This window comes from Rhinopithecus roxellana, chromosome 13, assembly GCF_007565055.1.
Source record: "Rhinopithecus roxellana isolate Shanxi Qingling chromosome 13, ASM756505v1, whole genome shotgun sequence".
NCBI classification, from domain to species: domain Eukaryota; kingdom Metazoa; phylum Chordata; class Mammalia; order Primates; family Cercopithecidae; genus Rhinopithecus; species Rhinopithecus roxellana.
In genome coordinates, this window is record NC_044561.1 from 49,320,110 (window position 1) to 49,464,288 (window position 144,179).

Genomic DNA, 144,179 nt, shown 5'->3' on the forward strand with positions numbered 1-144,179 from the left:
CATGGCTGGTAAGAGAATAAATTGCTACAGCCACTTTGAAAAAACAGTTTAGCATTCTCTATTAAAGTAGAAGATATGAGTATATTATGACCCAACAATTCCACTCCTAGATATATGCCCAATAGAAATGCATGTATATGGGCATGCACCAAGAAACGTGTACAAGAACGGTCATAGCAGAGCTGTTCCCAGCAGCCTCAAACTTTACACAGCCCAATTGTCCTTAACAGTAGGATGGATAAATAAATTGTGGTGTATTTGCTGAATAAAATACAGTAGCAATGAAAACAAATGAACCTTGGCTGCATGGAGCAACATGGAGAAATCATGGAGAAATCTCCAAAAATAACTTTGACTGAAAGAAACCAAGCACAAAAGAAGGTGTACTGAAAGATTCCATTTATATGGAATTCAAAAAGCAAAACTAAACTATAATATTTAAGAATACAAGTTTTGGTGGTAAAAGTATCTTTTAAAAAATCAGGGAAGTGACTTCCATAAAAATCAAGGTAGTGGCTACTTTAATCAGAGAGGGATGGTATGGTGATCGGAATACAGAGGGGGTTTCTGGAATGCTGGTAATATTTTATTTCTCCAATAGGATTACATGGATGTTCACTTGGTATAAACCATTGAGCGATACATTTTTTTCCCTGTTCTATATTTGTTTTCACACACACACACACACAGACATACACACACACACAGACATATGCACACACACAATTACAAAAAGAAAAAAGAGAATGGCTACATATACTAAGTACAGTCAATTATGAAATGCTGAGTAGCAGTCTTTAAACATGAAGTAGATTTATACATAGTGACTTGGAGAGTTTTTGAAGCTGTACTGTTACCAGTGAGAAAATAAAACAGTTTGCAGAATGATGCACACAATGCAATACATATATACCAAAACAATGCTACACATGTTTACATATACAGCATAGTCATTCATGCATAGAAGTACATAGAATTAATTTCAGAGGCATATATCCAGTCTAAAAACTGATTACTTCTAGAAAGGGGAATGAGTATTTGTTGAGGGGGCTATCTGTATGATTGGTATAACTAAAAATAAACAAACAAGAGAAGAAGAAAGAAAAGAGGAAGAGAGGAAAGAGGGGAGGGAAGGAAGCAGAGATGACCAAACCTAGAATTTTGAGCCAAGCTCCCCAAGATCACAATGGAGATGGTATTGAGCAGCTTCATCTAGAATGTTCCCTGAACATTTCTTTCCTACTTCCACTTTTGGGGTTGCCATAAGTTTTAAGAATTTGTTCATTCACTCATTTATTCAACAAACATGTACATTATTGTGTTTCCTAAGGCAGAGCTGTTGGGAGCTTTCATGTTTCAGTCCAGCCACCGAGTAGACCAACATTTGATGATCACATGAAAACCTCACTCCAATAACATTCAAAATCTTCACCATGAACAGGTGCTGGGTAGATCATGTTTATAAGAATGTGTGCATTTCTGAGTGTTTAGAATTGTATGTGTTTAGGCCGGGTGCATTGGCTCACGCCTGTAATCTTAGCCCTTTGGGAGGCTGAAGCAGGCGGATTGCTTATGTCCAGGAGTTCAAGACCAGCCTAGGCAACATGGCAAAACTCCATCTCTACTAAAAATAAAACAAAAATTAACTGAGCATGGTGGTGCATGCCTGTTGTTTCAGCTATTTGTGAGGGGTGGTGGGGGGCTGAGGTGGGAGGATTGCTTGAGCCCAGGAGGTCGAGGTTGCAGTGAGCCTAGATTGCACCACTGTACTCTAGTCTGAGTGACAAAGTCAGACCCTGTCTCAAAAAAAAAAAAAAAAAAAAAATTGTATGTGTTGTTATTTACTAAGTTAATCAAAGCTTTTAAAAGTCTCAAAAGATAACAATGGCTGAGCAGCTTGTAGGACTCTGGGAAACTGCAGGGGAAATACTCATGAAACCTTAAGGAGGAATTTAATAGACTTAGTGATGAAAATGAAACCCCAAGAAGACAGCCCAGGTGCAGTAGAAAGACAGACACACAGTGGTACCAGTCATTTTAGAAGCAGATGTGAACAATGGCCCAGGTGTGATGATCACGGTAGAATTTGATGCAGGACATGTGTGTGGCAGGAAATACAGGCATGTTTTCACATATTCCATCAGGCACAAATGTGCTCTTCATAACCAAGAGATCATCTTCTAAAGTTGGCCTTTCCAGTGGCACATGTCAGTAAATCTCTGATACTTGACTAGATCAGCTTCTAGAAACAGAAAGTTAGAAAATTCATCTTTCTTTCCATCGCCACAGCCTCCGGGGTGGCCTCCCTCTCCTACCACCCCTGCCATTCATTCTCCATCTGCAGTTGGCATGCTCCTTTAGGCTAACATGATGAAACCCCGTCTCTACTAAAAAATACAAAAAACTAGCCGGGCGAGGTGGCGGGCGCCTGTAGTCCCAGCTACTCGGGAGGCTGAGGCAGGAGAATGGCATAAACCCGGGAGGCAGAGCTTGCAGTGAGGTGAGATCTGGCCACTGCACTCCAGCCCGGGCAACAGAGCGAGACTCCGTCTCAGAAAAAAAAAAAAAAAAAAAAAAGTGTAAATTAGGGACCAGGCACAGTGGCTCACACCTGTAATCCCAGCACTTTGGGAGGCTTAGCAGGTGGATCGGTTGACAGGAGTTCGAGACAGGAGTTTTAGACCAGCCTGGGCAACATGGTGAAACCCCGTCTCTACTAAAATTATAAAAAATTAGCCAGGCGTGGTGGTGTGTGCCTGCAATCCTAGCTACTCGGGAAGCTGAGGCAGGAGAATCGCTTGAACCCAGGAGGCAGAGGTTGCAGTGAGCCAAGATTGCATCACTGCACTCCAGCCTGGGCAACAGAGTGAGATTCTGTCTCAAAACCCACCCCCTCCCCCTCCCCCCAAAAAAGAGTATAAATTAGATCATCTTTCTTCCTTGCTTAAAATCCTTCAATAGGCCGGGCGTGGTGGCTCACGCCTGTAATCCCAGCACTTTGGGAGGCCAAGGTGGGCGGATCACGAGGTCAGGAGATCGAGACCATCCTTGCTAATATGGTGAAACCCTGTCTCTGCTAAAAATACAAAAAATTAGCTGGGCATGGTGGCATGCACCTGTAGTACCAGCTACTTGGGAGGCTGAGGCAGGAGAATAGCTTGAACCCAGAAGGTGGAGGTTGCAGTGAGCCGAGATCACGTCACTGCACTCCAGCCTGGCGACAGAGCGTGACTCTGTTTCAAAAACAAAACAAAACAGAACAAAAACCCTGCAATAAGGACAATTTTTATTAAGTGTTGGTGCTGTATTCATATTTTCTCATGTAATCCTCCTAAGTCTCCAAGCACCTCAGTACTGTCATCATTCCCAACTCACTGATGAGGAAGTTGGGGTTGAGGGGGGCCTTCCCAGGCCAGGTGCAGTGGCTCAGGCCTGTAAACCCAGCACTTCGGGAGGCCGAAGTGGGTGGATCACTTGATGTTAGGAATTCAAGATTGGCCTGGTCAACTTGGTGAAATCTCATTTCTAATAAAAACATTTCTAATAAAAATGCAAAAATTAGCTGGACGTGGTGGTGGGCACCTGTAATCCCAGCTACTTGGGAGGCTGAGGCAGGAGAATTGCTTGAACTCAAGAGGCAGAGGTTGTGGTGAGCCGGGATCGTGCCACTGCATTCCAGCCTGGGTGACAGCGTAAGACTCCATATTTAAAAAAAAGAAAAAAAAGAGGGGCTTCCCAAATCACCCCAGCTAATGTGGAGGCTGTTCTCCCACCTCCAAGAATGCCTCCTCCTCCTGTTATGATGTTTCCTTCATAGCATTTATCACTCTCTGAGATTTCCATTTATTTATGCGTTTACAGTCAGCCTTTTCCCACTCGAATACAAGCCTTAAGAGTAGAGGGACTTTACTGTTTTCACCGCCATATTCTCTGTGCCAAAATGATGCCTGGCACATAGTAGGCATTCAATAAAAATCTGTTTAGGAAGCACTGGCCCAGTGAACTTCATGCTACTCTCAAAAGTTTATTAAATATATCCAAGGTGACCAAGACATTAACTTGCATTTATAATGAACTATATAAATAAATGTAGTCAACAAATATTTTATTAACTCAACAATAAGAATGATCTATGTTATTTTCATATGGTTTGTTTACCAAATGCAGACCATATACCAGTCATTTTTAGGCACTGGTGATAAAAACACCCAGGCCCTTATCTTAAGGGGCTCATAAATGTATATGTGTGTATGTGTGTGTGTGTGTGTGTATAGGAAGTGGGTGGGAAAGGCAATATAGGCAAGTAAATACTGTCACTACACTGTGTGGTCAATACAATTATGGAGGTAAACACAGGTGCTGGTGGCATAGGGGAAGGGCAGGTAGATCTGAAGGGGCCTGGGGAAGGGTGTTAGCAAAGTTTTCGAGAGGAGCTGAGCATACAGTTGAGTTGGGAAGAGCAAATAGTGATTATCCAAAGAAAGAATGGGGAAGCATAAACAGGGCTGGAGAAGCAACTTGTTCCGGGTGGGGAAGCGCCATGCTTCGGGAGCTGCGGGGTCGTGAGTTTAACGGTGGAGAATATGGCTGGGATGTGAGGGATCAGACTCGGTGTACATGGGGAAGTCCTTCATAGATGACTCTGAATATCAGTGGATATCACTTCCCCATGTCTGCTCTATTTTCCAGCGGATTCCCAGTGCTAGTGTGGTGCCTGTCAGATGGAAGGCCCTCAGTAAATATTTCCTGAATGAGTGAATCAATGGATTTGGAATGTTACCCCCAGTACCCCTCGTTCCAGGAGGCAGAGTTTTACGTAAACAGAGATGTGATCTGATTGACGTGCTCTTTGAGGAGGACCACTCTGGGAACCCGAGAGTAGAAGAGGGAAGACCCAGGTCAGTGAGGCAGGTAAAAAGGTAAGTGTGGGAGTGCATTTGAGAGCTGTGGAGTGAGGTGGGTGGCAAGGAAGGAATGGATTTGAGAGCTCCTTGGTGACCTACTGGATGGAAGTAAGAAATAAGGTCACCCCTAGGAGGTTTTCCGATTTCTGGCACAAGGCCTCTGTGTGTGGTGGGGCCATTCATAGGACATGAGACTGGAGGTGGCGCAGCCTAAAGGCAAGATACTGGGTTCAGTCGACTCCTGGAACACCCAGGTAGAAATGTCTAATGATCAGCTAAAACCTGGGCCTGGGGCCCAGGAGACAGGTCTGGGCTGCAAGAAGGTCTGGACATCAGCAGGGTCTGGGCAGTGCTGGAAACCAGACAGTAGGAGCACTCAGAGAGGGAGCCCTGTGGGGTGGGCACAACAGTGGTCTTGGGGGCAGATGGAAGGAATCAGTAGAGGTGACCCAAAGCTGGCCAGCTGGTGGCAGTGGAACCAGTTATGGTTTGGGGGAGTCAATCGCAGCTGCAAGAGGACCTTGTCATTTTCACCTTCAATAGTGAAAGAATGCCCAGGTTGGAAGCTGAAAAAATAAAATCCAAGATAGAATGAGGTGGGAGGAATGGGCTGAGGGAGGCAGCTTGGAACCAAGAAGGGAGTGGATGCTGGAACTTCCTTTTTACATGGTTCCCTGGGCAAAGTGCAGGGTGGGGTGGCTTTCAGAAACCACTGGGATGAGGCAGTTTCTGCCTTTGAGTAACTTTCCATAACACCTCCCAGGAGAATAGAGCTCCTTCTTCTTCTTCTTCTTCTTCTTCTTCTTTTTTTTTTTTTTTTCAGACGAAGTCTCACTCTGTTGCCCAGGCTGGAGGGCAGTGTGGTGTGATCTTGGCTCACTGCAACCTCCACCTTCCTGGTTTAAGCAATTCCCCTGCCTCAGCCTCCCGAGTAGCTGGGATTACAGGCACATGTCACCAGGTCCGGCTAGTTTTTTTGTATTTTTAATAGAGACGGGGTTTCACCGTGTTGGCCAGACTGGTCCTGAACTCCTCACCTCAGGCAATCTGCCCACCTTGGCCTACCAAAGTACTGGGATTACAGGAGTGAGCACCGCGCCCGACCAGAGCTTCTTTAAAAAATATGTCCCTGGGGTCCTGGCCTTCACCTGTATTTTGCCTGTAATTTTCCACCTCTTGGTCTTTACCGTATAGCACTTGAGCAATCAGCTGTTCAGGGTGGTACAGCTGGAGGCACCATATGCATGTGGGCAATTACATGTCTAGACTCATTATTCACTTTCTTTTGGCACTGATTCCACACAATTCAGGCATTTCCAGTCATCCCTAGTTCCTCTTCCTAGATCTTCTGACCTCCTAGCCTAGCTCCGGAGAAATTTTATTGCAGTGTTTCAGGTACTGAGAACACAGGATCCTTGCTGTTCTGTCCTCAGTTTCCCACAGCTTTGATTTATTTTATTTTATTTTTATTTTTGAGATGCAGTCTCGCTCTGTTGCCCAAGCTGGAGTGCAATGTGTGATCTCAGCTCATTGCAACCTCCACCTCCCAGGTTTAAGCAATTCTCCCGACACAGCCTCCTGAGTAGCTGGGACTACAGGTATGCACCACCATGTACGGGTAAATTTTTTTTGTATGTTTAGTAGACACAGGGTTTCACTATGTTGGCCAGGCTGGTCTTGAACTCCTGATCTCAGGTGATCCTCCTGCCTGGGCCTCCCAAAGTGCTGGGATTACAGGCATGAGCCACCGAGCCTGGACCCCAGCTCTGATTTTAACCCAAGGCCTGCTCAGCACTGCTGATGCCCTATTTGGAAAAAAACATTTGGCAGTGGACCCAGGGAGCCATCAATGTTTTGAGAAATTCCGCCTTGGAAGGCCAAGCGAAGGAAGCATTCCTAAATGCAGAAAAAGCCAGTGAACAAAGATGTTCATCTAGGGATTTGCTATACAAATGAAGAGTGAAAAAGTGTCAACTGAAACATCCAAGAGCAGGGGAAAGATTAAATGGACACTGGCATTTCCTGGAGTAGAATATAACACAGCAAGTCTAAATAACAGTTATGAATGTTAGTTAAAAACAGGGACAAGCTCATGATTAGATAGCAGTGAAAAAATGGAATATAAAATTATAGGTATGGTCTGATTAAATAACACATATCCATAAGAAGTTTAGAAAGAAACCTTGAAAGTGTCAACAGTGGCTCAGCTTGGATTATGGGCATTTTTTTTTGTTTCCCAAATTTTCTGTAGTGAGGTTATAGTAATCTTATAATAGCAAAATACAAATAACAATCTTTTACAACCCTGAAGCCTAATTTGACAGGTACCTCCTCTTCTCGGTTGTCCCTCAAGCATGGGCTGTCCCTGTCCTGTCCCCAGCCTGGCCTTCCTGCTCCCTCTGACTCGATTCCTCCTCTTGGCTTATCTATTGATCTGGGGAGGTTTTGCAGAGAATAGCCAGAAGCTTGTGGGCACAGCCTCCTGGGCAGAACTAAACCCCCTCCCTGGAGTGGGGCAGCCAAAGCTCTGTTTTCATTTTTGTGTTCTTTTTTTTTTTTTTTTTTTTTTTTTTTGAGACAGAGTCTCAGTTTGTCACCTAGGCTGGAGTGCAGTGGCAAGATTTCTGCAACCTCTGCCTTCCGGGTTCAAGCAATTCTCATGCCTCTGCCTCCTGAGTAACTGGGATGATGGACATGAGCCACCACACCTGGCTAATTTTTGTATTTTTAGTAGAGATGGGGTTTTGCCATGTTGGCCAGGCTGGTCTGTAACTCCTGGCCTCAAGTGATCTGTCTGCCTCAGCCTCCCAAAGTACTGGGATTACAGGTGCGAACCACCGCGCCCCATCTCAGGGGTGTTGACTTTTAAAATGTGGAAAGACGACGATTAAATGAGGCCTTTAAAGCTTTACATGCAGTGAGCAAGGAAGCTTCTGGAAATCATTTGAGGCCCATTTCCCACAACTAGTCCCTGACAGTAGCTACGAAAATCCTGGGGTGGGGCTCATGGGAGTGAGGTATGCATCCTCTTGTGGGATGCTCTGGCTAAGCAGGGCAGACCAAGAGACTTCCAGGCCACAAGGAAATAATACCGTCAAGGTTGGAGCGATGGCATCACAGGTATCCCCTCAGGGAAACTGAGAAGCTGGCACAGAGGGGCACGCTGGCTGAGGTGGGATAAGCTTCCCGGTACCCGGGAGGTCTGCTAACAAGAGGACAGGAAGGGAGATTGGGACTGGATGGCGTGGTAAGATATGGACCTGGGCACAGGTATGGGACACCAGTTTGTGTTGTAGCTGCTCTAGGCAGGATAAATATTTTCCACCTGAGGAGGGAGAAAAACACCAGTGGTGTTGCAGTGTTACTGTTTTGCACAGCTGTGGACCCAGAAAAGGAGGACACCCATCCCTGCCCTACTCTCAACTGGAAGATTCCCACTGTCTTCTATTCCTCCTAGGCTGTTTGTGTTTCAGGCCCTCTGAGGGGGATCATGCTGAAGGCACCTCCAGGGAGAGAGGATGTGGGGGGAGCAGCAATGGCAGAGACCTATGTCCCAAATGGAACCCATGGCTCCAAGGCTGAGGCTCCTCAAGCCTCCAGCTGGACCCCCTTTTTCCTCTTGTCTTCCTCCCTGGGGACTCAGCCTAGGGAAAGGCTTCAGGTACCACCCTCACAGGGTGTGCAGAGGTTGATATCCCCAGCTAAGCAGGGATAGCCTACCATCTAGAGCAAGGGTGTCCAATCTTTTGGCTTCCCTGGGCCATACTGAAAGAAGAATTGTCTTGGGCCACACATAAAGTACGCTAACACTAACAATAGCTGATGAGCTGTTTTAAAAATTGCAAAATAAACTCATAGATTTTAAGAAAGTTTACGAATTTGTGTTGGGCTGCATTCAAAGCCATACTGGGCCATCCTGGGCCACATCCAAAGCCATCCTGGGCTGCATTTGACCCATGGGCCGCGGGTTGGACAAGTTTGATCTGAGGAAATCCCTACCTTATTCTGCTAGCAAATACTTATTCATCACCCTCTATGTGTCAGGGCGTTGTATCAGGGGCCAGGACCTTACCATGATTAGACCAACGCCCTGTTCTCTGGAGCTTACATTCTACTGAAGCCTCACGGCACTGCAAACCCATTATGTGCTGCAGGTTAACACTGATGGAGCAGTGTGTTAGAGCCAAATTAGAGCTCCTTACATCCCTTCTGCTCATTAGGATCTGCTTTTTCTCAGCTCCTGGAGTGCCACTGAGCCTTCAAGTGGAGTCAGGTTTCCCCAGCTGTGGAAAGAGGGGACATCTGGGGAATAAGAGTCAAGCAGAGCTTGGTGATCTGAATCAAATTTTTCTTTTAAAGCATCTGGACTTCATAGCAATAATGGCAAACTGCTATTAAGCACTTCCCACACCACAGGCTGCCCTGTACTTTCTGTGTATTGTGTGTGGTATCTCGGACACGACCCTATGCCTTAGGTCTGACTATGTTACAGATGAGGAAATGGAACCACAGAGAAGTTCAGTTACTTGTTCAAGGGCACACAGTCATTGGACACAGGCAGTCTGGTTTTGGCTCCATGCTCTTGACCACCAAGCTGTACTGCTGCTAACCAGCCACCTTTGGCGAGACCCGCTCTGCCCACAATTCTCTTGGATAGTTCTTCTCTGCGAAGCAAGCATTTGTATGCCATCACTGTACTCTCGTGGATTCAGATGGATCTGAAGATGGATGTCAAGTGAGATTCCTCCTCCTGATTGGAGATGGTGGTATCTGTTGTCACTTGAACTTGGCATGCGTGTCCTCAGGACACCTGGGCTATGGGCTAGCCATCTTCCACGGTGGGCATGTAGAGGCAGAGAATGCTTGTCTCCAGAGAGACAAGATGGCATGGGGAGGGTGGGGTGATGTCAGACACTTCAAGAGCAGAGCAGAGACAAGATACATGTAGTCCCAGGGAAACCAAGGATGTCTTGTCTAGTTCCCCAGGAGCCCTGGATGTACGTTCTGTTCCTGGATTCTAGGATGCACTCTTGAGACCTTTGATAAATCCTTGTTTTTACTTCTTTAATGTAATAATCACAAAGTGATGGTCAATGAGATAGGCAAAAACATAAAGAGTGTTGCAAAAAGCATTCATTCAATGAATCCTAATCTTTCAGCAAAGAGCTTAGCCTGGTGTGTGTATGTATGGATGAGAGTGTGCATGTATTTGTAGGATCTGCCCACTCAAATAAGGTGATAAAAAGTTGACAGAGGTTTCAATTGAAATTGACATAAGGTGAAATTTGAAAGCCACCCAGAAAACATGATACACTGTTATGAAACTAAATCCCAGGGCAAAGATGTGGGCACAGAGGGACTCTCTTAACATGGTAGACAAGTTCCAACCCTACTATTCCAACTCTAGTATTCATGGCTGCTCAGGCAAAATCATTCTGGAAGTACAAAGCACCTGTGTCCAGATCTGGTGTTTACTTCTCTACCAAGAACTTGAATTTGTAACTGAGTCAAGGTCCTGAATCTGCCACCAGTAGACTCAGTTAACTGGAGACAGCAACTCTCTTCCCCTTAGCTGGGTAAGTGAATTTGCAACCCTGGGAAAATGCAAAGACCAGTGTAGAATCAATGAGGAGCAGAATTAAAACCAGAATATTGTCATATTTTATTGATTCTAAGGTGCACTGTGTTTTACATTTTAACATCTTGGGAATTGGAATGCATTTTACAATCAATGGCATCAGGCCGTGCATGGTGGCTCACTCCTGTAATCTCAGCACTTTGGGAGGCCAAAACAAAGCAGGTAGACTGCCTGAGGTCAGGAGTTTGAGACCAGCCTGGCCAACATGGCAAAACCCTGTCTCTACTAAAAATACAAAAATTAGCCGGGCGTGGTGGTGGGCACCCTATAATCCCAGCTACTCAGGAGGCTGAGGCAGAAGAATAGCTTGAACCTGGGGGATGGGGCACAGAGGCTGCATTGAGCTGAGGCTGTGGCATTTCACTCCGGCCTGGTCACAAGAGTGAAACTCTGTCTTAAAAAAAAAAAAAAAAAAAAAAAAATCAATGGCACCATATGATTATAAATGGTGATCTAAAATAAAAGTTGAAAATTTCCAAAAATTATAAATATTTGTGTTTCTTCTACCTTAGTGATATCCTAAAAAATGTTGAATCTTACATCTTAGATTCAACAAAATATAGCACTTTGCTTTGGTTAATTAAACTGTCTCTCCCAAAAAACATGTGTTGGAAACTTAATCCCCAATGCAACAGTGTTGTGAGGTGGGGCCTAATGAGAGGGTGATTCAATATTAGAATCAATAAAATATGACAATACTCTGGTTTTGATTCTGCCCTTGTGAATGGATTAATGCTATTATTGTGGGAGTGGGTTCCTTATAAAAGGATGAGTTTGGCACCCTTTTGGCCTCTCTCTTGCCCTTCCACTTTTTGCCATGGGATAACACAGCAAGAAGGCCCTTGCCAGGTGTTATCTTCTTGATCTTGGACTTCCCAGTCTCCAGAACTGACAGAAATAAATTTCTATTCATTATAAATTACCCAGTCTGTGGTATTCTGTTATAGCAGCAAAAAAATGGAGGAAGACACACTCTTTTTGTGGTAAGGTTAGGAATAAGTTTTTAATCATCACTATAATCTTTTGGTTATTTAAAGAGATTGGAACATGGAAGAAAATCTAACATAGTAGACAGCCTGGCATATTACACTTGCAATTTTAATTTGAAACATTTAAGAGGATATAATTAATTGAATTTGTGGATAGTCTTTGGAAGTTGTATTACTGGGGTACAATCTAACCGCAAAGTATAATGGCTCAAAGATGATAGAAGTTTATTTCATTTTTTGTTAACAGTCAGTAGTGAATGGTCCAGAGCTGGAGGCCAAGCAGCCTTGTGATTTGAGGTCTTCTAAGGAAATGGTTCCTTCTCTCCTTTGGTTCTCCCTTGGTCTAGGGTGTTATCTTCATAAGCATGGTTGATGGTGGCTCACTACTACATCAACAGGAAGTGGGAAAGAAGGAAGTTTATGGCAAGTGTCTTTAAGGAGATGTGCTCATTGTAGCACACATCATATCTGCTCACATTCCATTGGCCCAAACATAGTCACTTGGTGACAGACAGCTGCAAAGGAGCCTGGGAAATGTAGTCTGTGGTTGTGTGGTCATGCATCCAGTTAAAGCTTAAGGGTTTTCACTAAAAGGAAAACAGGGGAGAATTAACACTAGAAAACAGTTGATACTTATCCACCATGAAGCTAAAGAGAACCTCATTCCCTAGATTTATTAAATTTCAATAATTGCTTAAAGGCTTACAAAGATCTTGTCAGGTTTATGAGTTTGCCATGTCAGGTGTTTGAAGTGTTTTAGAGAATCAGATATATTCGAATTTCAAATGCACTAAAAATGTCTTAGGAAGTTGAATAAAGAACAGAAATTTATTGTCTCATAGTTTTGGAGGCTGGGAAGTCCAAGATCAAGATGCTGGAAGGTTCAGTTGTCTGGTGAGGGTTTGGTCTCTGCATTCAAGATGGTGCTTTTGAGTGCTGCATCCTCTGGAAGGAGGAATGCTGTGTCTTCACATGGTGGAAGGCAGAAGGGCAAGCAAGGTGTATTCACTCCATCAAGCCCTTTTAAAAGGGCACCTAATCCCATTCTAGATGGAGGAGCCCTCATGGCCTAATCATCTCTTAAAGGCCCCACCTTTTATCACATTGGCAACCCAAGAATTTTTCAAAGGACACATTCAAACCATAGCAGAACCTTTGGATGGGTTTCTATTATTTATGACCAAAAAAAGCCCGAGGAAGACACGGTTTCTTCTCCAACCCCCTTATGTTTCTATGTGTCTCTGTGTCACAGAGCTCACAGCTACATTTCTAAAATTATGACAACTCTCAACACATGCATGAATGGAGGAGACATCCATGATACCCATTGGGTTGCCTGTCTAGCCTCCCCTTTGCTGCAAACTGTTTCTCCTTACCTATAACTTCCTAAATTTGTAGGGTTCACAGATAGTTATTAGCAGGCACAGTGATATGATTTGATCTACTCTTTAGACCTGGCTGATTGGCCCAAAGGTGGACCAATGAACCAGTTCAGGCTAATTGAGAGCCAATTGAAGGAGAGCCTCGGATTATCCCTTGGTGGTTAGAGGGATTATATGTAGCCCAAGGAGCTGGGAATGGCTATCATCTATTGCACAGATTGAAGAGCAGAGAAAAAGGGTCCTTTCAGACAGAGATGAAAGCTGATGGACAGAGAAACATAAACAAAAATGTGGAGATCATCTTGGTTCTAGTCAGTTCCTGAGACTGTCAGCTGCATATTGCCTTGAGTCCTGGGAGACATCTGGTACACTTACAGTAATTCATTAGAGTCAGTTTCTAGTATTTGTAACCCAAAGAATTCTACCTAATATACCTGAAAATATATTAAACTCATTGTGTAAAGCAATCTTGTGAATTTTGTTTTCAAAAGAGATAGCTATTTGGTTGTCTCAATTAGTGGAAAATTCCAGTGCAGATCTGACCTTTGGGTTTGAGAGTACAGGGACTGATCCAAGGCATGTGCCCTGGTAAGCCCACAAAATCAAATTTACCTAAAACTGAACTCTTTCAGTAACTCTAGCCTGATAATCACTGCAAAATACCCAACAATGACTGAGTGTTAGAAAGTTATCGGCAATTAACCATTTGTGACTTGCATAACATCTTATTATACTTAGAATAATTGGCCGGGTGCGGTGGCTCAAGCCTGTAATCCCAGCACTTTGGGAGGCCGAGACGGGTGGATCACGAGGTCAGGAGATCGAGACCATCCTGGCTAACACGGTGAAACCCCGTCTCTACTAAAAATACAAAAAACTAGCCGGGCGAGGTGGCAGGCGCCTGTAGTCCCAGCTACTTGGGAGGCTGAGGCAGGAGAATGGCGTGAACCCGGGAGGCGGAGCTTGCAGTGAGCTGAGATCTGGCCACTGCACCCCAGCCTGGGCGACAGAGCAAGACTTCGTCTCAAAAAAAAAAAAAAAAAAAAAGAATAATTTACAGGGTGATATCCAAATTGCATTATATGGTCTATGGCAGAGACTGCTAGTTTACCGTACTGTGCCACGTAAAGCTACATTTCCCAGCCTTTCTTCAAGGCAAGGCAGGACCACAGGAAGGACTAAGTTCTGATCCCTGGAATACCAATGCAAGTGATGGGTTCAACTTCTGGGCCACTTCTTTAAAGGGAATCACTGAAGTCTTTCTTCTATTTTGCCGTACTGCTCCTGAAATGTGAACGTGGTGATGGGAGCAGAACAGCCATAATGAACCATGAGATTTAAGCCATGTCTTATAAATAGAGAGCAAGCTGGAAAAAGCCTGGGTTCCCAGCCCTGGTTACATTCAGATCTTTCTATGAGAGAAGTCTTGTTTAAGTCACTGTTACTTTGACTTTTGTTTCAGTAGCTGAACCAGTACCCTGGCTAAAATATAGTCTTTGCATGGGAAAACAAAAAAGGAGTGACTTTTATTGAGTCACAGAAGGTCTAAATGTGGGCAGTTGTGCACTCTTGGAAAAAGCCACCCAGGCTGCAGAAACAACTTAGCCCATGTGAGATGAGGAGTACCCAAAGGAACAAGGGAACATTTAGCCCAGAGAAGGGAGGGCTCAGGATAGACCATAAAACTGTCTTCAGACATAGGAGCTCATGTGGCAGAGGGAGTAGACTTGTGCCATACGGCCCCAGGGGTCTGAACTAATACCAATAGGTTATGAAGGGAATTGAAATGCTACAACCCAAAGAGTTCTGTCAGGGTTCTTGTTATAAGCTGCAGACTCTGTGTAAAGCAAAAATGAGATTTATTGAAATGATAGTTGGGAATCACAGAATGGACTAGAGACCAGGGGACTGGCCAGGAACCAACAGCACTCTGGAGAGTGGTAACCAGGAAGACTGGAAGTCACAGGCATGGAGCAGGAAGGGTCTGGCCAACATGTTGAGTCACTCTAACTGTTCCTCATGTCACTGTGTTGTCCACTCAGGATTCAAAAGCATGGGGGAAGAGTCTGATTGGCTGCAGCTGAATGTCTTCCCTTCCCTGACTAAATGTAGTGTAGAAAAGGGGAAAATTTGGCTCTGTTGACTCTGGTATGAGAGTCAGGCGCCACTTTCAAGAGGAACCAAGATGCTATGAAACAAATGTCCTGTGCTACCTGCAAAGATGCTTTTGAAGCCCATGAATCTGTGACTGGTGGCTCAGAATTGGGAAGGACTTGTCTATTTAAGAGTTAGCTCCTTTCCACAACCCTCACATGTGCACACACTCTGCTGAATGATTCTGGTGATGAAAGGCTGACTATCTCCCAAGTTCTTCCTCATGTGAAGATGAAATCAAGGCTGGGAGTTTAGACACTGCCTGGCACTTAAGTCCGTCCCACTTTGGTCCCACTTTGTAGAGTTGAGTCCCGTGATTCTCTTACTGAAATCTTTCCTCCTGTCAAATTTATTCACTCCATGTTACCACCCTCTGACCCCACCAAAACATCTTGTGCGCATTCTCTTTCCTCTTAATTTATAAAATGTTATCCATTCTTCACATTCCAGCTTAAATCCCACATCATACATGAAACATTCCTGAACCATCCCAGTTCAAAGTAATCCCTCTCTGGAAATTTTTGCCCTTCATCTTCATTAGACCATTAATCACACTCTTTTTATATGTTTTCTATTTTTTAGAACAGATACTTCAATCTTGTTAAGACAATTTAACTGTAAACACATTTATATCTTCTCTTGCTACCTAGATTTCTTACACATCTTTGCATCTCCTGTAAACTATTTCTTATACTTCTTTGCATCTCCTGTAGAACTTAATGGGACTTTTAGTTTGTTTTGGCTTAATTGGCTTGAATACCAGAAGAGGGTGTGATCTTGATCCTTTTATCCAGGAATTTGGGGAAGGGGAAACAGAGAAAGATGAAGATAGATGTACATCAGACAAACCAAAATGACTTTCCTCTGAGCATAATGATGTGAATGACTTATATTTTTACAGTTTTGAGGTATAACTGATGTATAATAAACCATACATATTTAATGTATACAATTTGATATGTGTATATATATATCCATGAAACCATTGCCCTAATCAACATAATAAATATATCCATCATACCCTCAGTTTCCTTATGCCACTTTGTAACCTCTTTGCTTCATTCCGACCCCAAGCTGCTGTTGATTCGTTTTATGTCACTTTAAGTTTGCATTTTCTAGAATTGTATATAAATGGAACCATTTACTATGTACTCTTTTCTGTCTGGCTTCTTTCACTCAGCATAATTATTTTGAGATTCATCTGTATTATTGAATATATCAATAGTTCACTCCTTATTGCTGAGCAGAATTTCATTGTATAGGTATATCACAATTTGTTTTTCCATTCACCTGTTGATGGTTATTTGAGTTGTTTCAGTTATTGATTATTACAAACAAACCTGCTGTGCGCATTTGTGTACAAGTCTTTGTGCAGGCACATGCTTTCATTCATCTTAGGTAAATACCTAGGAGTACAATGGCTGGTCACATGGTAGGTCTGTGTATAACATTGTAAGGCATTACTGAAATGATCACACAATGTACATTCCCATCAGCAGTGTGTGTTTCAGTTGCTCCATCTTCCCACCAGAACTTGGTCTTTGGAGTCTTTTTAATTTTAGCTATCCTAATAGGTATGCAGTGGTATTTCATTCCAGTTTTAATTTGCATTTTCTTAATAACTAATGATGTTGAAGATCTTTTCATATGCTTATTGGCCATCTTCTTGGATGAAATGTCTGTTCATTTAAAATTTTTAAAAAATGGGTTGTTTTCTGTTTTCTTTTACCGGGTGTCTGTTCACCTTTGGCTGATGATCACGAGGGCATTCTCCCATGTGGATCAACAGAACCATGTCCGGTCAGTCCCAGCAACAGGGGGTGGCATGAGCCTCACAGAGGGCTGGACTTCGAGATGACACCTGCATGCTGTCTTACCAGAAAGTGCTGCTTGGCGGCGTCATGACACTTAGGTGTGGACCCAATGCAGGTTTTGGGACTGACCTCCTCCTCTTGGTTAAAGCCCCGAATTAACAGACTATTAGGGAAATAAGAGTTACTACCTCAGGTCCTCAGAAGATTATCATGTTGCTATGAAGACTGATGAAAATAAAACATCCGAGAAGAAATGCTAACGAATTGAAGTGTAACAGAAGCCTTACCTCAGGAGCTGAGGCAATACCAAAGGTGCATGTGGCCAGAACAAAGGTTAGCTGGTCAAGAATGTTTCTGAAGAAACCCAAGAACGCAGTTGACACTGGCCCTCGAGCTGCCCCTCACACATCTCAGCAGTTGTCAAGCCCTGTGGATTCTGGACTCCACTGCTCCTCTCTGCGGCCACCACAACACCCTCCTCTGTGTTCCAAAGCATGCACGCTTGCTCCCTTTGAAGCCATTTGGGCCTCATCTCCTGTCCTTTCACCTCCAGCCTTAAAACTCCTTCGTGCTGAGCAGGCCTGGCTCACCCAGCTCTCCCCGCCTGGCCCTGAGGACTGCCCCCTAGTTGATTTTGCAGGGTCTTCCTGAGAGGCCCTTTGTTTAGCACCTGGTTTGGGAGGCCCAACCCCTGGAGACCCCTGCAGAGACGATTTCCTCCCAACACAGCAGTCTCTGGCACCTGGCCTTTGTTCCCTTTACTAAATCGAAAACGCTTCCACGTGTGCTTTCTGATTTTGCACTCGTGGAGAAAGAACAAAAGGCTGTTTAATACCTCCAACTTTATTGACATTTAACATTAAGAACACTTGTTGGCCTGTGGGGGGACACATTACAATCTTGTTATTAGAAAAAACTAACTCTTCCAGCAAGTAGTGATGCAAGCAGTATTTTGTCTTTTTAACGTTATAAGAGTTAAAAAAAAATAAGTAGTAAGGAGAATATCTCCCAAAAACATGCCATAAGCTTTTATTTTTATTTTTTTACTTTTTATTTTTGGGTAGGGTAGGGTGAGGTGGGGCTGGAAATAAGAGAACATGAGATTTAGGCAATCTTTCCTTTACCTTTTTTCATATAAGTAGAGCCCAAGTTGAACCGCACCCTCCTCAGCTGATGAAAGTTAGAAAAATAATCATGAAATTGGAGGATTGAAAGAAAGAAAATGTTTAAAGAGCTCTCCAAATGTCCGCCCTAAGAAGTTCTATACAGTATTCCATTGTGCAAGGAACACAAGCAATAGCATGCGCAAGCTGACAGAGTTAGAGAGGTATGAATTAGTCTATGTAGCACCTGGGGGCTTACGGAGAAGAAAAAGAAGAATCGAAGCAAATGGGCATGGCCAAGAAGGTCTGAAAGGGTTGGTGAGGGTGAGTGTAGGGGGATCAGGAAATACCAGCGGTTTCACTGATAAAACAGTTACAAACGAAATACATTTGAAATGTGACTTGCATTTGGGCTATCGGCTGAGGAACACAGATAACACGCAGGACAGCCAGACAAAGAAATGGGGTTTTACAGACCCAGGTCCTAGGAGTTAGTAGGGAACAATCCCAGGACTTAGTGATGCAAAACTGGGGAGTTGGAGTATACTTTACCATGAATGGAGGCTCACTTTTATCTAGGAGAAGATGACACGCTGATGAGAGTGATGACTGACAGCTCAACAGATGATTTGCTGCTACTGTGGGATCATTGTCTCCATTAATTGGAAACAGTCACATTTCGCCACCTTCTGGGGGCCGTATTTAGAGACACAAAGTTACCTAAGCAGAATGATGATTTGTGTTTATCTTACCTCTTCCCAATGACTGTTAGAACTCACCTTTTAGGGCCAGACGCAGTGGCTCATGCCTGTAATTCCAACACTTTGGGAGGCTGAGGCAGGTGGATCACTTGAGGTCAGGAGTTCAAGACCAGCCTGGCCAAAATGGTGAAACCTCGTCTCCATTAAACATAGAAAAATTAGCTGGGCATGGTGGTGGGTGCCTGTAATCCCAGCTACTAGGGAGACTGTCTCAAAGAAAGAAAGAAAGAAAGAAAGAAAGAAAGAAAGAAAGAAAGAGAACTCACCTTTCAGAATATAGGAGTTATTACACTCACAGTGGATTAATCCATTAGCAACAGTAAAACGGGCATCACAGCACGCAGTCCATGCCTAGGAAGGAGAATATGGTAAGCAAAAGTTTTTTCTTTGAATTGTGCCACCCCAGGGCTCTATGGCTTGGGATAAATAATGGACCTTGTTTTCGTGTCAGATTCCTTATCTACAGACAAGGAGATCACTCATTTATACACTTTCCACTGCCCCCCGGTACTGTTACAGTAAACCGGGATTCTGGCAGGAAAGATCAGTTTAAAGCTGTTCACAGTCAAACTCCAATGCACTTGGATCACGGGAACTCATGTTATGGGCAAGTCTTGCCTTAAATCCTTGCTGCTGAGACACCTTCTTCTTGCAGAACAGCCGCATTCAGGGACAGGAGGGGAAAAAGGAGCCAGACACAGGGACCAAGGAGGCAAAGGAAAACCCCAAGAGTACAGGATCATGGATGGCCAAGAAGAGACCCTCAGGACTGCAAAGAGGTCCCCGACAATGATGCCAGGGAAACTGCTACTTGGCGGGCAAATGGAAGGCCAGTGGTGACGGTCGGTATGAGGGAACACCGAGTGCAAAGGCTAGAAGATGCAGTGGGTCTGGGGCTGTGAAAAGAAGAAAAGAATGACAGCTCGAGAGGGTAACAGGGTTATGATAAGGCTTTTTTCCCCCTAGCTAGAAGAGACCTATATTTGCTTCACGGTGGAAGGAAGAAGTCTGTGCAAGGGGAGAATCTGGCCCCACTCAAGGGAGGGCGTTATATGAGTTCTAGGAGTGGGAGATTGCAGTCACCCAGGGGAGAGGAGAGTAGGACTACAATAAAAGCTGATTGATCGACAGATAGTTGCTCAGTTTGCACTGGCTAGTAAACATAATGCTGTATGGTATTGGAGTTAAGCGTGCAGGCTCTCACTTCTGCATAATTTGGGGCAAGTTGCTGAAGATATTTATGAAGTCTCCTTTTCCCTACATGTAAAACGGGGGCAGTTATAATACATATCTTTGTGGTGAGAACTGAGAGTTAATACATGCAAATAATTTAAAATAGGTTCTGGTTCATAGTTAATGCTCAAAATGTTAGACTCAGTAATAAAAATAATGGCCATCTTTGAGGATTAACGATTAGAAAGCTCAAGGTCAAGTCTCATTATACAGCAATATAAAATAAGAAGGTAAAGGTGATTAAACTGACCCAGGGTATATCTTGAGGTTCCTTTTTCACAAATAGGGCTGGATTTCAACTTCTTTTCCTATTCTTCTTTCCTATTCCCCCTCAAAAAAACTTACTTGAAAATTAATCAAACTTTTGGTTAATCAAATCTTAAACACATACCATAATAAATGCTTTGGAGAATCTAAGAGTTAGAGTCATTTTTAAATTAATACATCAAATGCTGCAGTAATATGTTATACTTTTACTACACTGACTATACATAGTATAAAGTTAAAAATTGTTTTGGTGAATTTAAGTTTGTAGTTATAGTAGGAAGACACTAAATTTGCAACAGCATTCCTTGTGATTAAAAAAAAATTTTTTTTTTAAATGAAGCCACAAGCATTTTGCTTCTGTGCTTTTTATTTATTTATTTATTTATTTGAGACGTAGTTTTGCTCGTTACCCAGGCTGCAGCGATCGTGGCTCGCTGCAACCTCCGCCTCCCGGGTTCAAGTGATTCTCCTGCCTCAGCCTCCCTAGTAGCTGAGACTACAGGCACGTGCCATCACGCCAGGATAATTTTGTATTTTTAGTAGAGACGGGGTTTCTTCATGTGGGTCAGGTTGGTCTCCAACTCCCGACTTCAGGTGATCCGCCCGCCTCTACCTCCCAAAGTGCTGGGATTATAGGTGTGAGTCACGGTGCCCGGCAGCTTCTGTGCTTTTTAAAAAAAGGTTGAAGGGGAAAAAATCACAGTAGTTGCCCTCTCTCTACCTTTAAGAAATGGAATGAATCCATGGGTGGCTACCGGATTGGGAGGACTTGGGGATGCTGACTGTGGTGAGGTATTATGCAGTCAGGTTAATTTCCTTATACCACTTGTCAAGTTAGAAGGAGGGGTAGAGAAGATGTCAGGTCTTCACTCATCCCTGGGCATTAGGGGAAAACTAGGAAGCTTCCAAGAGGAAATGCTCTGAGTTGTAGTCAGCTCATTGCGTCGCCTCAGTGTTTGACTTGGCATATTACTACGGGGTCCGTATTTTCTCATTACTAAATTGGGTGATGTAATCGACAAAAGGGGGGGACAGTCAAAGTGGAACCATTCTAGAAAATCTGTGATTTTTTTTTTTTTTTAAGGGAGTCTCGCTCTGTCGCCCAGGCTGGAGTGCAGTGATGTGATTTCCGCTCACTGAAACCTCCGCCTCCTGGGTTCAAGCGATTCTTCTGCCTCAGCCTCCTGAGCAGCTGGGACTACAGGCACATGCCACCGCAACCAGCTGATTTTTGTATTTTTAGAAGAGACAGGGTTTCACTATGTTGCCCAGGCTGGAATCCACCCACCTCAGCCTCTCAAAGTACTAGGATTACAGATGTGGGCCACTGCACCCCGCCTATAACTCACTTCTGAAGGTCCAGAAATTCCTTGTTTCCTCCTGTTATTTATAGTATGCTACTTGTTTAAACCAAACGTGAAGTTAATTGACACTTAGCCAGGCAATTTGGATTACCTGTGTGGCTTCTCTTTGGAAGAACATGGGTTGTAGACAAGTTTAAGAATAGAAAATGTTAAAATCCAGTTATCTCAGAAAAACTTGGGTTCATCTCCCACCTCCCATATGCCACAAAAGATGCATGGGATGTGAAATGGTAACCTCTGGGTAAGGTGACAAAAGGTACTCTATTCTTGGCTTACGTGGACTACATGGTTAATCCACTGAATAATAACCGGCATTTTCATCTGTGTGGTAGGAGAACCAGAGGCCAGAAGGGTAGAGTGATGGCTAAAAGTACTTTGTTTCTATTACACTACGACCTTGGACTAGTTACAAAACTTTCTGTGCCTGTATTTCCTAATCCCTAAAAAGGGGTTAACAGTGCTTGCCTCTTTTAAAAAAAATTACTCAATGATGCTTACTAAAGCATGGTAAGGAAGACTTTATTCAGGACGAACGCGATGGGTACAGGGATCAGGGAAACTCGGTCTTGCAGAGGGGAGAGAGAGAGAGAGTGGGCTCACCTCTCAATGCAGCATGGCCAAGTATGAATTTATGGCCATGTAAAATCACTAATAACAACCATCAAGGGGAAGAGGGATTCTGGCTAAACCGATCTAAAGGATTCTTGTATAACTCAGGCCAGGGTGAAAAGACATGACTGGGCGATAGAAAAAGATGAGGAACCTGATCTGCTACGAAGGGATGGAGGTTCTGTGCTAGAATTGGATTTTACAAGGAAGTGCACAGATGGGCCTAGCAGAAGATTCAGAAGCCTGACTAAAGTTTGGCCAAGTAAAGAATCTTTGTCACCCCAGGGCTGTTGTGAGAATTTTAGGAGACACATCCACCAGCCTTGGGATCTGATGCAGAATAAGTGTTCACTAAACTTTACCTATTAACATTAAAGCACTTTAAGCTGACAAACACTTCACTTACAGAGCTTTTAATGGGGCAAGCAAGGGGCAGCGGCCTCGGCTGCAGGGTACTCAATCTCTAAGAAAGGCCGCTGGACAAAAATGCATTTGCAGAGCCACTGGTTGGAGGGCGGAGAACCGTTTGAGTGTAAAGGGATGGGAAGTGCAGAAGGCACGCCCCCCGCCCACCGCAGATACTTGCTAAAGGGTCTCCCAAGCACTCAGCCTAGCCTTTAAGTGAAAGCTGAGCAAACATTTAAAGAAATTAGAGTTAAGGTGTTTGCCTGCCCTCGGCTACAACACGTGGGGACAGGTCAGGCGCACACCACAAATGCCCATATCGCGCCTGTGTGTACCAGGCACCGTCCTCGGAGGTTTACGTGCATCAACTCACTCAAAGCATCGGGTCCCCACTTTCAGCACAGGCAGCCGGCCCAAGGTCACGCAGCGCCAAGGGACTGAATCAGACCCGAGCCCGGGCGCCGCGGCCCACGGCCTGTGCCGGCGCGCCCCTCGCCGGGTAAGGGGCCTGGTCAGCCGCGCCAGACCTGAGGGTTGTGATTGGAGGCGCGAGCGTCACCCCTCCACCGACCCCGAGCAGGAATGTTCCAGAACTCCCGCGAGCAGCCGTTGGCCGCAGAGCCCCCGGGCTGGCCGCGACCCCGCCTTCCACCGGGAAGGTCCCTAGTGCCGGGGAGTCGCGGGCGAGGGGCGCGCGCACGGACGAGACCGCACCGCAGCGCACGCGCACTGGCGGGCACTCACTCTCCCGCCGCCCGGGAGGAGAAGGAAGGCATAGAAAGTTCCAGCCGGTTCGAGAGCTAGGTAGCAGGCATGGCGGGAGGCGGGTAGGAGGAGGCAGGGTCGCGAGGGGGCGTGCGGCCGCCGCGAGCGGCTCTGGGCCGAGTCTGCAGCGCCCCCCCAGCCGCGGGAGGCGGGCTGGGCTGGGGTCGGGACGGGGGCGGTGCGGCGGGTGCGGGGCTGCGGAGGGGGCGTGGCGGCTGCCCGCGGGCGTAGAGGGGGCGGGGCGGCGGCTGGGCGCGCGGGCGGGGCGGGGCGCGCCGAGGGGGCGTGGCGCGGCGTCTGCGCAGCTGCCAGCGCCTTTAAGCCTGGGCTCCCGCGGCCGGAGCGTGCTTTCGCCGCCTGGGAGCCGTCCGGGCGGGCAGTCTTTAGGTTCCCCACTGTCCCCGTCGTCCCGCCCCTTCGCGTCCCGGGAACCGGCTCGCTTCTGAGCCGCACTCGCCGATCCTCCAGGCATGCCCCGCTACGAGCTGGCTTTAATCCTGAAAGCCATGCAGCGGGTAAGTGACCTTCCCTCAGAGCCGGTCTTCCCGCGCGGGCGCCCCCGCTGCCGCTAGGCCGCCGTCCCCCGCGCGCCCTGGCCGCGGGACCCCGGGCCTTCCTGCACTCCTGGGAGGAGGCCGGGGCGGCGGGCGGGCGGCGGGCGTCCGCGGGGAGGGGGCGCGCGTGGGCCGGCCGGGCTCGGCCGCGTGCGCGCGGGAGGCGGGGGTGTGCCTGTGCGTGTGCGCGGTCCGGGAGGGTGTGCCTCGCAAGCGGCCGGGCGGGGGCGGGGCGGCCCAAGCGGGGCGGGGCGGCCCTAGCGGGCCCCGACCCCGATCCAGGCGCCGGCCCTCGGGAGTCCAGTGGAAGGTCCACGGGAGGACACGCGCGAGCGCCCAGCCCGGCTCCGGCCCGTCCCCGCCAGTCGTGAAGCTGCCTCGTCGCCGGCCCCGCCGCCGCCTGCTGCGTCCCGCTCCCGCCGCCTGCCGGCCTCCGCCGCCCGCCTCCACTCTAGCGCCCGCCGGCCGCCCGGAACGTCCGCGCCCAATAAAGCGTTCCTCCAAAGCGTGTTTGTGCAGTCGTCTGTATCCCCGCCTCTTGCAGTCGCTCTCATGTTAAAAAAAAATCTTTTACTTTTCTTTTTCTGACTTCAGCGAAAATCCCGCTCCCGGTGCCCTTAGCCCAGTTTCATTCATCCAAATTGTGGCCTTTCTTGCGCCTCCAGAAGACTCTATATTCCCCCTGCTTTTGATTGATCTTGAGGTAGATGATTTCAGGTTTGGAGGGATGCTAAGCGAACCAGCAGCCCGTTCCCTTCAGGTGACGGCGTGGCCAAGGACAGGGGCCCGCGGCCCGGAGGCAGCTCACTTCGTCCTCTGTCCTGGGTCATGTACTCCTCAAGTCGTCGCCGAAATCCCCATTCTCCCGTGAATTCGGAATTCGGTAACGTAGTTTGGTGTATGGTTTTGTTTTTTCTTCCACCAGGTGTAATAAACAAAAATCATTGTACCACGTCCGAACTTTGGAAGCACAGCTTCCTACAGCGCTAGAGGGGTGGACGAATTTTTACGTTTGAATCAGTCTCTGGGTCAATTGCGAGGAGTATTACCAAGTTTGATTGAACTTAAGCTCAATTGACAAACTAACAATCACGGAGCGTCGGGAGATTGTTAGAAGTGTGCTTTGCATACTGTTAACTGGGAAAGGACTCGAGTGCCTTTCTATCAGGTCCAGACAGCCTGGCCAGGCATGCCATTGTGTCCCCCAGCTTGTTCTTCATGGATTTGGGAGAAGTTAAGATTGTATTGTTCAACCTCTTGAATATCCCTCTTGGTCCTCCTCCTCCCTTACCGGGATATGTAACTCGGAAAGGATAGGAGCAGTGAAAACAACATTATTAAAAGGGTAGATTTTTAATTAGGTGGAAGTTGTTTAAGCCCTCCCTTTAACCTATGTGTTTTAGGAAGTGTAGAACCTGGGAAATTTGTTACTGAAATTCCTTTTGTTTACACTTTCCTTGTCTTGGGGAGGTAGCAGGTGATACCGAGAGGTAACCTGTAGGCATAATATTTGCGCATTCTGTAACCCTTTGAAACCTTTGAAATGAAGACTTGCCCTACCCTTTGTTTTTGCCATAGTTGCCAGTTATCTTGGTTAACATAGCTACAAGTATAGGTTAAATGTATTTCTTTTACTATACTTTTTTATGTCCTATAATAACATAGCCTTTGGATGTGGAGCACCCATTTTTTACTCTAGTTCAGATCAACCGAGTGTAATTTGGTTAAAATAATAAATAACCTTCCTCGTAAATCTTCCGCATGAGGGAAAGGGGCAAAAAAAAAAAAAAAAAAAAAAACCCTAGAAAGTAGGTAATAAAGGTGAACTGCCTCTTGGAGAAAGAGGCCCCATGGCAGTAGATGGAAGGCTGTAACAATGGTGACTTTTGTACAATGGTGAAGTTATGTTGAGATCCTTGACCTAAATAAAGTAATATTAAACAACAGTTTCTCACTTATTTGTTCAAAAACCTATCTGTAGCTTGTAAATGTGTCACAAACAAAGACTTCCAGGTTTTAGACCAGTTTACTTGCTTTCAGTTTAGGAAAATAGGATTCTAAAATAGGATGACTATTTGGGGGGAAACGGATTTAAAAAGTTAACTCTAGGCTTATGAAATGAAAAATGTGACTGTGAGTTTGCACACCGGTAGCAGGCCCTGGAGAAAGCACAGTTTTAACCTGAGGCACTTTGGGCTTCTGTTGCAAGAACGGTATTACTGAAGCTCCTCAGTTCTAAGTTGCATATATTTCACGTTTTTAGATTCTTAGATGTACCTCTTTATCCCTTTAATATGATGGATTTTCCTTTCCTCCTCCAAATCATTTATGCATCTTGGAATTGAGGAAATGCTGTGTTAGGCAACTTTAACAGCGGATATGGAAGTTAAGAGGCTATAGTTTTTCCAGCTTTTGGACTCCCAGAGCTGCTCTCCCGTTTCTTGTCTGTGGTACTCAGCCTGGAGAGCATTCTTAGTCTGTTTGGAGAATATTAACTCCTCCCTGTCCTCGTTACTTTTTTTTGACCCTAGCTTGACTCCTTTAAATTGAGCTTACTAAATTTTAAAATTTAAAATACAGATCATGTGTTGGTTCTCACAGTATCTGCATTGTAGCAAAGTCAATTGCGGGAACCCCCATTGAAAGATTTCAGAGTGTATTATGTAGAATAAGTCCTATTGAACTATACAATTGTACAATTAGTCACCCAGAAATTCCAATACTATGTTTTTCTCAGTTTGCAAGTGGGAGTTGATTATGAGTATCTACTTTTGTACTTCCAAGTTTGGGCATTTATGAATGATGATACTAGTCTTTCTAAGAAGACATTTATTTGCAGGTACCATTAAGCTTGATTTTTAAAAAATATGTGTACATAAAATTATTTCTGTTTTATATATATCCCTACTTTAGCGTGAGAAGTAGGTAAAAGTGTGGTTAAATTCTGAAACATGACAGTAAAGTGATGGATGTTGTGAAACGAGGCCTTTAAAGGTGACAAGCAATTTGAAAAACTAGTTGTTTAAACCAGTCTTAGACCATATTTATAGAAGAGTCTCCAGAATAAAAAGATTTCAAAAGTCCTGTTACACCCATACCAGATACCTTCAAGAGAGTTTTATTTATTTCTGGAAAACACAGTATTCAAAGACTGTAATGTGAAAGGACATAGTCACAAAGGAGAGACCAAGGCTGCAGTCCCAGATAGCCTCACTTCAGTGTGAGGAAGACCTTCTCTGACAATGGAAAAAGAAATGGATTGTCTGTGAGATGGTGAGGTCTAGATCCACCTCTACCCTGCCCTCCTGCAATGAGAACTTTGAGGTAGATGAGGAGAAGGGGTCATACATTTGGTGAGGGAGTTTTCTTGAGAGTGGGAAAATGGTTGAAGCCCTTTGGTTTCACTTGATAATTAGATTTTAAAGGTTGGTGATAATTAGATTTTAAAAGTTAGGTAAAAGACTGAAGTGCCAATACGTGAATGGTAAAGCCACATACTGTGTAATGTAGAGGAGTTTAGGAGAAAAGGAAACTTTGTAGACACTTTTTATGCCTTGGGTATACAGGAAGAAGAAATTTGAGGAAAGCTGTGCAATACATATGTATTCTTTGGTTACTTACTTTGTGAACGCTAATTACTTCTCATGCCCTTTGCCCAGAAGGTGTTCACAGTTGGCATATTTAGATTATCAAAGTCCTGGGATAATACTTTTCCTGAAATCTTCTCATTGGTGTTCAGGAATTTTTACGTGAAGAATTAAAGGTTAATGGCTTAATAATTAGTTCACTTGCTAAATGATTGCATGTACAATAAGACAGCATTTATATATATCCTCATATTTTTCTAATAGGAATAAAGAAGATAACTATTTTGGAAATCTTAAGTTCTTGTTAAACAGATTAGTAATTTTTATGTTTAATACTCAACACAGATTATGTTTTACATTAAGATAACTCATTGAAATAGTACTTTGTAGGGTAAGGAGTTGTATGTAATCTGAGTTTAAGTTCTGACTTGGTTTAATTGAAATAAAGAAAAGTATAATAATCAGTTCCTAAAATGTAGAAAACCCTTGGTTTTCTGGTAGAGTGATGAAGAGTTTTTCTCTAAACTAGCAAGCCTTTTTTGATTAGAACACCTGGCAAAAGTTTTGTATTTGTTGTAGAGTTCTATTCAAGTTAGGATGTTCTGAAAGTAATGCCTGTATGTTAGATACCTTTTGGAGATGGAGGGTGCTAATAAACTCATGTATGAGTCAGGTCAACCCTAGGTCCTTGTAGCTTGCTTAGCTTGCTTGGCAACCATTTGCAAACTAGGAAATAGTGAAGTTTCTGCTGTGTGTTGGTGGGAGACATCAGTTCAAACCGAAACATCTAGCTGTCAAGTGGTCTTTTTTTTCTTCCCATGGGCCCTCCCTAAACAGCTTAGCCTTGTATCTTTAATAATCTCTTTGTGTTTTATCTGCTTGAAACCAGGCAACTTAAAATAGTTACCCAGTAATGGAAGACTTGACCCTGTGAACAATGTTATACTTTGATTTGGTATTAAATTTTCTTGGGTTACAGCTTATTGCCGCAGCAAACTATTGAAGAAGGAAGGAGTCCTGTTCCTGCCCCTGAGCTACAGCTAAGGTACAAGGAATGGCTTGGGGGTAAGGAGTCCTTCCGCAGCAGATATGGTTTGTATGTATGAAGACTGCTTGTCAGAAGTTGACATTCTGCACTAATTTTTTTTCTTAATTCATGACTCATACATTCAATACTGATGTTTCCAGATTTTAAAAATCTAGGTTATATCTAGTATTGTATGCAGACTACTATTGAATCTTCTAACCTTTTAGATTATAAAATCAGTTTCAAGAAAATTAAAGAGTTGAAAAGCAATGACTGGGAAATTCTGAAGTAATATTTTTCATCTAGTGTCTTGCTGTGTTTCTACTACTGCATGTTTAACTCATCTAAAAGAAACCTGGAATACCAGAACGGGATTTAACATCAAGGTGGAAGGAAGGGTAGAGAACACATGATAAAATACTGTGTGATTACTCATGTTATAAAAAGCTGTTGCTATTTAATTATCAAACTTTTCCTGTTTCATGTTCTTAGCTTTGGTTAGAATTTCCAATATACTCATGAGTTTATCTGTTTTTAGTGGAAGGCAGTATTTTTGAGACACGTGTTATCAACACATGTAGTTACCTCTTAGGGGAATCCTTATTTAAGGAATTAGTCAAATTAATGAATGGTAAGTTATCAATTTGTCTAAAGGAAGAACTACCCTTGGGTTTGGAAAGTGACAGTTAATTCAGCCTCTTATCCTTTTTGTTGCTCTGAAATTAGAGCAGGGGTTGGCAGCCTGTGGCTTTCAGGCCAGATCTCACCTGTCACCTGTGTTTTTATGGCTTGTGAAGTAGGAAAAGATTTTACAGTTAAATAGGTGGGAAAAAACCAGCAATACTTTATGACATTTGAATTTCATAAAACTTTCACTTTTCAGAGTCCATAAGTAAAGTTACATTGGAACATGACCCTGTCTTTTGTTTATATTTATTATCTGGTCCTTTACAGAAGAAATGTGGCAGCCCCTGATTTAGAGTGTATAGACACAATTTTCTAGGTGCAACATTTTTGGCTTCTTATGGTGCTGTTTTCTGATGTTACTCCCCTGATTTCTCCCTTCTTCTTCTTCTTCTTTTTTTTTTTTTCGGACGGAGTCTTGCTCTGTTGCCAGGCTGGAGTGCAGTGCAACCTCTGCCTCCTGGGTTCAAATGATTCTCGTATCTCAGCCTCCTGAGTAGCTGGGATTTACAGGCACGTGCCACCAGACCCAGCTAATTTTTTGTATTTTTTTTGTTTGTTTGAAGTAGAGACAGGGTTTTACCATGTTGGCCGGGATGGACTTAGTCTGACCTCGTGATCCATCTGCTTTGGCCTCCCAAAGTGCTGGGATTACAGGCCCTGTTCTCTTTATGTACAATTCCTTTAACCTTCATGTGGGTGATTTGCTGCCTTTTTTAACAAGCTGACAACTCTGGCATTTCCTTTTGTCTTCTGTGCTGGTTAAGGTCTCCTGGGTATCCCCTTGGCACTGCAAACTCAGTATGGTTAAAAACTTAAATGTATTGCCTATCCCCAAAGTTGCCTCTGTTATTGCTGATTTCTGTTTATCACTTCTCTGTCTTCTGTCATCTGAGCCTGAACAAATCCAGTTCTTTCTTTTCCTGTAGTCTCAATCACATACAGTCTTCTCTGCCCTAGTTGAACTGCTCATGGTTGTTTCTTCCTTAGACTCTTGCAGTTTCTTAGCTGGTCTCCTGACATACTACTGAGGGGAGGACAGCTAATACCTGTAAATACACTTGTAATGCAAATATGTGTCCCTGAGATACTTTAAAACACCTAAATAGGTGCACTTTTAACAAGGAAATAGTGGAAAGCATTGTTAAGTGATGGCTTTCTGATTCCCATACTAATTGATTGTATCAACCTTGTTGCTGAATTACTGCATACTTCTCATTTTCAAATACATGCAGCATGAAGTCGCATCTGAGGCTGCCTCAGATATGACTCCCAACTTATATTTTTAACCTCATCCTCCAGTTTTTTTTCCAAACTATTTTATATGCCCAGTAAACAAAGTTGTGCAGATTCTTATACCATTCACTTTTATTTTCTTTGGTGCTGGCATCTTGCTGTTTTTCTGTTTGGAATGCCCTCCGTTTCCACAATACCCCACCACCGCCATGAAAAACCAGTCTCATATTCTTCCAAGTTCATTTTAACTCGTTTGGTACATTAAACAAATGTCAAGGGCCTGCACCATTAGGAGTATAGACTAATTTTTGCTTTGGTTGCATGAGTCTCATCACGTCTCCTATCACATGGATCACTTTCTACTTTGTATTACAATTAATTGGTGAATGTGTTTTACCTCCTTTGCTAGATTACAAATTCTTGAGAGTTGAGTCTTTCATTTCTGTTCTGCTATGTTTTGCATATATGGTAGATACTTACTAAGCTGCCTTGAGGGGTTACTACTCTTATCTCTCTAAAATAGTTATTTGCTATGATACAGCGTGTTGACCTCAGGCTAATAGTTTGCTTACAAGTCAGTGCACTTTGCTCACGCTGGTGAGTTGTATGTCTACCAGAAGTTGTACTGATTTCCAAGACTGTTTTATGACAGATAATCTTGTTTCTATAAAATAATTTAAATATCATGTGAGCTGATGAAATGAGTGCGAACCTTTGTTTCCTGAAAACCAAGTTGGATTCTTTGGGAAGACTTGATAAAAGGTGAGTCATTAAAATAATGGCTGTAGAATTAGATATGGCTGAATAACTCAAAGTTTGGGAGGAAAAATAACAATAGGAGGATTCTGTATGTGGAGTGTTTTACAAGGATCTTTTAAAACTTTCCATTTTAATGAAGCTGAAACTGGAAATTGTAGATAATGCCATTTATAGATGTTGCTTAGATCAAGCAGAAGGAACTGAAATCATCAGGGAACTCCAAGTCATCGATTCCATTCTCCTAGTGCTTGTCATGACCCCCATATTGAGGTTGGCAAATGAATGTATGTTTGTGTGTTAAATAAAATACTTAATAAAATACTTAAGGTACGTATATATGGTTTTATGACTGGATATGGCTTTGGGTATAAAGGCTTCTGCTTTATAGAAAAGAGCTGATTTTTAAATTTTCTATTATAAATGAGTAGAAAAACCTTGTAAGATCTGAAATGAAGATACTGGATGTGTTACCATAGCATAAACAAAAGACTGGCATTGGGAGACTAGAAGGAGCTTTAGAAGCAGCTGGGACTGGGTTTTAGATTCTAGCACCTACTTCCTAAGGACTTTAACCTTTTGGATCCCCAGTTCCTTCTTCGTAAAATGGAAGTAATTCATTTGGGAGGGCATTTGAAGATAAAAGTGGTTATGTGACCTTAGAGGTAGTTAAGTGTAGTTCTGTCATTAAAGTAGCTTTGTGATCTCAGGCAAGTTGCTGTGAACTTCATTGCCAAGTTTTTCATTATTCCCAGTTTGTTAATGAAACTCCAAAAGATAAAAGTTATTGTTATAGCTAAGTTTATTTCATCAGAATCCCAAACTAGATCAAACCTGAAAAACAGTTCTTGCTCAGTAAATGTTTGAATTAGTGGTATTGGTACGTACTACTCTGCTCCCATCTATTATTGCCGTGAGGGGTATAGGACTGGTTTTGCCAGCTTTTTTTCTCTCTTCCTACTACCAGCCAGAAATCCAGATTTTATAGGAAATCTGTGTGTGTGTGGTTTTGTTTTGTTTTGTTTTTAAGATGTTGCCAACTAATTGAAGAATACGTAGATACCATGGATCAAATGTAATGTATCTGTGGGTTAGGTTGGCTCTCATTTTGTAATCTAGATAATTCAGATAATTAGCTGTAGGTAGCCTGTAAACCTCTTAGCATCTGTGTTGACAAAGCCCACCTTGTTAATTGGTCACTGGTTTACAATAGGACTAATTTCAGTGATGGCAGCCACATTCAATTCTTAAAAGTAGTATCTATAGTTATGGATTGTTGGGTTGTATATTTCCATTTAGGCTAAAATGTACATGTAGGCTTCAGAGCTGCACCGTGTCATCTGTCAGGGAGTGATATTCACAGTCCACTTTTTCTTTCAGTGTCTGAGTGATTGCTTATTTTAGGCATGTATTAGTACAATTTGATTTGTACGCATTGTATTAACCTCTTAGGTGTTTGAAATACTATTGTCATGCAAAGATTACTTTGTTGTCTAGAAAATACTTTTTTTGCTCCAAGTATATCTGTGGAATTAAAAATAGTTTACTCATGATCCTTGGAAAATAGTATTACCATGAAAAAAATTCAGGTGCTCTCTTAGTAAAGAGTATAGCGCAGGGACGTGATGACATTTTTATTTTTGACCAGGCTTTGTGTTTCCATGAAATAGAAGCCAAGTTATTACCTTGAATAGCCTTACTTTTTTTGTCTTTTGTTTCTTTCCCTCCCACTCCAGATAGATAACATCAAATTGCAAATAAAACGAACCCAGGTTGTTCTTACCTGCCTTTTGGCCCATGGTATAATTGACTTGTTTTGCTTTCCCTTCCAATCATTTTTACTATGATTACAGTCCCAGGTAAGGGAATTTCTATCCACTTTGGGCATACCTCAGTAGAGGTTGGTGTAGATGAAATTGCAAGTGAAAGCACAGACTTAGCAAAACTTTCTTTATTGCAGCCCTCAATCCTCATAAACTGGCATTTTTCTGCTTCTGTCCCAGAATCGAGAATTCCTGGTTTTGTCTTTGTTTAGACTTAAGTTTTTAAAAGTTTCTCTGTAACACCTCCCCTGGTGGTTAAGTGGTTTAATTTTGTCAGCTGAAGAAACCAAGTGCAGTTATAGTAGCCAGGTTGCTGTGGATATAATCCAGTTTGAGAAAATTATCATTGTGGTAATCAGAAGTGCAGTGTTGTGGTTGCATTTCAGCTGCTGGGAAGATGCTCCTGCAAATCCGTGTGTCGTCTTTGCTTCCATTAGAAAGGTGCAGAATCAGTATAAGTTCCAGATATCTGCTCCCTTTTCATTTTGTGCTCAGATGCCCTATGTATGAATTCTGAATATAAAATATCTGTTCAGTCTGGTTTTGATTCAGATTTAAGGTGAATTTCTGTTGCTCAGTTGAAAAGCTAAATTTGAGAGTAGGCTCTGTCAGGCATGTTGTAGGAAAAGTGTATGGCACTGAAGTGTGTGGTTTTGTTTTTTAACTGCTTGACACTGTTAAGTAAGCAAATGACCCAGTCATGGGTTGTTTTGATTGCCATTCTTCTGTTGGTGTACTGCTTGCCTTCTGTTTTGTTAATAGTCATATGAGAAAACAGTTGTATGAAGTATAGTGTCTTGAAGCTTTAAGACACCAGGTTTCCATTGGGGAGTCTGTCTCGCAGACTTTGGTAGCATTATTGGTCTCTTGGGAATGCCGTTCTCATGTGTGGACTAAGTAAGGGCTAGGAGTTTTTGCAAATTTTGTGTGTGTAAGAAGATTGAAGAAAACATTTTTCCTAATGTCATTTTCTTACGTATTTTATCTGATTAGGATGGACTCATTGGAAACTGTTGATAATTTGAAGATTTCCTATCAACTGGCATCCAAAGAAAACAGTTGTGACCCTATTTCCCTGGATTTTTATATCCCTCTACTTGTCCTATGTTTGCAGTATAAGAGGAAAATCCAGCTGCCTTTATAATCTAGAATACCATGTTTCTGTTTTTATTTCTTAGGGTTAATTCAGGGCATAATTTCTACCAGTCCCTCCAAATACTGTTAAAGTTACCCTATTTGTGGTCTTACTTCTTATTTCTTGAGTGTTATATTCTCCAAACATTAGAGAAAATTAGAAGGTTTTAAAGTTTTCCAACTAAAAAGTATCTTTCAGGGCAAATACCCCAATTTCTGAATCTTCTGTTTATAACTTGGGCTGGAGAATTATAATCTGGTCTACCAGGAAGATGCTTGTGCTTAGGTTTTCTGCCTTACTCACATGGAAAGATGAGTAGAAACTATTTCCTTCTAGAAACAGTTTTTTTCTAGAAACATAAAATTGGAACCAAGTAGGCGGAGAACAGAAAAAAACACAAAGTTGACCTGGTAGGATGTTTTACCTCTATAAACCTTAAAAGTTGCTAGCCTTTGAGGGAGGCTGGATGAGTTGATAATAATACCTAACCTTAGCAGCTGATTGAAGTAGGGGTGCAGGGGTTATGTAGGTGTGTATGTATTTAAGATATGTATACACACATATATGCATATTATACACACACACATATATACAATTCTCTTGAATCCTCAGCCATCTTAAGGTTAGGTAGAGTGATTTACATTTTACAAGTGGAAAAACTGAAGAATTAAAACACAGACTTGGACATTGTATTGTACCCATCGCTCAGCTTCAACTGTTAATTTTCGGTCTCCTCATCTCTGTTTTCTTTATCTTAAAATTTTTTCATTAATTTCCCTTGGCTAACGTGACTAAAAAAAATTGAAACTGTAAGAGCAGTTCATTTAACACTTGTATGATTTTTGCCTAGATCACTAATTGTTAGAATATGCGTTATTTTATCTTTTTTTAATCTGCATTATTTTGAGAGTTGCAGACATCTTGACATACCTTTCTTAGGAATAAGGGCCTTCTTCCTGACCACAACATAGCCATCACATTCAAAATTGACATTGATATGATACTACCACCAGATACTCAATTCATACTGAAATTTACAGTATTCTTCCAGTAATAGTTTTTAGTGTTTTAATTCAGTATTCAATCAAGGATCATTTATTTACTTGTTTAGTCTCCTTGAACAGTTCCAAAGCCTTTGTCATTAATAACAGTGGCACTTAGAGGAGTTTTGGAGTCCAGGCCTACTGTTTTGCAGGATCCCTCACTTTGGAGTTGACTGTAGTTGGTTTTCATGATTAGAGTTAGATTAGACATTGTTGACATGAATGAATATTCTATAGAGATGTCAGTGCATCACATCGGGAGGCATACCGCTTTGTTAAGCAGTCATTTGGTTAGGTGACATTCACCAGAATGCGCCATTGTAAATGTACCTTATTTCCCTTTTGTATTAAATGATCTATGGAGTAACAAACTTGAGTCTGAATATTTTGTTCTCCAACAATATTCCATTGGTTTTAGCATCTGTTGGTGACTGAATCAGTTATTACAGGAGTACTTTAAAGCAAACCTAGATACATCATTTCACCTGTAAGTAATTAGTATGTAAGAAATAAGGACTTTTAAACAACTGTAGTGCCTTTATCACACCTAACTACGATTCCTTAACACCTAATGTTCGTGTTCAGATTCCCTGAATTGTCTAAAGTGTCTCTGCAGTTTTGGTTGACTCTGAATCTAAACAAGGTCCACAAGTTATGTTTACTTGATGACCTTAAGTCTCTTATTCTGTAACAGCTTCCCCCACTCTTTACCTTTCCGGATTTGGCTGATCACTTACGCTGTTTATGTATATTCTTCTATTCCAGGTAATTTCTCTGGACCCATAGGTAGAAATTTGATTAGACTCAGCTTTTGTTTTGTAAGAGCACTTAAGTGGTCTTGGGAGGGATAGATCACATCAAGAGGGACACATGTCTGCATTTTAGAGAAAAGATTAATTCTTGGTGTGGGTACAGATATTATCAGCCTCATCCATCCATTTTGAAGTCTCCCAGCAGCCTTTCTTCTGAAGGTTGTAGCATCCCTGTACTCATAGCCTGGGTGCATTACTTCAGGGCTTACCGGTGGTGATTTTTCTCATTACATTAGTCCTTTTGCATCAGTTAGCTGGATTTTATCTGACTTACGTTTATTTGTAGGTTTTGTGTGTGTGTATGTCTTCCTGAAAAGTGTTGTAAAAGGATGCATTCTTCATCTTTATTTCAGAAAGGATGTTCATGAACTCCCGTAGTGATCCTCTCAGATGTCCTCAGTTTTCTCATTTGTAAATTGTGAATCATTATTGTGTCTGCCTCTTGGGGTTTTTGTGAGGATTAGATGAGCTCAAACATGTAGTGTGAAAATAGTGGTTGGCACATGGTGTTTGGTAAATGCTAGTTACTAAGATAACTTCTTTAGTTTTGTGGGAACTGAACCCAACTGTAATGGAGAGGTAGAAGAGGGAGTTCTTCATGAGTTCACATCAGGGTGCTTGGGTTTCTGTTGGGTGAGCTGAAGGGAATTGTTGCTTGCCAGCACTGACCTGCTCTTTCAGCTGTGTGGAAACAATTGCCAGACAGACACGCACAGGAAAGGTCTGCACATATCACTGCACACTAGGAGGTGGATGTTGACAATTGCAGCAGTAAAACTCGAAACATATTCCACAGTGGAGTTAGCACAGTGAAGGGAAGTGGACCAGTGTGGTGGTAGGTGGTAGGTTGAGGGAGATGGTGGCTCTAGATACAGGTTTTTACTATGTCATAGTCCACTTAGATTTTTATCTGAATGAATGTATTTGCCTAGTCCAGTTTGCCTTGTCATTCCACATACCCTCAACTGGAGCTATTTGAGATTGCAGATCACTGGTGGGGGAGGGAGGAGACTCTTTTTCCCTTTAGGCCTCTTTAATCTGCATCTCTTGTTGCTTAAAAAACCCACTGTCTATGGTAATATAGGATATTGGAAGTTTAGCAGTCTTGATGGTGAAGAACTTAGTTGTTAATATTTGATTTGTTTATTTAACAAACATTTGAGCACCTGTATTATGTAAGATGATGTTCTGGACACTAGGACACATCAGGGAACAACACAGAAAATTCTACCCTCATGGAGTTTACATACATGGTAGTGAGGAGACAGAAGAAACGTTTAAGTTTTATAGCATGTTAGGTGTTGAGTACTGTGGATAAATACAAAGTTGGAGAGGAGGCATTAAGATGGTCAGGGAAGTTAGTTTATGCAAAGACGTAAAAGAAGAAGAGACAAGTCTTGTGGAAATCTGGGGTTACAAAGTGTTGCCTGCATAGGAAATAGCCAGTCCCAGAGGCTAGTTTGGTCCATTGTGATGAAAGGGTTGACTGCTTGCTGTGCATATGCCCTGTAGTGGGCCAAGGGCAGAAGCATGGAGGCAAGAGGCCAGGACAGTGATCTGGGTGAGATGGATTGGTGATTTGAACCAAGGTGCTAGTAGTTGTCTTTGATTCTGGATGTATCTTAAGTAGAGCCAACAGGCTTTGCTGATGGATTGATTGCATGTGGGTTGAGGGAGAAAGTGAGCAGTCAAGGATGACTAAAATTTTTGGACTGAGCAATAGTGAGGATGAAGTTGCTATTCTGAGATGGGGAGGACTGAGAGTAGAACAGGTTTTTTGGGCAAAAGCAAATTATTTATAACCCTGAACAACAGGCAGCTACAACACTTCATCCATTAAGAGCAGTTGTCCATAGATTTTACTGTGAGAACCCTTGCATCTGTAGATTGTACAGCTAATTCTTTTTTTTAATGTTTTAAAGTTTTGGGAGTTGATAGATAAAGATTGGCTAAGATAGGATCCTATGGCCTGTGATGACTGGGTCAAGTATAGAATACGCCTTAAGACTTAACTCTTTTTTCCCCCTCTGGTGGAATGACTAACACTGATTAAAAAGAATGAAGGCAAAAAGCCTTGAACTTGGATGGTGAGAACATAGATGCGTCTGGTCTTACAGCTGACTCATCTGGGCTTTGCTGTATATGGAGCCTATGCCTGGGACTTCTTTTTGTTTTTAATCTCTTTGTTTTCTCCATACACATCCATTCATATGATCACACAAAGATTTCAACTGGTTTTTATCTTACATGCTGTTTGCAGTCTTACTCTGTTAACAGTTGTTACATACCCATCTTGGGTATTTTCAAGCACAACTTTTTAAACATGCATGATCTTTTATCAATATCGTTAATGTTTCTTCCTGTCAGTAATGTCCTTTTCATTGAAGGTAGTATTGCATAGTGATTAAAGGCAAAAGCTATTTAGACATACAGATGTGAGTGCACATCCTGGCTTTAACAGAGACAACTGTGGCCTGGAGTGAGTTACACTACCTCATGGCTTCAGTTTTCTCATCTATAAAATGGTCATAATAATTGTACTTATCTCCTGATTGTTAAAAGGATTAAAGTAATGCACATAAAACTAGACACAGTACCTAGATGGTGTTAGGACTTAGGTTAGTGTGTTTATTTTTTTTTAATTTCCATTATTTATAGTTCACTTATCTTTGATAAACAGTCTTTTACAAGCGGATAGTGTTGAGCCTCTTGAATTCTTCTCATTGAGTTACACAAATGTTTTGGTCGAGATTACATAGTAATAGGCATTACTGCTCTGTTATTTCACATTTTCTTTTCTTTTTGAGACAGGCTTGCTCTGTCGCCCAGGCTGGAGTGCAAAGGCATGATCTCAGCTCACTGCAACCTCCGCCTCTCTGGGTTCAAGCGATCCTCTCGCCACAGCCTCCTGAGTAGCTGGGATTACAGGCACGTGCTACCACACCTGGCTGATTTTTGTGTTTTTTGTAGAGATGGGGTTTTGCCATGTTGGCAAGGCAGGTCTCGAACTCCTGGCCTCAAGTGATTCACCCGCCTTGGCCTCCCAAAGTGCTGGGATTACAGGCGCGAGTCACCATGCCTGGCCTGTTATTTCATGTTTTCATTTATCTTTAAGAAAATGGGTTGTTGGGAGTTGGCTCCTATATGTAATCTAGTATCTTTCACATAAAAGTTAAAACAGTAGTAGTTTCATAGTTGTTCTTCCCTCACTGAGTGTCATATCTACAAGGTCTCATTTCTCTGAGATTTCTTTAAAAAAATTCATGATGAGCCAAACTTGTTGGTAGAATCGGGTTAAAATGAATGTATTTTGGGTGGAGTGTGTATGGATGAAGTAAATCTGGTGGTTTATGAACTTTTCTAGGTGAATAAGATTTTATTTGAGGAAATGGTTTACTTGGGAAATTAATCTATTCTCCCCACTCCTGTCCCAGGAGAAACTGATAAAAGTAGAGCTGTTCTAGTGGTAGAGGGTTGGGAGGAGGGCCTCAGTGCCTCCCTACTCTGCCTCAACGTCGTGCATCAGAATACAGCTTCAGCACCATTTGAGTCCAGTCAGGGCTTTGTATAATTAATAACTTTTAAAAACTTGAGGGTGCAAGTTTAATAGAAATGTTTTGTCAAAAAGATTTAAGGGCAAATTCTTTATATTTTAGGTACGGTTAAAGCATTACGGTACAGGTTGAATATCCCTTATCTTAAATGCTTGGGACCAGAAGTGTTTGGATTGTGGGATATTGCATATTACTTGGTGGCTGAGCATCGCAAATCTGAACATCCCAAACCCCAAATGCTCCAGTGAGCGTTTCCTTTGGGCATCGTGTCAGTGCTCAAAAAGTTTTGGATTTGGGAGGAGCATTTCAGATTTTTGATTTTTGGATTACGGATACTTAATCTGTAGTGTTGTCTTTAGCTCCACTTACAATTTAAAACTGGCTGGAGTTCAGTCCAGTTGTATTAGGAAAACCTGTTTTGCTCTTTGTGTTACTGATGAACCGCTACAATACCCTTGCTCCACATTTTTAAAGTAAGCAAGGGTTGAGGACAGTCCTGTGTGAGCACACATACACTTTGTACCAAGCGTTGGTAGTCTATTCCACAGCTGGAATTTGCTTTCCTAGACCTTGAGTCAAGGTGACAAAAGTGAAAGCATGTATGAAAAGTCTTAAGAATTTTATATAAATTTTTTCTTTTTGTGTTTTACTTGAAGTGATTTAAGTAGGAGCTAATAGTTGATGAGATAGTTGGGAGTCTAAAATGTTAGAGAGAGCTGCGTCTTTAATGCGTTATTTTATCTAGTTCTTCTATATATAAATAACTTGGGAAGATCCTAATATGCCTTGCACATAGTTGACAGTTTAATTTGAAAGGAACTAATATCACTTCTAGTATATTCAGGTTGTAGGGAGTAAACTGACATTTGCTGAACCACCCTCCCCATTGCACTGGGCAATACTAGCTTTCTCTGTTACTTACTCCTTATAAATCATAAGGAGCGAGTTGGTTTCATTTTAAAAGCCAGACAGTTGAGGCTCGTAGGGATGAAGTTGTTGCCCGAGATCCTACAGTTAGGAAGTGACAGAGCATGGAACCCAGCCCTTAAAAGTTGTGCTGTTTTCTTCTGTACCATGCCACCTACATAGATGTGGTACCTACATCCACCTCCCTTCTTACAGAATCATGAAATCTGTCTGTTGGGGTGGGGAGAAAACAAGCTTGGGTATGCCCATGTTTTTTGTTTTTGGTAGGTTACACAAAAGTGATTGTAATTCAGGTAATTAGGTTTTCAGAGGTGTCTGTGTGTTCTGTAACCCTAAATTATTAGCTAAGTGAATATTTTTCATTTGGATCAGAGGATGAGCAGGACTTATCAAGCTTACCATTGACAGAGTGCTGGACTAGGTGTCTCAGATTGTACCTTGAGTGTGTGGTTTGTAAATTGACTCCAAAGCTAAAGAGGTGGTTGTTTGGTCACATTTAAGATTATTGCGTTCTACTCTTTGCAGGCCCGCCTGTGTCATTGAACTTATTATGATTTGAAGCCCTGACTGAGTATAGGAGATAATTTTTCTTGTTCCTTGTTTGGTTTTTATGGCAGGTGATTTTAAATTTTATTATTTTTTATTTTTTGATAGTGTGCCCATATATCCTGCAGTTTACAGATAGTTCCAGAATAATTTTCTGGTTTGGAAAATAAATGATATGGTCACCCAGATAGTACAAGAGAGATCTGGTCATGATAACTAATTACATTTTGGTCAACATGGTTATGTCACCTGAAGAAGTGTTTATTTAAATTTGGTCTTACCTTTTTGTCTCTATTTGGTCTATTTGGTCAAATGCAGCAAATATTTACATTTACACCTCTCTATTTGGATTAATTCTTCAGTTGCAATTTAATTTATCCAGATACATGGAATAGAACTAAAACTGCATTCTGATTCTGTGCAAAACAATAAAATACTACTTTCTGAGAAGGCTGCCTTCTCTTTTGGGAAGAAGGGGAATCTGCTGTGTTTCAAAGCACCTGTGTATTCAGTGTTTGGCTCAATCTGCTCATCACCACTAGGGGACTGTTTCTTTTTGCATTCTACAAGTATACTCCCATTACAGAAGCTTTTTAAGAAAAAAAAAATGGACTACCAAGGAGCCCACTTACAAGCTTTTCATAACTCTACCTATTTTATTGTCTTATAATTTTTACTTGAGAGGTTTGCCTGAATGGTGAACTGTGACAATAGGCATATATAAATATAAAAATACAAGTTAAAAAGCCTCATGTTAGCTGAAGATACTTCCATGTATATTCTTGTAAAAATAAGGGAACCCTGGACAATGCTCATTGTATTTTTTTCTTTAAAAGGAAAAAAAACATATATATATATATAACATACTGTATATTCAGAACCATTTTTAAGGAATGTACAGTTTATCTCTTGAAAGACTGAAATTCAAGGCTGTGACTATGACTAGAGTGTAAAATATAGCTGTATTGCATTATAGTATTTTATATATTCCTACAAACTAAATTGACCTGTTTTTGGTTTTGTTTTTCCTTTTCCAGTCTTTACCAGGTGCTGGTCTCTGCATGTATTTTAAGTTGGAAAAATCTAGAAACCTACCCACAGACTGGTATGGTATCCAGTGAGAAGGGAACTGTCCGCAGTGGCTTTGAAGGATCTGAGGAAGCCTAGGCCGAGAGTTGAGAATTCAGCCTTGAGCTAGTGTTAGGCTATTCTCTGCTACCTCTCCTGTGGGCAGAGCAACTTTACTAGAGAAGTTAGGAGTTAGGGCTAGCATGAGAACTTCATGCAGTTTGAGCATTCATCAGACAGCGGAATATAGCTTCTATATCTGCCTTGCATAAATCAGATTTGACAATGAAAAACAATGTTACTGATAGTAACAGTGCTTCCCAGTGATTGAGGAAGTGCTTGTTTTCTTTTTGAGCACTTTGTTCTCTGAACAAATAAGCTGCAGCAGCTACTATGAGGCATAACCCACCCTATTTCCCCCCCAGATAAAACCAGAAATACCCAATGCTTTTCTTTCCCTTCTTTGGAAAGCGTGGTTGCTACTGCCATTGGGAATAGTGATACCTGATTAGCCAGGTAGCCTTCTGAAAATTGAAACAAGTGGCCTGAGGATGACTTGGATGGCTGTTGGGTAGCAGAGAGACCTGGAGGCAGGGTTTCATACCTGCCAACAGCAGTTTTCCTTGTAATTGACACAGCAGTTTTCATTGTAATTGACAACTTTCCCTTAAGCAGAAACATTTGAAGGTACCCTTTTAAATAATGTTTGCTAGTCATCCGATTAGATTTTATTTAAAATTTAGATGATTCCTCCTACATAATGTCAAAGCATTTGTTTAAAAACTTGAAAACTTTTGGGAGTGGGGAAGGTGGTCATAAAAATATGATCATCTTCAGGATTTGGCAGGTATGAAGTGATACAAATCTCAACTTTCAAGATTTTTTTTTTTTTTTTTTTTTGCTTTTCTCTGGCAATCTTATTTATGCCAGCCATTGACACTTAGAAAGCATTTAAATCACTTTTCATAGTATAATTATTGTAGTGCTTAATGCTTTAAAAAGGCATGCAGATGGAATGGAGACATTTCTATCCAGGCAGCTTTTTCTGCATTAGACCTAAGAACCTAATGTTGTAGGGCAGTAGTCTCTAGGCATTATGTTTAGCTCCTTTGTCAGTGAGAAGTGTGTTGTCAAGTTTCTAATACTGTGGTCTGCTGTGAACAGTTTTAAGAAGAGGTAGCTTTAGTATCATTTATAGGACTTAAAAGGAAAATGCCTAGGTTCATCAGAAAAAGCATGGAAAAACATTTTGCTCTGAGGTTGCCTTACTGCAAAAGGAGAAATCATTTAGAAGTTAATGTGTGGAAGGCATTAGGTTGAATAAAAATGTTTTTTCGTATTGATCTATTCGCTACAATTACAATTAACTTTGAAAATTCAGTATTTGTCTCTTTTTCAGGAGAAAAGACATCAAATTAATACGTTTAATTTTAGGTAAATTTAAATGTCTGTTTTGCAGAGTGATTATCTTAATCCAGAACTGAGAAATTCCTGATGGTCCTACTGAAGATTTATCTAATGGTCAACAAATGTCTGTTTTGTTGAGGTTTGGCGGACATAATAATAAATCATTTTTTAGTCTTCAGAAAACTTTTCTCCTCTTCCCTCTTTTCTCTGCTTCCCTACACCCTTCAACAAAAAGCATTTAAAGGAAAAAATACTCAATAAAATCATACCTTTAGTCAGTGCTGTTATCCTCTCAGAGGTTCTTTTGGAAATACTGCCTGATGAAAAAGAAGAGAAGGAAATTACCTCTTTTAAAGTTTTCTTTTTATTTTCTTGCAGCATCTTCTAACTAGCAGAAATAATACAATTTTTGAGTTGTTTTGTAAGTTGGATATTTCTAGTTTTGTGTGGAATATCTTGTTTCCCATTAGGGCAGAGGACGTCTCACAAGTTCTAGGTTACTGTATGACTACTATATCCATTTATGGGAGTTTAAGAAGCTTTATAACAATACATTTCCAGAGACTGGGCAGTACTTGGTTTTCTATATTTAAATTTTCTGAGGGTAGATGATAACATCTAGTAAACACCACCAAGTTCCATCCAGGACCCTAACTGGCCATAAAGTTAGCCCCATACTCTCTTAGGATTCATAGTATTTTAAGATTTCATTTTTGTGCCCTTATTATTAATTAGTGTTTTCTTCCCTTTAGGGTGCTTTGAGATCTTAGTACCTGTTCCAATCTGAGACTACCACAGTAAGACAAGAAAGGGCAATGCTGTGGTAGGCAGTTAGCTGCTGAAGTTAGGCCACTTAGTTATGAGTTTGATGAATTTTTGTCCTTAGTTCAAAATGATTAATATTCTCACTGACATAAGTATCAGCTGTGATCATATAGGTTGCTCTTTCCTGTGGAACTGAAGTGTATTTAAAATTTTTTTTCTTTTTATAAAGAATGTCTTGTTGCGCCATGTTTGCTAGACTGAAAGTTTCCTCATCACGTGGTGAGACCCTCCTCTAATTCAATCTTTGTCTTTTGTCTTTGCTGCCTTGCAGGGTTGGTACAGTAGGCTTCACTAGACTTAGCTGCAACTCAGAATTTCTCCTCCAGCACCTGAGTAAATGCTGATGGTCTTGTGGAGAGTGGATTAAGAGTACGAGCTAAGTTCTCAATCCCAATTAAGAAGCGGAAAATTTAAACTGTCTTCTTCAAAGTTTATCACAACCACCACCATCAAGACAGCAAACCAAAGGACAAAGACTTTGACCTGCTGTGTTGCTCTGTGTAGTCCAGTTCACGTATGGTTTACAGACTTGGCTGGGGTTACTAAAAATAAATAAAGTTGGACACTTCTGTCATTGGACGCTATTATTCACAAGTTACCAGAATGAGAGCTGTACTGGACACAGCAGACATTGCCATAGTGGCCCTGTATTTTATCCTGGTCATGTGCATTGGTTTTTTTGCCATGTGGAAATCTAATAGAAGCACCGTGAGTGGATACTTCTTGGCGGGGCGCTCTATGACCTGGGTAGCAATTGGTGCCTCTCTGTTTGTGAGCAATATTGGGAGTGAGCACTTCATTGGGCTGGCAGGATCTGGAGCTGCAAGTGGATTTGCAGTGGGCGCATGGGAATTCAATGCCTTACTGCTTTTACAACTTCTGGGATGGGTTTTCATCCCAATTTACATCCGGTCAGGGGTATATACCATGCCTGAATACTTGTCCAAGCGATTTGGTGGCCATAGGATTCAGGTCTATTTTGCAGCCTTGTCTCTGATTCTCTATATTTTCACCAAGCTCTCAGTGGATCTGTATTCGGGTGCCCTCTTTATCCAGGAGTCTTTGGGTTGGAATCTTTATGTGTCTGTCATCCTGCTCATTGGCATGACTGCTTTGCTGACTGTCACCGGAGGCCTTGTTGCAGTGATCTACACAGACACTCTGCAGGCTCTGCTCATGATTATTGGGGCACTTACACTTATGATTATTAGCATAATGGAGATTGGAGGGTTTGAGGAAGTTAAGAGAAGGTACATGTTGGCCTCACCCGATGTCACTTCCATCTTATTGACATACAACCTTTCCAACACAAATTCTTGTAATGTCTACCCTAAGAAAGAAGCCCTGAAAATGCTGCGGAATCCAACAGATGAAGATGTTCCTTGGCCTGGATTCATTCTTGGGCAGACCCCAGCCTCAGTATGGTACTGGTGTGCTGACCAAGTCATCGTGCAGAGGGTCCTTGCAGCCAAAAACATTGCTCATGCCAAAGGCTCTACTCTTATGGCTGGCTTCTTAAAGCTTCTGCCAATGTTTATCATAGTTGTCCCAGGAATGATTTCCAGGATACTGTTTACTGATGACATAGCTTGCATCAACCCAGAGCACTGCATGCTAGTGTGTGGAAGCAGAGCTGGTTGCTCCAATATTGCTTACCCACGCCTGGTGATGAAGCTGGTCCCTGTGGGCCTTCGGGGCTTAATGATGGCAGTGATGATTGCAGCTCTGATGAGTGACTTGGACTCTATCTTTAACAGTGCCAGTACCATATTCACCCTTGATGTGTACAAACTTATCCGCAAGAGCGCAAGCTCCCGGGAGTTAATGATTGTGGGGAGGATATTTGTGGCATTTATGGTGGTGATCAGCATAGCATGGGTGCCAATCATCGTGGAGATGCAAGGAGGCCAGATGTACCTTTATATTCAGGAGGTAGCAGATTACCTGACACCCCCAGTGGCAGCCTTGTTCCTGCTGGCAATTTTCTGGAAGCGCTGCAATGAACAAGGGGCTTTCTATGGTGGAATGGCTGGCTTTGTTCTTGGAGCAGTCCGTTTAATACTGGCCTTTGCCTACCGTGCCCCAGAATGTGACCAACCTGATAATAGGCCAGGCTTCATCAAAGACATCCATTATATGTATGTGGCCACAGGATTGTTTTGGGTCACGGGACTCATTACTGTAATTGTGAGCCTTCTCACGCCACCTCCCACAAAGGAACAGATTCGTACCACCACCTTTTGGTCTAAGAAGAACCTGGTGGTGAAGGAGAGCTGCTCCCCGAAAGAGGAACCATACAAAATGCAAGAAAAGAGCATTCTGAGATGCAGTGAGAATAATGAGACCATCAACCACGTCATTCCCAATGGGAAATCTGAAGACAGCATTAAGGGCCTTCAACCTGAAGATGTTAATCTGTTGGTAACCTGCAGAGAGGAGGGCAACCCAGTGGCATCTTTAGGTCATTCAGAGGCAGAAACACCAGTTGATGCTTACTCCAATGGGCAAGCAGCTCTCATGGGTGAGAAAGAGAGAAAGAAAGAAACGGAGGATGGAGGTCGGTACTGGAAGTTCATAGACTGGTTTTGTGGCTTTAAAAGTAAGAGCCTCAGCAAGAGGAGTCTCAGAGACCTGATGGAGGAGGAGGCTGTTTGTTTACAGATGCTAGAAGAGACTCGGCAAGTTAAAATAATACTAAATATTGGACTTTTTGCTGTGTGTTCGCTTGGAATTTTCATGTTTGTTTATTTCTCCTTATGAACTTAAGGATATGGTGAGACACTAACTTAAGACAATACTGACTGGTCTTTGGGGAAAAAAAGTTAAGTAACTGTTGCATCTCTCAGGCATTGTTTACGCTGTAGGTTTTAGCCAAATTTTACTTAGCAGAAAATCATCTATTTACAAGACTTTATTTTCCCAGAGATGGATGAAAGTAAATCTTCAACTTAAGTGAAGCAAAACCTAACAGACTGAATTGTGCAAATGTGGTTTTAAATTTTGCATACCAAAGTAAGGAGAGACCAATTATTCTCACAGAGCACTTAGAGCAGAATATATGTTAAGTTACCATGAATTAAGGTATACTGTCTGCACTGCCAAGTCTTGGCAGACCTTCTTACCCTGAAGTAGAAGATTTGCTCATTTCTAAATTTTTTTTGTCTCTGTAAGCCCTCCTACCATTAAGAAAAACTTATTTCTTAGACATTGTACAATCAGTTATGTACTGAAAATCGAATGTGCTTGTGTGATACTTGTTTCAGGACAAGTTCGTTTGCCAGGTTCATTTTGTTAGCATGAGCCTACGGATTCTGATTGCCAAAAGAAAGAATGTCTTCCTGTAGGTATTTTTGTACCACCAGTATGGAATGTTAGGGAAAAACTTTGTTCCAGTTCCTTTTTTTTTCTTTCTACTTTCAAGTTTAAGTGAACCATACTGAAATGACCAACAAGTCTGCCTGTAAAGTTACATGTCATGATTGTATCGTTAAATGATTATGGGGGAGAAAATGAAGCAAATGTTGCTGATGATCCCCATATTTATTGATCATATTAAGGTTGTTCATACAGTTTGGAAAGGACCAGCCCCTAAGCAGTGTTTGATTAACTTATGCTAATCAGATGATTACTCATATATTCTGCTAATTTTTTAGCTTTGTTCTTGTTATTTGGAAAAATTATTAGCCAAATGCCTTCCTAAGTGGATCTAGTTGGAAGATATGTCCGGAAACCTAAAGAAAAATTGATGCTGCCTTTGTGTGCTGGATTGCTCTACTTGATTAGATCATGATATATCAAGGTTGAATTTTTAGAGGGCAAATTTAATTCTCATATCTTATTGCATCCTTGCCGAGTTTTTCCTTGATTTTTCTTTTCCTCAAAAGACTTGCCATCTGTACACGGCCTCTGTGTTTTTGTTATAGTGACTTAGAGCATGAGGATATTTCAATGCAAGCTGGCCATCAGTAACAGAAAACTCAGTGCGTACTTTGCTGTTGTTAGGTTGTCAATATAGTCTTTCTGTAGGATGGATAGCATGTTTGAGAGGTGCCAAACAAGAACTTTTGGGGTTAGTAGTGTGTCTTGTGGAGGGTATTACAGGACTGTGTAATTATAGGACTCTAACTTGACATGGCTTGGCACCCACTTGCAGCTAGTGGGTACAGGGTACAAAAGATGTTAGAGAAAAGCTCTGCAGATTACGTACTTCTGTGTCTTTGGGTGCTCAACACTGTCCTTTGTCCTCCATGAAAGATGAAGGAAGCAAATTATGTATGTACTTTCTTTAATCTCTGATACTTTTTAGATTGCATGATTTTACTAGACTTGTATTTAGGGAAATTACTTTCATAAATACTTTTGTAGATTTTGAACTCAGTCTTGTTTTTAATTTTTTTGTAGTCTATAAACTAGTTTCATTATGATGGACTTGATTAGTCCAAAGTTAATTTTAGAAATCATCAGGTAGCATAGTGTCTTCCCATGATCAGGAGGCTTTCTGATGGACTGAGTCTGTAAATGAAAAAATAATTTATGTATGAATAGCATGTATATCTGAAGAGCTTAGACTGCTAGAGTGCCTTGTAGAAACTTTTTGTCAGTTTTATTCTTGAGGTTTATAATTTGGGGGCCAAATAGATAGAGATCATCCTTTTCTTGTTTGGAGGTTGAGGCTGCGACATGTTCAAGGTTATGAAGTCTTATTTGGGAAGAACAGAAACCAGGTCTCCAAATCTGGTCTCATGGTTTGTTTAGATGTGTCTGGACAAATGGTTTGTCAATGTTTTGTCCTATTTTTCAAAGGAACTGTTCTTCCTTTGGGACAACCTTATGGTGTTTGGGAAAGTAATAAGATCCTGGATTTTTCAAATTAACATTAAGTTGTAAGAACTAAAATTTTCTTTGAACCACACTGCTTTGTAATTCGGTGATAATTGACATATTGTCTGGGCAGCCTTTCTATCTCTTCCATATCCAGCGTAAATGAATAGGAGGTGTTTGTGATTTTTTTTTTTTTCTGCGTTTATTTAACATTGAGTCCTAATAGTTTGGAGAATTAGGGTCCCTCTACCTTCTTTCTGCTCTTACTAAGATACATAAGGTACATCATCTTGTGTCTGTGTGTATATAGCAGTAGGTCAAGTTTAGAGTACTAAAGTCTGTAAATAAGGAATGACTATTAGCATATTCGTTAGAGTTGTTTATTCTTGCCAGTATAAACATCACTTTATTTAGACTAAAGTCCCTGAAGCTTGTCTTTCTTATTGCTTCCCAGTAATAGATAACGTGCTCGAGTAAGTTTGTGAATTGCTGATTGCAGCTTCATTCAGGGACCAGTCTCCAGTCTATATTTCATTAGAATGATTGTTCCTGGAATGATACATGGACTGTCTTAAGCTAGCAAAATGTTCATACTTTACACTGATTAAATGGGTCCTAAATGATGACATTGGTCTTTAGACATTAACATGTGTATATTTTTATATTAGCTCAAGCTAAGGTTCAGAATTGAAGATTGATATTGACTAGAATAGCTAAAAGTCAGAATGAGGTGAGGACACTGGCCTTGGAAGGTAGAGAAAAATAAATGTCTTACCAGGTGTTAATGGTATCCCCAGTTCTTAGACTTTAGTCTTCTCAGGCAATTTTCATCCCAAGATCTGATGAGAAGGGTGTATTACATTGGTATGCAGGATGATTATTGCGTATTTTGTGGGACCTCTAATTTCCCTGGTAATCTTTAAGAATATTCTGTTCTGCCACCCCCAGAGTAAACACTTGAGCCAATTTCTTCTTCACCAGCTATTCTTCCCCGGGGGTAATTATGCTTTGTCTTTAGATAAGAGAAGCATCAAGCAATAGCAGTGGTGCTGTGTCCTTTGGCCTAAATTCAATAGATCTTATCTCCTAGGGCTTCCTTTTCACTTGGCTCAAAGGATCTATTGTCTTTGGCACAAAGAGGCTGGCCAGGGTCATGTAGCCATAGCTTTTAGGGATGGTACCTCAAGAAATTAGCTGGGACCTATCACTCTGAAACTTCACATTTTAAGAACTGAGTTGAGGGAGTTGTTATGCACTTGTGTAACCTGAGGCTAAGCAAGGGGTTCAATCTTGTGAGGGCCAATTGAGTGTGTCTGTATTTGCAGTCCATGGCTTATTTTCTCTGTAGTGGGCATATGGAGCTTCCCCTCTGACTTTGAATATCATTTGGTGTAGCCTATGTGTTATTTTCATTCTTTACCACCAAATAAAGTGGCTTACTGGCTACTCAGTTATTTGCTACTCAAAGGTTAGGTCTTCCCTGTTCCTGCTTGGCAGTGTTAAAGCTTACAGGGTTACCTTATGTTGATTCCCCTGGCTCATTTTCATCAGAGGCATGGTGACTGGAAGGGGATCACATGGGTCGCTGGTGGTGACACCTCACTATTTCCTAGGTTTGAGTAGAGAGATGTACACAACGCCATTCCTGTTAAATTATGTGACTACAGAGACTTGCCAGGACAGAATTTTCCTAAGAAATCAGAAAAATGATTAAGTGAGAGGAAGTACCTGGGTGACACAGACGTTAGCCCGTTGGTAAAAGACAACAAATATTAGCTTAAAATCTGCATATGTAGAATCATTTTCATTGGATTCTGGAGCTTGAAGCACCTTGGTTCTCAGCTACTTTAAACTCCTCCCCATATAAATTGGGGCACTAATAAATAAGATTCAGCTCGTTAAACCCTGATTTGATGTTTGAGCATTATAAAGTACAAAGTTTGTTAATGCAGTAGAGATAATTTAGTAGAAAAATGCTTTGAGGCTTCAGTATTTGTAAGATTTTGCATTAGCCAGGTGCTAGATTGTTGAAGGCATTTCAGTGTTGATAATAGCCTGAGCAGACTTCTTTACAAATGGGATATATTTCTATATGTGTATATGCCCACTTACCATTCAGAGAGACTGGTCTTTCTCTTTGTCTTCCTTCACATTGCTGTGTCAGTTCTACACCTAGTCTTTTCAGCACTTAGCAAATTCAAATTTTGATTTGTCAGCTTAGTTCACTTTAAGGCATATTCGCATGATGTGTGAAAGTGCCATTTTGCCCCAGGATTGAGGACTTTTAGATCCAAATAATGATTCATTAAATATAATTATGCTTTAGGTATACTGAATTTCTGTTAGCTTAAAATGTTAATTCTCGAGAATGATTTTCTCACTTTGTGTTGGCTAATAATAAAAGCACTATTTTATTCTCAGAATTCCTTTTTCAAAAATTAGGGAGAGAGCAGTAGTGATCATTTATGTGAGCCCCTTTGAAATGATGGTATCAGAGTGCAGAGAAACAATGGAGTTTGTTTTGATGCCAAAAAAAGTTTTTTTTCAGTATAAGTAAAAATTTGGAATTAGTTGGCATACAGAGGAATCCTTTTGTACTGGAAGGTATGGGGCTGGACTGTGAAAAAGTAATCTTTCGATTGCTAGACTTGGTTAACTTAGGACTGCAAATCTTTTTCTTCTCTCAAGGTCACTTAAAATGGAATGTTTTTGTCAGACTGTCTTCTGTTGGAATACTTTAGCTGTTCAGCTACTTACAATGTTTTTATTTAAACTTCTCTCTCTCCGATGCTGAGAATAAGGCTTTAAATTATTGATTCACCTTTAAAGGAATGTTGTGAGAATTGATGTAATTTGTGTTTGTTTCCATCTAAACTTCTTTATAAAAAAGAGGGATTAGCTTTTTTGTTTTGGGGTAAGCATTTAATTTATCTGGTAACCAACAATGCTAACCATTGGCATATAGTCTTTCATTCAGAAATAAACAAAAACTGTTTGGTGTATCCGTATCATTGCTAATCTTGTACACTTTACTTTTTGGGCAGTACCATACATAATCTGAGGCTGTTGACTTAAACCAATAACCTTACTTTATGTAATGACTCTTAAATTTGGTTACCTGGGTTCACAGCCTGCTTGAAGAGAAAGGATGCTAGAGTAAAGTAAGCAGCTGAAGAGCGAGCAAATCAAGACAAAACACAGTGGTCTCAGATTCTTCGTCGTGTAGGAACAGTGGTTTTGCTCCATACCACCGAAAAGCACGGTAACATAATTGTTGCCCATGATACTGAAGCTCTACCCCTCACTTCTAGGTTGTTTACATTCAGAGCTCTATCAATAAGAGGAATACTTATTACAGTGAATTCGACAACAGCACAAGTTGGCAGTAGCTATCCCCAATCTAATTTATCTTGGTAAATTCACCCTGTTTCCTAGTGCTGCTGGATAAAAGAGCGTTTACTTTTTATTGCTCTTGGACAGAGTAGTCTAGATAAGTTTTCATTTTATCAATGTAGCCTAGACTTCTGTCAGTGGAATGTTCACTAGTAACTCATCTTTTTGTTGTTACAATTGGAAATAGAAACAAGGCTTATTGCTATTGTAGAAATCCCAAACTGGCAAAGGCCAGTATATGTGGTATTCCATAATATAACCAGCTTATGAAATTTCCGTGTTTGGATTAGTGCCTTCTGGTTACCAGTATTGACTCTGCTTGTTTGCACCTTTCCGTTCTTAACAGAAAATTTGTATTTGTTATTCCTTTTAAATTTTGTCATAACTAGTGAAGGAAGTAAAAAAAAAACACACATGCATTATAGTTACATACTTTACTTGCAGCCTTTATTTAGGTTCAATGAAACCAGATGGTTCTGTATTTGTGTTGCAGCCTAAATGTTGTTTCTTTTATATCCATAATTAAAAATTTAAAGTTACTTATGTTCTGTGATCTTAATTTTGTTGTTTTTCCATTGTAGGTTGATAGGTATATCTGAGAACAGGTACGTGACAACAGTTTATATTCCATGATAGAAAGCTAAAGTCCATAGAAAGCACAAAATCATGTTCACACATTAGTGTATCCACACATAGAAAGCACAAGACTAATAGTATGCTCTGTATCCCATAAGTGCCAGTCATAAAGGCCACCAGGTATTTGTCTCAGAGTTGCTATGAGGACTACAGTATTGATAAGCCCAAGACAATGCAGTATCTAAACTGGTCCTAATGGTAAGGGATCCAAAGGAATAATCTCAATAAGTTTGTACCACATTGATAGAGGGAGAGAATATAAATATCAAGAATACCAAAATTATATTTGGGGGTTACTAGCTAAAATGGGGTTTGAGGGCTTTTTACTGCAACCTGAAACTGGAGACACAGGATGGATGTCTAGGTTTTTGGTGGGTGAAACAGGTGACACATTTCTGCTTTAAGCTGTAGTGTCATTGGGGTTTTTTGTAAAAAAATCTTAAATCTTTTAAGAAATATTACCTCTTATCAACAGTGCCCCCCTAAACATGCAGAAAGTCATACTTTAACAGGGCAAATACTACTTGTCTTTGATTTTTTTGTGTACGTTTGTGTGTGAGAGATGAAGTTACCTTTATTTTTTTTCCTATACTTGACTGTGCTTCATTTTAATAAAGGATAATTTTATCTGAGTGTTCTGAGCATCAGACTAATTCTGAAGCAGATTTGCTAGAGGTGCTACTTTGCTTTTCACAGTGGGATGGAGAGGATTCTTTCACCTGTCCCATTAACCCTCTTCTAGTCTAGATGAGATGAAATCTGTTAATGTGTGTGCAGAAGAAAACGTATATTCTTCTACTCAGCATTGCCCTTTTCCACCTCCTCACTTCACCTCTGAGTAGCTTATCAAGAATGAATGAATGTCTTTGTCTTAAATTTTGCCCATGTGTTAAAAGATGTAATTCTCAGAATGGGATAGAAATGACTACCTTTGTTCCTACTCTTTTATACAATTATCTCTTTAGGGAAAGACTTGGTCAACTCTAATATATCTATAAGGAAGACTGTATCTGGTGTGGACTAATATGAGATGTTTTAGAAGAGTTAACCTGAACCCTTTGAGGGAGAGATTATTCTTGCCAGCAAAAAGCTAGCCGGGTATGAGCCTACCACATTATTTGAGAATATCAAACCTCAGGCCTGGGGGATGAGGGGAAGAAGAGTACCAGAAATGCAGGAAAAAGAAGTTTGAGTAACATCCTTGGCTTAGCAACATGTGATAATTTAAAGCTGTTACAACCTGTTAATCCTACATACTATGTGTTCTGTACCTTTTCATGTTTTTAAATTTAAGATAGTTTGTTAGTGTACAAAAGAATGCTTCTGGAGATTTCTTTGGCAGAAATGCCTTTCATTTATAATTTCATGGAGAACTGCTTTAATTAGCCTAGGTGAAAAGTAGTCCTAGCAGTGTAAATATGTATAATTAGAGTTTTCTAATTTCACTGTGAGATCTCTAACTTTTGAGTGGCAAACAGATCAAGTCTTTTGCTCATAGACTTTTCTGTGGGGTTATTAAAATGCAAAAGCTTTATTTTTTTTAAATAATGCCATACTCCGTTAGTGTCAGATGATGGTATGGAATTTGTTCCCTTGCTTTCCCCCACTGTTACTGCTTCAGTTTCTAGATTGCCAGCAGAGTTCAGAAGTAGAGCAGGGATTTACCCATTCTTTGCTTGGACATTCCATTTTCTTTTGTCCAGACCCATGTTGGCAATCACGTATGAACTGTTACACTTCTCAGTGCTTTTTTTTTCTTTTTGATAAGATGGATATCAAAAATAGTTGCTGTGCAAAAGTTAGTAGTCTTCTTCAAGAAGAAAACCAATTCTTTTTCTAATAATATCCTGTGAAATTGCTTCATTCATTCATTTATTTTTAAGCCAAATGTCAGCAGAGTGCTGCTGCTTTTATCTAGTAATTTTGATATGTAAGTATTAATGCATTTTTAAAAGATGTCTACATTGAAAAATGTTCTTCCCAGTGTCCTGCTTATGATGTTTTGTTCAGATTTTTTTGTAAGAGACCAGTTAGTACACTGGGGGTGTGTATTGTGTACATGTGTCATTTTTGTTAGACATTGTAGACCAAATGTGATTATAAATGAAGTTGATGAACATTAATTTTGTTATTAGTGAGTTTTTTGAATTGTAAGTGGATTTCCAGTTTACCCTCTGTTGTTCACAGCTTTTTTAATTTTAAGGTTTGACTAATTGGATCCATCTCATTGTACAGTGTTTTAGTTGCAAACAGAAAGTAGAATTTGGTATAAAACAGGTTATTTCTATATTGAAAGGAGTACAGTTGAAATTGTAGATTTAAGATTGTTAAAATCATGACAATTCTAACTCGTCTATTCTAACCTATTGTGTACAATCTGATTTTTTAAAATTGTAAACATGTATGATCTTGGTTTCATGTGTTTTTGAAAGTGTTATTGTTTAAAAAATGAAAAAAAAATGAAGCATATCTGCTAAAGAGCTGTCAGTTTTCATTACTGACTCTGTAAAATACACTGTTCCTTGTGTACTGTGTGTTATTTTGCCAGCTGCTGCATTAGCCTTCAGAAGTATTTGGAAACTTAAGATGAACTGCATTTCTTGCAAAGTACATTCCTTTCTGTGGTATTTTGTCCTGTAACTGAAGTATAGTAATTATTTTATGGAAATGTTAGCAATTCTGTACCAACTTTGAATAAAATGAAAAATTTATATTTCTGTGACTAAGTATTTTCAGTATAAACACCTCCACAATGTAGTGTTCTCGGTCTCAGAGTTGAAAAAGAGTTTGTATCTCAGTTTCTTTTGCCCTTGGCCCATGAATGGTTTCCAGTGAGTTTCCCTCTACTCATTTTTGACATTTTAAATCTTTGTAAACACTGACTCACAGGTATTGACTGAGAATAGGATTATATGTAAAACATAGAGTAAATTAAAATATTCTTAATTTTTTCACTTCTAATTTTGAAATTTCAAGTTACAGGAAAGTTGTTAAGAATGGAATGAGGAATTTAGGAATTGACTTCATCCAGGCTCACCAGGGGTTAACATACTGCCTGCCACATTGGCTTTGCCATTCTTTTGAAGCGTAAATATTTTTTCTGAACCATTTGAGATACTATTTGCAGACATCGTTCCCCTTTGCTCCCTGAGTACTTTGTGTGTATATTTCTTAAGAACAGTCACTCATAATTATCAAACTCTGGACAGAAACAGTGATTTTGAATCAAAAGACTATTCAAATATTCCTGGGTCCAGTAATGTCTTTATAGCAGGTTTTTACCCCCTTTCAGAAGCCAGTTCATTGCGTTTAGCTTTTATGTCTTTTGCCCCCTTTAATCTGGATCACTTATTGGCTTTTGTCTTTCACAGTACTGACGGTTTTTTTGGTGGGGGTGGGGCGGGAAATGTGACTTGCTCTGTCACCCAGGCTGGAATACAGTGGTGTGATCTTGGCTCACTGCAGCCTCTGTCTCTGAGAATTCTCGTGCCTCAGCCTCTTGAGTAGCTGGGATTACAGGCTCTCGCCACCACACCTGGCTCATTTTTGTAGTTTTAGTAGAGATGTGGTTTTGCCATGTTGGCCAGCCTGGTCTTGAACTCCTGACCTCAGGTGATCCCACCCTCTTCGGCTTCCCAAAGTGCTGGAATTACAGGCACGAGCCACCATGCCCAGCCTGTATTGACATTTTTAAAGTAATACAGGCCAATCATTTTGTGACTGTCCCTTTTCAGTTTGTGTTTATCTGTTCCCTCTTGATTAGATTCACAATATGCATTTTTGGCAGAAATACAAAAGTGATGCTACACCCCTAAAGCTTCACATTAGGAGGCATTGGATGTGTTGTCCCATTATCGTTGATAGTAACTTTGATACTTGGTTAAGGTGGTGTCCACCAGGTTTCTCCCATGTTACTATTTTTTCCCTTTGGTAATACGTAATTAGTGGGGGGATACTTAAAAACCATGTAAATAACCTATTTCTCATCAAACTTGAACCCCTAGTTTTAGCATTCATTTATCTAGGAATCCTGCCTAAGTTGTTACTGTGATGGCTATTTTCTAGCCTTTTTTTGATGGGGAGGATACTGAACTCAAGAGCTTCCCTTTTTCCCGTTCATTTGTCAGGATGAACTCCTGGATTATTTTGTTCAGTGAGTTGTTATTCATGATTATTTTGCTTAGATGTTTCCAGATTTAGCTGGTTTCTGTATCTATAGTTTCTTTGTCCTCTGTGACGTTTCCATCAGTTCTTGAGTGCTTTGCATTTTCCAGCACAGTAAGATGTCCTGGGTGCACCGTGTCATTTCTTTGCCTCAGTCTGGGGATTGGGCATTTAGTAAGAGTAGCTTGGAGTACTCACTGCTGTAGGGGTCTCATGACTTCTGGGCCCTTTCAGCGTACAGAACTAGGAAATACACATAGAGTCACATGTCTTTTTTTTATTATTTTTATTTATTCTTTTATTTTTATTTTTATTTTATTTTTTTGAGATGGAGTCTGGCTCTGTCGCCCAGGCGGGAGTGCAGTGGCACAATCTCAGCTTGCTGCAAGCTCTGCCTCCCGGGTTCATGCCATTCCTCTGCCTCCGCCTCCCAAGTAACTGGGACTACAGGTGCCTGCCACCACACCCGGCTAATTTTTTGTATTTTTAGTAGAGACCGGGTGTTTCAGTCAACAATGGATGACATATATGATGGTGGTTCTACAAAATAATGGAGCTGAAAAGTTTCTATAGCCTAGTGACCTTGTAACATACCATAACATGTTACTCCTGTTGGTGGTGGTACTGGTGTAAACAAACTCTGCTGCCGGGGATATGAAAGTGGACAGTAATGTCTTAAGCTTTCACGTTCACTAACCGCTCACTCACCCAAAGCAACTTCAGTCTTGCCAGCTCCATTCATGGTAAGTGCCCTTTATGGGTGTACCATTTTTTATCTTTTATACCATATTTTGACTGTACCTTTTCTGTGCTTAGATACCGTTGTTGTGCAGTTGCCTACGGTATTCCCTGCAGGAACTGCGTGGGTTTGTAGTGTAGGAACAGTAGGCTACACCACATAGCTTAGGTGTGTAGTAGGGCACACCATCTAGGTGTGTGGAAGTACACTTTATGATCGTACAAAACAAAACTGCCTAACGACACATTTCTCAGAGTATATTCCTGTCGCTAACTGTGCACATCTACAGATGCCTCCAGTTCTAAATCAACTCCAGTGGTTTCTTTTTAGCCTTCCCTCGGTGTTCGTATTTCTCTTCTCCAGCAGTGAGAAATCTGATGATACTGATGCAGCTCATTTTGTTGAATCCTGTAACACCTTAGAATTAATTTTTGCATGGATAGAGTCTTTATTCTACCTCATATTTGTTTGCAAGTTTGGCTGAATGTAGAATTCTACCTTCAGAAATTTGAAATCATAAGACTATAGGAATTTTCTAGCCTCTAGCCTCTGTGCTCTGAAGTTTCAGTTAGGTGCCTTGACAGAAGTTTTTCTTGGACAGTACTGGCCCTGGCTGGCTTCTTTCAGAACGGCAGCTCCACTTGGGGACTGTGATTCTCGCTGCTCTCTTCTGCTCAGAGCCCCTTTAGTTTAGCTCTTGGACCTCCTGGACTGGTACACTTGGTTTTATGCCTTTGCTCTTAATTTTCATCTCTTTTTGCTCTTTTTAGGGCAGTTTCTAAACTTTATCTTCCAACCCTTCTGTTGAAAAAGAATAAACTTTCTGTCAAGTTAATTTTAAGAGCTCTTTTGTTCCCCAAATCTTTTTTTGTAGTCTCTTATTCTTATATCTTGTATCTTCTCATCTCTGAAGGTACTGTCATCTTCCATTCCCGCATTATTTACTTCAAGATAGTTTTTTTTTCTGTGTTAATCTTCCATGTAAAAGGCTTTTCTCCGATATATGCTGATCTGCTTATTTTTAATAGGGTGGAGCATGCTGACATCACACTTGGGCCTGCAACGGCCTGGCCGTGTGTTGGGTTAAGTCCTGTGATATCTTTAGAATAAGTCAGGCTTTCCACAGAATGTTTTGAGTTTTAAACTGAAGGGTAAAAGGCCTTTTGCCATGACTGTGAGAGCCAAGTGGGGGAAAGAACACAGGGGCCCCAGCATTCACAGCGTGCATTTTTTCCTTAATGTCTGCTTGGTACAGTACTACCATTTAGAGCTGTGCCTGTGCCCTCCAATGCAGAGCCCTCTTCTATCTGCCACAGAGTATAAACCTTCAAATATGCATCTCAGGATCCAACTAGTCCTTAAACTCAACCAATTGTATTTGTTTTAGTGTCACTTCACCCCCACTTCCCAGAGATGCCCGGTGTTGGTTTGGTTGATTCTTAGTTTTTCCCATTGTTGATTTTCTACTTCTACTTCCTTTCTTCCAAAATATTATTGCTGCTTTTTCTTCTTGTATTCCTGTAAGGTTGTACCTAAAAAAAAACACAATAGGTGCATCAAAACATCACATTGTTTACTTTGAATATGTATCGTTTTTATTTGACAATGATACCTCCATAAAGCTGAAAAAAATCTCTTTACAGTAGTTCTAGTAGGTTTTCAGGTGGGAGCATAATTAGGTGCTTGTGTTGAATCCTCTGTCTTGCCTGGAAATTCTGGTACTCACTCTTTAACCTTTCGAAGGTTGAAATTACAGAGCCTATTGCCCATTTCTGCCCTTCCCTGAGATAACATGTTGACTACCAGAAGCACTGTTGGAGTTTTAAAATTCTGCTTATTTCTAAGTGCAAAACGATGAAAATTGTTCACATTTCAAAGGGGCCTGCAATCTCAGCACTTTTGGCTCAGTAGTTGGCTGGGCACAGTGGCTCCTGCCTGCAGTCTCAGCACTTTTGGGAGGCTGAGGCTGGTGGATCACTTGAGCCCAGGAGTTCGAGACCAGCTTGGGCAACATAGCAAAACCCCATATCTACAAAATACACAAAAGTTAGCCACATGTGCTGATGCACACCTGTAGTCCCAGCTGCTCAAGGGGCTGGCTACTGAAGAGGCCGAGGCAGAAGGATTGCTTGAGCCTGGGAGGTTGAGGCTACAATGAGCTACTGTTGTGCCACTGTACTCCAGCCTAGGCAACAGCGTGAGATCCTGTCTCATTAAAAAAAAATAAAAAGACTGTATAGGTGATTCTTTTATACAATGTGTGAATACCACCCATCAAAGCTATTTTATTGTTTTAACATACTCTATAAAATGACACATGTACAGTGTAGTAAACACAGTGTATTTGTGGTAGTTCTGTAAATTTACCTCGAACGCTGCATGAGTGAATTCGGAATCATTGGCCCTTGCGTTAGATTCCTTCCAGTATATGGTCATGTTATTTTTGTCAATACATTTTTGTCAATCAATACATGACCTTGATTTATGTGTGTTTCTGTTTAAAGACGCCATAGTTACTAATTGTCGATAACATTGATAACAATGATAACTTTGTGCTCAAGACCCATAGCGCTAGAACTCATGCCTGCATGAAGCTTATCTAGCACAAAGTTTTTCCCTAAGGCACATCACATCCTTAAGCTTAGGAACACTAGACAGCCGTTCAGCACTACACTTGGGAGCCATTTTAAAAAACAAAATGACCCCCAGAAAGCACACATGCAGAAAACATGGTACTAAATAGACGGCAAAAGGACACTTGTTTATGATATGTGAGCTGAAACGAGGGCAGAACATTGTGTTTTTCTACCTCAGCTGGGAATGTGTGCAATAAGCGACTGCAATTTTCCACCACACTCTGCATGTGTGCATATCTACAGATGACTGCAGTATTGCTGGGAGTATTGATTTGGGGGCTACAAATAAATTCTATCAAGTAGGCAAATTGGCATATATGGATTCCATGAGTAATGAGAATCACTTGTCATTGTGAAGCACATGCCTGTGTCACCACCACCCACAGGAAATAGAACATAACCAGCACCACCACCCCCTTCCCGCCAAGGAGCCTCATTCCAGAAAGTTCTAAACTTTCAGGGATTTTCTGATTGACCTTTAATCTGTCTCTGGCTTTTATTCCCAAGTTCTGCCTCTGAAGTGTTGTCCCCTCCTCCACTTTTATCTGAAGAGAAATGTTGAAGATCAGCCTGCTCCGAAGTCTCAAAATCAGACAGCGTGTTCTTCCCTCTGGGTGTACAGCCCAGGGCGTAGATTTCAGACCCTTCACCATCTTGCTCTTTTATTTTTTCTTCTGGATATAACTTCGAGGCGGTTGAGGTTCCTTTTCATATGTGGCCTCCATGTTTCAGTAATTGAGGAGAGACACTGCTAATAATGCAACAAAATGAGAGCCACCATTCCCTAGGGCTTGCCCCCTTTCCAAGTCTAATTTGGAATCTCACTGGCACACCCTAAGGTAGGCCCCCTGTAAAGTCCTGTTGTCTCTTCATAGGGCTTGCTGACTCCATTTCCAGTTTTCCATGGCTTTTCAGAGTTGAGGTTTTTTTGTTGCTATATTGTTCCCCATGTGCTTCAGGAGTTGAACACCCATTGGGTTTTGTATTTTAATCCCAAGAATTTTCAGAAGTTTGGATGTGCTGTTAAGTGTTTCTGCCTGTGCCTTAGCCTTTGTTTCTGTCTTTTGTCTTATTATTTCTAGTTCTTTTACACTGCATCTCTCCTTTTGACTAGTGGGATGTGCATTAACTTCATTATGCATCTCTGTCTTTCAAAAAATATTCTGTTTTCGTCTTTGCAGTGAAGATCTTTTAAATTTTATGACTCAGTATAATCCTTTCTTCCTTTCTAGTTGTATTAAGTACAGTTAGCAACTTTTATTTCTCAATTCTCCATTTATTCTTTGACTTACATAGTCATCAAACATTTATTGAACATGTATTGTAAGCCAGGTTCTTTGGACCTCCAGCATCTAATAACCATGAGTAAGAAGCAACCTTGAAGAGCTTTAAGCATGGGGACAGACTCCTAAATAATTACACTTGCAAGATGTATGTGGAATGAGAGAGATATCTAAGGGGTTACAGAAGAAAGGCACATTTATATTAAGTAGCTGGATCTTTTTGAAAAAACAGTTTCATTGAGATAAACGTCGTATATCTTACAATTCACCCATTTGAAGTGTACAATCCAGTGGTTTTTAGTTTGTTCAGAGTTGTGCAACCATCACCACAGTCAGTTTTAGAACATTCATAATCATTAGTCGTCACTCCCCAATTCTCCCTCCCCACACCTCTTCCCACTATCCCCTGACCCAGATAATTACTCATCTACTTTCTGTCTATATTTGTCTATTCTGGACACTTTAAAAAATATTCCTTCATCTGTGATTATGTGTCATTTGACTGGCAGCTCCCAGTACCCCCTCCCCATAACCACCTAAGCCTCTGGTAATCACCATTCTACTCTCTACTTCTATGAGACCAAGTTTTTTAAATGTCATGAGTGAGATTGTACAGTATTTGTCTTTTTTTGCCTGTCTTATTTCATTTAGCATAATTCAGAGAAACACAAAACCACATTGAGGCTGGGCGTGGTGGCTCATGCCTATAATCCCAGCACTTTGGGAGGCTGAAGTGGGTGGATCGCTTGACGTCAGGAGTTCGAGACCAGGCTGGCCAGCATGGTGAAACCCCGTCTCTATCAAAAGCAAAAACAAAACACATTGAGATATCACCTCATACCCGTCAGGATGGCTATTATGAAAAAGACAAAATACAAATGTTGACAAGGATATGGAGAAAAGGAACTGTTGCACACCGTTGTTGGAAATAAATTAGTGCAGCCATTGTCACAAACAGTATGGAGATTTCTCAGAATATTAAAAATAGAATGATTGTATGATCCAGCAGTCTTACTACTGGATAAACAGAATAAAATCGGCATCAAAGAGGTATCTGTATTCCTGTGTTCGTGCAACACTATTCACAATAGCTGAGATGTGGATCAACCTAAGTGTCCATCAGTGGATGAATGGATAAAGAAAGTACGGTATACATACACAATAGAATACTCTTCAGCCATAAAAAAGGAAATCCTGTGCAACAACGTGGATGAGCCTGGAGGACATTATGTGAAGTGAAATAAGCCAGACACAGAAAGACAACACATGATCTCCCTCATATGTGGCATCTGAAAAAGTAGCTGATGCATGTTTTTATTCCTATAATTCCTTTGTGTTTGTGCTCTTTCTCTTCCCTGCTCTGCAGAGTAGAGCAGTTCATTAGGCGCCTTCCTCCCACCACTTGAATTTGAGCAACACTGCAGTTGGCCTAGTTTATGGACATGCTTTTGTTCTGTTTAGCAAATTATGCAAATCTGACTTTGTTGTCAAAGTCCATGTTTGTCATTCTATGAATGTATGATATTAAGAACTTCTCTTAACCCAGTCCATCAGGTGATATTTTTGCTAAACTTTACATGGGTATGTAGAAGATTCATTTTCTTATAAACCTTTTGTCTCTACCATCTAAATCTTTGGTTGACTGCTCCCTCCCCTGATTTCTTGTCATACTAGTGCTGTCTCCCTTCTACCCTGTGGAGAGGTTGAAATATAAGGCGAAGGCAGGGAACTGAATTGTGCGTGAAGGTGCGCAATCAACAAGGCAGGTGGCTCAGTAATGCCTACCTGATTCCTGCTCCCACTATCCATTTCACAAGCTTAGGCATTTCCTTTCCTTTACTTGCTGTCATAGTAACCAGGACTCCTGCCAGTCTTCCCGTTTATCTTTTATCTGTGAGTGCATCTGAAGGGGGATGGGGAGTATAGAAATGGAAGCCTCTCAGCAAGAGGATCATGGACTTTAAAATGTCCTCAGAATAGCAAGCAGAGTACCTTCATTTTGGCTTGTTTCTAGCTGATGCAGTAGTATTTACCACAAATAACTGGGGTTGTCATTTCTCCATTTCACATTCAGACAAGAGTCCAATATTGTTGGTGAGAAAGAGTGAAACTTCTATGTTCCTTAAATTAGTGTTGGAGAAGATCGTTGCTTTAAAATATTTTACAAACTGCAATTCAGCCAGAGTCATTCATCTTTGGGAGGATGAGAAGCCAGCTAGCTTCCTACTGGAGTGTAGTTCTCACTTTTGTTTGCACCTGGGGAGCTTTAAAAAAAAATCTTAGTGTCCAGGATTTTTGAATCCGTAGGCCAATTGAATTGAAATATCTGAGGGTAACATGCAGGCATCTTTATTTTTAAAGCTCCCAGGTATTTTCCAGTGCTGAGGAATTCCTTGGTGATTTCTCCTCTTATCCTTTGACTTATCCAAAATCATGAAAGGAATGATTGATTATATGCAAGTAAGCCCCCAAATTTGTCCTTAAATGATTGACATTTGAATGATACTCTTTGATTTGAAACCTTGGAGATTAGTTGATTAAGGAACAAAGGTACATTATCATTGAACTACAGAGATTAATGTTAACCCAGGCACATGACTAATACATAGCTATCAACTAGTAAGTTCACACAAGGTTGGATCTCCTATAATTATGTCTTCCCTCTTGCCCAGTGCGTTCGTTTTTTAAAATGTATTCGCTCATAGCCTTTTGATTCCGATGCTGATATTGATGACTTAGCATGCACTTGGTGCAGGCGCCCCTTGGATGGGTAAGTGTAGTTTATGACTTAAAGGCATTTTGCCTACCTTGCAGCTCAAGTTGCTTTACTGCTCGGTCATCTGCTTTTTACCTTTGCAAATTCAGCCATGCATTATCTCACTGAGAAGATAACGATGCCTCTGCCTTGTTCTTGGGTCCTTCGTTTTGGCCCAGGATTAATCTGTGCTGAACTCAGATCAGTTACTGGACCAGTCATTGGCTTCTTGCTCCTGTTTTCTTTTTAACCTCCATTCTTCCCTGAGTTCTTTTTGTTTTCATCATGTAGCCCAAAGAATACTTCTTAATGTTGGATTTCCCAGGTCTCAAGAGCCTTATTCCTGGCCACATGGCCGTAGAATGGGCAGGCTCCTGTTTCCACATCCCTTGGCTTCATTGGCCACTGTGGTGTCAGGGCCAGACTTGGTCTTGTCCTGTCACGTCTTTTTGGTGCGCTCTGATTCTGGGATCAGTACTTCTGGATCCCAGTTTTTCCTCTCATTCCCCAAGAGACAGAGTAACCAGTTGTAATAATTAATGATGCTGGAAGTACCAGCTTGCAAGGCTCTTTCAGTAACCTCTGGAAGCCACCTGTTTATACCTCTCTGATTATTACTGTATTATTAAAAGCCTGGATGGACATGGAGTCAGTGAATGAGTTTTCAGTGTTCAAGTGTAGATCTGGGACTTGAAGACAGGATTTACAAATTATGGCATCCGTGGCAAGATAGTGGTTGGGATAGACTTAGGAGAAGAAATTCTTTTAAGGAAAAATGGAATTTGTTTCAAAAGAAGTTTGTCTCTGAAACACCTTTTAGTTGCTCATCATAAAAGAAATCAGAGTGTAAAAGAAAAAAAGAAAAGGAATACTCCACTTGTTTTACTATCTAGGGAAGACTAATACCTTGCATAGTCATCCATACTTTTTCCATGTTTGTCTACATAGTCCTTTTTTCTTTTGGAAAATATATGGATGTACTCTCCATGCTGATTTTATTTTATTAAAATGTTTTTATGCCAGTATGTGAGGATCATTCCCCACCCCAACCCCGAAAGGGTTTCACTCTGTTACCCAGGATAGAGTGTGGTGCCACAGTCATGGCTCACTGCAGCCTCATCTTCCCTGGTCTCAAGCAATCCTCCTATCTTAGCTTCCTGAGTAGCTGGGACTACAGGTGTGTCCCACCATGCCCAGCTAATTTTTTTTTTTTTTTTTTTTTTTGTATTTCGTGGAGATGGGATTTAACCATATAGCTCAGGCTGGTCTCAAACTCCTGGGCTCAAGCGATCTGCCTGCTGCAGCCTCCCAATCATCCATGTTTTTTTTTTTTTTTTTTTTTTTTTAATTTCTATAGGTGTTTTTGGGAACAGGTGGTGTTTGGTTACATTAATAAGTTCTTTAGTGGTGATTTCTGAGATCTTGGTGGATTTTTAAAATGATTGTATAGTACTTATTCAATCAGTGGAAATCATTTATTGAACCAGTCTCCTACTGGACAATTAGATTTCCATTCATTCACTATCCTAATAACTTTATGAAGAGCATTTTTCATAGCTAAGTCTGGTACATGGGTATGGTAGTTTTCTTAAATTCCTAGAATGCCGGGTCTGTCGCGCAGACCCTGGCCTATGGATGAAATGAGTACTCAGACACAGGTATGCAGTGTAAGAGCAACTAGTTGACTGCCTGGCTTTAGTGGCCAGAGCAGCCCCAAGAAGCTGGAGCTGCTTGGTTTTGTTCAGTGCCCGCACAAGGCTGAAAACCTAGAGCAAACACAACCTGTAGGTAATTAACACTTGTTGCTCCCCTTTCAGAGAAGGTCATGTGGGCGACGATCAAAGGTCAGTTCCCGGTCAACATAAATAAGCCTGTTTAAGATAAAATTCCCCTACACTGCATTGTACCTACTCCTCGGCCTCTGCCTCAGGGTTATAGAACTGCTGCCTTCAACTGTTCTCCCCTTGGGCTCTGCAGAACCTTCCAACCTTTCAGAAGGTTTGGGTCCTTTCCCTATAGTTTTTCCCACCACTCTGACTGATCCCCCACACTAGAAGTCGCTGTGGGGTTAAAGGTATACACATTTTAAGTTAATATACGTTGCCAAATTGCCTTCCAGAAAGTTTACATTTTTTACCAGCAGTGTAGGTGAGTGTTTGAAGAAACTGAAATCTTATTGTTCTAGGCAAAATAGTGCCATAGGTGGAAGAAAACAATGGCTTCTACCTATACTAAATTTAGTACCCATGTTGATTCTGTCCCAAATATAAATTTCGTCAGAATTTTCTCCCTTCCTTTCTTTTGTCTGCTGTTAGTTCAGACCCACTCTGAGAGCACCCAAAGTAGCCCTCTTTCCCTTCCTGACAGGGTTTCCATTTTTCAGGGTCTGGCTGAAAACTACTTTCTTTAACCAACCAGTTAGTAGTAGTAATTCCTTCTTCTGAGTTCTTGTGGCATCATTGCTTTTCACATCAGTATTGCCTGTGTTTCAGTCTGCCTTTTATGAGTAACTTACAAGTATATGTCTTCCTATCTGTATCACAGACCTTTTAGGGACAGAGACTTGGTGTTCCATTTCCCTGCAGCTACCCTTTTGGAGATGGGCTTCCCAGCGAGCAGCTTGGACATACTTGTCTTGAGGAAGACACTTTGAGAGGAATGTTTCCAGATAAATGTTAAGTTGAACCAAAATGGCAGTTTCCTGAGTTTCACCCTACATTTCTGATACCCACAGAATTTGGTCTGCCCGTAAGAGATCATTCACTTTGCCCTTTCACTTCACATGCAGGTGTCAGGATGTATGTATCTCCTCTGTACACCTGACTTGTGCCATTTAAGTCATTTTAAAATGACTTCACCATAAAGATGCTTGATGTTTTCCTACATGTAACTGTTTCTCAGATGATTATATAAATACCATATTCATGAGTGCTTTTTAGTTAATATATACTTAAGCAATTCTTAAAATTCTATGCTATAGCCTAACAATTAAATGACCACTTGAAAAGCCTGACCGATGAATCTGCAGTATTTTTTTTTCAACATTATTTTTTAAATTTTAAAATTTGGAATATTTTTGTTTTTGCAGAGCACACAGCATTGGTTTATTAAAAGAGTTTTTCTCTGCATTGTACTTTGTTATTTTCTTATTACACTTTATGTACAGTTAGACCTTTGAACAGTGTAGGGGTGTGCATAGTTGAAAATCTGTGTGTAAACTTTTGACTCCCCAGAAACTTTACCAATAGCCTACTGTTGACCTAGAAGCCTTACCAATGTTATTTTGTATGTTATGTGTATTATATACTGTGTTTCAATAAAGTAAGCTAGAGAAAAAGGAAGTTTTTTTCCCAAAATGTTGTGGCTCTTCAAAAATTTTTCTAATATATTTATTGAATAAAATTTGCTTGTAAGTCTTGTAAGTGGACCTATACAGTTTCAACCTGTATTGCTCCAGGGTCACTGTATAGTAGAACAACTAGTACATTAGCATAAATCTAGTCAGCAGCATTAACTTTTACTAGTAGTACATGTATTCTTCATCACTATGCAATTGCAGTTTTCAAAACTGGCTTCACTGCAGAATGTCCTTCAGACTACTAGAGTAGTATTTAGTCTTGGTAGGGGCTTTAAGAAGTTGTTGAGTTCACCCTCCCACCCATGCAGATGTTAATCTGATAGCCATCCTGTATCTGTGTACTTCAAGTGATGGGAAGGTCACTACTTCATAAGGCAGCCCACTTCATTTTCATGCAGCCATATATTTTTGGAAATGTGTTCTTGTTTACAAAATACGGCTTGGTTTCTCTATTTTTTACCCTTTGATTCTAGTCCACTCTTGGGATCCAATCAAAATAAAACAAATCTACCTTTTGCATAATAGCCCTGCAGATATTTGAAGTTAGCTGTTGGGTTTTTCTCTAAGTTGTCTTTTGTAGGCTAACCATTAGTTTTAGTAATTAATATAAAAAATTAGCTTTAATTTTTTTCTGGGATTAATTACCTTTTTTTTTTTTTAAGTATTATACTATTTAGTTAAATTTTGGGATAGTACTTTATCTTACCTAATCAGCAAATAATTATAATAATGTAATTTTAACATTTATATTTGTATGTGTACTGGAATTTGATATTTGAAATGTATAAAATATTTAATGTTTAATTTCACTTCTAGATGAATTGTGGGTATTTTTGAAATACAGTATTGGTGTGAACAGCATTTTGGTACTGCGTGAAGTAAATGGGAAGACATTAGTATTGTAATTTTGCCTCAGTGTTACAGTTGCCACCTTGGCAGTGAGCTTTGTTAAATATGAAAAGTGGCTTCAAGTTGTATTAGAGATAGAAGAAAACTTAGAGTTCCTTGAGGAAAGATAGGAGTAAGCAAGCAAGAGACCCTCTTAAGGAGGTACAGTTGGCACAGCTATTTCTAGCACCTGTTCCATGATGTGTGGACCATTTTAGACTTTGGGAATACAGTCATGTACAAGATAGACAAAGGTCCTTGCTCTTCTGTAGCTTACGTTCTAGTTGGTGAAAGAATATTTTTAGATTGCTGTAGTGCTGTTAGAAAAAAGAATGACATCAGGAGAACTGGGGGATGGGGGTGCATTTCGGGTGATGAAGATATCAGAATGGGGGGGCATAGACTTTCATCAAACTGTATGCCTGCAGCAGATGTTGAGAATTGCAATATGAATGTCGTTTATTCATGTGAAACTTGTAGCAACAGGAAAATTGAGAACTACTAATTTAGCAGATGAGGAAACTGAGGTACAAGTTTAAAATTGATAAAATTTAATAACTCATTCACTAATGAGTTATACAAACTCATGAGTTTGTATAACTCATTAGTGAATGAGCTAGGACTAGAGTCATAGTCCTAGTTTTCCTAGTTCCCATTCCCATTCATTCATACTTTTCTGTATTTTTTTTTCAAATGAATGTTTTCAGCCCTCAGTCTGTGCCTTGCCAAAAGTGTATTTCGTTGACGCATTGGTAGGTTGAAGCAAAGAGTTGAAGGAGTTGCTTTCAGGTGGGTGAGAGAAGCCCCTCAGAAGCCTGCACAACTTCTCTTAGAGTAGTTGGAATTGAGTGGTTCAGAGACCTTATAAATGAGAATTATGGCAGCAAGACCATTTGCTTCCTGTAAACTATATGCTTTTATAAGTTGAACATTGTGCTGGATTGAGCAGAACTTTTTCCCCTGTAAGTGTAATAATTTTATTTTAATAAGTCTGTAGGTTTCACTGAATGAGGAACATTCAAGTTGGCAACCTGAGTTGATAAAGACATTAGGAGCTTGGCGGATGGAATAGTGGATTAATGGAATCAGTTCCGAACCCTGCAGTGAGTTGAACAGCCAAACTGATGGTGTTTGTTAGGTGGTACCCGATGTGTCTACCTGATGACACATCCCATGAGGAATACACCCTCTATACATCAGTCATTGGCCCAGGCTCATGGTTTTATTTGTGGTGCATTTTAGGGTGAGTGGATTAAGGCCCTGCCAGCTTCCCTCAGCCCATCACAATGTAGAACAGGGGTTGGCCAGATAGTAAATAGTTTAGGCTCTGGGGCCATATGGACTCTTGTAATTACAGATCTACCTTTAGCACAGAAGTAGCCATAGACAGTATGCAGATGTATGAATTGTCTGTGTTCCAGTCCAACTTTATTTGCAAATACAGGTAGCAAGCCAGATTTGGCCCAAGAGCCCTGGTTTGCCAACCCTGCTTTATTGTGAGGTAAGGTCTATGGGGCGTTATTTTTACTCCTCCTTCTACCTGTCTTTTTAGACTTCTGGGTGTTTTGAAATTAAAGTGAGATGAATGTGGCCATTCCAGTAGTCTACAGTTTGACCTTGACATACCAAAGGCAAACCAATTTTTTTTATTTTTATTTTCCTGTTATGTTCTTGTTAGGTAGCCTTTCCCCTTTTTGAGACAGATGTAAGAAGAAAATGTTTTTACTTTATGAGCTCTTACTTCAGAAGAGGGTAATGAGTTTTACACTGTAAACACTTCAGTTGGAACTTAAAAAGATATTGAGATATATTCCTTTTTAATCAGGCAAAACTGGAATTAAAATTTATTTGGGTAGCTAATCAGAAAACTAATCAATCAAAGGTTTTTTTCCTTTTTTTTTTTTCAGTGCAGGTAACAAAGCCGAGACCTCGCTCTTTATTTGGCTAAACTGTTCCTTTACTTTATCATAAGTTAATCGATGTAATGCCAGGTCAAGAAACAGCATTTTCAGTGAAATGAAATACTGTGCTGCTGTTAATAATGAGTCCTCTGCAGATGTATGGCGATGTCTTTGTGAAACATAATGAAAAGTGAGAAGAATGTAGTCTTCGTATGATTAGAACTGTCTAGGAATGTGTTTGATACAATCGTAAGGGTAAATTGCCTTAGACCTTTTACCTAGTGTTAATAGGAAGAGATTTTGACCTCAATTTTTATTGTCTTCAGGAAATTTCTGTTTTAAGGTTGGTTAAATATATAAACAATGATTCAGTAGGAATTTTTAAAATCCCTAATGGACTTCAATATGAAAAGAAAGTAAAGAATGTTTTTTTCTAAGCCTTAAGCCAATACTTAGCACATTTCATACCATTTTAGCAGCACTTGTTAGAAAGAACATTTTAAAAATATAGTGGATTTTGTTTGGTTGCCAGAATGCACACTTAAACTTGTTCTGCAATTTTCTCTTCATTTGATCCCCAAATGAACCTCTGGAAGGTAGCCTTTTCTTAAGGCTGCACCTTAAAATCTCCTGCACTTTAAAATCTCCCTGCTTGCACCACTTCACTTAGGTCTTTGAGGAGACGTGCACCTTGTCTTTGCCAAGGTGCACCTCTGGCTTCCTCCCCAAGGGTTTCCACAGCTTTCCTTATCCTTGAAGCAGGCATTTCCACTTACTAGCTGCCCTGTCAGCATCTCTCTAGAGATCCAGTTCCAAATCTGTAAACCTTCTTGGCTTTGTGTGCGTGTGTGTGTGTGTGTGTGAAGATACGTAACAATAAGACACTAGACCATACAGTAGTTATCCAGTAAATCATAGCTGTCATCGTTGTTATTTTAGAAACCCTACATTTTATCCTCTTGCATGGTCCACTCCTTTTTGACTACCAAATTGCCCATGTGTTTTCTCCTAAAACACGTTGCTCAAGTTTCTTGTCCCTGGAGCCCTGGCGTTTTCTCCTCCTCACCATTGTTCTCACACCTCTACCATGGGAACCTTGGCAGCCTGCTTTCTGGCCCCATCTTGCTAAATGCCCGTGCAGCTACCACACTGCGGCTTTTTCTTGATCTCTGTCCTCTACCCCGTTGTCATTCTGGACAAGGCAGTCTCCCGATTTTCCTTGTCCTGTTTGACGATACGTTTTCTATTTGCTTCTCTGACTTTGAGTCGTCTTGTTAGCCCCTAAATGTTTGTGCTCTGCAAGGTTCCACTGGTGATCTCCTTTCCTCTCCCCCTCCACCCTTTCTAATGATCTCACCTCCTTCTCGGGCTTCAGAGAGCCATCTGTGCAGGTGACTGTGAAATGTGTATTTCTCATCCACCTGCTTTGAGCTTAAGATTTACATCAGGAGAGGTCAACCTAGGGGAGCCATGGCATCTGACATTCAGTGTGTCCTAAACCAGATTCATCTCTTACTATCCTCACCAGCTTCTCCAGCTCTGCTTTTAGCTGTAATGACAGTTCCACTGTCCCAGCCACCAGATTGTGGTGCCCTTCTTTGCCACATCTTGCCTTCGTTCTCCACGTTGCATTCGTTGCAGTTTTCAGGCTTATCCTTATAAAATATCTTTTCTTCCAAAAATTCCTTGTGTATACATATGCATAGAGAGATATCTGGAAAGAAATTCACCAGAAAGTTTAATTCACCATCCAGTCTATCTCTTGGTGATGGGATTCTATATTGTTCAAGCTTTTTTTTTTTTTTTTTTTTATAACAGGCCTTAATTACTCACAGACTTGTGCCCAGCATATATCCAGTCTGTCTTCTCAGCACTCCCTTGCCCTGAACCCCATCACTGGGGCTCAGTTGCTGGTTCATTCATTCTTTGTACCTCTGGTCATCATTTTCCAGGGGCCTTTCAGGGAAAGTTTTTTCCTTAGTGAAACCCTTCTCCCAGCTGAATGTTTCTTCCTTCCGTGAACCCTCTGGTCTCCATGCTGTTTCCTGTGTTCTGCCCTCTGCTCTCCATACATGTGTATTTTGTGATCTGTCCTTTATTAGATTGTAAGCTCCATGAGGGCAGAGATTGGGTCTTAATCATCATTTCCCCCTTTTGGTTACAATCTCCCAATTTTTCTTTGGGAGACAACACCTTTTCCCTTGGCTACAGTTTTGGTGGGATGGGCAGTTCAAGTGTCCTGCCAACAAGATGCTCTTCTCCTGGAATTTGAATTTTGAGTCATGGGATACAAGGACTGACAGTGATTGGCACTGATTCAGCCTGGCCGAGGTGCTCTGAAGAAGCCACTCATTAGTTCCTGCCTCCCAGATCCCTGGAGCTGCCCTGGTCCCTGAACTCTCCGAAGCCTGGTTCTTCAGATATTCCTTCGTATCTGTGAGCTATCTCATATCCTTACAATAAATTCTCTCTGTTTTATTTTAAATTAACCAAAATCAGCTTCTGTTGCTTTTACCCAACGATCCCTACCAGTAGAGCTGTTATGATTGGAACTGAGCAGACTTAATTATTCTAGCTCTTATATTAATTGTGATTTTTTTTTCTTTTCTTTAAAAACACAAACAAAAACAGCCAGAGACTTCTGCTGCTTTGAAACGTACGATAGAGGCCCTGATGGACAGAGGAGCAATAGTGAGAGACTTGGAAAACCTGGGTGAAAAAGCGCTTCCTTATAGGATGTCTGCCCACAGTCAGCAGCACAACAGAGGCGGGTAAGTTTCTTCATGAAGTGCTTGGAAAACGTTTTTAATAGGCTCAGTAAAGAGTACTGTTCAGTTACTATTAGAAGTTCTTAAAATTTCACATTCAGACCCCCATTGCGCCTGCGTGTCCTTTGTGCACACACTCCAGCAGTGTTGTGTTGCAGATGGGATGCGATATGCTGGCCCTTCGTGGAGTGTGATCTGAGTTCAAAACTAGGCCCTCCTAGGAGCAGAGGACTTACCAAGTCTCGCTTGTGGAACCTTTTCCTGTTAACCTTAGCACTGTTTTCCCTGACATTTCTTTAACCTTTGCCTTTAAAATACTTCAGTGAACAGTGCTGTCCACATACGTTAGTGTATCCGTTTTAAACATATGGGTTGCAGATGACAGAATGTGCTGCTTTTGACTAACGTATGTAACCCAAGCCTAATCCACAAGAGAAAAATGGTTATACCTACTCCAGGTATTCACAGTTTGGAATTTTGTCTCCTACCGTGTACAGCAACTTCCTCAAATACGTGTCACAGATTTGATTCTATAGTAATAACTATCTTTGTAGAAGTTCTTTGAGAACAATTTGTAGAATAGATTTGAATCTTCTCATGTTGTAGGATTTCCTGGGAGTGGGTGTTAGAGAAGATGGGAATCAGGTTTTAGTGCAATAGGAAAAGTCCAAGAGTAGAAGAGTCAGCTCCCTCTGGCGCTCAGCAGCTCTGTGGCCTTGAGGAGGTCACCTAGTTTCTCTGTTTCCGGCTTCTCTGGGCACAGAACTGAGGTAATGGGTCTCCCACATGCGTTGCCACAAGGACCCACCAAGACGGTCTCTGCAGATGTGCTCTTTAGTCACGTGAATCTAGCTGTCTTGTGCAGGTATAGTACGGGTGATAGGGCCGGAATGGAGTCGCGCCTCACGTGGAGGCTTTCTTACTGCATTTAAACCTGCTGGGCTGCAGATCTCGTCTTTTGATTGCTTCACCTTGTTTTGTGCTAGTGTTCAGCTTCTTGAGAACACCTCTGAAGGGAATGCCTGAGGCGTTGCTAGGCAACAGGAAATGCACAGTGGCTAGGCTTCTTCCACAATCACAATAACAATGAGGGATGGAGAGCATGGGTGTCTGTCTGTCTGTTTCTTTTAAACTTAATCACAAATGGGTGTGGTTTTAACAGCAGTTATGGATCCTTTTGCCTTTTTTGTTTAAAGAGGAGCATATAAAATCTGTCCACAGTTGTTGGATGGAAGGCAGTGAATGGAGAGAGAAGTCAGTTTCTTCACTCAGTGTGGTACTTCCAGGGGTTTCTGCCCTTTTTTCAAGTAGAGGATTTGACTTTGTTGAGAGCTGGCATGATGACTAGCGTCCCAGGATCTCCACTAACACGTAGTCTGGGTAATGCTGACGTCACTTGTCTGAGGACCAGGCTCAGGAACCGCTGTGTTCACTCAGTTCATTTTCAGACCTCTATGTGCAATGGTGGGGGTTGGGGTGTGTAGCCGTTTCTCTTTATGGGTGAAATAAATTCAGGTCCTGGAAGAGCCCGCTGGGACCAAGCCAGAACTGCTGAGAACACTAGCCCTACTTCTGGGTTCCCCCCGGCAAAGGTGCATGTGCCTTGCTGAGGAATACGTTGCAGTCGCTTAGTTCATTGACATTTAAAGATTTTATTTCCGGTTATTTTACTTTCAGACTCCTCAGCAAAGGAGAAGCAGTGTTCTGTATTACATATGTGTATTATATATAGACACAGAAAGGTGGTGCCCAGCTGCAGTGGGGGAGGTTCATGCTTTAAGCCTATTTTCTGGGATAAATCAGTGTCTGGTATTTATTTGTTTAAGGTAATGTTTTTTAAAGTGTGGTCTCTGAAACACTAATTTTATAGAGATACTCCATCAAAAAGTGAAGTAGGGTGTGTGTGATCAATTAGATGTGGGAAGCCTTGCATGATCTAATTCCTTCTAGAGATTCATAGTGCACGTTGGCACATAAATGATGAGAAGCCCTTCAGTAAGATCCGTTCATTTATTCACTGTATTTGATGATGCTACCTTTTATTTCTATAATACTCATGAATATTCTCCACAGTGACTTTTGGGAAATGAGGATATGAGAGGCAAGTGTAGTTTGGAGTTACCTGGATAAAGATTTGGAATTGGGTGGTATGTTTACATGTCTGCAGTGTGGAACTTAAGGTTAGTCTGATACTGTCTTGGCTTCAGGCAGTGACCCCATAATCACTGACCATGTCAGTACCAGGCATTTTGTTCATTTGGCAAATCCTTTATGTGCATTAATCCATAGCCACAGAAGGTGTTAGAAACATGTAGTAAGTGGATTATGTACTAGGAGGCTCGCTTTTCTGAAGTGGTTGAGAAAGAAACAGTGGTCTTACTGGTTACATGTTTAGCATTCAAAGTTTTGACTCTTTTTGAACAGCCCTGGGGGCCATGACACGTATCTGAAATTACGGCAAGACTCTGATTTGAATCCTGATGGTGGTGTGTGAGAGCCAGCTTTGGGCTGGCTAATGGAGTGAGCCTAGATGTTTCTGAGAATCCACATTCTGTCATGGTACAGTTGGTATCATGTGTTTGTTGCTTTTACGTTTTGTGGGGAGAAATGGTATGTCCTAGTGGTGTCCAGAGGTCTCAGGTGGATTCTCACGATTGTCGTGGTTCCTGGTCTCAAGGAGTTTTCAGTCTCATCAGAGAGTTGGCTGCATAATGCTAACCTAGGCACCAGCTGATGGAGTGTGTGTGAAAGTGCCCAGCACAGCAGGGAGTAAATCTAGGACTGGGGCTGGCAGGTAGGCATCTCTGTTCCAGTGACTTCACTGTATATTGGGCAATTGCCTCTACTGTTCTCCCATGCCCAGTCCCCACTCCTCCCACAAATAAACCCCCTTATCACATACATGCCCTGTAGGCTGGAAGACAAGAGTAGATAAGGGAGAACCTGTGGCTTTAGGGTTATCTGGGAAATCTGGCCAGAGGAGGAGGAGGGTATACTTTAGAAATGGTACCTGATGTTTATTATTATATTAAGACTATTCCCAGTTTATGCCGAAAATAAAAATATAGTCATTATATTTCAAATAATAATTTGGTCAGATTCCACTTGAGAAACAGGTTATGTTCCAGAAATTTGTAAGTCTGTTGTTTATAACTGAGAACGTATTTTCCTAGTGGAACAACTTGATGGTTAACCTCCCAGACTAGTCCACAGAAATTTTCTTAATTCATAATCTCTGAAGGTCAGTAGAACAGGAGGAGTCGTTTGTGTTCAGCTGAGGACCATTTTAAACTTGTTTTTGAAAATGCAATTCAAGGTTCCCCCTGGCAACAGAATGGGGCCTGGTTTGGATCACCCTTATCAGGGATTGGGACAATATCTCAGGCCTCTAACTTATTAACACTAAATAAACCATTGGCACACGACCTGGAACTGAGCGGCTCAGAGGCCTGGGAGTCACTCCCGGCTCTGGATTTGCTGGGGTCTCTTTGGGGCCTCCGAGGTTACCTCCCCTTTGTGTTTGCACATGCTCACCCTGACACCCTCAGCTGCTCTGTGGGACAGACAAGGTGTTGGTGTGGAAAATTCTTACTGTATTCCTGGGTGTCTGAAAGGCAAAGATGTCATTTGTGCTAGAAGGGAGCAGTGGCAGGAGAGGCTCGTTTAGACCCATGCTAAAAAGGGGCAGGTATCTTACTGAATCATAGTAACAGTCACCCTTTGCCAGAACCACGTCACTCACTCCAGGGCTGCACGGAGCTTGTGGTTCTCTTTCCACTAGATGGGGCTGAGCTGAGACTGAGAGGAAACTATACAAGAAAGTGCGGTCCGTATTTCAGCGTTGGGCTTGTGTGCTTTGTAAAAGGATGCCTCTGCTCTGTTTCTACCAGGTCTGATTTTATAGCAGTGAGATTGGGCTGGCTTCCAAATGCCTGTGTAGAAGAACTCTTAAGTAGAAGGTGTTTTTCTTGCCTGTTTTGCCCCCCCCCCTTTTTTTTTGCCTGTTTTGCCCCTTCTTTGCCTGTTCTCATCTGCATTAACATTTGGATAGGTGCTTATAGCAGGGATTTGCTGGCCTACATATAAGATGCCCTTCTATTTACGGGTAAGCAGAATGATAAAAATAACCAGCTCCATGGTGAATCAGTGGAATTTTACTGACTTGCTTCCCAAATGTGTCTGCAGCTTACTCGAAGAGCGCTGGCACCCTCTCTAGAGGAGATTGATTCTCCTCTATAGCTTTCCCGGTAGCTAACATTTCCATGTTTGCGTGCCTTCCTGCCAGCATTCTGACCCCGTTCTCTTGTGTAGGTACTCCACACCAGGTTTTCAGACAGGGCTGCTGTGGCCTTGGAGGTTTCTTTTTAGTGGCAGTGCCCCAAGATTTGTAAGGATTCTGCAGCAGGTTTAGTGTTAGTGGTTTTGAAAACATATGAGACCCAACAGATATAAAAAGAAATGGGGCTTTTCCATGCAGAGGGTACCTCAGTTTGAAGGTGAGTAATTCACTGCCTCAGTGAAGCCTGAATCCAACAAGGTTTAACTGAGATGGTCTGGGAACTGGCATTTAGACAAATCTGTTTCCTATCTTCAAAAAGGCTCAAGGATGCTTCAGGGCTGCAAAGCCCTCCCCTCCCCCTCCCCCGTCCCCGCACCCACTGTGAGCCACTGAGCGCTTCAGTGGAAATTTCCACTTGTCTGCTAGGGAGAAGGGGAGGGGTGAGAGAAACAAAGAATGTAACTCAAATTCAAGCAAGCTCTTTTTATGGAAAACTTGTAAATACAGGGTTAAGACGAAAGTGAATAAAGAAAATGCAACCTTTACATTTAAGGGCACTATAAGAAAACACATTTTTTCCCCCTGAACAACTAGGGGAGTGGGGGAAGGGCTGGCAGCTCCGGGCAGTCTGCATGGGTGACTGAATGGTGGAGGGGCTAGGCCTCTCCAGGGGAGGGGCAGAAGGGACATGAGAGCTGCTGACTTACAACCATGCTGCTGTGAATGGAGTGTTTTTGATGGCATTGTTTTCCAGTATTGGGCACAGTCTGTCTTGGGGAAGCCATTTCCTCTAGTGTTTGCAGGTCTCTAGAGGGTTTGGGCCATGTAGTACAGAGTTTTGGAGCATGTGAGTGTCTTAAGAAATACAAAGGAGGGCACATTATCACCTTGAAGATCACGTGGGCAAGTGCTACGTAGGAAGAAGTTCACTGTTGCTCCAGCTTCCGAACCTCTGGTGTCTGCAGTGAGAAATGCATTAGTGTACTGAACCTTTCTTGGTTCCTTCTCGCCTGGCATCGGTCATCTCCTCACTTCCACTTCTGCAGAGTTAGTGTGCATTAAAGTTACATGCTTTTCTATAGAAAAGAGATGCTTTTGTGAAGCTGATAGCAACTTGATAGAAGTGATTCTATAATTAGCGCCACACATGGGAAAACAAACCTTTAAAATGTAAACACTGCTTGGCTTTGTGTTCAAGGTGATGCTGGTGCTTGCGTGGATCCTGGCTGTCTGGTATGTGGAACAGTGTCACTTGTGCCATGTAGCACATGGTCGAAGGTGCTGAGAATGTGTCACATAATCAGATTTTAGACTATTTTCCCAAAATGATCTATTTATTGATTCAGTTACCAAAAGTAGGAGTGGAAAATGGAAGACTAGCTATTTGAAGAGCTTTTGTTCAGTAAGAACGTCAGTTTTGGGGCATGTCTAGGCAGTTGCAGTGCAGTCAAATCCAAACGTTTGTACCTTGAGTGAGGAGTTGATCGTGAGTCCACGTGCGTTAGGACTTCTGGTCTTTTGTTTTGATTCTGCCTAGTTTGGCTGGGGAAGAAGCAGACACTGATAGTTCATTGTGACTGCGGAGTCCTCTTGATTCTCTCTTTTCCCAGGGTCAGGAGGAAGTTGGGGCAGAAGGCTCTAACTCCCCTGGAGACACTGAGCCCCTTTTCTGGTCACCTTCCCTTGAACAGCAGCTCCTCTGGTTGTTAGAATGGTTTCTCCATGGCAACCTTCATGAGGATGTAGGGAGCAGGTATCAAGGGAGTACCAAGGCCATTTTTTCAGCCTAACTTGCATTTTTGTAGGTCTCTTGTGGACTTGTGCTGTCATGAGAAAGGGATCCTCGCAGGCATCTAAAAGCCACCCAGCCCCACTAGTACACACAGGTTGTTTCTAGGCCTTACTTTCTTCATGTGTAAAAATAGAAATGCGGGACTGTACTTAGTGTTGTCATAGCTGTAAAAAATCTCATTCTTAGTCCTTAGGTCATCTGTAGTTAGCAAAGCCCAGCAGTGAGTCGGGTCCGTAACCGCCATGTCATTGTCACAGTCTCCCACAGGACTGCAGTGGAAGCCGCTCTTACAGCCTCTCTGCCCAGCTGGGCTGCATATTCCAGGAGGGTGAGACCATGTGTGCCTCATCCCTTTAGCCTCCTGAGGTTTGCTATAGTAGATGCTCATTAACAAGTTAAGTTTGCCCAGATAAATAGGTAAGAAGAAAAGGATATATACTGGAAACAACCAGAAATTGGTCAAGGTCCTTCCTATATGGGAAAGCCATAATGGACCATTTGTCTGTGTACTTGGGTCACTGAAGCAGGCAGAGATTGTCTTTGTCGTGGACTTCTGGTCAGTTGTCTCGTGGCCTGGGAGGGACAGCTTGGTTCCCTGAGAGAAGAGGTCGGGAGGGGGTTGGTAAGAGGTTCAACTTTGGAGAGTGGCGAATACCGTAAGGTCTGCCTGTCTCGGAGTCACTTCTCACCTTCGCTGTTTCAGTGGCATTTTTCTTTCTGTGGAAACTTCCACGGTGTAATAGGGAGCCGTGGGAGTGGAAGCAGTCTTTGCCCACATCAGCCCCGGGTGCAGATCAGCAGGACGACACGCATGAGATGCCAGTCACCAGCTGTGTATACCGGCTTGTGCTCATTTGGTTGGTTGCTGAAGGAGCGTTGTCATGCCTGGTGGCAGGAAGTCAGAACAGTTAAGAGGGGGAAGGCAAGAGGGGTTTTGGTAGCAACAGGGAGCCTCCCGAAGCTAGGAAAGCCCAGTGTTAGGACTTCCAGGTCTTTATCTAGGGTTTCTCTTTATCCTTGAGAATCCTCCATCATGTGGGTACTAGGTAGCAGGAGATACAGTATACAGAGTGGGGAGCTGTGGGGTCTGGACTCTCACTTTGTGACCTGGGGCCTATCACTTCCCCTCTGGGCTTCAGTTTGCTCATGTGAAAGGTTTGGACTACGTTGTCTTTATGGTCCTTTCCAGCACTTCCATTCTATGATTCTGTAACCCATTTGGTCCCAAAGCTATCTATAGTTTCTTGTGTCCTGGAGTCAAAAGACCTGCTCTGTTTGAATTCTGGCAGTGACCACTTCATAGCTGAGTGACCTTGGGCTAATTACTTAACCTTTTTCAGTCTCTCTTCTTAACTACATTAAATCGTAAGACTCAAAGGAGGCAACGTGTAGGAAACCACTTTGAAGACTCCTAGAGGAGTATTGTTGCTGGGGAGAGGACTGTTGGACCCCAACCAACACTCGGCACCACTTTCTCTTCTTCTCCTTCCTCAATTGCCACACGGAGTGGAGCTGCCACTTCTCTTTCATCCTCTTCCTCAAAAGCTGTCTGAAAGCTGTGAAAGCACTTTGAAAATTAGAGTCTTATGAAAGACACTTCTTTGTTAAGTTTGGAAATATGAGGTTTCTGATTTATCTGGCTTCCAGTTTCCATCCTTGGGTGTTCGTTTTACCCTTATTACAAAATAGAATCCAAAAGCTTTGGGTGTATTTCTTAGGATTTTTGAGGGAGTGCTGAGTATACAGAGAACACTTCCAGGAGGGCCGGATGAGAACTGATTAGTGGGCAGTTGAGTTGGTTGTTGGCATCTGTAAACATACTTTCTCTTAGAACACGTTGAGACTCCTAGGCTAGCTCACAAGCCTCTAACCCTGTGAAGCAGTTGAATGGAAAATGGAAGAAAGCAGTGCTTGCTATGAACAATATCATAAGTAAGACCAAGAGAGCCCCAGAGGTGCTATTTGAATAAGTTGAATACTTGACTTTAAGGAAGGGCAGGCTTAACCTGTGGACTCTCTGGAGGGAGGGACATGGAGCACTCGGCAGTGGTGGTGTCTGGGTTACTTGATGGCCAGAGCATGTCAGGCTCTTGCCTCTCTCCTGATGCATGGCATTTCAGCAGCACATTACTCTAAGCACAGGGCTTCAAGTGGAATGAAGCAAGAGAGGAAGCCTTCTAGGGAAACTGGACAAGGCCAAGGAAGAGGACGGAGCTCAGAGAAAAACTACTTGTTATGGACTTCAGTGTGGTGGGAATGTTGGCAGACAGGGTGAGGTTATAACTTGTCTGTGGTAGATTGGAGGACATTTTGATGAATACTGAGTGAAAGAGCAAATGGATAATTGGGAAGGAAAAAAGTGTTGGGGTGAGAGTTCCCTATACTGCCCACCAGGTGGCCAAATGGAATTATTGCACGGCAGGGGGAGTGACTGGCTAAAAGGCTGAGGGTTGCAAGGAGGAGGTGATTTGAGGTTGATCACACTATTTTAAGCTCTGTTCCAGAGCCTAACTCAAAGTAAGTAATCAATAATTAAATCTTGAATAAACAAGTAATTCATAAGTTGGGTCATTGCAACCCTATTACCTGCTTATATATGGAGTAGAAATAAGCAGGTGGAATTAAACCTTGGAAAATGTGGCCAGGATTATGTGTAGTTTTCAGAGTGAGCCCAAGTGGCAGTCTTGTCTGAGCAAATGGGCAAGTCACTGCTTCAAGAAGTTTGTGGGGTAGTGGATTCATTTATACCATTTTTATTTCGTTGCTTAAGGAACTCTGGGAATCTTCATCAGCTGTAATTGCTCCCTGTTGCCCCCATCCCGCATCCGCTTGTTCACCAAGTCCTGCCCGTTCAGCTTCTTAACTGCCATTTTTAAATCAACAGCTTTATAGAGATAATTAGCATATAATAAACTGCATATATTTAAAGTGTATATTTAATAAGGTTTCACATATGTATACACCCACAAGTCACCACAGTCAAGATAATAAACATATTTGCCAGCCCTAAAATTTCCTCCTCCCTCTTTGATTCCTCCCTCTACTTGTCCTTCATCCCAAGCAGCCACTGATCTGCTTTCTTTCACTGTAGATGTTTTTCAACTTTATGATGGTGCGGAAGTGATGGCAGATGCAGTAGCAGCCGTACTGGAGTGCCCAAACAACCATTCTGTTTTTCAGTCTCAGTAAATATTCCATAAAATTACATAAGCTATTCAACACTTAATGTAAAATATGGTTTGTGTTAGATGATTGTACACAACTGTAGGCTAATGTAAGTGTTCTGGGCATTTGGCTAAGTGATGTTAGGTTAGGTGTATTAAATGCATTTTCAACATAAAATATTTTCAACTTATGATGGGTTTATCGAGATGCATGTATTTTAAGTTGAGGAACGTCTTTTTTTTTTAGACTTTATACATAGATAGAATTGGATGGTATGGTCCCCTTTTACTCTAGTTTCTTTCACTCAGCGTAATTATTTTGAGATCAGTAGTGTGTATCAAGTTTACTCCTCCTCATTGCTGAGTAGTATGGCATTGTGTGTGATGAATATATATATATATATTTTCCAGTTTGGGGTTGTTACAGGTACAGCTGCTGTGAACAGTTGTGTACAAGTTGTGTGGACACATGCTTTAATTTCTTTGGGGTAAATACCTAGGAGTGGAATGGCTAGATCATAATGGTAGGTGTATGTTTAGGAAAATGCCAAACTGTTTTTTCAAAATCGTTGTCATTTGCATTCCCACCAGCAATGTATATGAGAGCTGGTTTTTCTTTTCTTTCTTCCTTTTTTTTTTTTTTTTTTTTTTGTGGTGGGTTGGGGCTACCCCAAAGGACAGACTGGTTTATTGGGCAGCAGCCAGGAAAATCAGCAGTTGGACTTGGCCACATGCTCCAGCTCATCCTTCTTCTTGATGGCATAGGAGTTGGAGGAGCCTTTGGTGGCACTGATGAGTTCCTCTGCCAGGCACTCAGCAATGGTCTTGATCTTCTGGAAGGCAGCCTTACGAGTGCCTGTGCACAGCAACCAGGTGGCCTGATTCACACGGTGCAGTGGGGACATGTCCACAGCCTGTCATCTCATAGTCCCTGCTCACCCGATGCATGTGGAGTCCTCCTGGGGCCCACCATTGATGATGGCGTTCACCAGGGCATGCAGAGGGTTCTCGCCTGTGAGCAGGTGCATGAAATTGAAGGCATGCTTGATGATGTGCACAGTCATGAGCTTCTTGCTGTTGTTGCCACGCATCATCATGGAGTTAGTGAGGGGCTTCACAGTGGGGCACTGAGTTTTGCAGAAGCGTGTGGCAGCGTAAGGCCCTGCACTGTGAGGCAGGTACTTGGCATACTTCTCCTTCACTGCAATGTAATCCTGCAGGGAAATGTCACTGATCTGCACGTCATCATTTGTGCTGCATCATTGATCTGCACATCATCCACTTCCCAGAGAGCTTGGTGTCAGGGGTCTCTGCCACCACTGGTGCTGCTGTCTCCCACTCGGTCATCCTGAGGGCACAGCCCGCATGTCTGTTGCTCAGTATGGACCTTGCGCCACCCTGGAGTGCCAGTTTTTTTTTTTTTTGTTTTTTTGAGAGGGAATCTTGCTCTGCTGCCCAGGCTGGAGTGCAGTGGTGCGATCTCTACTTACTGCAACCTCTGCATCCCAGGTTCCAGCAATTCCCCTGCTTCAGCCTCCCAAGTAGCTGGAATTACAGGTGCCCGCCACCATGCCTGGCTAATTTTTGTATTTTTAGTAGACATGGGGTTTCACCATGTTGGCCAGGCTGGTCTCGAACTCCTGACCTCAGGTGATCCACCCATCTCGGCCTCCCAAAGTGCTGGGATTACAGGCATGAGCCACCACGCCCATAGAGTGCCAGTTTTTTCACATCCATGCCAACACTTGGTGTGGTCAGCCTTTTTAATTTTACGGCACTTTAGTAAGTATCTCTTTGTGGTTTTAATTTGCATTTCTCTCACGACTAATGGTTTTAGGCATTTTTTCATGTGCTGCTTTGCCATCATACGTCTTCTGTGAAATGTCTGTTCAAATCTTATGACCATTGTTTAAAATTTTTTTTAAATTAAGTTTTGAGTTATTTGTATTCTAGATACAAGTCCTTTATCAGACTTGTAATTCACAGATCTTAGTGGTCTATCCTTTTATTCAAACAGCAGTTTTTAATTTTGGTGAAGTCTCATTTATCAATTTTTTTCTATTATAGATTTTGGTTTTGGTGTTGTGTCTAAGGAAACTTTGATTAATCCAAATTTACAAAAGCTTCTAATTTTATAGCTTTATATTTTACATTTAAATCTGTGTTCCATTTTGAGTTAATTTTTTAAATGGTACAAGTAGGGAATAAAGTTCCCTTTTTCTGCTTATGGATACTGGATTATTTTAGCACCATTTGTTGTAAATCTCTATTTCTGCACTCTCTGTTCTAGTCTTTTGATCTCTCTGTGTATTCAAACATGAATATCATACTGTCTTGATGGCCATAGCTTTATAATAAGTCTTAAAATCAGGTGGTGTTAGTCCCCCAACTTACATTCTCTGTCCGAGTTGTTTTGGCTGTTTTAGGTCCATTACGAACTTTCTAATCAATTTTCTAGGGTTTTGATTGAGGTTCTACTGAATCTCAATAGATTTTATTTGAGTAAAATAAATAATAGATCTCAATTTTTGTTTAACTTGGAGAGGGTTGACATCTAAATTTTGAATCTTCTTACCCATGAACAAGATATACCTGATAGGTTTTGTTTCTTTCAGCAACGTTTTGTAGTTTTGCATACCTTTTGTCTGATTTCTCTGTAAGTATTGAACATTTAATTCAAGGTCTGATTATTTGTTGCTAGTATATAGAAATAACATTGATTTTTGTATCTTGCAATCCTGCTAAACTCATTAGTTTTAATTTTTTTAATAGATTTTTTAATACTTTCTTGAAACACAATCATGTCACATGCAAATAAGACAGTCTCACTCTTTCCTTATGAGTCTGGATACCTATTCTTTTTCTTGCCTTATTGCACTGGCTAGAACCTCCAGTTCAGTGTTGAATAGAAGTGACAGTGGACTTTTTGGTTTGTTCCCAGTCTTAGGGGAAGAGCATTTAGATGTTCACCAGTTGGTGAAATGTCGGCTGTAGATTTTTCAAAGATGCTCTCTGTAAGTTTGAGGGAGGTCACTTCTATCCCTAGTTTGCTGAGATTTTTTTTTATTTTTTTATTTGATTGGGAATGGCTATGGATTTTGTTAAATGCTTTCATTTGTGTTTGTTGAAATGATCATATGATGTTTTCTTTTTTAGTTTGTTAATATGTTTTAGTTTGAATTACATTTTTTTTTTCAAATGTTAAGCCAATCTTGCATTCTTGGGATAAAGCCTGCTTGGTCATGGTATGTTGTATTTTTTAATATATGATAGTAGTCAATTTGCTAAAATTTTGTTTTGAATTTTAAAATGTGTATTCTTGGGGGACATTCGTCTGATTTCTTGTAATGTCTTTGGTTTGGGTATAGGGTAATGCTGGCTTCGTAGAACAAATGGAGATGTGTCTTCCTTTTTTCTCGATGAATTTGTATCAGAATTGGTATTTTTGCCTAAAATGTTTGGTGTGGTTCACCAGTGAAGTCGTTTGGGCCTGTAGTATTCTTTGTGGGAAGCTGTTAAACTTCACGTATTTCTTTAATAAGATATAGGGCTTAAGGGTTTAAACTACACATATTTCTTTAATAACATATAGGGCCATTCAGCTTATCTGTATCTTCTTGAGTCTGTGTTTTTCAAGGAATTTGATCATTTCGTCTTGAGTTGTTAAATTTAATGCTTTTTTTTTGAGACAGGGTCTTGCTCTGTCACCCAGGCTGGAATGGAGTGATAACAATCACGGCTCGCTGCAGCCTGAACCTCCTGGGTTCAAGTCATCCTCCCACTTCAGCCTCCCCAGTACCTGGGACTACAGGCACATACCACCATGCCTGGCTAATTTTTGTAGTTTTTGTGGAGATGAGGTTTCACCATGTTGCTCAGGCTTTTCTCAGACTCCTGGTGTCAACTGATCTGCCTGTCTAGGCCTCCCAAAGTGCTGCGATTACAGGTGTGAGTCCTGGCACCCGACCTTGCAAAAACTTTTAATAATATTTCCTATTATTTTAATATTTATGAAATCCGTAGTCGTTTCACCTTTCTCATTCCCAGTGCTGATAATTTACCTTACCTCTTTTTACTCATCAGTCTGGCTATAGAGGCATGTCAATTTTACTCATCTTCTCCATGAACTAGTGTTTGGTTTCATTGATGTTCTCTGATTTTCTTTTTTCTGCTTTAGGGATTTCTCCTCTCTCCATCTCTTCTGTCATCTTACTCATTTAATTTGCTCTTTTCCCAGTTTCTTAAAGTAGAAGCTGAGACTATTGATTTGAGGCCTTTTTTCTTTTCTTACCTAGGCGTTTAGTAGATATGAATTTCCTGACAAGTATTGTTTTCATGGCATCCCCCCAATTTTGATTGGTGGCATTTTTTCATTCAATTCAAAGTACTTTGTAATTTCCCTTTTGATTTCTCCTTCTACCTGTTTGTCCAGCTTATTTAGATATCTGTTTAGTTTCCAAGTATTTAGGCATTTTCCCAAGATTTTTGTGTATAACTTGAATCCCTTTATGTTATATGGCCCAGAGAACAGTTGACTTCGATAAATGCTCTGTGTACACTTAGGAGGAATGTCTATCCTGCGGTTGTTGGGTAAAGGGTTCTATAAATGTCAGTTAATTCCAGTTGGTTAATGTTGGTGTTCACTTTTTCTGTATCCTTGGTGATTTTCTGTATAAGTAGTTCTATCGATTACTGAAAGAGGAATGTTAAAAGGCTTCAGCTGTGATTCTGGATGTGTCCATTTCTCTGTTCAGTTCTGCTGTTCTTATATGTTGAAGCTCTGTTTTCTGGTGCATGTATATTTAAGATTGTTATATCTTCTTGGTGAACTTGTCATTACGTATTGTCTCTTTTTATCCCTGGTAATCTTCTTTGCTCTGAAGTCTGCTTTGTCTGATGTTAGTATAGCCATTTGAGCTTTCTTTTGATTAGTGTTTTTGGTTGGTATATATTTTTCTCTCCTTTTATTTAATTATATGTTTACTTGAATAATTATTCCACTAATCTTGACTTAAGAGTAAATGGTCACTTGGTAAATTTTCTTACAAGTTTTGAACCTCTTTGCCTTTGTCTGGAATTACACAAGATGCCATCCCTTTTCTCATAAGTTCCTTCCTTGCTGAATTTGTCCCTGTCAACTTGATCTTTCCAGCTTCCTTTGAGAGTTCCACATTTCATGCTAACACCACCATGGTCAAAGATTTACTCTGGACCTGCTCCATGTTCATTTGGGGTGCTAGGGATAACACCAGAGCCTTTCTTCCTATGGCAATTGTGCTTTAGTGGAGTGAGGCAGACAGTAAGCAAATGCACACTGTGCCAGTGGTGAGAACCTGCTCTGTGGAACAAAACAAAGCCTTGAGTGAGGGCAGTGGAGAGTGGGGGGCCTTGGTGGAGCTAGGAGGGTGCTGCTTTAGGAGAGTGGGCACAGAAGGCCCCTCTGAGAGGGTGACATTTGGACAGAGACATGCTTAGAAGCAAGGGATGAGCTACATGGAAGTTGGGCAGAGAACATTTCCAACAGAAGGACCAGTGAGTGCAAAGGCCTGGGAGGGGAATGTGCCTGGGAGTCCTGAGAACCACATGTATGGCTAGACAAGGCAAATGATGCCGAAAAGGTCATAGTTTTAACCAGCTAGAACATTGCAGGATTGTGAAATACTGCACTGAAAACTGATCTTTAGTCACATAATGGTCCAAACCAAATAGTACAAGGGAGGTTTAACCTTTAAGGTCTGCGAGGGCTGGGGAGTGGGTAGGGATGGGCTCTTTCCTTGCACTGTCATCCAGCAGGCTGCTGAGGACCTTGTCAATCTTGAAGACAGTGAGCCGTGCAGGATGCCCGTCGACATTAGTCTGGTTTGAGTGATGAGTGGTAAATTATTTTTCTTACCTAAGGTTCCAGTAATTTTCTTTTTGTTCCTTGTCCATGTTGAACATAGTTGTAGACCAGTCCCATGCCTTTCTTAATCTTTTCCCATGTTTGTGGGCTCATGGTTCTGTCAGGTGTGTTAGTTCACAGGGAAAATCCTTTGAAAAGTTAGAAGAATATCTAATAGATGTTTTCACACACATACAACATTAATTAATAGTTTGGAAAATTCAGTCTCGTCCATGGATTATAAGTTTCCCCTCTACTTTCTGGTACTTCACACCATCTGTAATGTCACAGTGTATTTTTGCTGCCGTAAAGCTGGTTTGGATTCATATTTTCACAAGAGTGTAATGGGAAAGACCATAGAAAAAGGGAGATTGGGCATAACACTGCAGTTCTGTTTAGCTGGTCAGCTGGTAGTTTCTATTGTGACAAAGGTATGTGTTTGTGTGTAGTTGATGTCTGTAGTGAAAAGTACAGTGGAAACATTGACCAAAATAGTAGAATTGTTACAATTCAAATGCAGACACTCACAAGTTTTTATTTTATTGCAGGTATTTCTTGGTGGATTTTTATGCACCCACCACAACTGTTGAAAGCTTGGTGGAGCACTTGTCTCGAGACACAGATGTGATTAGAGGGAATATCGTCAAACACCCTCTGACCCAGGAACTAAAAGAATGTGAAGGGATTGTCCCAGTCCCACTTGAAGAAAAACTATATTCCACAAAGAAGAGGAGGAAGTGAGAAGATTCGCCAGATTTTAGCCTTTATCCCTTCACATTTGAGCAGCATGGATAAGAAGGAAGAGTTCACAAGTTTGGTTTTTATATAAACATGTGTTGCAGGTGCTGTTTGATTTTTCTAAGGTATTTTTAGCCCTTGATCCCCTTTGCTTGTGAGAGGTGGGGTACTACTTATTGACAGCTTCTCTGTAACCTGCAGTACCAGTGGATCATTCTTGATTTTGTTTTCATTAGTGTCATTTCTTTGTCAGTGAGGACTTTTCCCCTTACAGCAGTAACACCATTTTTTGAAGAGCAAAACTTACAATACCTCCTGGGATCGTGAGCTAGTCATCCAGCCTGTATAACCATGTGGAAATGAAAATTGACGACCAATGTATTATATGGACAGCTTTTGCTTTGAGTAATAAACTTGACTGTAGGAATGCGGGAGGTGTTTTGTCCCTTTACTTACCCCAGCGCGGTGCACTTCCAGGGCTCCGCAGCTCCGGTCTAGCTGGCATTAGACCAGGGGAGGCATTACCCAGTACCCACTGGGGTCCAGAGTCTGGGTGGGGCAGGGGAAGAGGGCTGTGTCTCTCTGTTCCTTACTGGGTTCGCTACACAATCGGTGACTTTTCCCCGCACACCTCACTCGTCGTTGTGGGTGCTGCTCTTTGTGGTGGGATGTGTGTTCTGGTGCAGTTCAGCCTTCATGCTGCTCCCTGTCATTCCTTTGCCACTAGCACCTGCTTCCTCCACTGTCTCTCAGCCCAGGGCAGGCCTCTTGTAGGAAGTAGCCTCCTAGCAGTGGCATGGCTTCCAGGATGGGTGAGGATGAGGCTCTTTCCCAAAACAGTCACCTGCCTCTCATCCTCGGTCTCCTTGGGGCTGATTGGAAAGACTTGACCAGCCCTTCTTCCTTCCCAGGGGTGCCCTGCACAAGGTGTCTGGCACCATCACAGATGACGGAACTTCTGTGCATAAAATGTGGGGGAAGTGCCAGTTCTAGGAGTCTCTGAGAAGCAGGAAGGAGCTGAGAGTTCTGGCCTCCGCCTCATTTTTAACCATGGCAAGACCAGACGATGGAGAGATGTGCAAGAGATGCCCAGAGCGCCGGAAGGGCCTGGTCTCCCAGCTCTGGCCCAGCGCCTCCTCCCTCTATAGCAGCTGCCTGTGTCTGCACTGGGTCACCAGTGTTGTCACCTTGCTTACTAAGAACTCAGGTGGTATCCAGCTTAACTTCCTCCAGAGGCAAAAAGTTATAAAAAGTCTCTTTGAAGAGCAATAATTCAGTGAAGAGGCTCATTAGGAACTGTAGACTGGAAATAAAAGGGGTAAAGGATTATCTGGGAAAATATGGTACGTCCTGTCTTATTCAGAATTTCCTGAAAGCGCAGGCCCTCGGCCAGGGCTCACGAGAGCACCAACTCTCTAGCAGACACTTTGCATCCTGATGTTCTTTGACCCGGTGCGATCTGAGGTCCATTTTGCTTGGAGTTTATTAAATGCATACCGTGTGCCACGCTGCACACTTTTGTCTGTTCCCTCAGTTACTCCTTTCAGCAGCCCCAGGAAGGCAGCGTTGCTATCCCTGTTGTTTGGACCAGGAAACTCCCACTCCGATTTGCCCTTGACCCCACAACTGCCAGTGATAGCTGGAATCTGGAACTGGGGATCCTGATGCCATCTGTTTTTTTCCTTCCTGTAACAGTAAGGTTGTCTTTGCCCTCTCAGGTTAAACAAGGCACTTGGGTGTCTGGGGTGAATTGTCACCACTCAGTGGCGTTTGACCTCATGGCCCGAGTGTAGCGATGGCACTTTCTTTTCCTGCACTTGCCAGTGCCTGACAAGACAATTGATGCCATTGGGTATTCCAGGTCATGCAAATGTTCAGAATCCTGTGGCACAGTTTAGAGAGCATTAGGAAGGAGGCTGGCAAAGTAGGGCAGCCGTGCAGCACACCAGTTCCCCTCCTTGGAAGCTCCAAAACAAAGCCACCGTCTTTCCCCTGTGAGCGGTTGGTGCATAGCTGGATCCTCAGCAACTGAGGGGCCCTCACCCTCTGGCAGCCGCTGGCCTGTCGGGATGCCTAGTGTTGGAGCAGCGTGCACGGGTGGGTGGTTTCCAGGCCGCTTATTTGTCAAGAGTAGAGCATCCGGTCTCCCTGCCCAGGCTGATGGTGGTCTGAGGCTCTGTGGTCCTTCAGGGGACGATGATGGGCAAAGTGCTGGCGGCAGAGCAGTGGACAAAGGCCCTGGCCTCGTGGAGCTGAGAATTGGCATGGAGGTAGACAAAGTATGTATGGTGTAGTTAGCGGCACAGGAGGTGCTGGGGGGAGTGCAGACGATGGAGTGGGGAGGGGACGTGCAAGCTGAGCTCTGAAGGTTGAGGAGCCAGTTGTGTGATGTGACAAGGAATTGAGGGGCCATATCTGGGAGACTAGAGGCCCGTGGGGAGTTAAGCGCAAAGGGATAGAAGGTTGCCAATGGGAAATGACGCGCCAAAGGCCAGCCTCGGGTGAAGCACCACTCCAGGATGCTCCCTGGGGGCTGGCGTCCTCGGAAAGTGCATCTTCCTGGGATTTGCAGCCTTGACTATTCATGGGCCTCTTTGGACAGGCTCAGTCTTCCAGAAGTACTTGGTTTGATCCCACCGATACTCTTGGCTTGACCGGCTGCATTTTAGGACACCAAACTTAGACTTCTGAAAGGAATTTAAGAGGAACATCAGCATTTAAGATGCGGTGCTCAGGACTGATGACATAGGTGATACGTATTCTCATGATCCTGTCAGCACTCAGAGTCAGCCCTTCTCTCTGGAAGGGCTCATTTTTGCCAGTGGGCCCTGCCCCCGGCTGGAGGAAAGTATGCTGGCTCCAGTCTACCAAAGTGGAGCTTCTGAGCGTCTGCAGTCCCAAGTCCAAAGATAGTGGCCACAGTTGAGGCCTGTGACAAGCTAGGGGATTATTGAAGGTGGCCCAGGGAGGTGGGAAATGAGATGGAGCCAGGGGCCCAAGAAGCTAGTCTGAGGTGTACCTTAGAAGCTGCTCCGTGACATTCACCACGGTGGAACCATTCACATGGATCGTTCATGGTGTCTGTACGGAGACAGGCGCTGTACCATGGAGCGTCAACAAAGGACCATGGAGCCCAGTAGACTTTTGCTGAAAGACCAGATGTATGTTGATGGAGATGAAGTATTTGGTTAAAAGATTAGAGAGTATGGAAAACGTGAGCCGCTCTTCCAAGCTTTTAGTTGAGTCTGGAAGAGCCCTGGTGTACCCCCACCCACCTGAGGGATCCCACAGTGCTCTCAGCAGGAGCTCAATGTGGATATTCCTTTACCCTCCCGACAGCTCCCTGAGCCAAATGTTCTTCTGTTTTATCAATAAGACACCTGAGGCTTACAGGATAATAGGTAACATCCCCAAGGCCACACAAGGAGGAGTTGGGGTTGGGAGTCATGTCTCTCTTTCCAGAGCTGATTTTGGCCTGCTTACAGGCTCCTGGAGGTAGACATTGCCAATCCCTGCAGTCCCGATCACACTGCCAGGGGCTGGCTCTGGATGACCTGCTCCTCTGGGCCCTTCCAACCTTGCACCTGGAGCCAGACCCCAGGCTTCCTCGCTGCCAGATAAGGGGAGCATGGGGAGCTGGAGCGCCTTGGGAGTGTTTTAAATCTCAGGTCTTCAAACGGAAACCCTGAGAACATCAGGAGAAAATGTTGGAGAAAACGGGAGACCAGGCATCCTTTTCTCATGATTCTCCCTGCTCTGTAATTCCCACTGCTCATTTCTCTCCACATTGCTCCGGGGGTGTCTTTTGAGAGTACACACACGGCAGGTGCTGCTCTGGGCAGGATACAGAGATCAGAGGGGCAGTGTTCTGGCCTCAGGGCTCTCACAGATGTGGGGGTTGGACTGTTCAGCTGTCTAAAACACAGCCCGTAATAAATATCATAACACATGTTTAAACCAAGTGCTAGGAAACTGGGGCCGGGGGGTGGAGAACTAGATTGACTAGTGCCTGGAATGAGAGTGGGGCCAGGTGGAGAGGTGGCGGGACTGCATGGTGGGCTTTGGGAGCCCCTGGCAGGAGGGCAAGTACAGTGTGATGGTGGGAAGGATGGTGGAAATGTCAGAGCTGCAGGGCTTGTGGCTGGAGGTAAGACCGGGAAGTCAGGTTGCTTAGTGTTTCTTGAAAGATCTTTACAAAGAGCCAAGAATGAGCCTTGTGCATGTTAACTTGCTATACAACGTGCCTCCTAATTGAGAAACCCCATGCTGCCTGCATATTTGTGAGGAAGGAAATAATTCCACGGATTCGCCATGGAGAAGTACAAAGAGGGCTGAGGCAAGGGGTGCAGATGTCTACAAGAAGGTGGGCAGTGTTGGATTAGAGCGCGCGAGTGCTTGCTAGGCGACCCCTTCCTGAACAGCGTGTGCTTTGAAATGTGCGTAGGAGCGTGTGAAAAGTACAAATTCTTCTCTCTCTGCTGTGGTCTGGGCTACTGCCATTTGCGTTAGGAGGTCTCAGCAGAGAGATGACTGCACCTGTAATGGCTGTGTGAAGCTACCTGCCAGCTTGGCCTGTTTTCTGCACCTGGGAATAGACACGTATGGTGTTGATGGTGGGAATTTTCCAAGGCAATTTGTGGGATTCTTGGTCACCCTGAAAAAAAATTCACTAGTGGAATGATCACAGGACTGGGTTGGAGACCTGCTCAGAGAACTCTCCACCCACCAGTCTTGACCATGTTCAGTTTCTTTTCCTGGCCTAAGCGTTCTCACATGGAAAATGTGGCCAGTGAAGCAGATGGTCGCAAAGAGCCTATCCTAGTCTGTAATGACCAGACTGAGTTACTGCCTGGTTTGCTGAGGAGTTATTCCATCAATGATTTAGGAACTTGGTAGTTGGTAGGATATGGAGGTGGGGAAGGGTTAAAATAATTTCTTAGAGGCTTATTCTTTGCACACTTCTTTTCATCTTCTGATAAGCATAGCTGTTGTTTTCATAACCTGCCAGTGGATTCTGTGGGGCCAACTATTACTCTCATTCTAAACAGAATAGGCCTGTCTTTAATCACAAGAGAACAGCAAAGGAGTCCCAGAGGTCAGCACAGTCATTTGCTGGGCTCAGATTGCCAGCATTCTTTTTGTTCTCTGAAAATGAAGCTTTAAGGGACACGGGCTTACAGCCAAATACAGGCAAGACACATTCTGTTAGTCGCAGGAGGAAAACCATGTCGAAACTAAAAGTCCATACTGCTAGTGAAGTAGTTTTTCGAGAGCTACACCACAACCCGCAAAATTGACCTCTAAGTTTAAAGTGACGACAGTAATACCTGGATAATCCTGCACATTCCTAGCGCCACCACAACCAAGTGAGATTAACAAAAGACTCATGGAACCAAACTTCATCTCCGAGGTATTCAGGTCCACTGGGCTGCTGAAGGGGAGCAGCCTTGGTGTCTGGGCGTGGCATCTGAACCCTTGCTTCCAGAACACCAGCATCCTCACATTTCTCAGAGAAAGCAATTTGCCTTGAGACGATTCCATTGTGAGTGGAAGAGACAAGGAGGCATTGTTCACCAGATGATGCCTGAAGTAAGGATTATGCAAGATGGACTCTTGACCTCTCTATTCCAAATAAATGGGAGACTCCATAGTTTCCATAAAGCTCATATTGAGCTAAATGATGTCAGTTGGATGTAGCATCCTTTGTCCAATCGGATCCAAAATGTTAAGCACCTCTTTGTGAAAGACCAGATATTACACTTTGGCAGAGGTGTTGGGCTCTGTTAATCGATATCGTGGATGCTCATTATTGGCAGATTCTGTATTTGCGAGTGTGCTTACCTGCTAAAATTTATTTGTGTCCCCAGAATGAATACCCATGATACTTTTGCAGTCATTCAATGGATACGTGTAGAGTAGCAAATTTGAGTTGTTTGACAAGTCGAACAAAGCAACACTCTGCCTTCTTGCTCCAGCTCTCATACTGCAAACAAGCATCTTTTTCACTATTTAGTGTCATGTTTTTTGCATTTGTGTGCTTTTTTGTGGTGCTTTTGCTGTTTAAAATGGCCCCCAAGTGTAGTGCTGCAGGACTGTGTTCTAAGCACAAGAAGGCTGTGATGTGCCTTTTGGAGAAGTTACATGTTAGATAAGCTTGTTCAGCCATGAGTTCTAGTGCCATTGGCCTTGAGTTCAATGTTAATCAACAGTATGTAGTAAACGGCTTTAAAACGAAACACACACAAAACAAGCTCACGTATTGATGGGTTGACATACGCGTTGTGACCAGAGGCTAACCTAACCCTGTATTTCCCCTAGGAGTGACGGTTCAGGGTTCTCTAAGTCAGTGTTGATGGCAACTTTAAAGAACGTAACTACTGCAGATAACAAGAATTAACTGTATTTGATGCTGGAATTTTGCTTTGTTTTCTGCTGAGGGTCTCTTTGACATCTTTCTGCAAATCTCCAACTTTTATCTGCAATAAAGGGGAGTTTGATTCCAACTATTTTTCTTATTCTGCTTGTTTGTCTCTCACCATCCTGCCTCCTCTTCTCATGCACACAAACTTTCATTCCCACCATCTCCCATCTACTAGGCAACTATGACATCTGCGTGAGCCAGGGGCCTTCTCTTTGAAAGGAGCCCTTAGAAAAGTACCTTGGCAGAGAGTTTGGTGATGTGGCCAGAAAGGGCCAGACTGTACTAGGAGAGGCTGGATGCGATGCTCCTGTTACCTTCCAGCCTCAGGAACAGGCAGATGGGATGGGGTTTAGTGAGGCCGTGGAAAGGGATAATTAGTAAGTATAGCAACTCCCCTCTGCAGGCACCATGACAGCTCAGGAGTTTTGGAATACTCTCCAAATACAATACATTTTAATTACTTTTAAAACACCAGCGAGGGAGGGTCATCCACAAAGCAAAATCAGAAGGGATTTTAAAGGTGCTGATTTTATAAAGTTAGCGGTTAAAACATGTTTTAAAAGCTTGTTCCTCTTCCATATACCTTACCAGATCTAAAAATAATATGAAGAAGTTATTTATAAATGTGGCTAAGTAAAATGCTAAAGAAATCTCTGTTAACTGCCTAGCCATAAAGAAATGGTTTTGGGGTTAAATCTCTGCTCTGGTGAGCATGACGCTGTAACAGTGAGTGTCCCCACTTTGTAGCGCTATTCATACTCCCTTTCCTTTCCTAAAACTGGCACATGGATTGAGAAAATAGAAACCTATGTTTGTAAAAATCCAAACATACCTAAAAATAACAAGTTAATGTAACAAATTTGTGGAACTTACCACTCAGATTTAATAGATACTGTATTTTTGCTGTGTATCTTTCAGAGCTTTTATTTTAAAGAAAATATTAGGTATAGTTGAAATTCTTTGTACCCCCTCTTATCCTATTCCTTCCCTCAAGAGGTAGCCATGTCTAAAGTCAGTGTAATAGTCTGTTTTTGCACTGCTGTGAAGAAATAGCCAAGCCTGGGTAATTTATAAAGAAAAGAGGTTTAATTGGCTTATGGTTCTGTAGGCTGTATGGGAAGTGCGGTGCCGGCATTTGCTCAGCTTTTGGGGGAGGCCTCAGGAAACTTACAATCATGGCAGAAGGAGAAGTGGAAGGAGCTATGTCTTACATGGCTGGAGCAGAAGGAAGAGAGAAAGCAGGGAGGGGCTATATACACTTTTAAACAACCAGATCTCACGGTAACACTATTGCCGTGACAACAATTAGGGGGATGGTGTTAAACCACAAGAAACTGCACCCATGATCCAATCACCTCCCACCAGGCCCCTCCTCCAACACTGGAGATTACAATTCAGCATGAGATTTGGGCAGGGACACAGACCCAAACCATTATCAGTCAGTGTGTATCATTTATATCTGTATTTTATATTTTTGATACATATATATGCAGCTACAACTCATTATTGTTTTGTGGATTTTTATTCATGGTATGCAAGCTTCAGTAATAGGCTTTTTTTTTTCATTCCTTCACTCATTTTGAGATCTATCATGTGGATACTTGTTGGCCTAGTTCACTGATTTCTCCTGTCATATAGTATGCCATGTGTGACTATATCCCAATTTGTCCACTTGTCTATTCGTGGGCATTTCCAATTTGACAGTTTCAAGCAATGCTGCCATGGACTTACTGCTAGTTAGCTATCTCCTGGCGCATATATGTGAGTGTGCGAACTGAGAAGAACTGCTGGCTAGAGAAGGGAAGAACTGGTTTGTTGGGTATTTTCATTTTCATCTCCGTTATTAACAAATTTCTCTCCAAAGCCATTGCATCAGTTTACACACCTATCAGCAAGATTTAAGATTTCTGTTTTCAAGAACCTCCCACTATGTGGTGTTATGTTTTTTAAAGCCTTGCCAGTCTAATAAGTATCAACAAGTGTCTCCTTAAAGTTATATTTTCTCTATTATTAATAAGCATGAACTTTCATGGGAACGGTCATTCTGAGTTTTTCTCCCTGTTAATTGCCTGTTTATAATATTTTATAAACATAATAATTTGCTGATTTCCTTCCTGGATTGTTTGTCATTTTTCTGACCTAAGAAAGCAGAAAAGCAATGCTTACTATACAAGTGCAGTTCAGAGAGGGTTTAAGACCACTACCATGAGGCCGGGTGCGGTGGCTCACACCTGTAATCCTAGCACTTTGGGAGGCGGGCTGATCACCTGAGGTCAGGAGTTCTAGACCAGCCTGGCCAACATGAAGAAACCCTGTCTCTACTAAAAAATACAAAAATTAGCCGGGTGTGGTGGCAGGTGCCTGTAATCCCAGTTACTCGGGAGCCTGAGGCAGGAGAATTGCTTGTACCCAGGAGGCGGAGGTTGCAGTGAGCTGAGATTGTGCCATTACACTCCAGCCTGGGCAATGAGAGCAATACTCTGTCCCCCCCACCAAAAAAAAAAAGACCACCACCATGAATTCTCCATGCTTCCCCTTGCACTTCTGCTTCCCTCTAACAGACCCCTGCTTCCCACCTCCTGACCCTCAGAGCCTGGGTCTACTAACTACCTTGAGAACTTTGGGACTAATATTACGATGCTCTTTATTCTTGTTGATGACAGTCACCATGAGAATCCCAAGCCCTCCAGACGATCCCTCACCCTTGGCGACCCAGTCTCCACTCAGCTTCATACATTCTATCCTTTGACTCAACTTCCTCTCCAATCCTGGAACCTGTTCTCAGTGCCGCTGGAAGTCACAGTCATCAGTGGTCTCTGGTCACCACCTCTTCTATAAACATTTCCTGCTTGTTGCTCCAGTGGAAACTGGGGCCCCTTAAAGCCCCTGCTTCCCCCATAGCCCTTTCAGGAGTGGCTCTTTTCTCTCCCGCGATGCCTAGAGGTAGAGCAGGCGTCTCCGATCCTCTCTGTTCCGTCCAGACCATTGCCCCCTTGCCCTTCTAAACCCTTAGACATGAATCTTATGCCACTGGGTTAAACTATCAGGGGTTCAGTCATCTATGGTTCCCCAGGCCACCTCCTGTGTTCCTTGAAGGCTTCAGCTCCCAGCCACCGTTACTCTCTCCAATCCAATCTCACATGATCCTGGGTGACTTAGGTGATCCTTTCCAAAAGCCTGGCCCCCTGGCTACCCAATCTCCTCCCCACCACCCTGCCATCCATCCACCATTAGTCAGTCACTCCCGGGTTACACCTCAGGCCCTGTCATTGCCAAAAACGACATTATCCTGAGTCCTGATTTCAAACATCCCACTCTTCCTCCTTGCTCACTCCCTCTTATACCCTGACTCCAACCCCATTCCCTCAACCCCACAGGAGCCCCACTCATCCTACTGGCTATCCACTGTCTCTCCTCATGCCCTTACTGCCCTCCCACCCTCCTTACATTTCAAGTCTACTGCTGCAATCAACTCTCTGGGCCTCTCCTGATATTCAGACTCCACCCCAGCCTGTACCTATGGGCTGGATGTGCCTGGGGAAAAGCACATCTCTGTTGACTGGTCTCATGACCACAACCACACAGGGGCCTGTGGTGCTCTTGGGGGCAGCACGGCTCCCCAGACCTCTACCTTCCCAGGGAACTAGGTCCTTCTTTCCATTCTCGACCTTCCAGTTCCTTTGGGCCCTCATTTTACCCCTGCTGATTGGCTTTGTTCCCTATTTTACTGAAAAAATGGAGGAATCAGAAGAAATATTCCACAAATGTTTGAACCACTTCCGCTGTCCTGTGTCTGTGACTACACCCTCCAGCCCCGCTCTGGTGAATGTTCCTGATGCTACGTCTCACTGAGGTGGAGGTTGGGGGAGGGGTGCTCCCATCTCCTGTGCCCAAGGTCCGGTCCCCTCGGATCCGCTGGGGGCTTCGTCCCACAAATTTCCCCCACCCTGCTGCATCAACAAATTGGTCGTGCAGTTTGATGGTCATTCCCACCAGCAAGAAACTGTTGATTTTTCCTGGAAAAAACTCAAAAGAGGCCAGGTGCCGTGGCTCACCCCTGTAACTTTGGGAGGCGAAGGCAGGTGGATTACTTGAGGTCAGGAGCTCGAATCCAGCCTGGGCAGCATGTTGAAACCCCTCTCTACTAAAAATACAAAAATTAACCGGGCGTGGTGGCATGCACCTGTAATCCCAGCTACTCGGGAAGCTGAGGCAGGAGAATCGTTTGAACCCGGGAGATGGAGGAGGTTGCAGTGAGCCGAGATGTCGGCATTACACTCCAGCCTGGGTGAGAGAGTGAGACTCCCTCTCAAACAAACAAAACAAAACACACTCAGAAGAGTTAGCTACAATTCCTGTCATTTCCTCTCCGTCTCTTTAATAAAATAATGGTTAACGAAGAGAAGCCAAGCTTTGTCCCGAAAGCGCCCCCCACACCCCTGGGACTCCCCTGCCTCGTGCTTTGCCCCACAAAGGGAACTTCCTTGGGGTGCCGTGTGCCCCACGGTGGATTTTTTTTTTTTTTTTTTTTTTTTTTTTTTTTTTTTTGAGACGGAGTCTCGCTCTGTCGCCCAGGCTGGAGTGCAGTGGCCGGATCACAGCTCACTGCAAGCTCCGCCTCCCGGGTTTACGCCATTCTCCTGCCTCAGCCTCCCGAGTAGCTGGGACTATAGGTGCCCGCCACCTCGCCCGGCTAGTTTTTTGTATTTTTTTTTTTTTTAGTAGAGACGGGGTTTCACCGTGTTAGCCAGGATGGTCTCGATCTCCTGACCTTGTGATCCGCCCGTCTCGGCCTCCCAAAGTGCTGGGATTACAGGCTTGAGCCACCGCGCCCGGCCGCCCCACGGTGGATTTACCAAGCTGTCTACATCAGGGCTCTAATGTGAGCACCAGTGGTAACTGAAGGAGCAGTTTGGTGGCCCCGAATGGCGTGCTTAGGGCCAACCCAGTCCTTCCTTGATGACCCTCACGCTGGCTGGTTTTCTTCCAAATAGGTGCCAATCTAATGATGTTTCCTTGCTCAAAATTATGTCAGTGGGGAGAATGGGGAGATATTGGTCAAAACACACAAAACTTTAGTTAGACGGTAGGACGAAGCTCAAGAGATCTGTCATACAGCACGGTGACTAGAGTCAATAATAATATATTGTATATTGAAAATTGCTAAGAGAGTAGAGGTTAAGTGTTCTCACCATAAAAAGTATGGGAAGTTATGTATGTGTTAAATAGCTTGATTTAGCCATTCCACGATATACGCATGTATCAGAACATCAGGCTATACACCATACATATATACAATTTGTACTTCTCAGTTGAGAAATTAAAATGTATATATACATCTCAACCCAAGCCTTCCTGTCTGAGCACTGTTGTGTGCTTGTGGCTGTGTTGTTCTCCCACTTGCTGAGCTGATTCTCTTCAGGGCAAATGAATCAATGTGGGCAGATCCATTTCATTTTGCCTCCTAGGCCTATCTGAACCGCTGCGAGGACTGGTTCTGACGTAGGAGCTGCTTTTGTGTTGAATTGGGTTTGTGACAATGGTGACAGTCAGATGCTGTGAGGGGTGAGGTCACCCTGAACTGGGGGAGGGTGTGGGGCACTAGTTGTCCACCCATGTTCCATGTTACCATGTGAAAAATTAGCTTACAGAGCATGTCAGTACAGCCTGTTCCCTTCTTAAAAGAAAATTGGCAGGGCGCGGTGGTTCACGCCTCTAATTCCAGCACTTTGGGAGGCTGAGGCGGGTGGATCACCTGAGATCAAGAGTTCGTGACCAGCCTGGCCAACATGGTGAAGCCCTGTCTCTACTAAAAATACAAAAATTAGCCGGGCGTGGTGACACACGCCTGTAATCCCAGCTACTCAGGAGACTGAGACATGAGAATCGCTTGAACCCAAAGAGTCGGAGGTTGTAGTGAGCCGAGCTCACGCCACTGCACTCCAGCCTGGGCAGCAAGAGCAAAACTCAAAAGAAAAGAAAATTATCTGGGAAAAAAAGACTTCAATGCTGAGCACCACCATATGAGCTGTTGTTATCTCTGAGTGTGATGACAAGGACTTTATTTTCTTCTTTTTAACTCCAATTCCTAATTTTTAAAACCAAGGACCCTGTGTTAAAAAGCCTATTAGAAAAATTTCCAATGACAATCAAGAAAGACAGGACTAGCAAAATAATATAAGAAACAACCTAAATGGTGATCACAGCAAACTTCCCTAGGTTGTAAACATGAGAGAAATGCCAGGCTTTTATTTAGAGAAAGCTAATTTGATTTGGAAGATTGTCAACCTGGTTTACGAAGTCATTGTCCCTGGGCCTTATTATGTTCTTTCTGTTCTTGGGAGAGACCTGAACTGAAAGGTTCTCAGCAAAGCATAGCTAATAATAGAATTAAGATGGTAACAGTTTGGATTATTTAGCCTAGCAGAAAATGATGGCTTAAAAATGGTCTTTAAGTTAGTCAAGAGGTTTTAGGTGAAGACACTGACCAATTGTTAGCCATTTTCATAGAGGACAGAACAAGAAGAAATAGCCCTAAATTCATAAAGGGAGAGCTTAAGAGCGATCCCTGCCAGGGAGGCTGATGACACACTGGCTATTGATGAACACTGGGCTCCCTCAGTCTAGGAGGACTCAAAAGAGGAGGCTCCATCTGTCATAGAAGATCGAGGGGGATTTTCCTGAGGCAGGCTGGCCAGAAGGTTCCTTCAAGTTCCAGACCTATGATATCTTGAGGAAGGTGTAAACATACCTAATCCATTCCTGAATGACCTGTCCTGGAACTCAGTGTCTCTATTTTTGGCCAGGCCCAGTCCTGGGAGAGCTGGTGGCCATCTGTGTGATTGGAGAGCTGCCAAAATATCATTCCTACTGTCGGGCCGTGTCTGAGATCCTACCGGGCAGCAGTTACTTTTTGGTCATCAAGAACCCGATGGGGCCCGGGCACCGTGGCTCACTCCTGTAATCCCAGCACTTTGGGAGGCTGAGGTGGGCAGATCACAAGGTCAGGAGATCGAGACCTTCCTTGCTAACACGGTGAAACCCCATCTCTACTAAAAGTACCAAAAAAAAAAAAAAAAAAAAATTAGCCAGGCGTGTTGGCGGGCGCCTGTAGTCCCAGCTACTCAGGAGGCTGAGGCAGGAGAAGGGAGTGAACCTGGGAGGCAGAGCTTGCAGTGAGCCGAGATTGCGCCACTGCACTCCAGCCTGGGCAACAGAGTAAGACTCCATCTCAAAAACAAACAAATAAATAAATAAAATAAAAAGAACCCAATGGGGTGTTAGTGATGCACTTATGGTTTTCTTCTTATTATTCTCCTTCTCCTTCTTCTTCTTGAAGGAATATTTGGGGATTTTGAGATAACTAATTAAAAATTTTCTCTCTTGAGGAATTGTTAAGAAAAATTATCCAAAACTTAGAACTAAGGCAAAGCAGAAAGGGGCATGTCCTCTCAATGTTGTGCTGGGACATTGTTTGACAGGCTGACCCGGGAGTTACTTTATTTTGAGGGAGAGTATACCTGTGTTTAACTTTACTGTTTACTAGATGATAAGCCTAAACACAGTGAAGTCACACGTTAACTTGTTAATTTCTGTTTCCTAGAAAAGATAACCAGAAAGGTTGTGGTCTTATTCCTGCGTAGGACATTAACCAGTTTGTGTGTGTGTGTGTGTGTGTGTGTTTGAGTCATGGCTGGAGTGCAGTGGTGCAATCACAGTTAACTCCAGCCTCGACCTCCCAGGCTCAAGTGATCGTCCGCACTCAGCATCCCAAGTAGCTAGGACCCAAGGCTGCTCGCCACCTACACCCAGCTAATTTTTTTTTTTTTTTTTGGTAGAGACGGGGTTTTGCCTTGCTTCCCAGGTTGGTCTTGAACTCCTAGGCTCAAGTGATCTACCCACCTCAGCCTCCCAAAGTGCTGGGATTACAGGTGGGAGCCACTGTGCCTGGCCTGGTTTTGTATCTAACCTAGCAGTCCTTCTCGCATTCTGTTTTGTTCTTAAATGCTTATGAATTCCACAAGGGCTCTTTGATTCATCTTTATTATCCTATTGGCTTGCTCATTAACAAGTTCAATGTTCATTTTATATTTGTGTGAGAGTCACGTGTTTAGATTTTGAAACTTAATACTTTGACAGGAAGGAGAGGAGACATTAGGGCAATAACTTTAAGAGTGTGACGTTGATTCTCCTCTGCCTGAGATGAATATATGGTCATTCCTTGAAGCAGGAAGATGCATCAGTCTTCAGGTGACCCATGACTAGTTAACCCCTTGGTGAGCAAGAGCTAATTGTATTTTTTTTCCAACCTTAACAGCTAGCTAAGCAAGGTCTGCTTGGTGGGTTGTGGGTGAAGCCACCCTGGGAAGCCAGGGTGGGAAAGAGGGAATTCTTTTTTGTTGTTGTTGTTTTTCAAGACAGAATCTCGCTCTGCTGCCCAGGCTGGAGTGCAGTGACATGATCTCAGCTCACTGCAACTTCCACCTCCTGAGTTCAAGCGATTCTTATGTCTCAGCCTCCTGAGTAGCTGGGATTACAGGCACGTGTCACCACGCCTGGCTAATTTTTGTATTTTTAGTTTAGACGGGGTTTTGTCATGTTGGCCAGGCTGGTCTCAAACTCCTGACCACAGGTGATGCACCCACCTGGGCCTCCCAAAGTCCTGGGATTACAGGTGTGAGCCACTGCGCCCAGCCTGGAAGGAGGGAATTCTGGCTCCTGTTGTGACTGGGGTTCTGAAACAAGAGCCCTGGTGGATGCCAGGGTCAAACTGGAGAATCAGATTTCAGAGGGGAAGGAATTCAGGGAGAGACAAATTCTGGTGCAGTTGCGGGAGAAGGTGGCTGAAGCAGGGTGGGAAGCTCATTGGAGCAGAGGAGTTAAGGCAGAGAGTGGCTGGGAGCCAAAGAAGCCACCTGTGGGGGTGCTGAGCTCCTCCCTGATGGTGACAGGCCCTGGGGTGGCAACAGTAGCACCTGCTCTGGGCTGCCTGGAGGGAAGTGGAGTGCTTGGGGGAGAACCAGGCCTCAGCCATGGCCAGAGGGTGGAGGGGCCCCGGGAGGGAAAAGGGGGTCAGCGAAAGTCTCTTTTAAACAGAATGGGGGGAAGGAGTGCGGGGGTGGGGGTGCATGGTGCAGATCTATACAGGGAATGAGAGTCTAGGACAGAGTTGGTTTTTGTTTTGTTTTTTGAGACAAGGATGCACTCTGTCGCCCAACCTGGAGTGCAGTGGCACGTTCATGGCTCACTGCAGCCTCAACCTCCTGGGTTCAAGTAATCCTCCCACCTCAGCCTCCCAAGCAGCTGGGACTACAGGCACCTGCCATCACGCCTGACTGATTTTAAATTTTTTTTGTAGAAACGGGGTTTCACCACATTGTCCAGGTTGGTCTTGAACTCCTGGGATCAAGCCATCCCACCCACCTTGGCCTTCCAAAGTACTGGGAGTACAGACCTGAAGCACCTCGCCAGGCCAGGGCCAACATTTTGGACCAAGCCAAACGATTTCTAGGATGAGAGGCATGAAGGGAGGAGGCCGTGAGAGACCCATCCATCCACCGTGAAACTTATCTGGTGATATCAACAGTGTCTGAGTGCCTGAGTGAGGTCGTAGCCTACCCTGCCCAAAGGCACAGGGAGGGCAACCTCAGACACCTGCTTGTAGGGCAGGGACGTCTCCTGTTAGGCTTTTCTCGGGAAGAAAAAAGGGAGGAAGTGGCCTCCCCTGCCTCACCCGCCCGCCGCTGCTGAAAGTTGGAGGCAGCTGACACACCTGCCCAAGCCATAGGACGCAGCAGCGGTGCCTGCAGCCTGTGTGCCTGGAGGGCTTATTTTGCTGGTGGTCCACGATTTGCAGATGGTTTAACTCCACTCCTGTCTCCCACCCTGGGGCTGCTAATCTGTCCAAAACTCAGCTGCCTGCTGGTCTCCACTGCGGAGGGCTTGGGGCCCCCACTCAAGGGGCCTGAGCTTCTCAGAGGCGTCTCCTGAATAAAATAAAACGCCGTGTGCTGCGCGCTTTGTGTGAGGGCTGCTTCACTCTGTCTCTCGATCACAGCTGCAAATTCCAGTTTTATCTGTTGCGTTTTGAGCCTGTTTGCCTTTGATTACAGTTTGGTTTTGAAAGAGAAGAGGCACACACTATCCAGCTCCCTTTCTTCTCTCTCAGATGGAGCAATAAAGCTTTTTTATAGTGGAATTGGGTTTTTCCATTATGGCGCATTTAATTTTATTATTCTACTGCCTTGCATTTTGAATTGCATAGGGGAAGAAACACATAAAAGAATACTCCCCCGCTCTGCCCCGCTAGTTGATTGTGGAAAAAAAAGATGTAGCATGATGATTTTGTGCCTGTGACCAACAGAATTACATTTTAGGTTTGAAAGGACTCTCCGTGTGAATGCTGTCAATGCAACAGAAGTGGATACAAGATTCCAAGTGTGGCCAACCCCTGGCATCACACGCGAAGTCCATTTCCTCCATTGCTCACAGTTCTCTCCAAGGCCGCCATGTGCCGCAGAGCACGGTCGCTTGGGCTTCTGAAAAGAAACTGAGTGCACTATTCATTTTGCACTTCCGCCTTTCTATTCAAAGCAACGGAAAACATCGTTTAATTCTAGCTTTGGTTACAGCCACTGTGGCTCTCAGTTACTTCTTCATCACCCTGGTCTTCGCTTTCTTGCTCTGGAAAGAGGACAAGGAAAACCTCCGTCTTTGGAATCAAGTGTGTTCCTTACTTGCTCAAACAGGCTTGCAAAAGATCTGGTTGTATTTTACACAAAGCCTTGTTACATTTAAAGTTTTCATTCTTAGGTCTGAATCTACATTTCTTAACATTTTCTTTTTCTTTTTCTTTATTTTTATTTTTATTATTATTATTTTTTGAGATGGAGTCTCACTCTGTCTCCCAGGCTGGAGTGCAGTGGCAGGATCTTGGCTCACTGCAACCTCGGCCTCCCAGGTTCAAGCAGTTCTCCTACTTCAGCCTCCCAAGTAGTTGGGACTACAGGTGTCCACCACCACGCCTGGCTAATTTTTATATTTTTAGTAGAGACAGGATTCGCCAGGTTGGTCAGGATGGTCTCGAACTCCTGACCTCAGGTGATCCGCCTGCCTCGACCTCCCAATGTGCTGGGATTACAGGCGTGAGCCACCACACCCGGCCACCATTTTCTACTGTGTTTTCTTATGACAGAGCTGGGCTGAGTAGGTATTTAAATAAGGGGCTGATGCCTCTATTGTTATTTCTAGTAAGGAAAATGGAATCACAGGGGAGGGCACACGCCTTGCCTGAAATTCCTACAATTTAGGGGAAAGGCTTTGATCACACCCTATTGCTTCTGTTTCAATTTGTACAAATAAAAGAGAGGCAGCCATATCTAATCTGTAAGATAGTTTTTAAGAAAAAAAAAAAAAAAAAAAAAAAAGGGAAGCAGATGGCCAGGTGCGGTGGCTTACGCCTGTAATCCCAGCACTTTGGGAGGCCAAGGCAGGTGGATCACGAGGTCGAGAGATCGAGACCATCCTGGCCAACATGGTGAAACTCCGTCTCTACTAAACATACAAAAATTAGCTGGGCATGGTGGCACGTGCCTGTAATCCCAGCTACTTGGGAGGCTGAGGCAGGAGAATTGCTTGAACCTGGGAGGTGGAGGTTGCGGTGAGCTGAGACCGTGCCACTGCACTCCAGCCTGGACAACGGATCAAGACTCCATCTCAAAAAAAAAAAAAAAAAAGAAGTACATCTAATTGCTGTTAGGTTTAGGATAAGGACGAAGACTGATCTGCTTCCTGCTGACAGGGGGTGCCGTTTTGGGGAAACGGCAATCAGAGCTCCTTCAGAGGCCTATGGAAGGGTCCCTGGCAGAAGGGGCTATTGTCAGAGGCTCCAGTTGCATGACCACTTGGAGTTTGATGGCCTGAAGGCAAGAAGAGACAAAGGCGGTTATTAGAAAACACGTACCAATACGAAACAAGTGGAGGGGTAAGGACAGCTCAGAAATTCCAAGGCTTTTTACCAGTTTGCACAGGGAGAGGGAGGCCCAAAGCCCAACTGGTTAAGAAAACTTTACCCTTTTGCCAGCATGTTGGGCTTCTGGGTTTCCTTCCCCTGAACCCAGTCCTAAGCCAGCCAGTTTAAGGTTTGGGAAATTAACTCTTTCCAGTTTGGAGGATGCATCTGAGGGGAGTGTCCTGTAGTACAGAGACAATTACCTATCAGTGAAGAGAGGCCAGAGGAAAAGAAAGGAAAAAAAGAAGGCATTTTTTCCAGAGGAGTCCCAGGGGTTCAGGATGCATTCTAAAGGGGAACAGACTGAAGATGAATGGCAACTCATCGAGAAAGAGGGAGCAGGTATCCCTGGTTCCCTTCTCTTCCTAACAGATACCCGGGGTACTTGAGGGAGAAGGGGAAGAGCATCCTCTTTCCTCTTCCATCCTTGCATTCCCCAAGTCCCGGTGACCTTGGCAGGTCCTGCCATGAATGCCAAAGCGACTTGCACCCATGAAGCAGGGAGGGCCTAGAGAATAGAAACTGTCTGCTCTCGCCTATGTCTCTTTCCCACCTACTGTCAGTAACCTTGGAGTTCCTGGACCTCATTTATGTCATGGATATTAATGTGGCCTTTATCCATGAAATAGGAAACTTGGGCTTGGCTTAATCGGCAGGAATCAGCCACCCTCACCTGCGCTGTGCCTTTTAACTTCTGTTTTTGTCCGCATCTGGATCTCTCAGATCCAGTTTTCTTTCGCAGGACTTTGACCCAAAGCTTGGAATTGAGTTTGGAATAAAAATATGTCTCTGGGGGGTTGCATGGACTTCTTATCATAAGCTGAATGCTAAGGTGAAGATGTGGAACTGAGTCCTCCAACAAGAGAGAAGAAAGGATGTCTTGCAACACACCCAGAAAACTGGTAGCTATAGTTATGCTTTCTGGAATTTGGGTGCATACCACTTGGCTTTGGTTAGCTCCCTTGGCTTTACTTTTCCCCTAAAAAGCCTCTGGGTGATGGGCATCCTATTTATTCCCATCACCTAGCAGGATTTGCAAGATGATTGCTCAGAACTAGAATATCGATCCAGATTTTTACATTACCCATCCCTCTTGTTCTTGCTGAGCTGCAGCTGGAGATTGCTGGTTGGAGAAGCAGGTTTAGTCTAAAATGTAGGCAAAAACATAAAAACAACTAGTGAGTTTAGAATTTAATGACAAATACAAGTTTGGAAACATGATTTCTCTCTCTCCAGTCCTCATGTTTGTTAAAAAAAAAAAAAAAAAATTATCATAGGACTGAATGATTTGCAAAATAAACTTGAGTCTATTCTTGGCTTGATTATTTGGATAAAGTGCGGCAAGAATAATTATTTCTACATAGGGCTTTTGGATTGGCTTTGATGGAAGTTTGTTCCACAAGAATTCTCAGATAAGACCTTTTAAAGCTGAGCCCAGCCGTGGGTTTGTATCCTCAAACACCTGTGAGTTGGGTGATTCTCTCCTCTTAAGGTCCCAAGATAAACTTGGAGCTCCTAGACCTGTTAGAAAGTGACATTCTTTACTGACCACAGGTCAGGAACCCTGTACAGACACTGCATAGATGAAGGTATGAGGCCAGTTTCCCCCCTGGGGCTTTTATCGGCTCTGCAGGTTGAGATGGACTCCTTAAAGGGAAGCATACCCTTCCAGTCAAAGCCTTGGTAAAATAATCGCTTTCTCCAATTCTGTCCTGTTGCAAAAGAAAAATGGATTCCTATTGTACTGATGCAAATAACTATATTGCCATAAGAATACTCACAGATAGTTTCCAAATTCTACAGCAACCAGGCAGAGAGAAACAAACATGCTCCACATTTTTGTTCATAGGAGTATACCTTACTCAATTACTAAAGGCCATGAATAGTTCAAAACAGGTTTCCTTGACTATGAAAAACAAAACAAGGTTCAGCAATATTCCAAGAAAAAGTCAAAAAGTTTGCCTCACCTCCCTGAGCTCAGCTCATTTAGTTAACTCCAGTTTTGCTTGATACTTGTGAACATTTCTGCTTTTTATGAGTCCTGTACATTTTCCTTTATTCCAATGTCACAATCTCCAAAGTTATCAGAAATCTGATCGTCTCAAATACAATCAGAAATTGTATCTGAAAGCACCTGTCAGAGTCTTGTAGTCTGTTATAAACCATCTTTTGAAAAGGATTAAAACAAGACAACAATTGTCTATGAATAGCAAAATATCCAGAGTAGTTACAGTTAGAAACACAATTGACAAAGAAGTTTGGTTATCTCCGTGGTTTAAAATAACTTAACATAAAAAACCTTAATTTTGGTTGATAGCATATACTCAGACATTAGAATTTTAGAAATCCCATACAATTTTGAAACATATATTAGCATTATTCTCCAAGATATAACCTAAAAAAGATTGAGCATCATTTTGGCAATCCCATGTACATGTCAAATAATCCTGTTTACCTCTCTTTTCTGGACACTCCTGGAGACGTCTGAAGTATTCAAAAAGCCAGATGTCAGGAAAGACAATTTTGAAACTGAAGTTTGATTTTGGGAAGGCTAGTAAATGTTCAAGGTTTAAAACATTTGCTATTTTGAAATAGAGTTCCAGATTACCATAAGTTATTTATTTTGCCAAAATGATGACTTAGAAATTTAAAGAAACAAAAAGCTTTTATAAACCTTTTTAAATTTTGCCAAAGAGCAGATTAGAATTTTAATAATTCCTTGTTGTGTTTCTATTTCAATGCTCAATTTACAGAAAAACCATATGTTTGAAATGTTTGTTCCCCGATGCCGTAAAGAAATAGCACTTGAACATAAATTTAATTTTCTCAGCAAGACCATTTTTATATTTTCTGCAGAAAGGGTACACTTGCCAGCAATTTTGCCATGAGAGTATATCAAACAAAGGAGACAGGGTCATTTATAACCTGACACGTCCACCCTACTGCTGTGTCTGGTTTTCATTGGCTGCAATGGGACCTTACGTTTTGTATTTGTCCTGATTGGCTAGCAACTTAGAACTTTTTGAAAGAAGCAAAGGCAGAGGAGAACAAAGAAAGGAGGCAGTAACTTGTGGAATGCTGAGAAAGGTAAGAACACCTGTAAATAAGGAATAGGGACAGGCTATGACCTAATGCTTGCTTGGACCAGTATAAGCATGCCAGGCAAATATTTAGGCTAAATTGTGAGACCTAAGAACATAAAGTATATTGATTTTTTTTTATACGGCTAGCAGCTATTTAAGAATGTTAGCACGGTCTTTGAATAAATTATGCTTTTTTTTTTTTTTTTTTTTGAGACGGAGTCTCGCTCTGTCACCCAGGCTGGAGTGTGGTGGCATGATCTCAGCTCACTGCAAGCTCCGCCTCCCGGGTTCATGCCATTCTCCTCCCTCAGCCTCCCGAGTAGTAGCTGGGACTACAGGCGCCCGCCACCACGCCCGGCTAATTTTGTGCATGTTTTTAGTAGAGATGGGGTTTCACCATGTTAGCCAGGACGGTCTCAATCTCCTGATCTCATGATCCACCCGCCTCCGCCTCCCAAAGTGCTGGGATTACAGGCGTAAGCCACTGCTCCTGGCCTAAATTTTGCTTTTAAGAGAAGTTACTATTTTTTCCTAATTAGATGGGGAGGAAAGTTTTTGAAGAGGAATCTTTACTTTACTTTTTACACATACGATACTCTTTTGAATTTAGCTAATATGTTTGCATAGAGACCCTCTTATGCAAGATTAATTTCCACAGTTCTTCCACCACTTCTTCGAACCTTCAGTTTCTTCCTTATTTAAGTCAAAACAGTCTTTAAACCCTAGGTACAGGTTTACATTTCCATGTCTTCTTATAACTTTTTCCCAAAAAAACACATTTTACTGTTCTTACACACCTTGCATGTAAATCTATTTCTAGTAGTTTCAATTAACTCCTAGCAATTTTTTACTTTAAGGTAAATTTGGTAAGTTGCTTTATTTGTGTGCTAAGTGCAGCCAAGGTTTGACTCCAGCATAATTAAGAGGCTAGTTAGTTCCATATGTCCCCAGTCCCTACCAGTTGTGAAGCTGACAAGTCGAATAGTTCTCAAAACCCCAAAAGTATTTTGTAACCTCAAAACAGTTAGCAAACCTTGCATCTGACCTGCATTTTACCAATAGTCTTTAGGGCTGTTTTCATTTCTTAATGATTAAAGTCACGTGAACTGACAGGTACCACCGTTTTTAACTTCCCTTTAAAACATTTTAGATCCAAGCGCTTGTCTTTCTTTAGACTAAATTAGTTAGAACTCTTTTTCCAGGCATCACACACAGTACAGAGACAGGCAGAAGAGAACCCAGTCGCTGGGTGGGGACCTTTAAGAGACAGGGCTAGGAAAACATGCAAGTATCAGACCGGAGTGGGCTGATCCCCTCAGGCAGGACTGCCAAACAAAGCCTCGCCAAGGAATTACCAGCTATGCCCCCAGGACGTAAAGCAAGATGGAGGCTTGCAACATAAACCATACAGACATGTAAAGCACACCAGATTGACCATAGCCCAAGACTAGCCCCACAAATCCTTTTTCACAATTAAAACTTTACAGAAAATACAAACCGTTGTCGTTGCAGGGAACCTGGACTAGTAAAGTGTCTTCTAAAAGAAAAAAAACTTTAAAGGTTAACTTGTTGACCAGGTAGATAAGGGGAAAGAAAAAAAAAACAGTTTAAAAATGCCTCTTGTTCTTATGCAAGTGGTTCCTCCACCAGGAAGACAAGTTTAAGCTTAATTACTGTCCGTCCAATAGGGTTAAACCCCTTGACCACGGAAAGGGAAGGCTGCGGCAGCAGCATGTGACTGGGAACCAGCCAGCCGGCTGTGCGGGACCTTTGGGCCATACTTTCCAGCCCTGGCAGGGCAGGGAGTTGCTGCTCAGTGGTAGGTCCTGAAAAGGAAGGAAAAGGCCATGAAAAGGCCCAGGAACGATGGGGAAGAAGGGGTGGGGGGCGTGGAAAAGGCTTAGAAGCAACAATGAGAGGTTGAGTCCCCATTTCACTCACTGCTTCTCTAGCCCCACTTTGGGTGCCAAAAATGTTGCAGGACTTTTCTTCAGTTCAGCTAAAGGTGGGGTTCTTTGAAAATTCAGGCTCGCAGACGATTTGAATGGTGAGTAAGACAGGATCTTATTGAGTGGAAAGGAAGCAAAGGGGGAAACAGGGACTCTTACTAAGCCAGGGTCTCCGCTAGAGCACTTCCCTGCCACCGCTGGAATTCCAGACTCCGTGCAGGAAGAGGAGGGACCAAGCTCAGGCTCTTCCGGCTGTGAACTTCCTGAGGCTGCACCTCAGTGGGGAGGCTAGTTGGAGTTTCTCCAGGGACCCTCTCCCATCTGGCTGTCTCATCATCAGGTGACCCCTCTTCTCATCCCAAAGCACTGAGCTTTTGTCTATAAATTACAAATTTTGTCAGGAATTCCAGCAACATATTGAAACTAAAAATAAAAACAAACCACTGGGGGTATTTTTAAAACTTCAAATCTAGTAATCGATTTATACCAAAAATGTCATCATCATCATAATACTCATTTGTTTGTTATAGTTATTATTCTATCTAATGCATGATAACCTTCAAAAGTAGTTGTGATCACTCTCATTTTCAGATGAGGAAACTGGGGTTTGAAGAAGCGCAATCCTTTTTGAAAATCTCCCCAGCTCTTGTGTCTCCAAAGCCTGGCCTTCCTCACTTAGTCTACCTTCTGACAGTTTCTGAAATCTGCAAGGTCCACCATGTAGCTGGTGCCACAGTGGCATTTTCAGAAGGGTGCTGCTTCCTGCAGAATGTACTTGACCTCGGGCAGCACAGCAGGGTGCAGTAATGGTGACAAGAATCAGCTGCAGTGTGGTTTTGGTGTTTTCCAACAAACATTCCTCCAAGTGTGGGAGTTGGGAGCACAGTCCATGCCACTGTCTCCAGTGGGTGCAGTTCTACTTGGTAATTAGGTAAAAGATTTGGGCAGACGCAGTTTTGATCTGCTGCACTCCATAAGGAATGTGGGGGCAGTTCTGAATTCAGGGACAGGAGGAAACCATAATATATTCATTCATTCTAATTACTTGGGGGTTGTTCTTGCAGGTAGTTCTTTTACTATCCCCCAAGGTTCAGACTGGGTCTGAGGCAAGCTTCCTGGGCCTGTGGGTAGAGTTCTAGTTCGGTTTCAGGAGCAAAGTCACTCTGAGTAACTCCTATCTTTATGCCAGTGGCTCCTTCCGGTTCCCAGTCTGGCCTGCTCTTCCTGTGTGGACCCAGAACCCCAGATCAGCTGGCTAAACCTATATTTGACTTTGATGGGCCTTGGACTGTTTATGAGACTTTAGCTACGACTCACTGTTCTGTGTTATCCTTTATTTCCGGGCTTTCTGTTTGCTTTTGAGCTCAGTTAGGTAATAGAATTCCTTTTTTTGTTTTGTTTTGACAAGGTCTTGCTCTGTTGATTAAGGTGGAGTGCAGTGGCACAATCATGGCTTACTGCAGCCTTGACCTCTTGGACTCAGGTGATCCTCCCGCCTCAACCTCCTGAGTAGCTAGGACTACAGACACTGGCTACCATGCCTGACTAATTTGTCTTTATTTTTTGGTAGAGACAAGGTCTTACTATATTGCCCAGGCTGGTCTCAAACTCCTGGACTCAGATGATCCTCTGCCTCCTGAAGTGCTGGGATTACAGTCATGAGCCATCACAACTGGCCTATAACAGAATTCTTGTGTTTCATTCTCTTTCTCTCTGGTGGCTGGATTTTGGGAATTTTACCAGATTACGTTCAAGTGGGATTCTCTTTTTTGCTTTTCAAATTATTATTATTACACTTGCTTGGTACTTACAGTTTACATTCTGGTCCCCAAATTGGTTTTTATTCAATTAAGGAGCATTTTCTTCTATTTGTTTAAGTTTGTTTCTCCGTATCTTCCCCCACCCTTTTTTCAGGAATGCCTGATATTCAATACTTAATAGTCAATATTCTCCCAGTAGCCAATATTCTTGAAGCTGTATTCCTGTCTCTTATATTTTTATTTATGATTTTCACTTCACTGAATTTTTGCTCCATGTTCTGAGACAGTTTCTCTCTGATCATTCAGATGAGCTTGTTTATGGGTACCATCAGGAGATGGGTTAAGGCTAGAGGATGGATGGAACTCTGCATTTTTCATGCTCATTGCTCAGGGATGGTTTACATCTGGATGGCAACAGGATCCCAGATCCCTTGTTGGGGATGCTACTGTGGTAAGCATGCAGCTTCAGATTCTGTGTCTGACCCCAGATGGCGTTTCCAATCTGATGGATCCCAGGATGAATTTAGCTTCTAGAGGGAGTAGCAGTACAGACAGTTTTGAAGTTAACTTTATCCTTTGACCCTCTTGGTTATTTGTTGGACTCAGTTCTCTCTGCTGCTTAAAGGACCCCCGCTTGCTCATTACTCTGCCGCCTGTTCTGGTTATTGTCACTGCTTGTCTCCGGGTCAACTTCCTCACAAGCCTGTGAGTTCCATCCACCTTTGCACCTGTTTTAGTCTGCTCAGGCTACCATAACAGGATACCACATACAGACTGTGGGGACTTAGACAACAGACATTTATTTTCTCACAGTCCTGGGCACTGACAGTCTAGATCAAGGTGTTGGCGGGTTTGGTTTTTCCTGAGGCATCTCTGCCTGGCTTGCAGATGGCTGCCTTCTTATTATTTATTTACCTTTCAGACGGAGTCTCGTTATGTCTCCAGGCTGGAGTGCAGTGTGTAGTGGTGTGATCTTGGCTCACTGCAAACTCCGCCTCCTGGGTTCAAGTGATTCCGCTGCCTCAGCCTCCCGAGTAGCTGGGACTACAGGTGCGCGCCACCATGCCCAGCTAATTTTTTTTGTATTTTAGTACAGACCAGGTTTTGCCATGTTGGCCAGGATGGTCTTGATCTCCTGACTTCATGGTGTGCCTGCCTCAGCCTCCCAAAGTGCTGTAATTACAGACGTGAGCCACCACACCCGGCCATGTCTTCTTGATGTGTCCTCATGTGGTCTTTCCTCTGAGTGCTGCACTCCTGATGTCTCTTTCTGCTGTGTCCAAGTTGTCTCTTCTCCTTCTTCTTCTTTCTGCTTTCTTCTCCTTCTCCTCCTCCTCCTCTTCCTCCTCTTCCTCTTCCTCCTCCTCCTCCTCTTCTTCTCCTCCTCCTCCTCCTCTTCCTCTTCCTCTTCCTCCTCCTCCTCTTCTTCTCCTCCTCCTCCTCCTCCTCTTCCTCTTCCTCCTCCTCCTCCTCTTCTTCTCCTCCTCCTCCTCCTCCTTCTTCTTCCTCTTCTTCTTCTTCTTGTTGCTCTGTTGCCCAGACTGGAGTGCAGTGGTGCAATCTCAGCTCACTGCAACCTCCACCTCCCAGGTTCAAGCGATTTCCCTGCTTCAGCCTCCCAAGTAGCTGGGGCTACAGGTGCATGCCACCACGCCTGGCTAATTTTTTTGTATTTTTTGTAGAGACGAGGTTTCACTGTGTCGACCAGGGTGGTCTCAAACTCCTGACTTCAAGTGATCCACCTACTTTGGCCTCCGAAAGTGCTGGGACTACAGGTGTGAGCCACTGCACCCAGCCAAGTTTCTTCTTATAAAACACCAATCAGATTGGATTAGGGCCCACCATAACAACCTCATTTAACCATAATTGCCTTTTTAGAGACCTTGTCCCCAAATGTAGTCACATTCTTAGGTACCAGGGGTTAGGGCTTCAACATAGTGAATTTTGGGGAGACACAATTCAGTCTATAACACACTCCTAGAGCTTAGTGTAGGCTTGGCTTATAGTGGGTGCCCAGTAAAGGTGGAGTGCCTGTTTGAAGCTTTCCCAAATGTATTCTCTTTCACCGTTTTGATTTTCAAGCAAATTGTGATGCCTAGGATGGCGTCACATTTTTTTCTTTTTCTTTTATTTATTTTTGCATAGGGTCTCACCCTGTTGCCCAGGCTGTAGTGCAGTGGTATAATCTCAGCTCACTGCAACCTCTGTCTCTCAGGCTCAAGCGATTCTCCCACCTCAGCTTCCTGAGTAGCTGAGACTACAGGAGCACACCCTCCACACCCAGCTAATTTTTAAACTTTTTGTAGAAAGAGGGTTTCACTATGTTACCCAGCCTGGTCTTGAACTCCTGGGCTCAAGATATCCATCTACCTTGGCCTCCCAAAATGTTGGGATTACAGGCGTGAGCCACTGTGCCCAGCCCAAATTTTGTCTTATGCTAAATTAAGAACTATTACTATCTCTATTGCCTATTTTCAGTTTATCCTTAGTCAGTCTTTTTTTTTTTTTTTTTGTAAGCAATTCTATAGTGGTGTGGATACATGGTCTTTATATTTTCTTCTATTTCATGGTGAAGAGATGAGCTCTATGCCTGTGGTCAGTTTCAGCTCAGAGTCTCTGCAGCAAGACCACTGAATTTTTCACAACAGGCCTGTGTGTGTTTCTCTATGGGGATTTCAATTGTATTATAGCATGCTGGATTTACCTTCTTGGGAATTTAGTTTCTTTTTTATTTCTAAACATGTTTTCTCCATTTTGTTGTATTTATTCTTGTGCTCTGCCTTAAGCTCTGACAAATTTGAATTTTTCAGAAGCACAGAGAAATGCATTATGTCAGTTATTTGCAGGTGTTCTAGTTTATAATAATAACAAAAAGGTGGAATTAAACATCTTTTCCTTTGGCTATTCCATTCTTTTGCATTCTTCATTTTGGTATTTTGCTTTGTCTCCTCATTGAATTTTTGATCTCTGAAACAGCAATTTAAAATAACTATCCAATGGTATATGTACCCACAACAGTTTGTTGCCAAGCATGCAAAATGAATGGATTCCTTATTCACATGTTAAATGCCTACATAGCAGAGTCTATGTATAGAACTGAGATGGAAGTCTGGAACTGGGTCTGATGAAGGATACCATCAAGATGACAGCTTCCAGTGCATTTAGAATTTCATTGCATGTAACAGTTCACCAATGCTATCTAATAAAACAGTGTGATTCTCTTCTTTACGTGGCCTCAAGAGCCCATAGAAATTCACATTCTGGTCATTCTGAACTTCTTGCAATGACCCACACTTTCTTTTTTCTTTTTCTTTTTTTTTTTTTTTTTTTGTTTTTGAGATGCAGTCTCACTCTGCCACCCAGGCTAGAGTACAGCAGTTCAATCTTGGCTCACTGCAACCTCTGCCTCCTGGGTTCAAGCGATTCCGGTCCCTCAGCCTCCTGAGTAGCTGGGATTACGGGTATGTACCACCATGCCCAGCTAATTTTTTTTATTTTTAGTAGGAATGGGGGTTTCACCATGTTGGCCAGGCTGGTCTTGAACTCCTGACCTCAGGTGTTCTGCCCACCTTGACCTCCCAAAGTGCTGGGATTACAGGGGCGAGCCACCACACCTAGACCATGACTCACATTTTCTGTGCTCTGGCTTGTGAGCATGACTTTCTGCCTGCTGAGAATACTTTTCCTCCCCTGCTCGCTGGGAAGCCTTCCTGAACCCAAACTAGCCTAGGTGTTCTTCAAGCTCTCTTCCAGAGCTTCCAAAGATCCTTGCTACTTCTCCTGAGCGCGTACTGGTTGGCGAGTAATTGTCGATATTTCTCTTCCTTACTTTTGGCTAAGCGTTCTTTCTGTGCCATGGACCATCCTAGGCAGCTGATGAAGTCGATGGATCTTTTGCCAGAGTTATGTTTTAAATGCATAAAATAAAACACACTGGGTTCTAGTTCAGGGCAAGATGGAATAAGCACACTCCACCCTGATTCCCGGTGAATGTTGCTATAAAACCCATACAAGAATGTATGAAATAGCTACTTAAAGACCCTGAAAAGCAAAGGGTAGCCAGCAAATTGGTAAAGAAGACAGAACTCAAGTACCGCTGAACTGGTGGTGAGTTACCATTTTTCCCCCCTCCAGAATCACCTGGTCTGGATTCAATGCAGTCTGCAAACTCAGAAGTGGGCACTCGTACAGACAGAGAGCCCAGGAGGAGCCCTCTAGTCTGGCTTGAAGGAGGCAGCAGAAAGGAAGTCTCCTAATACTTAGAAGGAGTGAAGAAACCCCCTACTTTGTTTTGCTTTTTCTCTTCTTTGTTCTCTTGTGTCCCAGCGCCCAGGCAATCCTGTGGTAACAGGGGCACAAGAGCTCACAGGAGCCCAAAACTCTGAGGTAGGAGAGTCTTTCTTGTGATCAGAGGAGCTGCTGTCCCAAGAGAGTGAAGAAAACCCCCAATGCTTTTTATTTTTCCACTCTGTTATCCTACTGCTTTTCCCTGGACACAGATACAGCTGTGGGAAGTATATAGCAGAACAGGCTAAGTAAAGCCCCCGTTTTCTGACCAGATAACCGAAATATTGAGCTCCTGGGAACAGGAAAGTATTGGAAAGTGGGAAGAGCTGGGAAAAGCAACGCTATAAAGTTGTTTATGAACTTCTAGACTTACCCTTGGGATATAGAAGAATAGAACTTACCCTAAATAACATACATAGACTAAGATAACTGAACTACAAAATAAACCATTGCCCAGGTCTCAGACTGGTCACTGGATCGTGTACATGTACAAAGGGATAGATCTGAAGTATTGGAAAACAGAACTGATATTGGAACCATAATCCATAGAAGACCAGTGGGACTTGTGACCTGAGCTCAGCCAGATGGATTCCCTACTTTAAAAACAAGCAAAACAAAACAATATTCTCTGTAGGATTCAGATAAGATCTAGAGTCTTATAATCATCAAAATATCCTGGATACAATCAATAATTACTCAACACATATGAAGAATTGGTAACATTTCTTTTTTTTTTTTTTTTTTTTTTGAGACGGAGTCTCGCTCTGTCACCCAAGCTGGAGTGCACTGGCCAGATCTCAGCTCACTGCAAGCTCTGCCTCCCGGGTTCACGCCATTCTCCTGCCTCAGCCTCCCGAGTAGCTGGGACTACAGGCGCCCGCCACCTTGCCCGGCTAGTTTTTTGTATTTTTTAGTAGAGACGGGGTTTCACCGTGTTAGCCAGGATGGTCTCGATATCCTGACCTTGTGATCCGCCCGCCTCGGCCTCCCAGAGTGCTGGGATTACAGGCTTGAGCCACCGCGCCCAGCCAAAATTTCAACTAGTACGGAAAAAGACAATCAACATGCCAATGCTGAGATGACACAGAATTTAAAGCAGCTATTATAAAAATACTTCAACATGTAAGGGTAGACATTCTTGGAATAAATGAAAAAAAGTCTTAGAAAAGAGACAGAAGATATAAGAGGGAATCAAAAGGGGATTTCAGAAGTGAAAAATACTGTAACTGAAATAAAAACATCACTGGATGGACTCAATGGCAGAATGAAGACAACAAAGAAGAGTGAGTGAATTTCAATATAGACCAATAGAAATTATGAAACCTGAACAATACGGAGAAAACAGATAGAAAAATAAAGGAGAACCAAGCTTTATGAACCCATGTGGAAATACCAAAAGTCTAACACTCTTGTAATAGGATTGGTAGAAAGAAATGAGAAAAAATGTGGTACATTAAAAAATTCAAAGAAATAATGGCTGAGGTCAGGCACGGTGTTTCACACCTGTAATCCCAGCACTTTGGGAGGCAGGCTGAGGTGGGTGGATCACCTGAGGTCAGGAGTTCAAGGCCAACCTGGCCAACATGGCAAAACCCTGTCTCTACTAAAAAGTACAAAAATTAGCCAGGTGTCATGGCGGATGTCTGTAATCCCAGCTACTTGGGAGGCTGAGGCAGGGAGAATTGCTTGAACCTAGGAGGTAGTGGTTACAGTGGGCAAAGATCGTGCCATTACACTCCAGCCTGGGCAACACAGTGAGACTCCATCTCAAAAACAACAACAACAGCAACAAACAAAAAAGGCTGAAAATTTCTCAAATTTGGGGAAAAACAGAAACTTACAGATTCAAGAATCCCAGGAAATCTCAAATAGAATAAACCCAAAGAAATCCATACCCAAACACGTTCTTATTAACTGCTGCAAACTAAAGAAAAGTATATTTACAGTAGCCAGAGAAAAACAGCACATTACTTACAGGGCAACATAATTCAAATAGCTACAGATTTTACAGAAGGAAATGGAACGTTTTTTAAGTGCTAGAAGAAAAGAACTGTCAAACTACAATTCTATATTCAGTAAAAATATCCTTCAGGAATGAAGATAAAATAAACACATTCCCAGGTGAGGAAAAATGAAGGCTTCATTGTCACCAGCACTATTGTTACAGGATGTTCTTCAGGCAGATGGGAAATGACACCAGAAGGAAAGTGGGAATATCAAAAAGATATGAAGAGCAACAAAAATGGTAGATACCTGGGCAAACATAATAGACTGTTCTTCTTCTCTTGAATTCTTTAAAATGTATTTGAAGGCAGAAAGCAAAAATGATAACATCGTCTAGTGGAGTTTTCAATGTATTTTGATATAACAAATAAGACAACCACAACATAAATGAGGGTGGGTAAAGAAACCCATATATGGTGGTAATATATCACTTGAAGTGGTAAAATATACACTGACTGTAAAAAGTTAAGAATATATATTTTAATCCCTCGAGCAACTACTTAAAAATTACACAAAGGGACAGTCAACAAAAAGGCGATAGGTAAAATAGATAACGAAAAAATATTTAAGTAAACAAAAAGAAAGCAAACAAAGGGAAAACATAGAAACTAAAAATACAGAGACAAACAGAAAACAAACAATAAAATAATAGGCTTAAATAAAAACATCAGTAATTACATTAAATGTAGATGGATCAAACATACTAATTAAAAGATAGATATTTAGAATGGATTTTAAAACATGACTCAATTATCTACTGTCTACAAGTATATAAGTAATGCAAGTGTGTTAATTGTACTCACTTCAAGTATAATGACATAAGTGGGCTAAAAGTAAAGAAATATATATTCAAAAGATGTATATTATTAATCAGAATGAAGGTAGAGTGGCTATAGTAATATCAGACAACGTAAGACTTCAGAGCAAAGAAAATTACCAGGGATAAAAAGGGGCAATACCTAATACATTTCATCAAGAAGACACAACAATCCTAAATCTGTATATACTAAACAGCAAAGCTTGAAAATACATGAAGCAAAAACTCACAGAACTGAGATAAGAAATACACAAATTCATAATTATAGTTGGAAACTTCAACATTCCTCTCTCAGTGATCAATAGAACTTAGTAAACAGAAAGTCAGCAAGTGTATAGTATAGAAAACTGGAACTAAATGATAAACAATTGTTTCTAATTGACATTTATAGAATACTCCACTCAATAACAGCAGAATACACATTTTTCTCAATTTCACATGGAACTTTCACCAAGGTAGACCATATCTGGGGCCATAAAACAAATTTGTCACACATTTAAAGAATTTAAATCATATAAAGTATAAAAAACAGAATGATAAGAAAATTTATGAACCCTTAGAAATTAAACAACACACTTGTACATAATCTGCAGGTCAAAGAGGAAGTCTCAGGGAAGTTAGAAAATATTTTGAACTAAATGAATATAGAAATATATCAAAATTTGTGGGATGCAGTTAAAGCAATGGTTAGATGGAAATTTCATCATTACGATGCATTTGTATTGGAAAAGAGAAAGGTATCAAACCAATAATCTAAGCTGCTTCCACAAGAAATTAGAGAAAGAAGAGCAAAATAAACTCAAAATAAGCAAAAGAAAGGAAGTAATAAAACTAAGTACATAAATTTAAAAAAATGAAAACAATTTCAAAAACAATAGAGAAGAATAATGAGGAGTTCAATAAACCTCTGGTGAGACTGACAGAGGGAAAGATAGAACACAAATTACTGATATCAGGAATGAAAAAAGGGTTATCACTACACACCCTACTCATAAATTTGACCATTTAGGTAAAATAGATGAATTCTGCAAAAGACACAAATTACCAAAATTCACTTAAGATGACATGTAGATAACTTAAATAGCACTATTAGTATTTTAAAAATTGAGCTTGTATTTTAAAACCTTCTATAAAAGGATTCTTCAGGCCAAGATTCTAGCACACACCATATAGCATATGCTACCAAATATTTAAAAAAGAAATATGATAAGTTCTACCAAATATTTTCTAAAAATAAAATGAATTGTACACAATCTATTCCAGAAAATAGAAGAGGAGGGAACACTTTTCAACTCATTTTATAAGGCCAACATTACCCTGGTACTGGAACCAGACAGATGGTACAAAAAGTACAAAACAATATCCCTCATGAACATATATGCAACAATTCTCAACAAAATATTAGCAAATATCTGTTAATACATAAGTATACAAAGAGATAGTCAATAATATTGACTATTAGGGAAATGCTAGCTAAAACCCTGATGAGATATAACCTATGGAATGAGACACACCTATTGAATGGCAAAAGTAAAAAATATTGACAATACTAAGTGCTCACAATAATGAAAAGCAATTGGATTTCTCATACACGGCCAATGGGAATGCAAGGTTGTACAGCCACTCTAGGATCATCCCGCTTCAGCCTTCTGAGCAGCTAGGACTACAGGTGGGCATCACCATGCTTGGCTAATTTTTAGTATTTTTTGGAGAGACAGGGTCCAGGTTGCCCGGGCTGGTCTTGAACTCCTGGCCTCAAGCTGTCTTCCTGCCTCAGTCCTCCAAAGTGCTGGGATTATAGGTGTGAGCTATTGTGGCTGGCCCTACTTTGCAGTTTCTTATAAAGCTACACACACAATTAACATATGACTCAGAAATCCCAAGTGAACTGAAAACTTGTATTCAAACAAATCCTATGCATGAATGTCTATAGCAGCTGTATTCATTATCACTAATAACAGAAAACAGCCCAATGTCTTTCAGTGGGTCGATGGGTAAGTAACCTGTGGTACATTTCTACAATGGAATACTACTCAATTTAGCAATAAAAAGGAATGAACTATTGACACACCCAACAACTTGGATGAATCTCAAAGGTATCGTGCTGAGTAAAAGGAGCCAATCTCAAACGTTGTACATACTGAATGATACACTTTATATAAAATTCTCAAAAAGGTGAAACAAGTGACAGAGAAGAAATCAATGATTTCTAGCAGTGAGAGGTTAGTGAAGACAATGTTGTAATTTCTTCCCATCTAAATTCCTTAGACCTCTGCATTCTAATTATGAACCACTGCGAGGGAGGGTCTATGTGGCCCAAGTAAAAAGCCTGCTGTATGCTATATGCTGTGTAGGAATTGAATCTTTTTTGTTCATTCTTCTATGCCTCATGCCTAGCAGAGTAAACTGGCATAGTGTGGGCACTCAGTTATCTGGCGAACAAAAAAATAAATGAATGAACAAACTATGAAATGATTTCAACATCCAAAAATGCATTTAGAGGCTCTAAAAACTTTAAGAAAAATGGGTACATTTTGTTTAACCCAACACGTGATCACTGTTGATAACTGTGGGCTTCACTTTCTCTAATGACTCTCCTAACTGTACGCTTCTGTTTGGGTTACTGACCAGGTTTTGTCTTGTGTGGTTCTACCTGCACCATTTCTGAGCATTTCTGCTGCTTCTGTCTTGTTGAAGCAACACAATTAGATACACAAATCCCTTCTCCAGAATTATGCGGCTACTGTCATCAAAGATGGTAGATAACTGCCAATGATGTACACGTTGGAATTAGTGTTTGAGATTTATCGTACACTAACATATGACAGGACTTGGTGGGCAGTGCTGAGATAATAATGAGGCCTTGCAGATGGCCATAATTCAGCATTGCAGGGAGTCCAGGGTGAGAGGCAGGACTAGGCTAGCTCAACAGAGTACTTGGCATGAGGGGGCAACATGGGAAATGTATGGGGACTTGAAAATTATAGTTGGTATTAGAGCCAGAGGCCCTTTGTCTCATCCCTCACCCAGAGTAGGGGTCCATAGAGAACTCAGTCACCAGAAGGTTCTGGGAAAGTTGTAGAGACCGAATGAGTTGCTACACTACTGACCCTGCCATGTACCAGCAATCTCCTTGATGGTCTCTGGGCACTCTGTTTCATAGACCTGAATACAAGATTGGGAAAGCCTACAGTATCTTATTGCATCAAGTCCAATCTACAATGCCTTGATGGTAAGACCAGCCATTATTTTATATACCAATAGGAGAGGAAAAACACCGCCAACACACTGTGACAGATGCCTTTAATGACAGTCCTGAATGACATATGAATCAATGACATCAGATTCCTTTTAAATTAATCTTCATCTCTTCTAGAGATTTGGCAATTAAACAAATAACTCGGCAATAGAAAGTAACGCAGCGTGTCCAACTGGTGGGTATCTTCCTTTGCGAGGTTTCTGGTGCAGTTGATTGTTTCTTTGCAAGAAAATATGGCCTCATGATCATTCCTTCTGTGATAAATGTCGTTCACTAATACCACCTTTGCATCCTACTGCTTGGTTTCTGTACCTTTCTGACTACAAAATAGCTGGTTATTTCAGTGCTGAATCATAGTGAAATTTCTTTGAGGAGATTCCTACACAGCAGTTAAACTCTGAGGTTAAACTAACAAATGCACAGATCTCAATCAAAGTGGTGACAATGTGAACAACTACAGCTGGGCGGATGCACATGGCCGATGGCTTTTGAAAGATGCTACTGATTAAGATGCATCTGGATCTCAGCGATGTTAGCCTGTGAAAAACTGTGCCTCTGAAAATCCATAGAACACAGTAATTCTGTCCAATTCAGTAATTTGGTAGGGAGAGTTCTGCACTTATGACATGTTTTTTGGACATCCTTTGTCTGCTGGGGAATGTTCTAGGGCTTCAGTGGGAAACAGGCTGACTCCCCTGCCCACATGGAGCTGACACTGAGTAAGGAGAACAGACTATAAAGGAATAAACAGGACAATGTTCATGTTATTTTAAGTGCAAGGAAGGAAATAAACAGGAGGCTGAGATGGAGCCTCACAGTGGGGCGAGTACAGGATGTACATGAGAATCTGTGATGAGCCTTCTGATTTCCAACTAAGTCAACACTTGGATTTTGGTCTCTAAGAGTCACTGGCAGCCTGTAGGGCGATCACCTGTCCCTAGGTTTGCCCAGGACTGGGGTTTCACGGGGTATGAGCCTTGAAGTCCTATAATGGGCAGATGCAAGCAGTACTAGTCCAGTTCGTCCCCCTATGGGGATTCTAACTCAAGTTTCCTTGTAGTTTAATATTTTTATTACTATTTCCGTGTCTAATGAAGTCTGATACTTAACCATCCACTGTGGCTTTTATTTTCTTTCGCTCTCATCTCTCTTATTTTCATAAAAAGAGATTAATTCAATAGTACAACTAAAGTCTTATAATTCTTAAACGCAGTCACTCAACACCACCAGTTCAACACCTACTTGAAGTCCTTCAGGGGCCTCAATTGATAGGTCAGGGTAGCTACCAGGGGTAAGAAGTGTCCATCGACAGCTAGAAGATCAGGTAGTGGCACAACGAAGCGTCCACCAAAGGCTCCAGCTGGGAGAAGGTGGGTGTTTACTAAGCAGGGATGAGGGCAGGGCGAGCTGCTTTGTTTTTCTAATTTTATTTTATTTTGGATGAACAATTCCAACCAAAGGCTTTGAAGAAGAGCAATTTTCTTTGCCTTTGAAATGAGTTAAAGGCAAAAACAACTCCATCCTTTCATGTTAGGAATCATTTTGGTAAAATAGCGCAGCTTTCTGTTTTAACTAAATGACAAGCTGAACTCTGGATTGCAAATGCTTTCATGGCTATTAGAAGTCTAGTTTGTTTGTTTTTTCTCTTTAAAACAATGAAATGCAAATTCTTGGCTTTCTCTTCAAGCAAGGAGCGGTGAGGGGAAGCCACTCTGGAGGCTGGATGCAGATATGTTGTTGTCACTGACACTACAATACTTCTTAGTTTTTGCAAAGTCCCAGTGAACTTCATGTTTGTTCCCTGCCTTTTTAGTCTCAAGGTTGATGTATAACGACTCCTGTGCCTAAGGTAATATTCCAAAACTACCATGTCCTTTCCATTATTTCCCCTGATCCCGTTGTGTTTCATTTTCTTTTTCTTTTTTAAAAACTTAATTTAACTGAATTTTTAAGTTTCAGGGATACATGTACAGGGCGTGCAGATTCGTTACATAGGTAAACATGTGCCATGGTGGTTTGTTGCATGTATCAACCCATCACCTAAGTATGAAGCCCCACATGCATTAGCTATTTATCCTAATGCTCTCCCTCCACCAACCCTGCTGTGTTTCATTTTCCTTTCATATCTCATGACCACATAATTCCTTCTTTAATGACAAATTGTATTGAATGTGGTGGGCAGTCTTACAAGTGCTGTAATCTGAATGAAGAAATGAAGCTTTCCACTTGATCACTCTGGTATATTATTATTTTTAAAAAGATGGAAGTTGTCATATGACAATGGAGGCATTAATTCTCTAACCTATTCCAAAACTGTAGCTCATATTTGCCAAGAAAACAGAATGTGAATGTGAAGCCGTGTTTGTGCTTGAGGCAGGAGGAAGCAGAAGGAGACCAAAAAGTCGCCTTAATGTTAAGGAAAACTTTGAATCAGCTTTTAAATTAGATATGCTTTAACGGCTGATGTTATTTGAAAGCTGAATAGCCAATGTCAAAAATAGATTTTCCTTTCTTTCCAAAGTGCAGATGGGGTCCAGAAAGGGGCAAAAATAACCACATGCCTTTCTTGGACTCCTGACTCTCACCCCCCAAAGGGTTTTCTTGTGTAGGAACCAACAATTCCTTGGATGGAAACACTGGATAGGCTAGTCATTATTTTGAGATTGAAGGGACTGCAGATTCTTGGCAGACCTCTGTTGTTTTTCTAGAGTTGTAGGCAAGTAGTTGGACAAAAAGCAAGAAGCTGATCCATGTTGCTGGCTTTGGATTCTTTGTGAACAAATGAGACAAGGTGAGTAGCTGCCCTGCTCAGCTCCTTCTTCGTTTCGGTGTCGGGGGAGGTGGGGGAAAGGTTCTGATGACTGCAATCCTGGTGTCAGATCTTGGTCTGTTGGAAAACAACGGCTCGCCGGCCCCTGCAGGAAGACCTAGGCAATGTCTGCATGCTGCCAGTGCAGCCCATGGAGGGGTTAGAAATAGTAGGATTGCTTGTAGAGAGAGAACAATCACTCAATTGTCAGATTTTTTTTCACTTTTCATCCACACGCTGGGTGGCTTTGTAGCACAGTCGGAGATACTGTGTTGAGGAGCCTCTGCTCATGGCAATGTTTCCTCTGTTCACTTTCTGCTGCTTGTGCATTGGAAAATTCCATCATTTAACACTGGGATTATATGTCACCGTTGCTGAAATCATAGACAGAGTCCACTTAATTTGCTACGAGCATGAGAAATAGCCAGAGAATGGGAGAAGCATAGCATTCCCTTGTATAAAGAGAGGATTGAATAAGGTCAGTGAACCAAAGAGCCAGCAGGTCACAAACCCTCAGAGGGTCATGAAAATCTTCCCGGGTTTCCTGTCTTTAGGAGCAAACGAATGCCTGATTAAACTTTTTTTTTTTTAAAGTATTGAAGATTAGCCATGATAGTTGTTTGAGCTGGGTGAGATATTTGAGGGCTCATTATACTAGTTTCTGTACTTTTGCACATTTTTGAAAATTTCAAATGATAAAACATTTTTTACGAAATATTTAAATACCTCCCTGCTTCATCTCAGAATGATTTCAGAGCCCCTGAGTGTGTCCCATGTACGCATGCGCGGCAGTAGGGGCTGCTCAACTGAGCGTGCTTGTGATTTGGCCTCAGTCAATTTCACTGTGTGCTGAGCCCCCAAAGATGCTAACTCCTGTGCGGTTTCAAATGGTCTTTATTCTTAGCCATATGTTCTTTGGCCCATATCCTGAATGGATCATTTGTTAAAGTCTAGAAGCATTAGCAACACAGATGTTGAAATTCATGTTAATAATTCAGTAAATTGCCTCATGATAATCTTCACTTTATCTGAAGATGGCCTTTGTCTCGTCAAAGTCCGCCCCTGGACCTCAGAAACCCAGTGTTACAGAAAAAAAAAGACAGGGACAGTTATGTCTAATTTTGGTTTTCATTTATAGAGAACAAATTGTTGTAAAGAAGTGATTACAAATAGCACCTAGCTGATATTTTAAGCACAAAATATAAGAATTTCAGACATGAGGTCATGAAAGCAATTTTTGATGCCTCAATTCCTGGTTAATTTCAATTTTTATTTTAATCTGAGCACCCAACAACTGACACAAAATAACTCTTTTATTGATGTCCTCCTTGTGTCTGGTGGCCCGGAAATGGTTATCTTAAAATTTATTGTGTAGTCACTGTTTCCTGGATCTTGTGGACACAGAAATGGTAGAAGGTTCTAGAAATGAGGCATGTAGGCACATTGTAAGATTTATGGGTTTTAGCCACACACTCTTGAAACTTGATGTTAATCTTCACATTTGATTACAATTTTAAATATATTGATTAAAGATTATAGCTAACATGAAATTTATGTTGATGAAATAGAAAATATTTTGACTATCATTTTCTACTTTTGCATACACACTATACTGGACATCTGCTGTGTGTATCTCTCACCTTCTGACCCATCTTCCACACCAGCCATTGCTGGGGCAGCCAGCTTAAAACAAGTATAACCAGAAGGTGCCTTGTTTCAGCTGCACTGTGTGTCTCCCTTTCTGCCCTGGGCCTCTCGGATACAGTATCCTGGTATTGAGGCTTGTGCAACCTGGAAGTATAAGGGAGTCAACACTCTATGAGGAAACTCTTGGCCAAAAGGGGATGGGAGTCTGTAAATTAGTGCTCCCTTTTTTCTTCCCCTAGGCTGCAAATTCAGAGGATCCTCCCAGAAGATGAGATGGATCAGGTCACCACCTTCTTTCCCTTCTTCCCTGCTTCACACCCTCAGGCCCCGACTCCTGTCTGCTGAGATCACTCTCCAAACCAATCTTCCTTTACAAAGCCCTTGTTGCAGGCTGTGCCTTCTGAGGGGAACCCAGGCCAAGACACTAAAATGACACACCAACGTGAAGACACGAACACAAACTGCTAAGGGATTGGTTGGATTGCATATCTCTGTGAATGGGACTCAAGAGAAGTTTGGGAAAATGCTGACCAGATGACCCTTGCAATCATGGTGCACAGAATTAAAACCGTCAAGGTCCCCATCCATCTCTGAAATGGATGAGAATCTGAGTCTTCCACGAAGAACAGTGGGAGAAGATGCCCAAGCCTTATTAAACCCGTGGAATGTCTTTGGGTATGTGTGACATCAACAAGAAGCAGCAAAGAAAACAAAATATTTTCACAAACATTCAGAAATCCCCAAATCTTGTGAGTTGTCTGTACCATTTGTAGGTTTAATGATAAAATGGCACATGATGTTGACCTATTCCAAGGCAATTGTTCATCTCAGCTAGGGTGTAATCTCTGCCTACAGATTAAGGCAGAGGAGACCAAGGAGGGCTGTTTACTCTGTCATGATCCGTCCCAGGGGAGGATGGGTTTTGGACCAGCTAGGTTATGTGGCTGGCTGCTGAGGATTCTGAACATCTAGTTACCTCCCCGTACCTCTATCCCATATACCCTAGGCCTGGTTCTTCCCTGGATTGGGCCATCTTTTTCTGAAGGCAAATTTTCCACTAGGAGGAAGGTTAGAAATGCCAGTTCTTGGGTTGCACCCCAGATCTTTGGCAATCTGTTGTGATAGATCCTCCAGGCTACTCTGATGCTGGCTGAAGTTTGGGAACCATTGCCCTTGGCAATGTTCCTGCTCATCCTGGCTTGCAGGCTTTGGAGGCCTTCACTGTTGATTGATTTACACTCCTGTCCACAGACCGGGCTCAGGAAACAAAAGATTACTTAATTAGCTGGGAGGTGAGAAAAAAGGGGCTGGAACTGTGTAGGCAGCCACACAGCTTACAAACAGATTATGTTCTGGACTTTGGAAGTCAGCTGTTTGGAATAGAAGCTGTTTTCCTAGGAATGGTAGATAGCTTTTTATGCCAGCACATAAAGGCATATTTAATTCCGAACTTGGCTGAAATACTGCTGCGTCACAATGAAAATGAGCAGATCCCAGTGCTCCTGGAGTATTAGTACCTAATCAAAGCAGAACAGAACAATAAGTGCAACACGGAGATGGTGTTTTATGTATGCTGATATTGCTGGTCAAAGGAAAAGGTTGATTTGGAGATGGATTAAGAGGTAAATTGGGATATGTCAAGATTCATAAGGCGTTTCTGGCTTTTCTCTAGAATATGATGATACTCATTCATTTAGGCAGACTTTCCTTAACTGTGGTTCTGGACTGTTACCTTTCTTTTTCCTGAAGGCAAATTTCCCACTAGGAGGGAGGTAAAGAATTCTGAGACCAATTGACAAGGGTTGAAAAGGAGAATAGAAAGAGTAATGGAATTAGAGAGAATGAAGGTGTATTTATTAATTAATATGAGCATCAATGGAGACAAAAGTAACATGAGTTGTGAGCAATGAGAGGTGGATGGGCATAGACCAAGGTTAGGATTCTCCTCTACTTGGCAAGACAGGAAAGAAAGCAGACCTATGCGGAGCACATGGGCTGGGAGCTGCTGCTCTAGATACCTTCCCTCCCACTGTATTTGCCTGCCTTTGTCCCTTACGCAGTTCCATGTCATGTCACCCGACTCCTTTCCTCTCCCTGGTTACTGATAGGGCACAAGAAGATGAGCTGAGCTGGACCAACTCCCTTTTTCTTCCTAGAGATTTGAACTGAGAAATAACCGGATACATTTCAGTCCGTAATGGGAGGAGGTTTGCGGCTGGCCGTGAGCGCTTCACACATTCACAAATCACGCACTTCTAGTTAGCTTTCTTGTGATGGCGAAAATACTTTCTTTTGGGTTTCATGATGCATTTATTAACCATTCTATTTTTGTATCATACAAATGATCAGAGCTGACAGTTGAATGGCTGGGTTTGGAGAAGTGTGGTAGCCCTGATGGAATTAATTAATTGAATAATATTGCCTGACAAATGGCTCCATTATACCAAAGAGGGCTTGAGACTTAATTACTGATGTCATTTATCTCTCTATTTGCACCCCAACAATAAGTGACTCATTTCTCATTAATATTGGGTCATCTTCCAAAAGGAAGAAAAGAGGCCAAAATATCAGGCGGGTGGGTTGGGGGCAAAGCAGTGTCTTTGTTCCCTATCTCATTATTTTGATAAATCATAACAGACTCTGTTAATTAGGTGGGCAGGCTTAACTGGCTGACTCCTGTCCAACAATTACCTCAGAAAGGAGCACCGCTGGGAACACGTCCTTCCCTTGGGAGGACCTGAAAGGAAGTCTCTAACAAAAAAAGGGAATCGTTCCCTCGGCCATGCTGGGGGCATCACAGTGGTCAAGACACATTTCTAAGACACGCAAGGGCTGGAGCTGTCTCAGGGACATCGCCTGTGCATGGTGGTGATGTCTGGGGGTCTGATGCTGCCTTCCTAATCCAGGGTTGAGATAACGGTTCTCAGTGCCTTTGAGTCCTCCTGGGAAACGAGAACCTAATTAAGCAGGGGAACAGGTGTAAAGAGAACCTGATTTGATCTGGCCACATTAATTGCTGAGATTGGGCTTGCATTTAGCTGGAAACAGTGAATTAACTACAGCCGGAATACAGCTAATCCCTTGGTTTCACTGCGACTGTGTATAAAACACACTGGACCTGCTGGGGAACACAAACAAAGAGGGATTTGCAGCGAAGGTAAAACCACATCCTTGCATGGGAAGGGTTGAGAAATGAATGTAGCCACAGAGGGTGGCCATGTGGCCCAGACTGGGCGGCCCGTTTTCCCTACAAAATTATCAATAGCACTCTCTTTTATTCTCAAAAAATGTTCCAGTTTGGGCAATAAATTAAATGGTTACTTTATTTCAATGAGAATTTGAAGCTGGTTTAAAATTTTTTTTTTCTTTATCGGAGGAGTGGTATTAAAGGTTGAGGAGTTACAGGTTGAATTTTGTCCCCCTCAACAAAGATGTTAAGTCCTGACCCCCAGTATCTGCAAATGGGACCTTATTTGGAAGTGGAGTCTTTGCAGATGATCCAGTTAAGATGAGGCCATTAGGGTGAGCCCTAATCCGGGATGACTGGTGGCTTTTAAAATGGGGGGAATTTTGGACACTGTCACAGGGAGGGCACGATATGAAGGTGGAAGGCAGAGTCTGGGGCAACGTTTGTATAAGCCAAGGAACCCGAGGATTGCCAGCGACCCCCAGAAGTTAAGGGAAGGGCCTGGAACAGATTCTCTCCCAGAACCCTCAGAACAAACCCTGCCAACACCTTGATCTCATACTTCTGGCCTCCAGAACTGTTCAGCAATAAACGTCTGTTGTTTAAGCCACCCTGCCTTTGGCACTTTGTCACGGCGGCCCTAGCAAACTAACTCACGTGAGCACTAGTCTCGAAGCATCTGATGAGACTCTAATGACTCATGGTTTGTACGGTTCACAGAACTGAGCCGTCTTGATGGCGAAGGCTGGTTGCAGGGTTAGGGAGCAAAGCTGGTTAGAGGACCAGTACCAATTTCCCACCTCCTCGGTGCCAGGCTCTGGGAAGAGGGTGACAGAGATGGCCCTGGTTCCTGGCCTCAAGGGGCCAGCAGTCTGGTGAGCAGGCAGCCTGTGCAGGTGACCTTGTACTTCATTAGCTAAACGTGAATATGTATCTATGTACACATACCTGGAAGGGAGGGAAGCTCAATATGGGTGGAGGGCAGGCATCCCAAGCTGGGCTAAAAAGAAGCAGCCTTCCTAGGATGGGACATCTCAGCTGAGACCTGAGAAGAAAGGGCTACCTAGATTTTATTTTCTTAGCTTTGAGACAGGATCTCATTCTGTTGCCCAGAGGCTGGAGTGCAACTGATGCAGTCATGACTCACTGTAGCCTTGACCTTCATAGGCTCAAGCGGTCCTCCTATCTCAGCCTCCCAGGTAGCTGGAACCACAGGCATACATCACTGTGCCTGGCTAATTTTTGTATTTTTTGTAGAGACAGGATTTCATCATGTTGCCCAGGCAAGTCTCAAACTCCTGGGCTCAAGGGATCCACCCACCTCAGCCTCCCAAAAGTGCTGGGAGTATAGGTGCGAGGCACAAGGCTGGGCTGCTACCTGGATTTTCAAAGGGCAGGAGAAACGGAGAACAAATGTGAAGGTTTGAGGACCAGGGGAGCAGGAGCTGGAAAAGTTCAACCCAGGAGCAGAGAGTGACTGGGGGAGGTTGTTTTCCAATTCGTTTTCTCAGCCTTCATTGCTTGTTTATTGAGTGTGTAGAGCACCCTGCCATGCACCAGGACAAAGCCACCGCTTCTGTCGGGAGAACTCACTCATGGCAGGAGAGGAGGCCCCTTGAAGTGAATGGAAAAGCTTTAAATGGGAGAGGGATAGGAGGAATGGAAAATGTTCACTCCTGGGTCAGAAGACAGGGGCTCTTTGGTCCCTGACCTCTCTGGCCAATTGTTTGCATGTGGCTGGGCTTGGAGAGGTCACAGGTCACATCCAAAAGTGTTAAATTATTTCTAAGTGTATAATTAGATTATCTGTCCCTGAAGCAGAATTCTGGTTGCAGTTCGTCAGAGTTTCATTCGCAGATACGGCTGGTCATTTTAGAACATTCTAGAGAACACTTTTGTAATGGCTCCTTCCTCTTGAGGTTCTGAGCTCCATATCCTTGCACCTCGGACCCCACATCCGGGACCTACCATCTTGAATTTAGGTTTTTGCCCCTTGGCCCAGAGTCTAAGGAAATTGTGAGATCCATAGACCCAATCCATACAGTGCTTTTGCTTTTGAATGCCAGTCTTGGCATTTCTTAGGTGCTGTTTTCAAGGCGGATTTCTAGGTTGGATGTTAAAGTCATCGTTTCTCTTCTCTAGTTGACTTCAATGACCTGTCACCGGTGGGCCTGGGACAAAAAGTTTTGGTTAGGCAAAACTGGGGTCTGATTTTGTAGGAATGGCGTGGATTATGTAAGTGTACAGGTCTGCATTTCAAAATGAAAAATAACAATAATAATTAGGGTTTCTCTGGGCTCCTCGTGTCCAAACCACTCTTGCAAAACCACCTTTGGATGAGCCTGAAGTGTCAGCAAATCAGAAACATGTGGATTTAATTTCCTTTGAAATACACCAGGGGGAGAGGGAGCTGTGGGACTTGGCAGCCTGCTTCTTCGGGTTTGCCAAACCCCAAATATCTCACACTCTGTGAGAGCTATACGCTGGCCCCCAGCAGTCTCGTCTGGCCAGCCCAGCCTCTGCATTTCTTGCTGTACCATCTAGGTCTCCCCTAACCACGATTCCCTTCTCTGGGTGCAGTTCAGCTGCCAGAGGGATGCTAACACCGCCCACGTGCTGCAGCAGGACTTTGGAAGGGGAACCAGCACTGTAATGAAGCGTTGCTTGGCTCAAGTCTTGTCTGGACCCACAAGCCATTCTTCAATCATTGGTGTGCCTTTTAAACCCAAACCACCTGTGAGAGTGGTTTTCTACTTTGATTCTAGATGGGAAAATATTTTTTTCTTTTTTGGTGGATGACAGTGTCAGGTCCCAAATGGACTTGGTTTCACTCCCCTCTAGCACGCATGCATATAATGTGAAACATGCCCACATTCTGCAAGGGCCACAGCCACCCCACCATTAGGTTCCAAGGCAAATATGTGTCCACGGGCCCCCGGGAAAGTAGAGGAGGAGTTTCACGTTGAGGAGCCGAGCCACACAGTCTAGCAGTTCTGACGTCTCTCCAAGGTCCACAGATCCTGGTCTACTAACTTAAGAGTAAGGTTGTATAAATAAGGTCTACATCACTTGCTGGTTCATTATTTTTCTTTGTTGATAGTCATGCCTCCTTTTCTCTTCCTGTATATTTTCTGGTCTGACAGCCCCTTTTGTCTAAAATAATGATGTACATTAAATGCAAAGGGCAAATGGAACCATTGAAAAGTACTTTTTGCATCCAAAACAGCCAATGCTTTGGTACCTGCTATGTGTCAGACACTGATTCTTCTGTCATCCTTATTCTACTGATGAGGCAACTGAGGTAGCTTCAGAAAGTTCGAGTAACCTGCAGATGACACAACTAGGAAGTAAGAGCTGGAACTTGACCTTGGGCTGTTGACCTCCAGAAATGGTGTTTTTTCCAGTACTCAGTGCTGCCTCTGACTCCATTGTGATGATTTGATTCTATGTGTCAACTTGACTGGGCCCAGGGGTACCCAGATATTTGGTCAAACATTAGTCTGGGTTTTTTGTGAGGGTGTTTTGGTTGAGATTAACATTTAAATTCGTAGACTGAGTAAAGCAGATGGCCCTCCCTGATGTGGCCAGGCCTCATCCAATCCATTGAAAGCCTGAATGGAACAAAAAGGCCAACCCTCCCTCAGTAGGAGGAAATTTCGTCTGCTTGACTGCATTCAAACTAGGACATCAACTTTTTCCTGCCTTTGGACTTGAATACAAACATCAGCTCTTCCTGTGTCTTCAACCTGCCAGGCTTCGGATTGAAGTTTATAACATCAGCTCTCTTGGTTCTCAGGCCTTTGGACCCAGACTGGAAGTGCATCATCGGTTCTCTTGGGTTTCGCTTACTGACTCACCCTGCAGATTTGGGGACTTAGCAGCCTCTGTAATTCCGTGAGCCAATTCCTTCTAATAGATCTCTCTACGCATCCTGTCTCATTGGAAGAACCCTGATACAGTTAGGCTTTGTGTCCTCATTCGAATCTCATCTTGAATTGTAAATCCCGTAATCCTCATAATCCCCTTGTGTCGGGGAGGGACCAGGTGGAGGTCATTGCATCATGGGAGCAGTTTCCCCTGTGCTCTTCTCATGAGAGTGAGTGAGTTCTCACGAGATCTGATGGTTTTATAAGGGGCTCTTCCCGCTTTGCTCTGCACTTCTCCTTCCTGCTGCCTTGTGGCCTTGTGAAGAAGGTGCCTTGTTTCTCCTTCGCCTTCCTGTATGATTGTAAGTTTCCTGAGGCCTCCCCAGCCATGCAGAACTGTGAGTCAATTAAACCTCTGTCCTTTATAAATTACCCAGTCTCAGGTGGTTCTTTATAACAGTGTAAGATTGGACTAATACAAACCCTAATACATCCATTTCTTTTTTGATCTACCAGGCAATCCTGTGAAGTAGATGGGTCAGGTAATATCATTGCTATTTGACAGATGAGGGAGAACAAGACCTAGAGAATGAACACACATGTGTGTACATGCACACATAGCCACACATATGCTCGTGCATGCACACACACACACACATACAGACCACACACTTCAGGACGAAGGTCAGAATCCAGGTCTAATCATTTCTTAGTATGTGCTTCTTCCCCAGGGTGTCCACAGAGCAGCTGGCCATGGAGGGCAGTGCTAGCTTATTTTTAAAGTGTCCTTAATGTCCAAGATCATGATAGCAAGTCCCCCTTCATGCAGAAAAATCTGCCTCTGAGTATCTGGGTGTGCAGAGGAGCTACTACTGCTATTCTGTTCTTCAGATTCCATACTGTAAGTTCCAGCTACAGAAAATATTGTAGCAAAGTGCTAAGAAACCTAGCATGTTCCCACCTGGAGACAGCGAATCCAGAGAATGGATCCTCGAGGGCAAAATTATCCTCCAAACAATTGCATGTTGAGCGGGACAAGGATATGTGGCCAGTAGAATGTCTGTATAAGAGAAGGCAGAAATTTCATTATCTTTGTTGGCTGATGTAAAATCTAAGGCCATGCAGTGTGTTAAGACTGTTGCCACTTATCCTAGGTGATTACTTAGTCTGTTTACTTGCAAGGCTTTCTGTTTTGCAAAGCCATCCCCGCTTTGGGGTTCAGAAGAAATGCAATGTTCTCCCCCACCTGCTCTGGTCTTCACAGTATCCACTCTGGCAGGCCAGGGCCATAGTCGAGCTGTTAAATATTGAAGATGTGTCGTCCTGATTGTATTTAAGTAGTATTTCATTGAAAGTGAGTGGAAGATGGGAGAAGCAATGTTTATACATCTTCAACTGCTCTTATCAAGAAGACAGAAGTTCAGACAGAGGTGGCTGTGACCTTCTACTGCTGTTTATAAGCAGCAGGGAAGTATGTTTTGGGTTTTGGCAGCCACAAGATCCCTGCATAATCCAACAGTCTTCCCCCATGCTCCCACCTCCCACCTCAATCATTTTTGTGTTGAAATGTCTGCAGAAAATGGATGTGGAATGGCATGCTTGTCTAGCATAAGTTTTTCACTCGAGGCACAAAACCCCTGTCATACACCTACCTCTGGTTCTACACCTACCTCTGGAGCCCATAAACTGGTGCCAGAAGAGGAAAGGCTGAGCTGATACTGCAAAGATGTGGCAGCAGATGGGAACTTGTGCCTGCAAGCGGGAGCCTTGGTTTTAATGAATGAAATCTAGCAAGTTCCCATCTGGAGATTGTGAATCCAGGAAGAGGATCTTGGATTGGACAAGTGGATGGGATTCAGTTTGGCCAAAGGGCCAGAAAAAACTCTCATTCTTTAAATGAAAACCTTCTTGTCTCTTCCAACCTCCTAGTCTTAGGACAATATCATTTTTAAAAGGTCTAGTTTTGTGGCTTCACACTAAGAACTAGTTGCTATGAGTCCCAAAGAAGAAAAGAGCATTTTTTTTTTTTCATTTAAAAAGTGAGCTTCAAACTCAATAGTTGTGCCTGAAGCCACAAGCTTCCACCAGCATCTCTCTAATGGGATAACGGGTAGTTTTTGTACTTTGAAAAGCACTGCTTTTTGTCTCTGCTGGTTGAGTAAGCTTTTGCAAGCAGGGTTGAACAAGAAACACCGTTTCAGATGGCAATGGTTTTATTTACATTATACCCACATAGGAACCTGTTTTCATAGAGGGGCTCAAACGTGCTGGACAATGGACTCTGAATTGAGGAGTGTGGTGATCATTGAAACATTTGCTCTGGGGGAAGAAATCAAGCAAAGAGACCTATTCATTCACATTGACCTTGGAGATAGATATCAAGTAATGGGGCAATTCAGGGCTAATTATTTCCCATGGGGCAAGCAGGGCCCCCGTTGGGTATTCTGTGGCTGTGCGTCTCTCCATTGCAGTCTCAGGACCAGGAGTGTCAGATGCCATTCCCCAGTGGGCTGGTGCCTTTGATGGGTGCTAACTGCCTGGTCACATTCCACTCCATGAATTGTCCTCAGCAGGCAGCCAGCCCCGGTGTCATTGGCCATGCCATATGAATAACGTAGACCTGACTGTTTAAAATGGGTGGCTTTCTACTTGGGTCCCCTCTGGGATATTCTCAGCATGCAAAAGGGGTTTGTTTGCACATTCAGTGTACTTAGGCAGGCTTTAGAAATATTGACTTAAGTGGAAATTGCTTCCAAAAATACAGATACCGGCTGGGCGTGGTGGCTTATGCCTGTAATCCCAGCACTTTGGGAGGCCAAGGTGGGAGGATCACCTGAGGTCAGGAGTTCGAGACCAGCCTGGCCAACATGGTGAAACCCTGTCTCCACAAAAATACCAAAATTAGCCAGGCATGATGGCAGGTGCCTGTAATCCCAGCTACTCAGGAGGCTGAGGTGGGAGAATTGCTTGAACCCAGGAGGTGGAGGTTGCAGTGAGCCAAGATTGTGCCATTGCACTCCAGCCTGGGCGACAGAGTGAGAGTTAGTCTCAAAAAAATAAAAAATAAAATAAAATACAGATACCTTGCTCCACCATCAGATCAAAGAAGCAGAGTCACCTGGGGATGTGACCTGGGCATTGGCACTTAAAAAATCTTCCCAGGTAGGTGCAGCTGGATTGAAAACGACTGAACTCAGGGAATGAAAGCTATTGCTTAGCTACGTTTGCAGGGATTTCTTGGTCTCTGTCTCTCACTGTGGGTGGTGATGTGACATTTGTAGGTGTGGACAAAAGGCCACAGGAGAGTGTTCATGCCCCTGGGAGGGGTTTCGTGGTTGGTGGCCCTGTTGTTAGGGAAACGGGCAGTGCATGGACTAAGCCCACCTGGCAAGTGGACACAAACACACACACACTCTCAAACCCTCTTCCCAGTTGAAAAGCTCTCACATGAGTCCCGTGGTTGGGCACGCAGGGTATCCAGGAGCCATAGAAGCTGCTGTCCCCATGACCTCAACTTCTAATCTGCGCTCTAATTCTTTCTCACCTGTATCTTGGTTTCTCATTGATTAAGAAGATGTTTAGTTTACGCCAGTGATGTTAAAGACTCATGAGTCTTGGGGACTTTCTCAGCCCTGTAAATGCCACATCCCTCTTCTACCAAATAAATGTTATTATTTTTATTTTTTTGTAGCCCATGGCCTAGTCTAATTATGACAAAAAGGTTTACAAAGAGACACACTTTAAAGACAAGGACATGGAGGGACTCAAGACGGTAAAGGATGTGCTATATTCTGCAAACTCTAAGCATAGAAGCATAGAAGACTGGAATGGCTACCTTAAGATCAGATAAATCAGACTTCCAGGTATACAGTGTGAACTGAAACAATCCCTGCAGACATCCCCTCCCTGTCTCTCACCCTTACACCTCCTTGGCACTATAGGTCCTTTAGACCCTGTAGATGGGCTGTGTCTATGTGATATGGTCTGCGTCTAGTGATACGGTTTGGCTGTGTCTCCACCCAAATATCTTGAATTGCAGCTCCCATAATTCCCACTTATTGTGGGAGGGACCTAGTGGGAGATAACTGAATCATGGGGACAGGTTCCCCCACACTGTTCTTGTAGTAGTGGATAAGTCTCACGAGATCTGATGGTTTGATAGTTTTCCCTTTCGCTTGGCTCTCATTCTCTCTTGTCTGCCGCCATGTAAGATGTGCCTTTCATTTTCCGCCATGATTGTGAGGCCTCCCCAGCCACATGGAACTGTGAGTCCATTAAAGCTCTTTTTCATTATAAATTACCCATCTTGGGTGTGTCTGTGTCAGCAGTGTGAAAATGGACTAATACAGACAGGCATCCTGGTCAGGGCAGGTTGCCTGGGTTGGGTGCCTGGGTTCCCACTCTGGGTGTTCCCCAGACCCTCTGAGTCCCCACAGCTGCTCCTTAGGTTGCCTGGCTCTGGATTCTTCCTTCCTTCCTTCCCCTTCTCCTCTCATCTCCCAGGCCTTTGGCATAATCTTGTCCAGGAATTTAGTTTTTACCAAAGCCAGGAAGAATCTTTTCAGCCAGCTCAAATCTCTAAGGTCAGAAAGTGTGAAGCTGGGTCACAAGCCAGGATTTGATGTGAGTGAGAATAAAAAGAACCGAACCCAGATTAGTATTTTAACAGAGGGTCCTGCAAGGCCTTGACACCGTGACACTTTCCCCAGGTGCCCACCATCAGGGATCATTGTTTCTGCCTCTTGGGCTCCTCCAGGCTCTCACCTCTGTTTGGATCTTCGCTTTGGAGGTATTTGGCTTTCTTGGCCTCTCCCCAAACTTTAACTTGTTTAAGGCAGCCGTCACTTTTTGCAGGGCCTCCAAGCTCACTCAGAAATCTTGTGTTGAATGGTGCAGAGCTAAGCTATTCACTCTGTGGTATCATAAGAGAAGAGATTTGGTTTGCCCTGAATCCACTCTGACAGTGTTTGTTGGTTTGGCCCTCAGGTGTGCAAGCTGGTTATCTTCAGGGAAGAGAGCAGTTCTCACTCAACAATCAGACATAACTCTGCTTATAACAAAATTGCACCTGTGGAGCGTCTAGGACCTCCCTGCCCAAAGTGTGGTCTGTGAGCCAGCAGCACCTGTGTCATCTGGGAACTTGTAAGAAATGGGATTCTTAGCAGACCCCAGCCCCTGCTGCATCAGAACCTGCATTTTAATGAGATCCCAGGTGATTTGCGTACCTGTGAAAATTTAAGCACCACTCCAGGGCATACACATCCCACTGATAGGAATTGAATCAGGACTATTACATATTTTGGAAATATTTTTAAACAATTAAGAAAAAAGTTATAAAAATTTTCCTTCTTAAATTAGCAAAGATCCAAAATAAAAAGATTATCCCAATATTTTTTGTTAATAGATAGTTTTTTTGTTAGACACTGCTGGTGGGACTATAAGTATATAAGTACAATGTTTCTTAGTATAATGTTTCTAAGGGGCAAATTGTTAGAGAAGTCTGAGAACAAATGCACAGCCTTTTTTTCTAAGTTGACAGATAAAGTGGTATGTAGTTTTCATGTACAACATGATGCTTTGAAGTATTTGTACATTGTGGAATGGTTAAATTTAGCCAATTACCTCACAGAGGTGTTGTGTGTGTGTGTGTGTGTGTGTGTGTGTGTGTGTGTGTGTGTGTGTGTGAAAACACTTAATATCCACTTTCTTTGCATTTTTCAAGAATACAATATATTGTCATGAACTGTAATCACCATGCTGCAGGAGAGAGCTCTTAAACTTCCTCCTCATATGTAATTGCAATTACCTATCCTTTGACTAACAACTCTTTAAAGGAACAATTTCCTTTCTGTAACTTGATCTTCAGGAAAAAATTAGCTTGTGATGTAGCTCCAAGGATATGGGGAAAAGGATTTTCATGACAAAGGTTTGTTTTTCTAATCTTTTCTTCTTCCTTACTAACAGAACCCCAGTTTTGTGGTGGGACAGGGGCAATGCAATCCACATGTTCTGGATGCTTTGCAGGTAAGGGTGGCCAATGAGATGTAAGCAGAAGTCACTGGGAGATACCAAGCAGCAAAATGCTTTATCAGGGGAATCCAGTCAGTTACCAGCATCCTCTGACCTATACTTCTGCACCCCTCTCCCGCTTTGTCCTGCTCTGGAGTCCCGATGGCCTGTTGGAGATGACCATTATCCAACAACCAATGTCAGTGCAGCCTCCTTCCAGACTTTAAATTTTATATATAAATATAAATCTAATTTGTCCAAGTCAGTCTTTCAGGAGTTTGATATTTGCAGATGAATGCAACTCCTCACTTGCACACAACGTATATGTCCAAAAACAGGGGCTTGATGAATAAATTATCATTTATCCACACAGTGAAATGCTATACAGCATTAAAAATCATGCAGAACTGTGGTTTCAAATGATTTCTAGTAGAGGACACCTCCCCTTTTTCATAAACAGTCTTTCTAGAATCCCAGTGTATAGAACTGTTTAAAAGTAGAGCTCTTCCACTTTGGGAGGCTGAGGTGGGCGGATCACTTGAGGTTGGGAGTTCCAGACCAGCCTGGCCAACATGGTGAAACCCAGTCTCTACTAAAAATGCAAAAATGAGCTGGGCATGATGGCACACACCTGTGGTCCCAGCTGCTCTGGAGGCTGAGGCATAAGAGTAGCTTGAACAACCCGACAGGTGGAGGTTGCAGAGAGCAGGGAACATAGCACTGCACTACAGCCTGGTGACAGAACGAGACTCTGTCTCATAAATAAATAAATAAATAAAGTAATAAAGTCATTAAGGTCCCTGAAAATGGCTATAACAACAACAAAAAAATGTGACTTACAAAGAGAAACCCACAGACTTGTCAACCAAATGTAACGTGTGAACTCTGGATCCTACTCTGAATATTGACCAAATAGCTGACGATTTGAAGAACTCTTTGGGAATTTTATTTTATTTTCTAAATTGTTTGTTATTGCGGCTTGTTTCTCCGATAAATTTTTTGTGTGTGACTTAAATAAAAAATTAAAAAAGTAGTGCTCTTCTAGGTGGACTTGGGAGTAGGACTCATCATCTCTTCCTTCCATCTGCAAAATGTACTCTCCCCTCTGTAAGGGCCCAAAACACCTTCACAGGTCTCCAGAATTTGGTAAAACTATAGAACGCAGTTTGAAACCCATTATTATATCACTATCTCTTAATCTACAGGGGGAAAGAAAGCTCATGAGATCTTCTTAAGCAAACAGCTTCCTAATCGAATTATGGTATGATCTGATTTTATATTTAAGAATATATATATAGAAATATTCATTTTCCCAGGCTTCGACACTCTTTGGAAAAAATGAAGTCACATTCATCGTCACTACTCAAATTCCCCTGGCTGGTGGATTTCATTTGCGGAACAACAGCGCCTTCTTCCTCTGTCTCCCTAGTTATTTCTGAAGGGCCTTAGGGGTGTTTCTCATGTGTCAGGAGCATGAACCCTCAAATTCTCTCCCTGGCTTCA

General features: G+C 42.5%; 2 protein-coding genes, 1 long non-coding RNA gene and 1 pseudogene across 3 annotated transcripts; 3 read left to right on the plus strand and 1 right to left on the minus strand.

Moving 5' to 3' along the window:
- The first annotated feature begins 23,684 nt into the window (after positions 1-23,684).
- On the plus strand, positions 23,685-89,997 carry MRPS6 (mitochondrial ribosomal protein S6). The gene is made up of 3 exons (XM_030914291.1): positions 23,685-23,903; positions 73,578-73,717; positions 89,379-89,997. Exons 1-3 carry the CDS (start codon positions 23,859-23,861, stop codon positions 89,569-89,571), a joined length of 378 nt encoding a protein of 125 aa, XP_030770151.1. The 5' UTR covers positions 23,685-23,858; the 3' UTR covers positions 89,572-89,997.
- Positions 23,770-52,389, plus strand: SLC5A3 (solute carrier family 5 member 3). The gene is made up of 2 exons (XM_030914290.1): positions 23,770-23,903; positions 44,644-52,389. The coding sequence occupies exon 2, from the start codon at positions 44,976-44,978 to the stop codon at positions 47,130-47,132; it is 2,157 nt and encodes a 718-aa protein (XP_030770150.1). The 5' UTR covers positions 23,770-23,903; positions 44,644-44,975; the 3' UTR covers positions 47,133-52,389.
- On the minus strand, positions 83,660-84,296 carry LOC104658776 (annotated as a pseudogene).
- Positions 89,998-127,773: 37,776 nt separating the features above from the next.
- Positions 127,774-130,417, plus strand: LOC104658762. The gene is made up of 2 exons (XR_747487.2): positions 127,774-127,949; positions 129,854-130,417. It is a non-coding gene; the product is annotated as an uncharacterized LOC104658762 (long non-coding RNA).
- Positions 130,418-144,179: the final 13,762 nt, after the last annotated feature.

What these genes read in the sequence shown, in the direction of transcription:
- MRPS6 (XM_030914291.1), top strand. Translation starts at nt 23,859, where the DNA reads ATGCCCCGCTACGAGCTGGCTTTAATCCTGAAAGCCATGCAGCGG. An exon ending in TCCTGAAAGCCATGCAGCGG is followed by an intron (nt 23,904 to 73,577) that starts GTAAGTGACCTT and finishes AAACAAAAACAG; the next exon opens with CCAGAGACTTCTGCTGCTTT. An exon ending in CAGCAGCACAACAGAGGCGG is followed by an intron (nt 73,718 to 89,378) that starts GTAAGTTTCTTC and finishes ATTTTATTGCAG; the next exon opens with GTATTTCTTGGTGGATTTTT.
- SLC5A3 (XM_030914290.1), top strand. Translation starts at nt 44,976, where the DNA reads ATGAGAGCTGTACTGGACACAGCAGACATTGCCATAGTGGCCCTGTAT.